The sequence below is a fragment of the Vulpes lagopus genome, chromosome 18, assembly GCF_018345385.1.
Source record: "Vulpes lagopus strain Blue_001 chromosome 18, ASM1834538v1, whole genome shotgun sequence".
Classification (NCBI taxonomy): domain Eukaryota; kingdom Metazoa; phylum Chordata; class Mammalia; order Carnivora; family Canidae; genus Vulpes; species Vulpes lagopus.
The window spans coordinates 45,667,920-45,812,098 of record NC_054841.1 but is presented as its reverse complement, the minus strand read 5'-3'; the positions used below and the strand labels follow the sequence as shown (position 1 = coordinate 45,812,098).

The 144,179-nt window shown below is 38.3% G+C and overlaps 2 protein-coding genes across 2 annotated transcripts; one reads left to right on the top strand and one right to left on the bottom strand.

The window, feature by feature from the left end:
• Positions 1-49,476: 49,476 nt before the first annotated feature.
• NKX2-4 (NK2 homeobox 4) lies at positions 49,477-50,902 on the top strand. The gene is made up of 2 exons (XM_041732295.1): positions 49,477-49,939; positions 50,289-50,902. Exons 1-2 carry the CDS (start codon positions 49,489-49,491, stop codon positions 50,900-50,902), a joined length of 1,065 nt encoding a protein of 354 aa, XP_041588229.1. The 5' UTR covers positions 49,477-49,488.
• Positions 50,903-57,066: 6,164 nt separating this feature from the next.
• Positions 57,067-142,886, bottom strand: XRN2 (5'-3' exoribonuclease 2). The gene is made up of 30 exons (XM_041732712.1): positions 142,680-142,886; positions 120,341-120,468; positions 120,147-120,258; positions 117,950-118,061; positions 116,045-116,103; positions 115,879-115,968; positions 114,923-114,995; positions 114,730-114,780; positions 114,094-114,251; positions 112,575-112,649; positions 112,354-112,487; positions 112,197-112,254; positions 112,006-112,113; positions 107,840-107,884; positions 106,075-106,206; positions 102,572-102,690; positions 100,320-100,455; positions 98,961-99,068; positions 98,787-98,876; positions 98,048-98,120; positions 92,169-92,252; positions 90,105-90,202; positions 89,437-89,516; positions 88,175-88,231; positions 79,637-79,705; positions 79,409-79,540; positions 78,448-78,575; positions 65,270-65,333; positions 59,992-60,130; positions 57,067-57,615 (listed from the first exon to the last, which is right to left on the bottom strand). Exons 1-30 carry the CDS (start codon positions 142,752-142,754, stop codon positions 57,550-57,552), a joined length of 2,853 nt encoding a protein of 950 aa, XP_041588646.1. The 5' UTR covers positions 142,755-142,886; the 3' UTR covers positions 57,067-57,549.
• Positions 142,887-144,179: the final 1,293 nt, after the last annotated feature.

The following is a 144,179-nucleotide window of genomic DNA, read 5'->3' as shown; positions in this document are numbered from 1 at the left end:
AATTAGTAATCTTGATCAAATTTTGAGGAAGCATTATCAGACCCACAATGAGAGACATTCAATAAAATAACCAGTCTCCTCCTCAAAAAATGTTAATGCCATGAAAGACAAAGAAAATCTTAGAAAGTGTTCCAGGTTTAAGGAGATATGACAATCAAATGAAATACTGCTATCCTGGTTTGGATCTAGAATGGGGAAGAATAGCTGTAAAGGGTATTTTAGGGACAATTACTGAAATTTGAATATAGAATGTAGATTATAGTAGTACATCCACACAAAATTTCTTAATCTGATGACTGTATCGTTGTAATGGAAAATAATGTCCTTGTTCCTAGAAAATACACAGTGAAATATCTAGATGTAAAGGGGGCATGATGTCTGCAAGTCACATCATTCATAAATAGTAAAAGAGAGGATGATAAACAAATGAGGGAAAATGTTCACAAATGGTGAATGGTGAATCTGGGTATATGGGAGTTCTGTGTACTATTTTTGCAACTTTTCTGCAAGTTAACATTATATCTGAACATAAAGTCATCAACCATTTCTGAAATTCTAGCTTCACCTAAAGCTAACAACTTGTTTCTCTCTCCTGTGGTTTCACCCTTATGCTCACTGACTCCGTGTTCTCATTTTGTGTTCACTTAAGTTCCAATTCCAATGACCTCTTTGTATTTCTCATCTATCTTGGCCTTATTTGAGCTTTTAAAAAATCTCCAACTCCTCTGTAAAGTCTTAACTTCCTGTGGGTTCCACAATACAACTCTCATTTTTGCCCTACTTTTCTCATCTTTCCTGGTATGTTCACGGACTCCTCATCAGGTGGTTTTCCCCCAAGACATCTTCACTTTCTTTTCTTTCCACTCACCATTTTCTCTCTAGGCATCTCATCTATCCCTACTGTTTTCTCCCAAGCAGTTAAATCCAGCCCTGGCTCTCCTGAATTCCAGAACCACAGCATCAATACTAAGGATGAGCTTCTCATGTATGTTTCCCAATTTTGCCAAAATTTATCATCTCTCTTCAAACCTTCTTGGGTGGTCCACATCTCAATCTCTTAAATCCTTAACCACTTAGTCTAGTTTACAAATGCAAGATTGTTTTAACTCCTCTTCCTAATCTGTACTCTGCCATCCTATTCTCTCTTTCACTCTTGGCCTTTAACAGGGGCTAGGTCCAGCTTGCCTAGAAACCTGCTAAAGTGGCAGTATTAATGACACCATCCAGCCTCTTACTAGAGTGTGGCCCAAAATCAAAGCCCTCCCCACCTAGGGGAGTCTATCTTCTGGCTCCATCTCTCACCACTCTATAATATTAGCTCCTCATGCTGCAGTTACAGTTGGCCTTTCACTGGATGCCAGGCACAATGTATCATTCCTGTACCCATCTTCACATGATGTTCTCTCTACCTTTCCCTAATCCTCCACCTGATGATCCCATTCATCTCTCAAGACTCAGTTTTTGTTGTTGTTGTTGTTTTTATTTTTGGAAGACTCAGTTTAAATATCACTCCCACTACATAGCTTTTCTTATCCCTCTTCCCAGATTGAATTAAGCCAAATAATTCTCTGGGCTCCCACAGCACTTAACTGAAACTCCCATTTTTGTGTGTTCTGAAACTAAAATATAGCCTACTTAGTGGTGTATATACCTGTCCCTCCCCATTTTAAATTCCTAGTAGGCAGGGCTATGTATGATTCATTTTTGATTTCCAGTAACTCTCAAGCACGTGGTAGGCTCTCAACAAATGTTTTAATAGACTCTCATTTCCACATGCTGAGATTATGCTAGTTGCCCTGAGACATACCTAACAAAGTCTGCTGATCTTATTTCGTTGTTGTTTTTTTAAATTTATTTTATTTTTTATTTTTATTTTTTTTAATTTTTATTTATTTATGATAGTCACAGAGAGAGAGAGAGAGAGGTAGAGACATAGGCAGAGGGAGAAGCAGGCTCCATGCACCGGGAGCCCGACGTGGGATTCGATTCCAGGTCTCCAGGATCCCGCCCTGGGCCAAAGGCAGGCGCCAAACCGCTGCGCCACCCAAGGATCCCCTATTTTTTATTTTTTAAAAAATATTTATTCATGAGAGACACACACACAGAGAGAGAGGGGCAGAGACACAGACAGAGGGAGAAGCAGGCTCCATATAGGAAGCCCGATGTGGGACTCGATCCCGGGTCTCTAGGATCACGCCCTGGCTGAAAGCAGGAGCTAAACCGCTGAGCCACCGAGGGATCCTCAGCCACCCAGGGATCTCCTGCTGATCTTATTTTGAAGGGCCTTTGTGATTGCCCAGTTACAGCTCTTCACTCCTTTCTCTACTGCTAAATTTTGGCTCCATGCATGAGGCTTTGGCTTTGATTTTGTTCCTTACTTCTGCCCTGCCTTGCCCTGAGGGCTGGTCAGGCATCTCCTATTATCCTAATGTCCCATCTTCCTCTTTCCTGCCCTCTTCTCTGGAACCTGAGCTTCTGGAAGAGGTGGGATTACATCTTGACTTGGAAGAATGGGTAGAGGTAACCATTCAATCTTCTCAGAAACTTTCACTCTATTATTTTGTCCCATTCTCAAGTCCCTATGATGTGAGTTTAGGTGACTGTGGCCCAGACAAACATCGATGTTAAGCTCTTTGTGAGACTTTATGGACCATCTAGTAGCAACTCTTCCACTTGCAGATGAGAAAATTAAGACTCAGAGGTGAACAGACTTGTCTAAGGTCATCTAGGCAGTTGGCAGCAGCCTTTTGAGTTCACTGCTATTTCCCCTCGTATTGACTGTGTGAAGAGCAGTTTACATGTCATCACTCATGATTATGAAACAGTCTCTCTGTAAAAACTCATTTCACAACCACAGCTCATCTTATTTAGTACCTGGCAGTCATTCCAATTTTTGATTGCTGAATGAATTAGATTTCTCTATGTTTGCTAAGTAGGTTTTTGTGTGTTGTAAATAACGCAGAAGGACAATGTCTCACATTTGGGAACTGACTAAATATAGTTCCTTATTTTGTCAGATAATTGTAAAATAACAACCATCTGGGAAGAAAATCAGATACAGCTTTCAATGCCATATTGTCTTCAATAATATTGGGTTTGATTAACAAGGAGGAAAAAAACAAAGCGAAAATGGGAAAAATAAAGAGGGTTATTTACATCTTGCTTTGTGTGTATGTCCTCAAAGAAGCTGTAATACAGCACAATTTCAATGATTGTCACAAAATTGGTAGTTCTCAGCAGCACCTATGATTCTCCATTGATCTGATTGTTCCTGGAATTCATTATAAAAGAAAGATAAAGATAATCTTCCTGGGATTATTGTCAAGCGTCTGACTGTATAAACAACCACCATTTTCAGAGTTTTTTTCTGAGCATAAAAGCACAGCAAAGAGAAAGCAATGATTAGGAAGAAATCCACAGAATAGTTTATATTCAAACTTCCTTGTATGTATCTGTATTTGTTCTGTCTTTAGAATTCAAAAATCAAAGAGGGCAGAACTATTTATTTTGGATTCCCTTTAACTTAATACTTCCTGTAGCTCATGTAAATGTTTTTTCTTCTTCTTATATTTGGCAATGATTAGTGCTTTTGTTTTAAAAAAATTTGAATCTTCTAAGCAATAACTCAGCCATTTCCGAAATAAAATGTCTTCACCAGCCTTTAAAAGAAGTATATCCAGTTATAAACAGAAGTTTAATGATGCCTAATATGAGTTTAATTATACGGCCATTTGTGTGATGATTTGTCTCCCTCACTCACTCATCAGTAAGTGCCATTAAGCATAGATGTCCTGGTTTGGGTTCCTCCAGAAACAGGTCCTCAGATGAGGATTTCAGTGTGACTGGTGTTTTGAAAGGTGATCCCGGGAAGCACACACTAGGAATGGAAAACTGAAAAAGGAAAGAAGTGAAAGAGAAAACAAAAGAAGGAAGTCAATAAAGGGTGTACTACGAGACAGGTAGCCGCTATGGCCATTGTGAATGGTCATATTTGTCCCCCCTTGGAGATATATATACCACCCAAACCCCATCTCACATAGCTTGAAGGCTGCTGGGGTAGGAAGGTATTAACTCCTCGGCATTTCTGTCTGAAGGCTAAATAAAATCTTTAGCAAAAAGTCAAGGTGCTGGTGGTCAGAAGCCATAGTGTCAACATACACTGCGATGATGAGTGCAAAGAGCAAGGCATTAACAGTTTGGCTGTCAATAGTTTATGGCCATTTTTTATCGCCATTGCATCACCTAGCAGAGAATGTGCCATACAATGGATGCTTAATGTTAGGAAGGAAGGAAGGGAGAGGGGAGGGAGGAGAGAGGGAGGGAGAAAGAAAGAAAAAATGGAGAAAAAAAGGAATGGAGGGAGGGAAGGATAAATTGCCCTTCTAAATCCATAATGTTAGCATCATGCTGAAACTGAATAATTGATGAATAAACTGTTCTTAATGTGTCCATTTACTTTACTTTTTTAAAGATGTTATTTACGTGTTTGAGAGAGAGAGAGAGAGATAGTGGGAGAAAGCACAAACAGGGAGAGAGGGAGAGGCAGGGTCCTCGCTGAGCAGGGAGCCCAACATGGGGCTCCATCCCAGGACCTTGGGATCATGACTTGAGCCGAAGGCAGATGTTTAGCCAACTGAGCCACCCAGATACCTCTATTGTATTTATCAGAATTGCCTACTGAAAACCCAGATCCTCCCAAAATTTTCTGAGGAGGTAAGAAATGCATTTACGAAGTTAAACAGAAGCAGAGCAGGTGAAGAAAACAGCATAAGGAAGGGCAAAAAGTTTGTTTTTCAGGTGATGAGGAAAAATGGGCAAGGTTATATTTAGAAAGATGTAAGGTGTCATTGTAACCAGCAATTAAATTAAAGAAATTAAATCAGGGCAGCCTGGTTGGCTCAGTGCTTTAGCACCGCCTTCAGCCCAGGGCTTGATCCTGGAGACCCAGGATCGAGTCCCACGTCAGGCTCCCTGCATGGAGCCTGCTTCTCCCTCTGCCTGTGTCTCTGCCTCTCTCTCTCTCTCTCTCTCTGTCTCTCATGAATAAATAAATAAAATCTTTAAAAAAAAAAAGAAATTAAATCAGTTCTCACAATTAATATATCAGTGATGGAAGAAAAGGAATCATTCTGAAGAGGGGCATAAAGACCAAGCAAAACTATGAAACCTGAGATATTAATCTGTGGTGTATCCCTTTCTTCCCTTCTACTCCCAATTCCCATGCCCTCATCCTGACCAAAGCCCCCGTTTCCAAACACAGACTCAATATCAGTCTCTTTCCCACCATAGAGGCTACTCCTACATTCTGGTCATTCTTCGTTCCTCCTCCCATTCTATTCTACATCCTATAGAATCCTGGCCCCCATCCATGTTTGGTCATGCCAAATGAAACTGAATATGAGTGGGTGAGAGAATGTATATAATCTCTCTCAGAACCATGCACTGCATTGCAACAGCCACTTTCCAGAATAAGGGCTTACTCCAAAGCAGTTTCTTCCAGATACAGCAAACTTATGAAGAAAATTCTTCAAAATAAAACACAAATCTTTCATTATCAATATAATTTATTATATTTACAGAATAAAGGAGAAAAATATCATTTCAATATATAGAAAGCATGTGAAAAAATTCAAGATAAAACCTTTTTCTTCTAAATACAGTAAACTTATGAAGAAAATTCGTCAAAATAAGACACAGGGCAGCCCAGGTGGCTCACCGGTTTAGCGTCTGCCTTCAGCCCAGGGTGTGATCCTGGAGACCTGGGATCGAGTCCCACGTCGGGCTCCCTGCATGGAGCCTGCTTCTCCCTCTGCCTATATCTCTGCTTCTTTGTGTGTGTGTGTCTCTCATGAATAAATAAAAATCTAAAAAAAAAAAAAAAGGACACAAACCTTTTATTTTTTTTTAAGATTTATTTATTTATTTATTTATTTATTCATGATATATGTAAAGAGAGAAAGAGAGAGGCAGAGACACAGGAGGACGGAGAAGCAGGCTCCACACCAGGAGCCGGACGCGGGACTCGATCCCAGGACTCCGGGATCGCGCCCTGGGCCAAAGGCAGGTGTCCAACCACTGAGCCACCCAGGGATCCCCAAACCTTTTATTATTAATATAATATTACTATATTCACAGAATAAAGGAGAAAAACAAATATCATTTCAATATATGCAGAAAAAGCACGTGACAAAATTCAAGATAAAAACTCTAGGAACCAAGGCTTCTGGGTGGTTCAGTCAGTTAGACGTCTGCCTTTGACTTGGGTCATGGCCCCGCATGGAGCTCCCTGCTCAGTGGGGACTCTGCCTCTCCCTCTTCCTCTGCCCTTTATTCATGCACTCTCTCTCTCTTTTTCTCAAATAAATAAATACAATCTTTAAAAAAAAAAAACCTCTTGGACGCTAGAAATAGAAGAAAACTTCCTCAAATAAAGGGAATCAGCAAAAAAATGTATAGCTAACATAATACTTAATAGTGAAAGACTGAATGCTTTCCCCCTTAGATTGGAAACAAGGCCAGAATGTCTGCTTTCAGCACTTCTATTCAATATTGAGCTGGAGGTAATAATCTTTGGTGTCAAGTGAAAAAAAAAGAATAAAGTCACAGAGGTTAAACAGGAAGAAGTAAAACTATCTGTTTTTGTAGTTGTGACCATATATGTAAAAGTTCCAAACACATCTACAAAATACTACTAGAACTAATACATGAATTTTGCAAAGTTACAGGATACAAGGGTAATATGCAAATCAACTTTATTTCTACACACTGGCAATAATCCAAAAATTAAATGAAAATATATAATTTATAATAGCAATAAAAATCACAAAAAAACTAAAATAAATTTAAGTGTATGTAATATGTACACACTAAAAATCCTCTAACACATTACTAATGGAAATTAAAGAAAACCTAAATAGTGTTCACAAATGGTAAAACTCAATATTTTCAGGATGACAATTCTCCACAAATAAATATACAGGTTCAAAACAGTTCTAATCAAAATCCCAGTAAACTGTTTTGTTGAAACTGAGCATGTCTGTTGAATAGCCCTAGGTCCTTTGGAATTTTACACAACCCATCTTGGACTTATTTGAAATCAGTTTCCCATCATCAGTGATGGGAAATGAGAATGGCCACTGACAAAGAAAAATAGGCAATATTTATTATCTGTTAACCAGAATCTCAATTCATATTATTGCCTTAATTAGTATATTTTTAATTGCATATATCACCCCTTAAATTTTTGCTCAGAGACCTACTGAACTCACACCTGATTTCAACTTCGAATAAGGGGTGGGGGGGAAGAAGTGGTAATATAAAGAACTCTAGTTTGCACCCCTCAAAAACTAAAATAGAATTCAAAATATTTGGCTAAAAAAGCAAAGTTAAATGTAAAAAATATTACACTTTGCCAGAATAAAAAGAAATGAGATGGAAAAAATTTTACTTGAAATTTCAAAAATCAGGATGCCTGGGTGGCTTAGCAGTTGAGTGTCTGCCTTCGACTCAGGGTATGATCTCAGAGTCCTGGGATCGAGTCCCTCAACAGGCTCCCTGCAGGGAGTCTGTTTCTCCCTTTTCCTGTGTCTCTCTGCCTCTTTCTCTCCGTCTCTCTCATGAATAAATAAATAAAATCTTTTTTTTAAAAACAGAAATTTCAAAAACCTACAAATGAAAATAAATGTCACCACTAGTCTTCCAAGTAAATTATTATAAAATATAATGTAAAATGTACCAGTTATTTGGATCTAAAACATAATAACATAAAAACATAAAAATGGGAACAAGGAAAAAGGAATAAAATTATGTCAAGTCTTTTGCTTAATACAACAAACTAATATGTGGTATTTCCCTCTTATAGAAATAAGGGTAAAAAAAAAAAAAAAGAAATAAGGGTTAAAAATGGTATCTGGAGTGGCATTGGGTGGCTCAGTTGGCTAAGCATCTACCTTTAGCTAGGGTCATGATTCCAGGGTCCTGGGATCCAGCCCTGCATTAGGTCCCCTGCTCAGCAGAGAACCTGTTTTTCTCTCTCCCTCTCCCTCTGCCCCCTACTCTTGCTTGCTCTGTGTCTAGTGCTCTCTCTCTCTCAATAAATAAAATCTTTTTTAAAAAAATGGTATCTGGAAAACTGAAAGGCAATTATTGGCAGAATTTAAAAGAGGATATATGCCTTTTTGATCACTGAAGATGAACAGAAAATGTACACTGTACATACACAGAACCATCTACAAAAGACAAAAGAACGGATAAAAAGCAGAAAACACAAAACAAGATGACGGAAGATAAGATATAAAAATATAATAATTATGGTTGATTACAATAATAATTAAAATACATTAAAAGACAAATTCTCTGATTCAGTAACAACAGTGTGACACCAAAAGGTCAGGTCAGGGATCCCTGGGTGGCGCAGGGGTTCGGCGCCTGCCTTTGGCCCAGGGCGCGATCCTGGAGACCCAGGATCGAATCCCACATCGGGCTCCCGGTGCATGGAGCCTGCTTCTCCCTCTGCCTGTGTCTCTGCCTCTCTCTCTCTCTCTCTCTCTCTCTCTCTCTCTCTCTCTGTGACTATCATAAATAAATAAATAAATAAAAACAAAAAACAAAAGGTCAGGTCAGTGTCTGTCAGATTCAAAGGATAAAAAAGCAGGGTACAATATTAATATTAAACAGATTATATAATTTAAAATGGACAGAATATTAGAACAGATAAAAAAGCACAACTCAAAGTGAATTAGTTTCATGAACTCATACTTCCTGAATAGAATTTCAGCAAAACTTACAAAAGTTATATATTTGTACCCTGCATCTGCAAGAATAAATTTACTAAGTTTACATATGAACAGGTGTAGTAACAGGAAGTAGGGTAGGAGCAGGGAAGAATCTTTTAGTGAATGTCCCCCTATCTATGACAGATCAAGTAGACAAAAGATAATTCTCATAGGTTAGGTTTTTTTGGAAACAGACTCTGAGGCAGAGGTTGCATGCAGGAGATTTACTGGGGAGTTGTCTCAGGAATAACATCTGTGAGGGAACGGTGAAAACAAGATTGGCACAAGGAAAATTTGAACTACGTTGCAGTCACAGGAAAGGCTTTGGTGGATCCTAAAGAGAGCTCTGGAGCTGTCACAGTCCTTTAAAAATTTTTCCCATTGAGGCAAGGAAAGCATAACTTTGTACTTTTTTTTTTTTTTTTTTTTTTTAATGATAGTCACACAGAGAGAGAGAGAGAGGCAGAGACATAGGCAGAGGGAGAAGCAGGCTCCATGAACCGAGAGCCCAACGTGGGATTCCATCCCGGGTCTCCAGGATCGCGCCCTGGGCCAAAGGCAGGCGCTAAACCGCTGCACCACCCAGGGATCCCATAACTTTGTACTCTTATATCAATCAGTCATTGGGTACAGACTGCCCCTAGGGAGGAGGCTTAAGTTTGGGCAAGAGAGGTCTCTTAGGTTGAAGACAATTTCTTCATGTTGGAAACCACCACGCCATCCTAACAAGTAAAACACTGCACAGACTGAAAAATCAACTCTTCTTGGATTAATAAGAGAGGGAAAAACACAGGGCAAACTGTTGCCCCCAAGACTGGAAAGGTAGGTGAACACAGAGAGTCAAGACTTCTTGGCACAGACACTCATGAGTGGGAGCCAGTGTCAGGGCAAAAACCCCTGAACTACAATTGTAGAATTGCTGGAAGCTCAGTGCAGACAACTCTAAGAGTTAAAAGCTCCAGTGTTATCCAGTCACAGAGGCTCACAATATTGAAATTTACCACTAGCAATTCAAGCAGATTCCTATAGTAAGTATCAGAGAAAAATCCCCTCCTGCTTCTAGCAGGAGGAGGGGGAAAGGAACCTTTCTGAAATAATTCTGAAATACACTAGATGACTGTGTTCTTTTTTTTTTTTTTCAAGATTTTATTTATTTATTCATGAGAGACAGAGAGAGAGAGGCAGAGAAGCAGGCTCCCCACAAGGAACCTGATGTGGGACTCGATCCTGGATCCCCAGGACCATGCCCTGAGCTAAAAGCAGATGCCCAACCGCTGAGCCACAAACTCTCTTCTTAAGGCCTGACCTCAAGGGAAACTAGTTAACCAGAGCTTAACGTGCTGAGGTATTATCAGAACTTAACTGACTTGGGGAAGGGAAACACTCAATTCTAGTGGGCTTTTTCCATCCTGTCCCACCTAAGTGGTGGTGGTGGGAGAGGGGAATAGAGAAAATTGAGAAACATCTGTGAAGTTTACAGCCAAGAGGCACAGGCTCACTAAAAAAATGAGACCTAGGGGATCCCTGGGTGGCGCAGCGGTTTGGCGCCTGCCTTTGGCCCAGGGCGCGATCCTGGAGACCCAGGATCGAATCCCACGTCGGGCTCCCGGTGCATGGAGCCTGCTTCTCCCTCTGCCTGTGTCTCTGCCTCTCTCTCTCTCTCTCTCTCCGTGTGACTATCATAAATAAAGAAAAATTAAAAAAAAAATGAGACCTAATCATAGGACTATAGAACACTTCTCTCCCCCACACCTTACCACCATATCACTAGGGACCTATTTACCATAGTTCACTTAACCTAGGACATCATGTCAGGCTGTTAAGAAAAAATTACAAGACACGTCAAAAGGCAAGAAGTACAATTTGAAGAGACAAGGCAAGTATCAGAACCTTACACAGCAGAGATGATGGAATGATCAGACTGAGAGATTAAAACAACTATAATTTAATGGATAGTGTAGACAGTACACATGAACAGATGGGCAATGTAAATAAAGAGATGAAAAACCTAAAAAAGAACCAAAAATAAATTCTTTTTCTTTTAACAGTATTTATTTTTTTTAAGATTTTATTTTTTTATTTATTCATGTGAGACACAGAGCGAGAGAGAGGCAGAGAAACAGGCAGAGGGAGAAGCAGGCTCCATGCAGGGAGCCGGATGTGGGACTCGATCCCGGGTCTTCAGGATCACGCCCCAGGCTGCAGGCGGCACTAAACCGCTGCGCCACTGGGGCTGCCCAAAAATAAATTCTAAAGATAAAAAAAAAAAACCACAATAACAGAAATGAATGTGTTTGATGGACAAAACTAAGTAAAGAATCTCTGAGAGGATATATCAATAGAATCCTAAAAAACTAAAAAGCAAAGAGAACAAAGGCTGAAAAATACAGAGCAGAATATGCAAGAACTGCAAAAGGTGTAACATACACATAATGGGCAATACCAGAAGGATAAGAAAGGAACTGAAGAAATATTTGAAACAATAATGACTAAGAATTTCCTGTAACACTAAATTACTGTAACACTAAAACACAGATCCAGGAATCTCAGAGAATACTAAGCTGAATAAATGCCAAAAAACCCTACAACTTCATCTTTGATTTTCTGCAATTAATAATCTAGATGAAATGGACCAATTGCTTAAAAGACGTAACATACCAAAACTCACAAGGGAAGAAACAGGTGATCCAAATGGGGCTATAACTATTAAGGAAAGTTAATCAATAATTAATAACTTTCCAAAACAAGAATATGAGGCTCAAATGGGCTCACTCATATAATATACCAAACATTTACAGAAGGAATTATACCAATTCTCTACAATTTCTTTCAGAGGGCAGAAACAGAGGGAAGACTTCCTAACTCATGCTGTAATACCAGCATTATCCCATTACCAAAAGCAAACAAAGCCATTACAAGACAAGAAAACTATCAGACCAATATCTCTCATGAACATGGATGCAATAATCCTGAACAAAATATTAGCAAATTGAATCCCAAAAACTGTGACCAAGTGGATCTTATCCCAAGTATGGAAGGCTGGTTTAACATTCAAAAAAATCAATGAATGTTTGATTATATCACCTCAACAGACTACAAACAGAAACAGACTAAAAAAAGAAAAAATCACGCGATTATATCAATCAATTATATCATCAATGCAGGAAAAGCATTTGATGAAAAGTAAAAAAAAATTTTATTTTGTCAAATTTACATTTGACAAAATCCAATACCTACTAGTGATAAAAACTCTCAGGAAACTAGAAATGCAGGGGAATTTTCTCAACTTGATAAGGACTATCTTTAAAAATACTATGGCTAACATTATATTTAATGATGAAAAACTCAAAGATTTCCCATGAGGATCAGTCACAGGGCAAGGATGTCCCTTTTTACCAATCCTTTTCAACATCATATTGGAGTCCTTGCTAGTGCAACAAGGCAGAAATGGAAATGACAGATGTATATACTGCAAGGAAGATATAAAATTGTCTTTGTCCACAGTGACATGATTGTCTATGCAAAAAATCCAAAAAAATTTTTGATTGAAAAAAAAACTGCAATAAGTGATTATAACAAGGCTATAGAATACAAGGTTATTATACAAAAGTCAATTACTTTCATATACACCAACAATGAAAAAGTAGATTTGAAATTAAAAACACAATACCATTTACATTAACATCCCCAAAAATAAAATTCTTAGGTATAAATTTAATATGTACAAGATCTATACGAGGAAAACTACAAAACTCCAATGAAGTAAAAGAACTATATAAATGGAGACAGATTCCACATTCACAGATAGGAAGACTCAGTATTATCAAGATATTAGTTCTTCCCAATCCCAATCAAAATTGCACCAAGTTATTTTATGTATATCAACAAAGTGATTCTAAAGCTTATATGGAGGAGTGCCTGGGTGACTCAGTTGAGCATCTGCCTTCAGCTCAGGTTGTGATCCCCGGGTCTTGGGATTGAGCCCCACGTTGAGGCTCCCCTCTCAGTGGAGTGTCTGTTTCTCTCTCTCTCTCTCTCTCTCTCTCTCTCTCTCTCTCTCTCCCTCTCCCTGCCCCTCTCCCCTGCTTGTGCTCTCTCCCCTCTCAAATAAACAAATAAAATCTTTCAAAAAAATTAAAGTTTATGGGACACCTGGATGGCTCACTCAGTTAGGTGTCTGCTTTCGGTTTGGGTCATGATCTCAGGATCCTGGAATCGAGTCCCACATCAGGATCCCTTCTCAGTGAGGAGTCTGCTTGTCCCTCCACCTCTCCTCATACTTGTATTTTTTCTCTCACTCACTCTCTCACTCAAATAAATAAATAAAATCTTAAAATAAAAATTTTATGGAGAGGCAAAAGATCCAGAGTAGCTAACACAAAGTTGGAGGACAAATAATATGCAACTTCAAGATTTACTGCATAGTAATCAAGATAGTGTGGCATTTGTGGAATAACAAACAAATAGATTAATGACAGAATATAGAGCCAAAAAATAGGCCACCATAAATATAACCAACTAATCTTTGACAAAGGAGCAGAGGCAACACAATGGAGCAAAGATAGTACCTTCAACAAACGATGGCAGAACTGGACATCCATTTGCAAACAAAACAAAACAAAGGAATCTAGACATAGACCTCCCACTCTTCTCAATAATTAACTCAAAATGGATCATAGACCTAAATGTAAAACACAAAACTATTAAACTCCTAGAGGATAACATAGGCAAAAAACCAAATGACCTTGGGTATGGTGATGCCTTTTTAGGTATAAGATCAAAGACCTGACACTTAAAATAAATAATTTATTAGCTGGACTTGATTAAATTAAAATTTATGCTCTGCAAAAGATAATGTTAAGAGAATTAAAAGGCAGGCCACGGATTGGAAGAAAATATTTGCAAAAACATATCTGATAAAGAACTACTATTCACAATACACAAAAAACTCTTACAATTCAAAAATGAGGAAACAAACAATCCAATTAAAAAGTGGGCCAAAGGGACGCCTGGGTGGTCAGTGGTTAACCTTCTGCCTTTGGCTCAGGGCATGATCCTGGAGTCCCCAGCTCGAATTCCACATCGTGCTCCCTGCATGGATGGAGCCTGCTTCTCCCTCTGCCTATATCTCTGCCTCTCTTTCTCTCTCTGTCTCTCATGAATAAATAAAATCTTAAAAAAAAAAAAAAAAAGTGGGCCAACGACCTTAACATACACCTCACCAAAGAAGATATACAGATGGCAAATAAGCATATGAAAAGATGTTCCACATCCTATGTCATCAGGGAATGTACATGAAAACAATAATGAGGGCAGCCCCGGTGGCGCAGCGGTTTAGTGCGGCCTGCAACCTGGGGTGTGATCCTGGAGACCTGGGATCTAGTCCCGCATCGGGCTTCCTGCATGGGGCCTGCTTCTCCCTCTGCCTGTGCTTCTGCCTCTCTCTCACTCTCTCTGAATGAATAAATAAATAAATCTTTAAAAAAAAAAACAATAATGAGATACACATCTATCAGAATGACCCAAATTCAGAGGACTGAAAACACCAAATTCTGGTGAGGATGTGCTAGCAACAGGAACTCTCATATATGGCTGGTAGGAATGCAAAATGGTACAGCCATTTTGGAAGACAGTTTGGCAGTTTCTTATAAGACTAAATACACTTTTACCATAAGATCCAGCAATTGTGCTCCTTGATATTTACCCAAAGGAGATGAAATTTATGTTCACACAAAAAACTCCATATGGATGTTTATAAAAGCTTTATTTATAATTGCCCAAATTTGGAAGCAACCAAGATGTCCCTCAGTAGGTGAAAGGATAAATAAACTGTGGTATATCCAGACGATGGAATATTATTCAACACCAAAAAGAAATGAGCTATCAAGCCACAAAAAGGCACAGAGGAAACTTAAATGCATATTATTACTAAGTGAATGAGGTAAACCTGAAGAGACCACTTAACTATATTATTCCAATTATGTGGCACTTTTGAAAAGGCAAAACTTTGGAGACAACAAAAAAAGTCAATGGTTGCCAGGGATGGAAACAAAGAGAGATGAATAGGCAGTGCACAGAGGATTTTTGGGGAAGTGAAAATATTCTGTATGAAAATTTTTCATAAAAAAAAAAAAAAAAAAGAAAATTTTTCATTTTACATTTGTCCAAACCCATAGAATTTACAACACGAAGAGTAACCCTAAAGTAAACAATGGACTTTGGATGGATATGATGTACCATTCTGGTTAATAATGTTGATGATGGGGAAGGTATATGGTAAATCTCTGCACCTCTCTCTCAATATTGTTGTAAATCTAATAAAACTGCTCCTAAAAAAAGAGTATCTTATTTTTTAAAAAAGATTTTATTTATTTATTCATGAGAGACACACAGAGAGAGAAGCAGAGAAACAGGCAGAGGGAGAAGCAGGCTTCTCGCAGAGAGCCCGATGTGGGACTCAATCCTGGATCCTGGGATCACGCCCTGAACTGAAGGCAGACGCTCAACCACTGAGCCACCAAAGCATCCCCAAAATAAAATCTTTAAAAAATTTTTCAAATAACAAAGTGTACCTTCTTACCTAGCATCCAGGGAACATCTATAAAATTGATTAGATATTAGGTTACAAAAAACATAGATCATTAAAAGCATATTCTTTGATGGTGTTACACTAGAAGAAATAGTCACAAAAGTTATACAATAAGACAATAACTAATCAGTAAAAAATTTAAAGCAAAATCCAAAATAAGAAAACCAGAGTCAAATGACAAACAAGGGACACCTGGGTGGCTCAGTGGTTGAGTGTCTGCCTTCAGCCTGGGTTGTGATCCCGGGATCCAGGATTGAGTCCCACATCGGGCTCCCTGTGAGGAGTCTGCTTCTCCCTCTGCCTGTGTCTCTGCCTCGCTATCTCTATGTCTCTCATGAATAAATAAATAAATAAATAAATAAATAAATAAATAGTAAAAAAATGACAAAATATTTTATTATTCCAAAAAAAGATATTCCTAACAAAACACTTAAAAATCAAAAATGAAAATAAATACTTTAACGGAAAAGTGAACAAAAGACATGAAGATGAGCATTTAATTCAGAAAAATAAATATTATTTATGCTTAATAATTATGTAAAGGATGCTTGGCTTCACTTAAAATTTGAAATATGAAAATAAAACAATGTCAAGATATCATTTTTTACCAGTTTGACAAATATTAAAATAATCAAAAACCCATTGTTGCCCAGGAGTGATAAGCAATCCCCTGCAGTGATGGGGACAGAGCATTTAAACTGGACCATCTTCCTAGAAGACAGTTTATCATTGAATAAAAAATGTCCATGCCACATGACTCAGCAACTCTACTTATATGAATTTATCCCATTGTAGAAGTTTCATTTTTTCCTTAAGCATAATTTACTTGCAGTAAAACTCACTCTTTTTAGTGTACAGTCTTGACAAATGTATACAGTCATACAGAGGAGGTCCATTATCCCCTCCCCCAAAATGCCCTATTTTACCTCTTTGTAGTAAAACCATTCTTCCAATATTACTACTGATCTGTTCTCTGTCACTGTAATGGAATTATACAGGAGGTAGCCTTTTGAGGCTAGCTTCTTTCACTTAGTACAGTGAATTTGAAATTCCTTGTGTCACATGTGGCATGACTATGCTAGCCTTTTTCCATTGAATCACCTTTGTACTTTCATTGAAAATTAATTGACAATATACATGTGAATTTATATCTGGACTCTATTCTGTTCCATTGATCTATATGTTTGTTTTTTCACTTATGTCACACTGTCATGATTACTTGTAGCTTTACAATGTCTTGAAAACAGGTAGTGTTAATTCTTTCAACTTTGTTTTTTTTTTTTTTTTTTTTCAAAATCATCTTGGCAATTCTAGGTCTTTTACCTTTCCTTATAAAATTTTAAATCAAGGGCAGCCCGGGTGGCTCAGTGGTTTACAGCTGCAGCCTTCAGCCCAGGGCCTGATCCTGGAGACCGGGGATCAAGTCCCATGTCAGGCTCCCTGCATGGAGCCTGCTTTTCCCTCTGCCTGTGTCTCTGCCTCTCTCTCTCTCTGTCTCTCATGGATAAATAAATAACATCTTTAAAAAAAAATTTAGAATCAGCTTCTCAATTTCTATAAAAATTTCTGCTGGAATTTTGATTGAAATTGTGTTGAATCAATTTGAGGAGAAGTGACATCCTATTAGTAGTTTTCCAATGAATATGATATAGCTCTCCATCTATTTTGGTATTTTATTTCTTTCATCAATTTTTTGTAGTTTTAGGCATACAGATCCTGAACACATTTTGTTAGATTTATATTTAAATATTTCTTTTCTGGTACTATTATAAATGGTACTTTAAAATTTTTCAATTTCTAATTATTCATTGCTAATATATAGAAATATATTTAATATTTGTATATTGGCCTTGTATCTTATGATCTTCCTAAACTCACTTATTAGTTCTTGTAGATTTTTTTCTTTTTTTTCTTTTTTTAAGATTTTATTTATTCATGAGAGATGCAGAGAGAGAGGCAGAGACACAGGCAGAGGGAGAAGCAGGGCTCCATGCAGGGAGCCCGATGTGGGACTCGATCCCGGGTCTCCAAGATCAGGCCCTGGGCCCAAGGCAGGCGCCAAACCGCTGAGCCACCCAGGGATCCCAGTTCTTGTAGATTTTCTTAAATTGAAATATAATTAACATATGCAATTATATTAGTTTTAAGTATACAACATAATGATATGTATAAATTGCAAAGTGGTTACCATAATAAATTTAGTTAATATTCAACACCACACATAGTTTTTTCCCTCGTGATAAGAACTTATAAGATCTACTCTCAGCATCTTTCAAGTATGCAATATAGTGTAAGTTAACTATAGTCATTATGTCATATATTACCTACCCAGGACTTATTTACCCTATAACTGGAAGTTTGTACCTTTAGTCCATCTTCACCCATTTCACTCACTCCCACACCCTGCTTCTGGCAACCACCAATTTGTTCTCTATGAGTTCAGGTCTTTTTTTAGATTCTACATATAAGTGAGATCATATAGTATTTGTCTTTGTCTGACTTATTTAACTTTGCATAATGCCCTCAAGGTCCATCCATATTGTCGTAACTGGCAAGATTTCCTTCTATTTATTCATTTAACAAAATATGTTAAGCTCTTTATACCTAAGCTATAAAACACCAAGATACCTAAACAAATGGAGAGACATATCATGTTTATGGATTGGAAACCAACATCAGATATAAGTCAATTCTTCCAAATTGATCCATTCTAAACATCCTAAAAACTTTTTAAATAAAAACTGACAAAGTGATTCTAATGTAATTATATATGGTGAGGGATGATAACTAGACTTATTGTGATGATCATTTCACAATGTATACAAATATCGAATCATTATATGGTACACCTGAAACTAATATAATGTCATATGTCAATTTTACCTTTAAAAGGACCCCAATCCCAATATGTAGCATAATACCTTTACATTGGCTTTTCTGTAAACTCTGCTCAGCCTTTTATTTTAATCTGAAGGATATTTTTGAATTTTTTTTTTTTTACCTTTAAATTCTATTTCTTCCTGAACAACTGTTTCTGTGTTTTGGAAACTATCAGGTATTGTGTTCACACTGAAATTGAAAGATGGCTTTTGTGTGTGTGGTAATAAACCATAGAGAGAATTATGGTATTAATTTCTTGCATGAAAAGACATACTTGACTCCAATGTAGGCTTTCCCTATGCTATGCAACACCTTGTTTTACATGTCTCTTGAGAAGCTACAAAATGAATGTTCCCATTAGGCTAGGGCCCTCTTTCTTTGCCCCTCCACTCCAGCATTTCTTTCTGAAGGTAAAATCAGTTTAACTTAGAAGGGAAAAGAAGTCACAGAAGGTTTGTGAGGTCTGAAGTTTGTGTGTAGAAGAGAGAAGAGGCAGTTGCATTCTCCTTCGTGGTAGCAGGGTGGTGGTGTTACAGGTCAAAGAGGCTCAGGAAGCACCAGTTGATGCAATCTATCATTGATTACCAATTAGTGAAACAGCATAGAAATCCCTGAAATATGTGGTTTCCAGTGAGTGATCTTTTCTTAGGGTTTAGTCATTCATTTGTATATGCTCTCAACAGTTAGTGAATGATTCTAAAATTTATATGGAAAGGTATACAGCCTAGAATAGCCAAGACAATTGAAAAAGAGCAAAGTAGGACTTACTCAGATATCAAGCCTTATTATAAAGTCAAAGCAAATAACACAGTGTGGTTTAGTGCTTGGAAAGACAAACAGACTAAAGGCAGAGAATGCAATCCAGAAAAAGACCCAAACCTAGATTTGTGACAAAGGAGGCACAAACTAGAACATTAAATAGTAATGTTGGAGGAGCATCATGTTGTATTAAAGTTTAACCTTTTCTTGGAAGCCATGTCTGAAAACAACATGATTATGCCTATATAACATTAATTCATTATCATATTAGTAGTATGCTTATTTTTATAGGGAACAATATATAATTATCTTTCAATAATTAATGTATAGGTATGTTTAATGCAATTTTAATAGAAGATTATAATAATTACCTTGGTCATGTTGTGTAGGTTATATATCAAGATTGTACAGTACTTGCTGAAATTTTTCTAGGTTCAGAGCTTAGTGATTGAATTCCATTTGACTTAAGAAACAAATTTAATCCATGTTAATGCTGATAGTACAATCCTTTTGCATTTCACTAATGAGTTTCTAATTTCAAGAACAGGAAGCCAACATTATTCTTTTGATTGGAAAATTATTGCCCCTATTTTAGGTAAATTTTGTTCAACATTTTCCAAGAAAGCTGGACCAAAGATTATTACTTTCCTATTTTTAATTTTTGAGATTTCTATTTTTAGCAGTTTTTATATTTGTCAAATATGTCTGGTAAAGAAATCCCTCAACACCATGAATTTGATTTCAGTGTAAAATCCCTGTTGATCTCTCAGAAATCTCTGGCTTGCAATTTCAACAAGTAGAATAATGGGTTAAAAGGGACTCACACAGTGAAAGTGCTTGAGTAATACCTTGAAAAAGAAAGTAAATTTTTGTACATACAATAAAAACCTATAGGAAGGGGATCCCTGGGTGGCGCAGTGGTTTAGCACCTGCCTTTGGCCCAGGGCACGATCCTGGAGACCCGGGATCGAATCCCACATTGGGCTCCCGGTGCATGGAGCCTGCTTCTCCCTCTGCCTATGTCTCTACCTCTCTCTCTCTCTGTGTGACTATCATAAATAAATAAAAATTAAAAAAAAAACCTATAGGAAGCATGGATCAAAGGTTTAAAAATCGTAGTATAAAAAAAGGATGGAATATTAACCCTTTAAAAACAAATAGCTACAAATGGGATTTATGACTCAAGAGCATAGTGTATGATGAGCTTTTATGGAATGCAAAAATTAACTACATAGCATAGCAATAAGTGGTGAAAAAATAAGTAAAGTTTGATTCTTCAGTTTTCCAAACCAATCATTCAAGCCTTGAAAATTAGTATTGAACATGAAACTATATTCATCTCAGAACTAAATACATTCACAAAGACATATATAACTAATCTAAGTCAAAGAACACACTGAAATCAAATAGTCACACTTTCAACAAAAGCAAGAATATCTAAGAAGTAAATGTTCCACTATCCTGTTTGTACTATTGGAAGCAGTGACGAAGAAAGATAGAAAATCTGAAAAGCAAGCAGTCAAGGGCAGTAACTGCTGCCTAAAGAGAGAGAATAAAATTACTGACAATGATGGAATGATTTCAGGAGGAAATGAGAAAATCATATATCAACGAAGAGAATTTTTACAAAGAAAAATAGCCACAGTGTCCAGATAGTCAACATTCTAGAAATAAATGCATTGCCAACATTTGATTCATAGGGCATTAGTAACTAAATCACCAAATAATGGAAAAACTTAGGACTGAGGCATTATTGTTAGAGGAATATAAGGTCATGAAATTCCATGTGGCTGAGGAAATCATTTAAAATCTGTTTCAGCATAAATGTCTGGGCTATCAAGAAGCCTCAAGTTAGGTGTGGTGAACACCCACATCACGATTATCTGGAGTTCCTGACACAAATATTTTTATTTTTTAAAATGTGTTTGGTTGGTTAGTTGGTAGTTTCTGGCTAATAGCTACATAAATACCTTTGGATATAAACCAGCATTTTGGGTGGGAATGTAAATTCTTCAATATGCTGGTGCTCCCACCTTTCAGGATATGTAAACGATACTGTTCAATGATTGGTGGTTATAATAAGGAATCTGACTGCTATCAGTCTGTAAGCCACACCCTGTAAGCTGCCCCTCTGCCACAGATCTGGGATGGCTGATAAGAAAGCCTGGGTATTCCCTGCCTTGACCCCAGAAGATTCAAACCAAGCAAGTTCCTGCCCACACACAGGAACGCTTTCCTCAGCTCCATCTCCAACAACAATAGCCACGCCAGTTTCCTTTCCTTACGCTCTCAAGTCATTTTGGATCTCCTCAGATGCCTGCCCTGCACTGCTGTCCCCAAAAACCTATATTATATAGATAGTTAACCTTTTCATACCCTCTTGGTGTGTGTGTGTGTGATGTCACCAGTCTCAACGTCTGAAACTAATTTTGAGAGGGTGTCCATAACAGTATAACAGTACTAACAGTACTATAACAGTAATTAATAACATCTTGCTTCCCCAGGTTTCTTTCCCCATATACAGAAAAATCTAAGCCAATTGGTTAGTGGTCTAAAAATAATAAAGCTGGTACATATTTGGTCAAGGCTGGAAACAAAAGATTTGTTCAACTTAATAAAAGAGAATCATACATTCTACCTTTCATTTACTTATGAACATTTGGGGGCAATTGTTTAATCAACTGTGCAGATATACCCAATGTCATGGAACTAGGCTCTTGGCTGCACTCAACTTCTATGGTGCTCATAAGATTCTATTTCACCAGACCTGTGAAGAAGTGACTTCATATTACCCTTCTTCATTCAGGGTGGGAAGTCGTCCTATAATAATTCTTCCCTTAATGAAACAAATTCTCCATGCTAAGAAGATTTTAAAAAATCATTAGGAGCAATAAATACATGTAAACATTTTTATAATTGTTGAGTAGGAAAAGAATGAAAAACCAGAAGTCAAAGGAAAATACACATTCGACTGCATAAAAATTTTAAACTTCATTCAGTAATTTTCAGAATCAAAATTAAAAGACAAACTGAGGGAAATATGTGCAATACATACACAAGACAAAGTCCATATATTTACTATATAAAGAAATCTGACAAATCAATACAGAAAAGATGAACACTACAGTAGAAAAAAATATGAACAGAGAATTCACAGAAAAAAAGCCCAAATGACTATTAAGTACCTGACATGATCTCCAACCCCACTGAAAATCAGAGAGATGCAAATTAAAATATTAAAATACTCTGTTTCCCATAGTACTGGTATAATGTGAGACAGATGAAAATAATAATAAAGCTCAAAGCTGGTAAGAATGTAGGGAAAAGGCAAAACTTATGTACTGCTGGTGGCAATATAAATGGTGCTGCTTTCCTAAAGGGTAGTGTATAGTCTCTATATTCAGTTTCTCTTCTAAGTATACATCCTAAAAAAATCAGTGTTCAGGTGCTCAAACCTGTACATACATGGATGTTCAGGGGATCACTAATTGCAGTATCTGATAATTGGGGCAACATGAGTATTTGTCAGTAAAGATTTGGTGAAGTAAACCATGCTATAACTATACAATAGCATTTCATGATCATGGAAAATGCCATCAACATAGGAGTAAATAAAGACTACTGTCTGTGCAGTATTACCCCATATATGTCTTAAAAGTGCATAAAGAAATGTAGAAGACCAGTGACTCTGGGAGTCTGGGAGTCATGCCCTGGCTTTAAGTGGTTGACACTGGGAGTCACAGCCTGGAAAAGAGCAGGGGAAGGCATGACTAAAGAACCTGGGATCATTTGCACAGATGCCTCCCTAGAGACTGAAATTTGGGAAGCAAAACAGAGTAATGAAGCCTACAGGTAAAATCAGTTTCTCCTCTGGCCCCGGCTGGTTGCTGCTCCAAGTGTTGGGTCCTTAAGGGTGTGGAGAGATGTCTTCCAATTACAGCAGTCCCTTCAAATAAGGCACCATGAACACAATGAGTTTTGGTGGCTGAATCAGGAGGCTTAGAATGCTTTTCCATTGAGCATCACTGACCTAGCTATTCCTAGCTGTAATGCCCTCAAAGGGAGAGGAAAGGGTCTGGAGTGGGGTGGGGGTTTGTGTGTGGGGGTGCTACAAAGTGCTGAGGAACTCTGCGAACTCACAAGACTGACTTGTGCCTTGGCCTAGGGGATGGTAAAAACAACTCACTTTATCGGAAAGGGAAGGAGGGAAATGGCATCAAGTAAAGGGCAATGGCTCGCCTTCTGGGAGATGTCAAAGTATGTTGGGGTAGAATCCCTTCAGAGGCACACTCTGTGAGGTGTCAACTGAAAAAGAGTGAGCCAAACTTTGGTAAGCACGAAACATCGCAGTATAGTGGAGACAACCTAGTGTGACCCTTAGTGTGCTGCAAAGAATGTCTTTATCTGTAAGCCCAGCTGCTGCTTTTTGGAATCTTGTGCTTGGCCATGTGCATGATACGAAGTGAGAGATAGCTATGGTCTGGGAGTGACCATGCTCATCCACTGTTATGGCAGAGGAGAACATTTCCAAGGCTATAGAAAGCCGACCCAATCAATGGTAGAGAATAAGAGTCACTGGGGAAGAAACATAGGACACATCAGGTTTCTCTGGCCAATGTAAACAACAACTATTACAAAAACTCCTCTCATTCCTCTGTGTTCCACAGCTATGACTATTCCCAGGAATGAGTGACTGATTAAGAACCCCAGATCTGGAGGTGTAGGGAGCAAAGATTTTTAGCAGTTGATACTCCATCCCTTGCTCCCTGGACCCCACCACCTCCAACAACAGAGACAAAAACCATCTACAGCTAAATATGGGCTTGAAGAGACAGTGCTTGAGAAACAAAATATGTGATGGAATATAGCTCTTGTTATAGAAACCAGAGAAGTCTTGCTTTGAATGTAGGCAAAGGAGAAGTTGGAATCGCACAAATTTTTATACACACTTTGCAACTCAAACTCAGGCCAGACAAGATGAAGTTAGACAAAAACAAAGAGACTTGTTTACTAAGAGTTCAGAGAAAGAAATATCTCTTTCTTTTCTTAAAATATTTTATTTATTTATTCATGACAGATGCACAGAGAGAGAGAGGCAGAGACACAGGCAGAGGGAGAAGCAGGCCCCATGCAGGGAGCCTGATGTGGGACTCAATCCCGAGACTCCAGGATTACACCCTGGGCTGAAGGCAGGAGCTACTACTTTCTTAGTAATGTTTTACTCTTGAATACTTTTAATATTGAAACAGATTTTCTCAAAACCGGAAAGTAATTATGGGACCAGAGACAACCAGGATGACAAAATAGTTTCACTGTGATATCTGAGATAATTTCACATGATAGATTTAAACATGTTAACTCGGGGATCCCTGGGTGGCGCAGCGGTTTGGCGCCTGCCTTTGGCCCAGGGCGCGATCCTGGAGACCCGGGATCGAATCCCACGTCGGGCTCCCGGTGCATGGAGCCTGCTTCTCCCTCTGCCTGTGTCTCTGCCTCTCTCTCTCTGTGACTATCATAAATAATAAAAAAAAAAAAAAAACATGTTAACTCTTTCATTTCATTATACTGGCTTTAGGATAGAAGTATCAAAGGTGTTGATCCAAATGTAATCTCAGTATTTTAGCTTGAAAATATAAATGTCAATGAGTTAAAATAAAACATTTTTAAAAGTCAAAATATATATATGTATACATATATATATATATGTAAATCTTTGTTTCGGGGGACCCTGGGTGACTCAGTGGTTGAGTGTCTGCCTTTGGGTCAGGTCATGATCCCGGGGTCCTGGGATCAAGTTCCACATCAGGTTCCCTGCAGGGGAACCTTTGCCTAGGTCTCTGCCTCTGTCTCTGTGTCTCTCATGAGTAAATCAGTAAAATCTTTAAAAAAAAAATGTTTTTTTGCATGTCACAGCTCAAGTAGTGAGATTAGTGATGGCCATGTGAGGTCTTATCTACACTAATAAATTTAAAACTCCATGAGATTTATAGACATATAGATTAATGAAATAAAAGTGAGAGATCAGATATTTTACATTTACAGATATATGGTGAATTGATTTTAAACAAAAACAAAAAGGCAATTCAACAAATGGGTCTTTGAATAATTGGATATCCACTTTAAAAAAAAGGAAAAAAGAAAGGAGAGGAAGAAGGAAGAGAGAGAAGAAATGGTAGAAGAAAAACTAGATAACTACATCAGTACTTTCTCACATCCTAACAAAAATGGACTGAAATTGGATCACAGACCTAAAAGTAAAATCTAAAACTTTAAAAGGGCACAACTGAATTTTTTTTAGTTAATGGAAATATTCTATATTTTGATAATGGTGGTGGTTACATAACTTTACGTAACTGTATGCCTTGCATAACTCAAAGCTCACAGACCTAAACACTGAAAAAGAGTAATTTTAACATTTGTAAATTACAACCTAATTTAAAATTTTTTAAATTATGAGTGTTAGAAAAGAATCACTTTACATAGAATCTATCAACTCTGCTACTAACATCAAATATGACTTGGGCAAAAACCTACATTTCTGGGCTCAGCTCTTTAATAAGTATATTGAAGTCAATATAAGCGGTTCCTGGAAAATAAAATGAGAAAATATTTCATTAATATATCTTGGGTGGATTAGTGAGGGGGAAAAAAAACAATGAATTGTATAGAGTTCAGAAACCATGAATTGTATACAATTCAGAAACATTATTATTTCAAAATGATATTTATTAGCCCTTGAAAACAACTTTTTAAAGACCTGACTTATTTTTTAACCTTCGGAAACATGAATGTTTCTTCAAAATAAAGCACTAGGGATCCCTGGGTGGCGCAGCGGTTTGGCGCCTGCCTTTGGCCCAGGGCGCGATCCTGGAGACCCGGGATCGAATCCCACGTCGGGCTCCCAGTGCATGGAGCCTGCTTCTCCCTCTGCCTGTGTCTCTGCCTGTGTCTCTGCCTCTCTCTCTCTCTCTCTCTCTCTGTGACTATCATAAAAAAAAAAAAAAAAAGAAACACAAAATAAAGCACTAAGAGGTAAAACAATTGACCAAGGTCCTTCACTCTTTTTCATTAACAATAAAGCTTTTAGTACAAAAGTGATACAAAATAGCCATGCCACATACAAGCTTTGTATTTGCAACAAGCATGCTACATACAGCAGTTTCCCAGCAATGGAGATACATTTTTAAGACATTTTGAGCCTATCTTTTCCCTGGATATAAGTTCCTGTATAAGGGGAAAGTCACTTTACAGGAGCTTGTGCAAAGGGATTTTCTTTCTCTACTACTTCATAGGCATCCTCGTGAGCAATGTCATGACAGCTCAGCACTACACATACATGCAAGTTTGCCCACTGCGGTCTCCTTTAGAGGCATGGCTACCGACAGGGTTGGTACCTAATACACAGCATCCTGCTGCAGATGGGTTCCATGCTTTGCCCTTAGTTGCAAGCCTTACACTGACTATACATCAGTTTCCTGAAAGGCCATCACCGTTTACAAGTGTGTAAATGGATTTAAACTCTGTTTAGACAAAATTTTGAAAAAGAAGTTAACTTTTTCTCGTTTGGGAGGCTTAAAAGATACACTGAGAATCAAAGATCTCCACATCAGAAGCTATAAAGAGCCACCTCTCATCCAAGATAGTTTTTCCTTTACTGCAAATATCTGAGGATTGTCACTTAGCTTCTGCTTCCAGATACTCACCCAAGAAAGTAGGAAAGACGGCATTCCCAAGTCAATTCACAATTCGAAATGGATTTTCAAATCATAAACCTGTATGTCCAACATCACTGAATAATTTTGCTGAAAGTTCCTTGTATTTAATTAAGATGTGCCTGCATGTATAAAACTTCCACTAACAGATCTTTTAATGACACTGAGAACAAATCTAATCTCTCATATTGTAACTGTCTAAATATTTGCAGATGGCTTTTTTTCATTTAAAAATTTTTATGTAAGCTGGCAATTTGCAGAACAAAAAGTAAGTTGTTAAATATACACAATTCTATCATCTAATATAATTTATTTAGTTACTACCAAGTGTTTAGCATATTTCCCCTCTAGCATGCAAAAAATTTGGAAGTCATCACTCTCCTCCTTACAACAAGCAAAAAGCTGAACAAACTGAAAACTAATGGTTTTTCTCACACTCATTAGAAAACTGAGGATGCAAGGCCATCTGCCACCTTAAAATCTGGTAAGATGGAAATCCTAGAGCATCACAGCTATCTGCTTACTTGGAGCAGAAATACTAGAGTCAAACTGGTGGGGACTCTTCAATGGTAAATTTCATTAACTTCTGGAGGCCAAGGGTAAACTAGCATAACAAGAGTCTCTTGGGAGCTTAGCCTTAGGGGGTACACTTCTTGTGGCAGGGGCGAGGTGCAGCTTCTCACCCACTCTTATGGTAAAAAGCCAAGAAAGATTACCTCAAGACTGTGGCAGAGGGAGGGAAAAAGTGACATTGTTAAATATACACAGGGAATTCGCCTACAAATGCCTTTTCTCCAGGAAGAAGGACTTTACCAAAGATTTATCTAATCTGAGTGAAGAGCACTTCTCCAACTCTAGCCTTCTCTAGCTTTCCTGCCTCACCAAAGATTGTGGGGAGCTAAGAGACACTTCTGAAGTTCACACTCAGGGAGGGATACAGGCCCATTAAAAGACTGATATTTAATAATAAGATTATAGGGATGCCTGGGTGGCTCAGTGATTGAGCATCTGCCTTTGGCTCAGGGCATAATCCTGGAGTCCAGGGGGTCAAGTCCCCACATTGGGTTCCCTGCATGGAGCCTGCTTCTCCCTCTGCCTATGTCTTTGCCTCTCTCTCTGTATCTCTTGTGAATAAATAAATAAAATCTTTAAATAATAATAATAAGAAAAAGATTATAGAACTCTTCCTTTCCCCTACACTTTACTACCACACCATCAGGACTCCATTATAATAACAGACAATTACAGCTGAAAGAGCTTTAAGATTCTACTTAAGAAAGAATCATAGGTAAGCCCTATAATAGAAGAGCCAAAAGCAAGGACACAAGAGAAATTTGAAGCCTCCAGCACCTACAGTTATAGAAAACACTAAACACAGCCTAAGGGCAGCCCTGGTGGAGCAGCGATTTGGTGCCACCTGCAGCCTGGGGTGTGATCCTGGAGACTCGGGATCAAGTCCCACATCGGGCTCCCTGCATGGAGCCTGCTTCCCCCTCTCCCTGTGTCTCTGCCTCTCTCTCTCTCTCTCTCTCTGTCTATGAATAAATAAATAAAATCTTAAAAAATTTTTAAAAAATAAAATAAACACAGCCTAAATCCTAGCCACATTAACATTACAATCTTACACTAAAAGCCTATTTAACAATTACTATTACACATTTGACTTTCAACAACAACAACAAAATTAAAAGCCATGTTAAAAGGCAAGAAAAAGCAAGAGACAAAGCAAGCATCAGAACCACACTTAGGTATGGCACAGATTTTTTAATCTGACAAGGATTTAAAAATAATTGTAATTAATATGTTATGAGATCTAATGGGAAAAAACAGACAATAAGCAAGAATACAGGAGTAAGATAAGCATAGAGATGGAAACTCTAAGAAAGAATCAAAAGGCAAAACTAGAAATCAAAACCACTCAGTGAGCTTGAAAACATGTCAACAGAAACTTCCCAAACTGAAATGCAAAAAGGAAAAAAATAATGAAAATGACAAGAGTATCTAAGAACTGTGGGACAATTTCAAAATATATAATATACATACAACTGGAATACAAGAAGCAGAAAAAATAGAGAATAGAGCAGGAGAAATATTTGAAATAATAATGGCCAAGAATGCTCCAAAATTAATGACAGACAGCAAACTAAAGATCCAGGAAGGGGAAAGAACACTAAGTAAGAAAAATACTAAAACATCTATACCTAGGCTTATAATACTCAAACAGTATTTCTACTTTAGTCCTAACATTGGCCTAGCCTGTCCACTTTGGCCACAATTCTGTGATAGGCAACTACCATTAGGACTATTGGGTTCACGATAAGTGTGTGTTTGAGAGGAAGAGGATAGAGAACAGCTTCCAACTGGAGGGAGGAGCATTATATGCAAAACAGCCACCAGAACTTTCTTAAATCCAAATGATTTCATCTAGTAACTTTTCTTTGACTTCTGTGCTACAACTGATGCTACTGATCATCTTCACTTTCTGGAAAACTTCCTTAGTTTCTGTTATTGCTTCCCCTTTGTCTTCATGCTCATTCTGCTTCATGCCTCTCAGAATTTAAAAAAAAAAAATTGTATTCAAAACTCAGTCCTTGATATTCTGATCAGCAGATCTCAGATTTTGGTTGGTGGATCTCAAGCTGGTTGCTTCCACCTCATTTCCTTATTTTCACTTTTTCTGAATATCCAACAGGGAGAGATGAGTGCAATTGGTTGTACCACTTCTCTTCCAGTTTATCAGACATTTTATCACCAGCTCATTATCCTTTGATCTCTTGTGTTAAGGGAAGTATAGCAAATCTTTTAAAGAAGGATTGTATTTCCCTGCTTTACATTTAGAAAATCCATTGTTCTTATAGCATTAGCACTGTTTCTCTGTGGATGACTATTTCCTAACCATCCAACTTCCAGGATACATCTTGTGATCTAGTCAGTCTTATTATCCCATGGATATTCCAAGCATAATCCTGCCTCCCTGTCTTTGTTCCTATCCTCCCAACAATACACATACCATTCAGACATCAAGGCCCAGCTTGAATTCTCTCTTCCATAAAGACTTCATGGCCACTCCAGCCCTCTGGATCTCTCTTCTACTGATGCCCCATTCCAACTTACTAGAAACTTCCAGTTTCTAGTACACAATTAGATTTATCAATTACAAGGACACCTGGGTGGCTCAATGGTTGAGCATCTGCCTTTGGCTCAGGGCGTGGTCCCAGAGTCCTGGGATCAAGTTCCCCATCAGGCTCCCCTCTAGGAGTCTGAACATTTATCAATTACATTTACCATCTTTGTTATTTTAGCATTGTTGGAGAGCATTATGTAGAAAGAGATGGATTCTTTTTTTAAAAAAAAACTTAGATACATTTGACACATAACACTGTATTAGTTTTAGGTGTACACATAATGATTTGATGTATGTGTATATGTATATATTGTGAATGGTTACCACAATAAGTTTAGTTAACCTTCACCACTGCATATGGTTATACATTTTTCTTTTGATGAGAACTTCTAAGATCTAATCTTTTAACAACTTTCAAAAAATATAATACAGTATTGTTAACTATAGTCACTACGCTATAAATTACATCCCCAGGACTTATGTATCTTATAACTGGAAGTTTGTACCTTTTGGCCACCTGTATTCATTACCCTCTGCCCCCAACCCTTTGCAACCATCAATCTGTTCTCTGTATCTATGAGTTTGAGTTTTGTTTGTTTGTTTTAGATTTCATGTATAAGTGAGGCCATACAGTATTTGTCTTTTTGATTTATTTCACTTAGCATAGTGCTTTCAAAGTCCATCAATGTCCATCAATTTGCAAAGAATCACCCCTAGGCAGCAGAAGTACAATAAATAAAGTGAAGAATTTTCACTTTTTAAACATGGCTGCAATCGTTGGGATTATCTCTTTTTAATATGTTAATCTTATCTCTCCAGTTAACTCTGGCTGTAGATAATGTCATCTTTTCCTGGTAGCACTTATCACAGTGCTGATCATTTAAATACTTGACTCCAAAAAAAAAAAAAAATCCTTGACTCCACTCTTCACCTGCTTACATGGTTTCTGATTAGTAGTTTCCTATAATTTTTATCCATATTCTTCTATAATATAATGCTAGCACCTATCCTCCTCTGCTTCTTACAAGATTTTTGTTTTTAAAAGATTTGCTATACTTCCCTTAACACAAGAGATCAAAGGATAATGAGCTGGTGATAAAATGTCTGATAAACTGGAAGAGAAGTGGTACAGCCAATTGCACTCATCTCTCCCTGTTAGATATTCAGAAAAAGTGAAAATAAGGAAATGAGGTGGAAGCAACCAGCTTGAGATCCACCAACCAAAATCTGAGATCTGCTGATCAGAATATCAAGGACTGAGTTTTGAATACATTTTTTTTTTTTTTAATTCTGAGAGGCATGAAGCAGAATGAGCATGAAGACAAAGGGGAAGCAATAACAGAAACTAAGGAAGTTTTCCAGAAAGTGAAGATGATCAGTAGCATCAGTTGTAGCACAGAAGTCAAAGAAAAGTTACTAGATGAAATCATTTGGATTTAAGAAAGTTCTGGTGGCTGTTTTGCATATAATGCTCCTCCCTCCAGTTGGGAGCTGTTCTCTATCCTCTTCCTCTCAAACACACACTTATCTTGAACCCAATAGTCCTAATGGTAGTTGCCTATCACAGAATTGTGGCCAAAGTGGACAGGCTAGGCCAATGTTAGGACTAAAGTAGAAATGACTCTGAGAAGGGAACCACAGAATAGGAGGCCCAGAACTGTTACTGACCATTTCTTGCCACATTTAGGAAACTGATCTGTATAGGAGAAACACCACTAACATTCAGAAAGATGTCAGGAAATGAGGTATTGGTGACATTTAAGTTTCTAGTTCCATTTGTCTCTGAAATCCAGCTGCATGCCTATCCTTCTCTGGTCTATGAAACCAACTCAAGTATCATTCAAAACCCCTTCTTCACATAAGCTACTTCAAGGTAGGTTCCTATAATCTACAGCCCAAAAATAGTTGTGGAAATTAGAGAAGAATTAGAAATATTCATGGGAAAAAAAAAGATTCATGGAAACTAGCAAAAATGAAAGCACACCTGTTCATCTTTGAACAGTATATCTTTGGTATACAGCAAAGGCAGTCCTAAGAGAGAAATACATCTCAATACAAGCCTCCCTCAAAAAATTGGAAAAATGTCAAATACACAAGCTAACCTTACACCTACAGGAACTGTAGAAAGAACAGCAAATAAAGCCTAAACCAAGCAGAAGAGAAATAATAAAGATTAGCACAGAACTCAACAAAACAGAGACCAGAAGAACTGTAGAACAAATCAATGAAAACAGGAACTGATTCTTTGAAAGAATTAATAAGATAGATAAACCCCTAGCCAAACTTATTAAAAAGAAAAAAGACTCATATTAATAAAATCATGAATGAAAGAGGGGAGATCAAAACCAATACCAAGGAAACATAAACAATTTTAAAAATGTATTGTCATCAACTATATGCCAACAAATTATGCAATCTAGAAGAAATGAATGCATTCCTCAAAACTTACAAATTACCAAAACTGAAACAGGAAGAAATAGAAAAACTGAACAGACCAAAACCACTGAGGAAATTGAAGCAGTCATCAAAAACTTCCCAAAATGGGGATGCCTGGGTGGCTCAGTTGAGTATCTGACTTTAGCTCAGGGCATGATCCCAGAGTCCTGGGACTAAGTCCCACATTGAGCTCCCTGCATGGAGCCTGCTTCTCCTCCCTCTGCCTATGTCTCCCCCTCTCTCTCTATATATATCTCTCCTGAATAAGTACAAATAAAACCTTTATAAAAAAAAAAAAACAAAAAAACAAGAAACCTCCCAAGAAACAAAAGTCCAGGGTGAGATGGCTTTCCAGGGGAATCCTACCAAAAATTTAAAGAAGAAATAATATCTATTCTACTACAGCTGTTTCAAAGGATAGAAATGGAATACTTCCAAACTAGTTCTATGAGGCCAGCATTACCTTGATCCAAAACCAGACATGGACCTCATCAAAAAGGGGAATTACAGACCAATATCCTGGATGTACATGGATGCAAAAATTCTCACCAAGATACCAGCCAATAGGATCCAACAATACATTAAGAGGATTTTTCACCACGACCAAGTGGGATTTATTCCTGGGATGCAAGGATGGTTCAACATTTGTAAAACAATCAACATGATAGAGCACATTAATAAAAGAACCATATGATCTTCTCAATAGATGCAAAGAAAGCATTTGACAAAATACAGCATCCATTCCTTTTTTTTTTTTTACGGCATCCATTCCTGATTAAAACTCTTCAAAGTGCATAGATAGAGGGAACATATCTCAATACCATAAAAGCCATCTATGAAAAGCCCACAGTGGATATCATTCTCAATGGGGAAAAACTGAGAACTTTTCCTTTAAGGTCAGGAACACAAAAAGGATGCCTACTCTCACCACTTTTGTTCAACATAGCTAGAAGTCCTAGCTTCAGCAATCAGACAACAAAAAGAAGTAAAAGGCATTTAAATTGGCAAAGAAAAAAGTCAAACTCTCCCTCTTTTCAGATGACATGATCTTGTACATAGAAAACCCAAAAGACTTCACCTCAAGATTGCTAGAACTCATATAGCAATTCAGAAATCTGGCAGGATACAAAATCAATGCCCAGAAATCAGTGGCATTTCTATACACTAACAATGAGACTGAAGAAAAAGAAATTAAGGAATCAATCCCACTTACAATTGCACCCAAAACCATAAGATACCTAGGAATAAACCTAACCAAAGAGGCAAAGGATCTATACCCTAAAAACTACAGAACACTTCTGAAAGAAATTGAGGAAGACACAATGAAAAATATTCCATGCTCATGGATTGGAAGAATTAATATTGTGAAAATGTCTATGCTACCTAGGGAAATTTACATGTTAATGCAATCCCTATCAAAATGCCATGGACTTTCTTTACAGAGTTGGAACAAATAATCCTAAGATTTTTATGGAACCAGAAAAGACCTCAAATAGCCAGAGGAATGTTGAAAAAGAAAACTATAGCTGGGGGCATCATAATGCCTGACTTCAAGCTGCATTACAAAGTTGTGATCATCAAGACTGCATGGTACTGGCACAAAAACAGACATACAGGGATGCCTGGGTGGCTCAGCAGTTGAGCGTCTGCCTTTGGCTCAGGGTGTGATCCCTGGATCAAGTCCCACATGGGGCTTCCTGCATGGAGCCTGCTTCTCCCTTTACCTGTGTCTCTGCCTCTCTGTGTGTGTGTCTTTCATGAATAAATAAACTAGATCTTAAAACACACATACACACACACACACACACACACACACACACACACACACACACAGATCATTGGAAAAGAATAGAGAATTCAGAAATGTACCCTCAATTCTATGGTCAGTTCATCTTTGACAAAGCTGGCAAGAACATCCACTGGAAAAAAGACAGCCTCTTCAATAAATGATGTTGGGAAAATTGCACAGCCATGTGCAGAAGAATGAAATTGGACCATTCTCTTATCCCAGACACAAAGATAAACTCAAAATGTTTTGAAAGATCTAAATGTGAGACAAAAATCCAACAAAATCCTAAAGGAGAACACAGGCAACACCCTTTTAGAACTTGGCCACAGCCACTTCTTTCAAGACATATCTATGAAGGCAAGGGAAACAAAAGCAAAAACGAACTATTGGGACTTAATCAAGATAAAAAAGCTTCTGCACTGTAAAACAAACAGTCCTCAAAACTAAAAGACAACCTACAGAATGGGAGAAGATATTTGCAAATGACATATCAGATAAACAGCTAGTATCCAAGATCTATAAAGAACTTATCAAACTCAACATCCAAGAAACAAACAATCCAGTCATGAAATGGGCAGAAGATATAAACAGACATTTCTCCAAAGAAAATCTACACGTGGCCTAAAAACAAGCAAATGAAAAAAATGTTCCGCATCACTTGCCATCAGGATAATACAAATCAAAATCACAATGAGACACCACCTAACACCAGTGAGAATGGCTAAAATTAACAAGACAGGAAACAATAGTTGTTGGTGAGGATGTGGAGAAAGGGGCACCCTCTTGCACTGTTGGTGGAAATGTGAACTGGTGCAGCCAGTCTGGAAAATAGTGTGGAGGTTTCTCAAGAAGTTAAAAATAGACCTGCCCTATGACCCAGCAACTGCACTGGGTCATACACACACACACACACACACACACACACACACACACAGTGGAATATTACTCAGCCATCAGAAAAGATGAATATCTACTATTTACATCCACATGGTTGGAACTGCAGGGTATTATCCTGAGTGAAGTAAGGCAAACAGAGAAGGACAATTATCATATGATTTCACTCATATGTAGAATATAAGAAATAGTGAAAGGGTCTATAAGGGAAAGGAGGGAAACTAAGTGGGGAAAAATTAGAGAGGGAGACAAACCATGAGAGACTCCTAATTCTGGGAAACAAAGGGTTGCAGAAGGGAGGAGGCTGGGGGTATAGGGTTGACTGGGTCATGGGCATTAAGGAGGGCACACATTGAGATGAGCACTGGGTGTTATATGTTGGCAAATTGAATTTAAATATTAAAAAAATAGTTGTGAATAATACAATATGGGTGTAAATGGAAATCAGTGGCATGAATTCCTACCTGGGGCTGTGTATTTTTAACTTACTAAGTTGACAGGTCTAAAACTACTAATGGGGAGTAAGAGAGATGGCATCACGTGTGATGACTCTTAAGATTTCTAGATCTATTTATTCCACCACTTGAATATCTTTAAAATCTGTCCTTCTCCATTTCCATGGCTACTGCTTTATTATTTTTAAGATTTTATTTATTTGGGACATCTGGGTGGCTCACTGGTTGGGCATCTGCCTTTGGCTTGAGTCATGATCCCAGGGTCCTGGGATTGAGTCCCGCATTGGGCTCCCTGACAGGAGCCTGCTTCTCCCTCTGCCTGTGTCTCTGCCTCTCTGTCTCTCATAAATAAAATCTTTAAAAAAAAGACTTGAGGCAGAGAGAGAGCGCGTGCACACATACAGGGGGAGGGGTACAGAAGGAGAGGGAGAAGCAGGCTCCCCGCTGAGCAGAGAGCCAGACTCTAAGGGCTCAATCCCAGGACTGTGGGATCATGACCTGAGCCAAAGGCAGACACTTAACCAACTGAGTCACCCAGGCACCCTATGACTGCTGCTTTGGTTTAAGCCTTTATATGTTTTTAGTATAGCCTCCTACTTGGATGCTCTACTACCAGCATCAGTATTCCTGAATTCATTCTACTAATGCTAGTATGGCTTTCCAAAACATAAATCCAGTCTTGTTGTTCTCTATGGATAAAGTCCAATCTAGTCGGCATGGTATAATGCTCTTCATGGGCTGGCTCCTGCTGAACTTTCCAGTCTATCTCCCATTAATTCCCAATTTGTATTTTTTTAAATTTTATTTATTTATTCATGAGACACACAGGCAGAGGGAGAAGCAGGCTCTCTGCAAGGAGCTCGATGTGGGACTCAGTCCTGGGATTCCAGGATCACACCCTGAGCTGAAGGCAGACGCTTTAACCGCTGAGCCACCCAGGTGTCCCACCTAATTTGTATCTTATACTCCAGTCACATGCAGCCGCTTGCCATTCCCTGAATACTCCATGCTTCCTTGGGCTTGGCACATGGTAGGCATTCACTAAATGTTCATTGACTTAAAACACCTTTTTGAAGATGCTCTTCTGTCTAGAATACCATTTCCACCTTCTAATTCCTTGACCTGTAAAGTTCATTCCACATATTACTTTGGCCAGGTCATCTTCCTTGATCTTCCACAAGTCATCCTCTCTTCAGACTGAGTTAGGAGTTCCTCCTTTGGGGATTCCCTGGGTGGCGCAGTGGTTTGGCGCCTGCCTTTGGCTCAGGGCGCGATCCTGGAGACCTGGATCGAATCCCATATTGGGCTCCCGGTGCATGGAGCCTGCTTCCCCCTCTGCCTGTGTCTCTGCCTCTCTTTCTCTCTCTGTGACTATCATAAGTAAATAAAAACTTAAAAAAAAGAATGGTTAAGTAATATTTGCAGCCAAGTTTTTTTTAAAGATTTATTTATTCATGAGAGACAGAGAAAGAGGCAGAGACACAGGCAGAGGAAGAAGCAGGCTCCACGCAGGGAGCCCTCGCGGGACTCGATCCCAGGTCTCCAGGATCACACCCTGGGCTGAAGGCTGTGCTAAACCACTGAGCCACCGGGACTGCCTGCCATATTCCTCTCAAAGAAAAGTAACAAGGAAAAAAAAAGTAGCAAGGAGAGAAATGCAAATATATCAGAGTTGTAAGCTAAAATTTCTAGCCTGAATACTTATTTAAGAGTGGTTATTCTCGGGGCACCTGGGTGGTGCAGTGAGTTAAGTATCTGCTTTTGGCTCAGGTCATGATCCCAGAGTCTCAGGATCGCGCCCTATGTGGGGCTCCCTACTCAGTGGGGTCTGCTTCTCCCTCTCTCTTTGCCCCTCCCCTTGCTCCTTCTTGTGCTCTCTTGCTCACTCTCTCTCTCAAATAAAATCTTAAAGAAAAAAAAAAAGAGTGGTTATTCTCTGGGGGTGCCAGGGTGGCTCAGTACGTTAAGTGTCTTGATTCAGTATTGGCTCAGCTCATGATCTCACAGTTGTGAGATGGAGCCCTGTGCATATAGCTAGCTCTATGCTAGGTGTGGAGCCTGCTTAAGGTTCTCTCTGTTGCTCCCTTTACCCCTCCTCCCATGGTTTCTATCAAATAAATCTTTTTTTTTTTTTTAAGTGGTTATCTCTGGATGTATTTCAGGGGACTTCCCCCCTCACACACTAGCTATTTCTTGGCTAATTTTGTTTTTTAAGTGAGCTGTAGTACTTCAGTAAAAAGAACATTAAAGAGATACTATATTAGGGGGATCCCTGGGTGGCTCAGCAGTTCAGTCAGCGCCTGCCTTTGGCCCAGGGCGTGATCCTGGAGTCCTGGGATCGAGTCCCGTGTCAGGCTCCTGGCATGGAGCCTGCTTCTCCCTCTGCCTGTGTCTCTGCCTCTATCATGAATAAATAAATAAATAAAAATTTAAAAAAATATATATATACTATATTATGTAAAACTGAACTAGATTGCTAAAAGAAGTTTTAATGATTATCTAGTGTTGGTAAGAGATGTAGGGAGAAAAGAATACACCATACACTGCCGATGTATAAATTGAGAGGACTTTGGACAGTAATTTCAGCATCTGCCAAAATGTTTAATGAACTTACCTCTGATCCACTTTCACTTCTAGAAATCTATCCTGCAGAAATATCTGTACCAGTGCACAAATATCTGCATGTGTGTTCACTGCACCACTGTTTGTAACAGAAGGGAGGGAATGGAGAGAGGAGAGAAAAGGAAAAAGAGCCTAAACTCATTAATGGGGACTGGTAAAATAATGTATAGTAAAACTATATCATAGAATATAATGTTAGAACGATGAATGTTAGAACGATGAACATCTATGTGCAATGTCATAAAAGCATGTATTTGTTGTGACAAGGAACTTATGTATAGAAACTAACGTGGAAATTAATATAAAATATAATTAAGTGAAGAAAGGAAGTCAGAATATGTATGTGATACCATTATATCTTTTAAAGTATGACTATACGGTCTAGATAAAGAACTATGTGTATATATATGCAGTAGAATAAAATTATAGGGATTCTGGGTGGCTCAGAGGTTGAGCATCTGCCTTCAGCTCAGAATGTGATCCCGGAGTCCCAGGATGGAGTCCTACATTGGGCTCCCTGCATGAAGCTGAACACAGACACTTAACTGACTGAGCCACCCAGGTGCCCCATGTTGGCTATATTTTGAAATGTTTGTATATACTGGGTTAAATAAGATAGATTTTTGTTTAATCTCACCTGTTTCTTTGTATTTGTTTAATGCGGCTATTAGAACATTTAAAATCAGGGGTGCCTGGGTGCTGCAGCCGGTTGGGTGACTGGCTTGGTTTTGGCTCAGATCCTGATCTCAGTCAGAGTCATGAGACCAGCCCTGTAATGGGGTCCACGCCCAACACAGAATCTGCTTAAGACTCTTTCTCCCTCTGTGCACCCACCCCCACCCCACCCCACCCCTACTCTCTCTACTCTAACAAATAAATCTTAAAAAAAAAAAAAGAAAATTTAAAATCATATATGTGGCTCACATTATGTCTGTTTTGGACAGAACTGCGCTATATAATTAAAACATTTTCAGTTTGTTTTGCAGCAAGTTTCTATTTATTACTTTAATCATTTTAATACTAAGCTGATGCCAATAAATAACGTCTATAATGTACAAATCAAATATTTATAATTCACTAAAACCTGAGGAATTATATTGTTAATTTTTCTAAAGGAACTATTTTATTCTGTACGGAAGTACAGGAAAGAAACACCTTTTATCACTGCTCTATTAACTCTACTTACAGTCACTTAAAGCTTCCAAACTTTCTGCTGTCCCTATAAAGAAAATGTATACAAAACAAACATCAAGTTGAATAGTAAATTTGTAAACTCTCTCTAGATAGCCCTCAAGATAGTACAACAAGGTAAGAATAGTCTCATTAACAATTGCACTCAAATATTGCGTAAATTTTTATCCATCAACCTTGCAGAGATGCAGGAAAGCAGTATAAACAATTTTCTTTGTGATCTCTTTCCCCACTCCTTTTCAAGCTATTTTTTTCACTTAAATTCACTGAAATGCCAATCACACTTTATGTTCTCTTCTAACATAACTATTAAATGAAATAGACAGCCATGAACATGCCTAGCACATTAGCAGATTAATAAATGTTTATGTCTTAGGATATTAGCCTTATCCTAACCTTATAAATGGGCCATATCCTAAAATGTCCATTAGTAAATCAACTGTTCAGAACCTGGCATCTATTTTCATACATACATACACACATATATACATGTATATGTTCACACAGATATATTCATGTGCATATAAACATATGTATATATAATTTAAAATTGTACATAAAGTAATGTATATATACATATAAAAGCACTGTTTCAAATCAAGATATGTATGCCAATACTATGTTTCTGCTCCCTGGTATCAGAGGGGCTCTCTTCCCAATTTTCTAAGGCACTCAGGATACTCTTAAGCATTCAGTAATTGCTTGACAAATTATTAATACAATTGTCTATATTCATGCCAGATTTTTTTGTTCTGGGGCTTTTTTTGTATGAAAAGGAGAAAATATAAGATAATATGGTAATAATATATCTTCTTGTATTTAAAGGGCTTTATAGAAAAAGGCTAGGCTTACAATTTGGCATGAAAGGACTGAATTAGGTACAATTCACAGTACCTAAATCACAGTAACTTAGCCTCAGTATAAGAACCTTCTAATACCAAACTGCTGAACACTGTTGTAGTTTTTAGGAAGTCTTCTTTGAAAAGTATGGAATTCCTTTCTGGAATATCAGAAAGCTACAAAGCCAGTTTCCACTTTAAAAAAAAAAAGAAAAAAAAAAAAAAAAGGAAGAAAAAGCCCTGATTCCTCAGGAAAAGAAGCATTACCTAAACACCTCACTTAGAAATTTCTCATGGGGAGCACTGAATATAAAATACTTAATAGTTCTATAGCAGATGGAGTTATTCCCTAAGGTTGGCTTGCTATAGAGGCCACTGGCTGTTTCAACTGACCACTAGGAAGCTTAGAGCCAAATGTGAGGTTCAGCATAGAACTTAGTAGGCTTCATAGCCTGTATATTGTCTTTTCACTTATATCTTAACTTCCTACTCACAGGATCTTTATTTTTGAGGTTCAGATTCTCAGCAAACAAAATTTGTTAAAAGTACACAAATATATTTATAAATTGCCTCATATCTTTTATGAATCAATGTAGAGGAAGAATAAATATATAATTAAGCTTTTCTCTTGCATCACATAATTTCTCTTGAGTCTATTTTAAAATATCTATGTAAAAGAGATACAGCTTCTTGCTTGAACACATAGAAATATGGCAATCTATATGTAGAAGAAAGCTAAGGACTGTTCATGATTAGACTCTTAGGTTTGATTTTTGTATATATATTTATTCACTTATTGCCAAGACGTTAAAGCCAACCCCATATGGAATATTGAATATACAGAACATTCTCCAGTTCTCCTCTTCAAACAGGTATAGAATAGATACCCCAATCTGTTCATTTAAGATCCATGACGAGCACCTGGGTGGCTCACTTAAGCATCTGCCTTTGTTTCAGGTCATGATCTTGGGGTCCTGGGATTGAGCCCCATGTCAGACTCTCTGCTCAGTGGGGATTCTACTTCTCTCTCCCTCTGCCCCTCCACCCCACTTGTGCTGTCTCTAATAAATAAAATCTTTTCCTAAAAAAGATCTATGACCAAATAATCTTTTTTTAAATAATTTTTTTATTGGTGTTCAATTTGCCAACATATAGAATAACACCCAGTGCTCATCCCGTCAAGTGCCCCCCTCAGTGCCCATCACCCAGTCACCCCCACCCCCCGCCGCCCTCCCCTTCCACCACCCCTAGTTCGTTTCCCAGATATTTCCCACTCATTTTTTCTTTCCCCTTTATTCCCTTTCACTACCAAATATTTTTCTGCCACATAAATATTATTTTTCATGAGCAGAGCACTTACATAACACTTGTACCTATTAAATCAGAGTTTTATGTGAAAATGATCTGAGGATACTGGAAACCCCAGGTTTGTTTTCCATCCTCCAGTATCTTTAGAAAGCAATTCCTAAACTACCATTTCTACCACTATCCTTTTAATCTCAGCAAATTATTCATAAGAGCTGCATCTAGGCAGTCTGCCATTAATTATGTTTACAGTGGTAGTTCAATCATATATACACTATCACTGATTATTCTAAAGAAATACTACATTTAAGAGAATTGTAGAAGAAATCATAACACATACCAGACAATTTATAGAAAAATAAAACTTCATGTGTGAAAGTTTTCATTCAGATCTTTCAGAATATCTTATAACAGTAAGGACAAAAAGCACAAATTAAAACAATTATAAAGTATTTCATTATCTAATTCCTAGAACAACAACGTATGTACAACATGCAGACTTAACACACTCTTCACAATTCAAATGTATTTATTCCATTAAAAAGTGAACTTCAGGGATCCGAGTGGCGCAGCGGTTTGGCGCCTGCCTTTGGCCCAGGGCGCGATCCTTGAGACCCGGAATCAAATCCCACATCGGGCTCCCGGTGCATGGAGCCTGCTTCTCCCTCTGCCTATGTCTCTGCCTCTCTCTCTCTCTCTGTATGACTATCATAAGTAAATAAAATTTTTTAAAAAAAAGTGAACTTCAGGGATGCCTGGGTGGCTCAGCGGTTGAGCATCTGCCTTCAGCTCAGGGCATGATCCTGTGGTCCTGGGATTGAGTCCCCTTTTGGGCTTCCTGCATGGAGCCTGCTTCTCCCTCTGCCTCTCTCTCTCTCTCTCATGAATAAATAAAATCTTTTAAAAAATAAATAAAAAAATAAAAAGTGAACTTTAAACAACCATAAGTTCAGTTTTAAATTTCCAGGGTTTTTTTTACTGTGTAATTTTAAAAAGTCTTTCATCTATCGAAGCTTACCACTTGTTCTTAAGGTTGTTAGTTTTTTAAACTTTCTTTGGATATATGTGTTTTTTATTTTGGAAGAGATTAATCCAAATGTTATACATTTCTTCTATTAGATAATTCTATATTATACTGTATACCAATAAGTTGCTCATTCAAACCGGTACTTCTTTTTTTAAAAGATTTTATTTATTTGAGAGAGAGAACATGTGCAAGCAGAGGGAGAAGGAGAAGCAGACTCCCCACTGAGCAGGAAGCTGGATGTGGGGCTCCATCCCAGTACCCTGGGATCATGATCTGAGCTGAAGGCGAACACTTAACTGACTGAGCCACCCAGGTGCCCCTGGTGCTTATTTTCTCAAGCAATTCTTATTTGGCATTTTTTGGCCAAATTCCAATAGCTTGTGGTTTATAGCACTTTTCTAAATAGCCATTATTTCTAGTTGGTCAAAATCACTTTTACAGTGTTTATCTATTGTCATCCCCTGAATGGTAAATCAAACTACCATTTAAATTTAGTGTTGTACTAATAAATACTAGGTTTATTGAAGAGTCAGATTCATTAGTTTACTTCACAAACTTTTATCATTCAGTTCCTCCCAGGCTTTTATCAGTCAGTTCTCTTCATGACACTCAATGTCTATATAAAGTAGATTAATGAAATTATGTATTTTTAAAGCAAATTACTGAAACAATAATTAAGTTGTTTAAAATCTACCAAAACTCATACTGATTTATGAGATGAACACTAGCCTATTGCTTCAAACATAGTTCTCAACCTAGAATGCAGACAGATACATACAAGTATCTGCAAATATCAACATCAGCAGTACACAGAACAAAAAAGGACAAAACAGGATCCCTGGGTGGCGCAGCGGTTTGGCGCCTGCCTTTGGCCCGGGGCGCGATCCTGGAGACCCGGGATCGAGTCCCACGTCGGGCTCCCGGTGCATGGAGCCTGCTTCTCCCTCCGCCTGTGTCTCTGCCTCTCTCTCTCTCTCTCTGTGACTATCATAAATGAATAAAAATTAAAAAAAAAAAATTAAAAAAAAAAAAAAAGGACAAAACTGGGCAAATTATTCTCAAATTATATTACCATCATAGTTACTTCTTCTAAAATGTATATAGTAAATATCTATTAATAATAAACACAACAGGGACGCCTGAGTGGCTCAGCAGTTGGGTGTCTGCTTTTGGCTCAGGGTGTGATCCTGGGATCCAGGATCAAGTGCTGCATTGGCCTCCTTGCTTCTCCCTCTGCCTGTGTCTCTCATGAATAAATAAAATCTTTAAAAAAAAACCAAATAATTTATTAAAATGTCAAAAATTGGAATTTCTCCTTCAGGTGACTGCAACAAATGACCCAATTACCTAACTTAGGTGTAAAGACTGATACCGTCTATGGGACACCTGGGTGTCTCAACGGTTGAGCGTCTGCCTTATTAGGCTTAGGGTGTGATTCCCACAGTCCCAGAATCAAGTCCCACATTGGGCTCCTTGCGTGGAGCCTGCTTCTCCCTCTGCCCATGTCTCTGCCTCTCTCTCTCTGTGTCTCTCATGAATAAATAAATAAAATATTTTAAAAAAAGACTGATACCTCCCTTGATAATTACAATTCAATTTCTAAATGTAATGTGGTATACATCTTTAATGGGACTTGCTGAGAGAAAGAGATTTTACATTAAATTCACTGACCCCTTCAATATGGAAAAAATTCAAAGTATAATATGTAAGAAAAAAATTACAAAAATATGTATTTTTAAAAAAGTTATATGTATTCACTCTAATCAGGTATGTGCAGATATGGTTAAATCTTTACAATGACTAGCTCATTCCACGAAATAATAAAAATATAGTTTTGCCTAAAATTCAAAGGATTATTTTTCTTAGATCTTTTTAATAACATTCCAAAACATGTAAAAATATGTCAAATACATTGTTCAAAGGAAATGCTATTATATTCTAAAAACTCTTAAATGTTCTATGTAGGCAAGACACACATCTTTTTATTAAGAAATACAAAAAATATAGGGATGCCGGGGTGGCTCAGCAGTTGAGCAAATGCCTTTGACTCAGGGCCTGATCCCAGGGGTCTAGGATTGAGTTCTACATTGGGCTCCTGCAGAGAACCTGGTTCTCCCTCTGCCTGTGTCTCTGCCTCTCTCTCTGTATCTCTCATGAATAAAATCTTTAAAAAAAAAAATATATATATATATATATATTTCAAAATTGCCATGGTTTCCCCTATCATGTACTTTCTTGTTCTAAAAAATTTTCCTACAACACACAAAAATTTAAATTTCTAGCTCAAGCTCATAATCCTAGGGTGAGAGAATTATGACATATTAGTTAATTTTCATATATTTACATTCCTAGTGTAGCTTGTTATTCTCTAATCATGACTGTAAAAACTAGTTGTACAGCTTGACCCTAAAAAGTGAGGCTTCTAGTTTTTCTTTCAGGAATCAACTGGACCTCATTTCAACAACAATAACATCTTTAATATCTACCATTCATTTTCACATGGTATTAATAATTTCCAATTTAAAATATATTCATTGGTCCTAAAACTATTTTCAATCTAAAGTATCTGAGTCTTAAAGGGGAGTAATTCAAGATTTTTTAATAGGAATTAAATTGCAAAAACCTTGCATTTTGAGAAAAAAACATGAAAGGATGACTGCAGGGATGAGGTGAGGGATATCAAGTTCTCTAACCTCTGCCTCTTGTTCTCCCAAGGAGAGAGATTACCATTCCTCCTTAGCCTGAGATCCTAGTACATTTCAGTGTACTGTGGAGAGACGGACTGAAGATTCAGAGAGGGGCGTATGACAGGGATGCATGCAGGTACTGCAAAAATCCTACCTCTGCTGTACGTCATTGGAAGAGGGAGAGAGAAATAAGAGTCACATTAATCCAACTGTAAAATTATCATAAAAGATTCAAAATAACGGAAATGAACATTTTAAAGGCCTTTATGACTAAAACGAAATAAGAATCAAATTTCAGAAATTGATGAAAACAGCAAAAACATTAAGATTTTATTTTATTCATGAGAGACACAGAGAGAGAGGTAGAAACATAGGTAGAGGGAGAAGCAGACCCTATGCAGGGATCCTGATGTGGGACTTGATTCCAGGACTCCAGGGTCATGCCCTGAGCTGGAGGCAGATGATCAACTGCTAAGCCACCAAGGAGTCCCCATTTTAAGTTTTGTTTTTAAGTAATCTCTATACTCAACATGAGAATTGAACTTACAACCCTGAAATCAAGAGTCCCACACCCCAGCACACCAGGCATCCCAGCAATTTTTTTTTTAAATAAAAACTTTTGTGTTTTATCTCTATAGCAGTTTTGTTTCTTTAAAACCTCAAATTTTGCTACAAAGCACTGTCCTAACATGTTTCTTTATTCCTTCCCTACTGTATTTTAAAGTTACTTCCATAATATAGGAATTTTATCATTATTTCGCAACTATTTTAAACTAATCACAAATGTCTCATTTCTAAAAGTCACTTATCTTCTTGAATATCAAGCAGAAAGTTATATTTTCCAACACTGTCTTTATTAGAAAATCTGGGATACATTAGAATCTATTTGCTAGGTAGAAAAGCAACAACCTAGAAAAACATTTCTCTTTAAGTACTGGATAGATATGTTAGGTTTCTAAACATCTTTTAGGCTCCTTTCTCTGAGCTGCTGACAACAGCAAATCCCAAATCTGGAAAAAGCTTCTACTTCAGATTTTTTTTTTTTTTTTGCCAAATATCTTTGGACATAAAGTTAACTAACACATTGGAGATTTTCAATAAATACCACACTTTTCACATTTTTGTCAAGAAACCAAGAGATCCTACTGAAACTTTTTTCTAGGAAAATTTTCTTTCTCTGCCAGAACCATTTATTAACTTTCCAGTGTTAAACGTAATCTGTAAAATTACAAAAACCTAACCATGAAAAAGGCAAGGTACCAAACCACATAGAACACGTTACCCATAGTGTGTAAAATGGTCCTATGCTTCAAACTGTACAGACTATCCCAAGAAAAACGGGTAGTGTAGTGTCTCTGAAAAGGGAAACAGAGAGGCTGGAGGAGAGGAGTAGGAAGGCCATCTCTTTTCACTGTATTCCCTTTAGTGGTATTTGCTTCCCCCCACCCCCACCCCGTGCCAGCATTATTTTTAAGGAAAGAAAACCCAACAAAAAAATTCCTTAAAAATACATTTCCTGTGAAGTCCAATTTAGTCAATAGTATTTAAGAATCTACAGAGTATAAATTTCCATACATAATTTAAGCAGACAGTAATCTGATGAAGTGAATTTGATGAAAAGCTTTAATGGAATTTCAAGTGGACTGTTTTGTGTCTGTATATAAATGTACATATACATCCTCTAGACATCTATTTTCAGAATCATCTGCACATATCCAAATAGTGTTTCCAGCATGAAAATATGTAATTTCTAGAATGAGAAACATAATTGACAAAGGGAAATATTAAAGATTGTGGATTTTTTTCACAACTACTGACCTCCAGTGAAAAGAGTAATATTCAGGGTATCAAGCTCCCCAGCAGCCAGAAAGTTACTCTCTGCAGAGAGCCTCCAGATATAATAAAGTGCTTTTTTATTTAAAAATGGGAAGCTTCCATATGTAAATGAACCTGTAGCAGGATTCAATACAGCTGAAAAACAAAATAAGCAGCAACTTGGAATACAAACACTTGATGTTAACTGCTATCCTGCAGTTCTATAAAACTAATTACATGAGATGAAATGTATAGCCTGAAAATAGACAAAATAGTAACTGTCTGGAAAAAGTGTAATTATAAACATTTTTTTAATTTGGGTAATCAATATGAACATTATGACAGTGGGCTTCATTTCTGAGACATGTTTGAACTTGAAAAATAAAACACAACAGTTCATATCGACTTTTTTATCCATAGATGCCATAACACAAGTATTTTTACTTACCTTGTTGTCTCTGATAAAAGTTTGAAATGTTTTTCTACCATTTTTTATTTAAGTGAATACAAGTAAACAATGCAATTTCAATTAAACCAAAATTTAAAATCTGAACCGCAGGTTTCAGGATTCCAGCAATCACTTAAGTACACACATAAATGCTTCTTTGTGTGCCATCAATTTTTAAAAATTAGGCAATTCCAATTGCAGGTGAGGATGAAGACCTAACTCAAGTGTTTCAAGTTCAGGAAAGACCTGTAAAAATAGCATGATGTTAAAATTGTAGCAATACTGATCTTGTTAAGTCAATCAACTGACCACAGCTAGCCATTCATGCAACTTTGCCTTTCCTTCTTTTAATATTTTAAAATACTACTCTACACACTTGCCTGGTTGACAGTTCTCAATGATGACCATACTGGTCCCTTACGACCCCCTCACTCCCAGAGAGGGCAGATTCTTTGTAAAACTCACACAAATGAATACAACAATGATTAAAACAATAAGAGAGCAAAACTCTGGAAGACATTCCAACCAAAGGACTGAAACCAAACAGGAAAAGGAATGCCTAACATTGTTCTTGCCTTCAAGATACGTACTGTTAGGTTAACCTGGAATGATTTTCACAAATCCTTTTCTTCTTTTTAAACAATAAAATATGGCTTAACAAAGCATTCTCCTTGTTTTTTTTCTTTTTTCTCCTACCCCACTAGCACATAGAAAAACTTAAATATTATACCTTCGTTTCATTTTTTCATTTTTCATTTTTTTTTGTAACTGCAAGATTGTTTTCAAAATTTAATCACTATGTTTTGCACACTTTTTTTTGTCTTATTCTTTGTCGTGTTCAGCATTTGATCAAGAGTTCACAATGTCAACATTCTTTGCTCTGCGGGCAAATTTGCAAATTGAAGAATGATAAAGTTTTTAAAAAATCAGTTTACCTATGGTTTTCTATTTTGCAAGAGAAATCATCTTTTTTTTTTACCTGATTCCTGCATCCATTTCATATTCCTTGAACAGATTATGTATTTCCTGACAACAACAAAAATGCCCATTTCAAACAGAAATATTTACGTTTTCAGTGTGTTTTCTTTCTTTTCTTTTTGATCATGGTAGTGATAAGAGAATAAAGCCTAAGTTGAATATTTACTTGAGAGAGAGACTGGGGGGAGAGGGGGAGGTAGGGAGAGAAACCGGGAAGAAGGGAGGGAGGAAAAAAAGCAGCAGCAAAGGAAAAGAAATCTATGAAGAACTTTACAGGTGCAAAACGAACGTGAAATATTCTAACGACTAAAAACGTACCCTCTTTCCCTTATCCAACCTCCATGCCCACAGATAAAAATACAATACTTACAAGTTAGTACCTGTGTGTTTGTGGGTGTCTCTGTGTGCGTGTTTTCTCTCTTCTTTGGATTTGGATACTTTGAGCTAATGTGAAAATGCCCGTTTGGTTGCCCACAAAATGACGCGTGAGGGTCTAAAGATGCATAAATTAGAAATCCTACAATGGCAGAGGACGGTCACTGTACCTCTTCTCTTTATGCGCTCTTCTGCTGGGACCCAAGAGCCTTTTTTTTTTTTTTAAACACTTTAGATGATGGAGCGAATGAGGGGCTGGTCGTTGCTGAGGACCCGGAGAGCCCTGTACTCCCCCGTCCAGCTCAGCACCGCGTCCCCGCTCCCCGCTCCCCGAACGTACTGGACTTTGCTACCAAGTCCCTGTAGGGAAACGGGGGGGGGGGGGGCCAGGAAGCAGCACAGAGTCCTGGCGGTCAAGCCCCGACGCCGACCTCCGAGTTTCTATTCCTGGTGCTTGAGGGTTGGGGTAACAGCCGCGGATGGAGGCGGGAAGGACGGAGAAAGCAAAGGGAGGTGGTGGTCTCAAAACACACCCGACTGCCCCCGTTACCTTTCCTGCCTCCATTACGGGGGTGGGGGGTAGAGAAAAAGATGTCAATGACCATTGTTTGCTCGTTTGGGATGTTGCTCCGCCCCCCGAGTCTGTCGTAAACCTGGCGGCGGACTAAAATAAACCCCAGATCCCGCGGCCGGGGGCTCGCCGCGCCGCGACTCCTCGGCACAGGCGCCGCCGCCGCCGCGTCCCGCCCGCGTCCGCCCGGGCCCCCCTACCTGGCCGCCCGCCGAGCCATGTCGTTGAGCCCCAAGCACACGACACCCTTCTCCGTGTCCGACATCCTGAGCCCCATCGAGGAGACCTACAAGAAGTTCGGCGGCGCCATGGACGGCGCGCCGCCCGGCCTGGGGGCGCCCCTGGGGGCCGCGGCCGCCGCCGCCTACCGTGCGCCCCCGCTCGGCCCCTCCTCGCAGGCGGCGGCGGTGGCCGGCATGCAGCCGCCCCACGCCATGGCGGGCCCCAACGCGGCGGCGGCGGCGGCGGCCGCGGCGGCGGCGGCGGCGGCCGCGTCCTACCACATGCCGCCGGGCGTCTCGCAGTTTCCTCACGGCGCCATGGGCGGCTACTGCAACGGCGGCCTGGGCAACGTGGGCGAGCTGCCCGCCTACACGGACGGCATGCGGGGCGGCGCAGCCGCGACTCCCGGCTGGTACGGCGCCAACCCGGACCCGCGCTACTCGTCAAGTGAGCTGGGCCGGCAGCGCGGGACCGCGGGCAGGCAGACGGCGCGGGCTTGCCCGTCACAGCCCGGGGCGCGCGCGGGGCCGAGGGACCGGGGCTCCGGGCTCCGGGCCGGGGCGCGCGGGCGGTCCTGGGACCCGGCAGGGGGCGCGCAGGGGGGTGCCGGGACGGGGCCGGGGGCGCGCAGGGGGGCCTGGGACCCGGCCGGGGGCGCGCGCGGGGGGTGCTGGGACGCGGCCGGGGTCCCCCGGGCGTCGCGGCGGCCGCGGTGCGAAGAGCGCGGGGCGGCGGCGGGAGCAAGCTCCCGGCAGGCCCGGCGTTCACCGGCTTCCCCCCTTGGGCCCCTCCCCAGTCTCCAGGTTCATGGGGCCGTCGGCGGGCGTGAACGTGGCCGGCATGGGGTCGCTGACGGGAATCGCGGACGCCGCCAAGACGCTGGCGCCGTTGCACGCGGCCGCGGCGGCGCCGCGAAGGAAGCGGCGCGTGCTCTTCTCGCAGGCGCAGGTGTACGAGCTGGAGCGGCGCTTCAAGCAGCAGAAGTACCTGTCGGCGCCCGAGCGCGAGCACCTGGCCAGCATGATCCATCTGACGCCCACGCAGGTCAAGATCTGGTTCCAGAACCACCGCTACAAGATGAAGCGGCAGGCCAAGGACAAGGCGGCGCAGCAGCTGCAGCAGGACGGCGGCCTGGGCCCGCCGCCGCCGCCGCCCTCCCCGCGCCGCGTGGCGGTGCCGGTGTTGGTCAAGGACGGCAAGCCGTGCCAGAACGGGGCCAGCACGCCCACGCCCGGCCAGGCCGGCCCGCAGCCGCCCGCGCCGACGCCCGCGCCGGAGCTCGAGGAGCTCTCGCCCAGCCCGCCCGCGCTGCACGCCCCGGGGGGCGGCCTGGCGTCCCTGGACGCTGCGGCGGGGGACTTCGGCGGCGGCGTGCTGGGCGCCAACCTGCTCTATGGCAGGACGTGGTGACTGCCGGGCGCCCCGGCGCGGGGTCCTGCCTGCGGGCGGCGGCCGTGCGGAGACCTCGAGGGCGGACGGGGCACGCGCTGCGAACCGCGGTCTTAGGGCGGACGCGGTCAGACGCTAACGAACGGGTCTTGGAGAGGGGCGGTCTTTGAGCCGCTCTGCTGAGGGTGGGAACAGCGACAGCCCCGGAATTGAATAATGCGGCGCCAGGAGGCTGTGAGGTGGGGATTTCCTCCTTCCAAAAGTTTCTTAATTATTCGAAAAGCGGGCCGAGTCCACATCCACCGCGTTCCTTTCCTAACGGAAGCTGGACACTGTGGGTGTTCATAGCTCTAAAAACCAACCCAGCTTTAACAATGAATCCTTTTTTGGAGTGGAACTTGAGAGATTAATTTTCAGAGGCCTCCCCCTTAAGTGCAATTTCATTAATGATTGATTGAAAGTAAATTGTAGCTCAAGGTGGATCATGCACGTAGCAACATTATTGCAGAGGAATTATTGCCGTTTAGGTAATAGAGAAATGGAATAAAAATAATCAAAATACTGCTTGTATCGATTGATACAGCTTTTTAAATTGAATGTCGATTTTAAAATATTTTGATCGTTATTTGGGAAGTAAGTGTTTCTGTATTACCCTAAAAGAGGATATTTCCCACTGTAAGGTGCAGCTCATAAGAAGGAAGGGTTGTAAACTACTTTTTGTGTGGAATCTGGTCTCCCAAAATCAGCTGATAAAAGCACACTGTCCTTCCGTAGACCTGTTATTTGCTCTAAGTTATTTGCTTGTCTGAGTACATTGATAAAATACGAGAGCAAGGAAGCAAATTTGCCAGAATTGACATCAATCTATATTTCAAAGCATGTCAAGGAAGAGAATAAGATGATTTATTGAACTGTAATCAGAATGTAAAGAGTAAGAATTATTTATGATTTTCCCATATTTACAACTTAACGGGGCCGCACACCGATTTTGTTGGTGTTTTATTGTATGAATAATGTATTTACTCTTTAATATGCCAATTTATATTTCCTATGTTTCAAATGGATATTTAAATATAACTTAAAAGAATCTTTTAAGTACTTTTTTGGTAAAAGTCAAGTGGTCATTTTTCACTAAGTTGTATAGGTTTTATTTTGGTTGGTTTGGTTGGTTGGTTGGTTGGTTTGTTTTACACCAGTTGGCATGACAGGACAACCACAGGTCAGTTTACTCATGATTTAAATAACTGATAGTGGAGTAAAAAATACCAAAAGCAAACTGAAGAACCTTAGTTTATAAAATGAATGAAAATTTAAAACCCAACATGGATAAAGCATGATTTATAATGATCACAAATAGTTACCAGAGACCGTAACCCCTTACACATTTGAAGTTTTAGAATTAGTTTGAGGCGGAAACATTTCATTTCACTTCATTGTTCGGTGTTTTTCTGAACGTACAAAGTGAATCCTTCAGAAGGTGTTTTAGACATTAACCTTGCACTTTCTGTAAACTGTATTTTACATAGTAATAATAATAACAAAACTCCAGTCTCTTTCACCAAGGGGAGAAATCACTGAACAAGCAAGAGGATCAGCCTTTATCAAGGGTCTGTGAATACATTTTTGGAAAATGAGAACTAATTTTTTAAAAACCTTTTACGTAAAAGGAATTTGAGGAGAAAAAAAATAGTTTGAAAATGGTGCAGTACACCTACAGAAAACTCCCAATTTGGGTTTTTGCATATTGATAGACTGGACTTGTAAAATACTTGCCAAGCTAGCATAACTATTATTGAGTGCTACATTTCAAAATGCTTGTTTATATTGATTTGATTTCCCTCATAGCAGTATCAGGATTCTGAAATTTTACTTCTAGAAAATGTGTTCCAAAAGTCCACATGGTTTACAACTTACATATTTTATAACCCGGTACCTAATAATAGCTAATGGACTAAGGTCTCCAAGAAACATATTTAAAGAAAATAAGTCTTCACGGACAGTTTTTCCCTTGATAATTTATTTCTGGAGCAAAGAGTCTATTAGACTAAGTGAACTCGGTATCAAAAAGATCATAAAGAAAAAAGAGCTTTATGCAATATCTTCTGAAAGCATATTTACTTGTAGGCATATCTTTTTCCTTCCAGCATTCCTTTAAGTAGTAAAGGAACCCCTGCTAGAAGTGTTCGCTGCAGACAACTTAACATTCTACACCCAGAAATGCACTGAGTTTATGTGTGCACATCCCAAAGTTAGGATAAAGTTTGTTTCTTGAAACATTGAAATAGAAAATGATTTTACTGTTGAATTCCACATTCTGATTAATGCAAAGTAAGGGCTTTTTTTTTTTTCTTCTCTTGCAATTAGTGCTTTGCAGATCTTTTATAAAAACACAAATGGCCAGACTAGGTGAAACTCATTAACTGAAGAGGAGGACAAGTGTCTTCACAACCAAGAGGGAGGGCTGAGGCAGAGTCTGAGTGGAACAAAGCCCTCTCAAAGTTTAGCAGAGACCACAGCAAAACGGAGTTCCAGAAATGCTAACTGCAGAAGTGGTATTTTCCCAAATGTTTTGGGGTTGTATGACAAGGTTATCTCTTCCAGTTGAGGCACAGAAACAACCCAGAATCAAAGTTGCAGAGAGGAACAGCAGAGATTGCAGGTACTCTGTAGTCTGTGTTGGGGTATAAATTGGAAGTGTGTGGCAGTGTGCAATGTTGAGGACACAGGAATGGTGTTATGTATATGGAACCATGGAGGGTGTAACCTGGTTTTCTATTTAAGACTGCTTAGAATTAAAACCTAATGGTCCAAACAAGTTGTCAATCAGACTTTTATCAATACAGATGTTGTGTCCAAACTCCATTCTGCTATTGATTGTTTTAATTTAAAGCAAATCAGAGACTCAATCCTGTTCACTAAATGCAAGCACCTTCAAAAGAGTGGCTTTGTTAGCTGCATTGAATACTGATGATTTAGAAAGACTTTTGGAATAAATCTGTGAACCATAATCACATAAAGACACATCGACTATGTTTTTAGATATGAATTTGTGCATAAAATAATGCATTATGTTGTGGCAATACAAATTTTCAGATATTCAAAGCATGAATGATATTGCCCAACTAGTCAACATAATACTGACATGTGGATAAACAACTGTATTTTAACCATTTCAGTCCATTTTTTTTTAAATGATGCTATTTGCCATGCCGAAACCCAATGAGATAGGGAACTAGGACACAATTTACTTAAAAAAAGAAAAAAAAAAAGAAAAACCACAACCATTAAATAACCTCTTACTGCTGGTACTGAGACTTGGTGAGCATCTGGAGAAGATTCAGAGGAAATGGCAGACAGGCACTGCATCCACATCTCATCAGGAATTTGCTCTACCTAGTAAGTATTGAGATAACTCTGATTTCAAGATCCCTTTTATTATTTTTAAGTTGGGAGGTGTAGTGGAAGCTTCTGGGAGAGGTTTTTTGGTTGCATTGTTTTTTGTTTTAGATGTTTGTTTATCTGCAATTGAATGAAATGTGTACCCGAAATGGAATGAAATGCCTTTTATTTTATTTTTTTAATCTCTTGTAACCTTTATTTCAGGCATTGTTTAGGTGACTTCTAATAAAGGTTTAACCACTATTACTGCCTAGCTCTAAGTTGTGCTATTTTGCAGTAGTGAATGGCTCTATTCCCATTTCATAAAAAAAAAAAAAAAAAAAAAAAAAGCGTGTTCCATAAATACGAAATCCCGAAATAAGCAACACAAGCGGTTAACTTTGTCACGAGTAGAGGAAAAATCCGCCGAGAATGGTGGTTTGCTACTTTATTGTTCGCGGACCTTTGTGCTGGTGAGACAGGAACAGTGTGGCGGGGGCCGGTCCACGACGCTGCGGGCGGACCGAGCCCGGCGGCTCTCTGCGGCCCGGGGTGCCGAGTCCCGGCTGACTCTTCGGTGTCTGCGCTTTAGGTTTCTAAGCTTAGCTAAATTCGGTCAGGTCCGGACTGAGACCTTCACGCCGCCCCCTCGGAAGCCCCTTCCGAGGACCCTACTCTATTCACCCGTCACCAGCGCGGGGTTTGTCCTGGGCCAGGGAGCTGAGACGGGAAGACGAGCAGGTGGGGAAGCCCGGCGCCACTCCCGCACCCGAGGCTGCTGCTGTGGCAGCCGCGCTGGACCGGCGGCGGCGGCGACACACGAAGCGCACCGCGGGGGTGGGGGCTTGACCTTTCCTGCGGCCCCTGCTCCACGCCGGCCGCTGCCGGGGCTGCCGGGGCTGCCGGGGCTGCCGGGGCTGCCGGGCGGGAGGACGGCGGCGCGCGGGCGGCGAGCGCCCAGAGAGGCTGGGGGGGGGGGGAGCCGGGCTGCGCTCTGCCCGGGAGAAGCGACCCGTCGATCCCCGCCGCGTCCCGCCCGCAGTCCCCGGGCGCCGCACTGTCCGGCCCGGCTGCGCCGTCGCCTCGCCTCGCCTCGCCTCGGGGCCCCTCGCCTCGGTCCGACGTGAGCCCGACCTCCAACGCCCCGCGGAAAACCGGAGGTCGGAGCCCTCAGCCCCATTCCGGCCAGCCCAGGCGTCCCGCGCCCTCGCACGAAAATTAACATCGCTCATTACACCCAATTTGCTTTTGCAACGCCAAATGGCAGTCTAATAGCTTGTAGATGGCTTTGTATTTTAACGTGCATTACCTCATTTGATCTTTAAAGACAACTGCTCATTAAGAGCCCTTAGAGTCACAATAAAGTCACTGTTTCATGTGCTGAGATTTTTAAGCATCTTTAATGAGACCCTGAAAACCTGTGTCCTACTTAAAGATAATGTGATTCTTTAAATTTGGCTAACTGTTCTTACACCCGAAATCGGAGGGAATGTTCAGTTTTAAATACATTTGAAGTTCTAAAAAGCGTTTACTTGAAATAGGGCATTTTTCTGGCAGATTCAGAGATGGGAACAAGTTAGGAGAGGGAGAAAGAGTAAGCAGCAAGAGGAGGCAGCAAAGAATGGAGCAGGCCCGGAAGTGAGGGTTCAGCTAACTGGCAGGTGTCCTGCAGGGCACCCCACCAGGTAAGGGGGTGGCTAGCCCGCACAGCTGCACAGCTTTTCCATCGAGCTTCTAGCGTAGATGTCTTAAAAACACCAAACATTCATTTTCAAATTAAACCGTTACATGTAACTGTAAAAGGGCAAAGCAAAAACAATTATTTTATAGGCATACTCATGATACACACACTTAAATGAAAACTAAAAATCTTTAGTTTCACAGGTTTTGTGAAAGCATGGGCTTGGGGTACCTATGAGGCTATAGATGGTAAGATTTATATAGACTCCTTTGGAATATGCAATCCTTGATTTAGATGGTTATTCATTTGTAATATTTGGAAGATAGAGAAGTTTAACAGAAGGTGTTATCACTTTAATCTATTGTGAAGGTTATAATGGTGGTGGTGGTAATTCCCAGAGGAGAGACGCTTTGTCTCAACAATAAAGGACCCTACTCTATTCACCCATCACCAGCAAAGAACTCAATAGCTTCCAAATACCTTCCTATTCAAGGTTAAGGTGGCCTTTTTCCTGCATAGGCTAAGATTAACAAGTGTGCCTTAGTTGAAATATTAAAGCAAAAATGTCCGAAGTCAGGTCGAAGAGAAAACTTATTTTACCATTTTAGGCTAAGCTAGACAAATGGAAACAAAGCAAGTCTTTACCCATGTGTAAGTTTGTTGTGGTAAACAAATGAAAATGCATATGGAAGTGCCACGTGTGAACTGCAAGCATAAATTTAAGGAGTGCTGAGTAGCAAGAAGAAAAATGAGTACAAACTGAAATTATTATGAAATAATGCAAAAAATATGCTAAGGAGCACTGGCTAATTACAAATTAAACTTGTCACCATTTCTTCAAGGTTTAAAACAAGTCCTTAAAACTTGTTTTAGCACAAGTCTATATGAAATTTATAAAATGTAAATAACTTATTCTTACAGAATGGATTATATAGTTAGCCAAATCAGCAGCTGACATACTAATTAATAGAGGAGTTTGTTGGGCTGTCTTGCTTCTTCATTGATCTTCTTCTGACACCTAATTGTGGAAATGAACTGTTTTCTGAAAAAGTGACTTAAAAAAACCCTCATATGACTAAGATTTTCAATGTTAAAATATTATAAGAGAATAAGGACACGAGACCAGTTTCAGTTTTTTTTTTTTTTTTACTAAAGTCCAGAAATTTCCATAAGACAAGTACATTAATGAAATGTTTCCAAGAAATACTGAATAATATATACTCTAGTTGGCTGAGGGTTCCAGCTCAAGAGTTCACACTTAATTCTTGTGCGTTAAAAATCAGCATGGATCTTAGATGATCTAGAATACACTGTGTTTTAAAATCCACAGCTGGTTTGATTTTAACCATAATGAAAAACCAGTATTCCTATTCCATCAAATGTGTTTTTACAAATAATAATAAATTCAGATCCACTGTATTATGCAACACACATCTTTGGAAAGCAACATGAACAGTGAGATCAGGTCAGTAGAAATATACACAGTTAAAAGAAATACACAAAGTATTGTAGTTTTATTAATAAAAACTACTACTTGAGAAAGAAATCTTTCCACAAATAGCATAAAATTGTAGAACGATGAAAGGATTTGGGAAAGCTTTACAAAAGCCTAATTCCAACTGTATCTTCCTGAGGGTGGTGGCAATGGGTATTTCCTTCCTTCTCTGGGATATCCCTGAAAATAAGCACAAGCAAGAGTTTATTTTCTGGATTAACACACCCTGCAAAGAAATAAATTAATTTTACACCCCTCTGGAAAAACACACCATATAGAAGCTAAATATGTCTTAAAAGTACATCACATGGAAGGCCTCTCACAAGTAGGTGCTGTAGGCCCTCACTTTTTATACAAAGCTCACTGCCCAAAGCAGCCATAACCGGCCCTTAAGAAAGTCCTTAAAATGCACACAAATGAATTATATAGTTAAGTGCTCTGTGTGAAAGACTAGTGTTCTCAATCTTCTCTGCCATCCCTGGCAGTAATACAAATCACACTGTGGTAAGATGCCCACATCATCTTTAGACATATTACACTTAGAAAAGTCATTTTTGCTTCACCTAGGCAAGAGCTTGCTGAAGTCAGTTGAGGCCTAATGAACTATTAATTTTAGAGATTTTTTTTTTTTTTTTTGGTTTGCTTAGGTATAAATAGAAGAGCATTGAGTACAGATTATTATTACATAACATTCATAATAGGCTTACAAATAAGTTAACCTTTCCAGGCCTCTAGGATTCTGAAATAGGCTCCCACTCCACAGCCCACCCCCATAGTGTCATTCAGTAGTTCAAATTATAATGAGTAGATATAGAACCTCAAAGCCTTTTTTTAGTCACAGAAACTTCACTAAATATAGTGAAGTCATAATTACATTGTTTTTTAACAATGAACTTTTGCAAGAGTGCTTCAAAACCTGTGATTTAATAATAAGCATCTCTGTGAAAAAGACTGAGAAAAAGAAATGTAAAAGAATGACAAATTTGCCAATTGGTTTCTGTCTTCTAAGTGAATAATGATTTTATTGCTATAACAGCAGAGAGTTCCTTACAGGGAAGACCTCTGAAGGAGATGAAAAACAGGATGCACTGGGCTCAGAAAGGCTGGACAGCCAGGCCCCAGCTCTGCTGCCCAAGTGCAGGCGCCTCAGGGTTGCGGGTTTATGACTTAGTAAATGAGGTGATTGGACTAAAGATTCTCCAGGGTTTCTTCTAATTTTAAGTATGTCCCTCTTTCAAAAATATTCATTATGTTGGCTGCCTACTATCATCTATTGACTCCACAGCATAAAGTCTCAAACTAGTGATAAGATTTTAGGACATCTGGCACTGCCAGTAATTTAAAGTAAAATGCTATGAACAGATTTTAAAGAATTGTAACAAAATTCTCAAAAGACAATTAAAATGATTATTTTCTTGTGAAGTGAAGAGTCTTATAAGAATATACATAAAGAAGTGTAAAAAACCCCCAGATTTTCCTAAGCTATCAAAAGAGAGGTCTTATACAAAGGGACACATGGCAAGAACCTGCATAAGAAAACTAATATTCAAAGCACTACAAAAGGCAACCAGGTAAGCAATTTTAAAACCACTTCACAGCACCGCAGGTGCTAAACTCCATGAACACCACACACAATACATCACAGCATTCTGCCCCTGTTCTGTGGCAGGGATTTGATTGCACAGCATGTAAATACTGGCCAGGGTGTCAAATGGCTGGGGGACAAACACACCAAGGCAAGTAGAACTCTGGCTTAAATTCTGCTAAAACTGGATACTTTATAGAGAAAGAAATGAAGCTTACACATACCAAATAAATTTGTCTAGGAATTATTATAGTCAATGTACAGCTATTTAAATTTAGCTAAAAAGGATTTTTTTTTTTCCGTGAAAAGGAGTATCACAGATGAATCAAGACAGGAGACTTCTAATTCTTCTTCTTCTTCTTTTTTTTTTTTTTTTTAAGATTTCATTTATTTATTCATGAGAGACACAGAGAGAGATGTAGAGACATAGGCAGAGGGAGAAGCAGGCTCCATGCAGGGAGCCCAATGTGAGATGCGATTCCAGGACTCCAGAATCACACCCCCAGCCAAAGGCAGACGCCTAACCGCCAAGCCACTCAAATATACCCAAGACACTCATCCTAGACTTCTAAGATGAATAAAGGTAACAGCTGAAAGGGTAGGTTCTTACTTTCAGCTTATAGAAAATTATCATCTATTATGAAATCTAGTTTCTACTAAAACAAAGAACACCACTCTTAAAGGATAAAAATGTGTTTTCTGGCAGATGACTCTATCTGTGCTAAATATCACTGATTGCTGCTACTCATTGGGCTGTGGGGCTGGAAAATCTTAAGCATCTTCAGGGTATAAAAGATGTAGTAAAGTAGATACTTACTCTATTTACATTTTTAAATGAGGGGCCCAAGTTTAGCTGAGCTACTCTATCAGTATCTTATCCAGAAATGTTAAGAAAATATGGTGTCCCAAGAGGCATGGCTAAGTATCAAGTGAGTAGCATGCTTTTCATCCCATAGCCCACACGGTATCACCTGTCTCCCTCCACGATCATCACGTCTGGGTAGATACCCGCCAGGTCCAGCTAGCATCTGGTATTGGTTTGGCTGGAAGGCTGCATTCTGGGTTTGGAGCATCCGGTTCCATGGCAGCAGAGGTTCAGCCCCAACGCCTCTGTGGAGAAGTATTATATCTGCGTTATATATCAAACTTGTTACATAGCTCAGTCTCAAACTGGCTGGCATCACCTCCAACTCTTAGGACCATCCAATTTGCATTTGTCAAAGGGACAGATAGAATCAGAGTGACCTTTATGCTCATATTTGATGTTATCTCACATGTTTCATAAAATATCAGCAATTTTACAAGAGGGATCTACACTCAATTGAGTCAGAAAGGTAGGACTTAAAATATTTTATTCACTTTGAACTGTGAAATTTCCTTTTTGGTCACTTAAATGATTTGGACCCAAGATCATCATGTTGGTTACATTTAAGATGCTATCCAAAGAGTAAACATATATAAGACAGGAAAATGGGCTTTATTTTTAAAAATGTCTAGACTCGTTCTTGGAATCCATTCTTTCTAGTTAATTGCAGGTTGCAAATGAATTCTTACTGCTCAGAATTTTGAATCTAGGGTAGGGGACTTGGCTGTTTTTTTCCCATCCATTATTCTGCTCAATATGTCAGAAGGTCTGATCGGGAGGAAACCTTTTCAAGTTCTATTGATGCAGCTTTCAATTGACCACGGTGACCTAGCAACATGAGCACTAATTGGCATGGGCTGACTGGCATTTGGTATACAGTTTACATGGGAACACAGATTCAACAGCTATTATAACCCAGTTTGCCAGCCTGGATTACTAGTCAAAAGAAATGTTTTAATTGTCTTCAAGTGCCTATTTTAACTTTGCAGATACAAAGCAACAGGTATGATGTATTAAATCATAATGTAAAACTGTCACATAAACAATGTAGCCAAGATATACCTTCTAAAGGCAATCACCATTCAATACACAATTTTCTCAAGGCATTTTCCTCATCTTCTATTTTATAGAATACTCACTATAAAGAATAAATACAAGCAAACTTTTCTGATATATTTTAATACTAGATGCTTTGGGGGCCATTACAGATTTTAGGAGAAATTATAGAACTTTAAAATTGCTAAAGCACTGAATAGTATTAACTATAACAACACAGGTGTATGAATTTCATTTCCCAGGTATTGTGGGGAACAGCTTGATGTTGGGCTCATTGGGTAATGCATTCTTCTCATAGCTATTCAAACCTGAATCCATCCTCTCTACCCTCCCACTCCCCTAGCCTTCATTTGGAGCTTGCCCCTTTATTTTAGCAAGAGTGTCTCATCTCTTTAACAAAACCAGTTACGCAGAGAAATAGGAATGTTCTCTTCCGGTCTCTGCACAAGTGAGGGGTTAATGTTTTGTACTGTAACCAAAGAGGCTCATCAAAACTGGACCGTTAATGGAAAACTCATACGCCAAAAATGCAATTCACATTGTGTTAACTGTAATCAATTTTTATTTTCAATTCTGCGATGATCAAACTCACTCAACTGAGCTTATGGAAAATCTGCTGGTATGGACGATATATATTATAAATGCAATTTTACATTATTTTATATTCTAAAAATAGGTTAGAAACAAAGCCACAATTTAAAAACACAAAGTCCTCTTTTTGTTAGAAATACTTAAAAATGTTTTTAACTAAGATAATTTTTATAAAAACATTTTTTTTAAATTTTTTTTAAAAATTTATTTATGATAGTCACACACACACACACACACACACACACAGAGGCAGAGACACAGGCAGAGGGAGAAGCAGGCTCCATGCACCGGGAGCCCGATGTGGGATTCGATCCCGGGTCTCCAGGATCGCGCCCTGGGCCAAAGGCAGGCACCAAACTGCTGCGCCACCCAGGGATCCCTATAAAAACAATTTAATTGAAATTAAATAGAAAAAATGCTAATAGGGACAAGTACTATCCCCTTTTGCTTTTTACTGGCAGAGTACCATCTTTTCCACAAATTCACCATATTTTTATACTATTAATTTGCAAATAGTTACAATTTGTCTTCAAAAATATACTTTAAACCAGGTATGAAGTACTGAGGTTGACACATTTTAACTTCTTGAAATTAGTAGCTTACCTATTGAGGCAACTATACACGCATATGTTTTTTTTTTTTTTTTTCGCATATGTTTTTTTACACTATTGTCAACATTGTTTTGTTTTTTTTTTTAAATTTTAATTCCAGTATAGTTAACACACGGTGTTATATTAGTTTTAGGTGTACAATATAGTGAGATTCAACAATTCCATACATCACTTGGTGCTCATCGTGACAACTGAGTGCCTTAATCCCCATCACTTCTTTCACCCATCCTCCACCTGCCTCCCTTCTGGTAATCAGCAGTTTGTCCTCTATACTTATGTCTGTTTTTTGGTTTTTGTCTACGGCAACAATATTCTTAAGTTTCTAAAGTTCTGTTTTAGAAAGTAGTGGGCATTGTGAAGTAACTACTACCAATTTGGATATTTTAACTTTATATATATGGCAGTTCTTAAAGATGTTCCATGACTAACTAAGCTTTATGGCACTAAGTTAAAAACTAAATGGCCACCTTGGATAAGGCCAGAAAGAGAAGCAAGCTCCCACTGGCAAGAATTATATGGAAAACAGGGCAGTACTCAAATGCTGTTTACCATTTACTCAGTTCACAGTGGCTTGTCTCTGTGTGGGAAGGTAAGGACAGGTGTGTCTGTTTTATTATTTAAAAAAAAAAATATTTTATTTATTTAAAAGAGAAAAATAGAGCATGGGGGGTGGTGGATAGGGGTAGAGAGAAAGGGAGAGAGAAATCCCAAGCAGACTCTCTGCTGAGCTCGGAGTCCTACCCAGGCTCAGTGCCAACTAAGATCATGACCTGAGCCGAAATCGAGTCAGATGCTTAACCTACTGAGCCACCCAGGAGCCCTGTTGTATTTTTAAGTGAAATGAACATATGGATTACAGATAATATCTCAAAGTAGGAAACAAGTGTATTTCAGGGGAAAAAAAAGTACACTCAACATTTTCTTTTCTAGTAGGGTTCTCAACCAAACACAGCAGCAGACTAAGTACTGAACTAATAATAAGGATCAGTAAACTGGCCCCAGTAAGAATTCTACTACTTACTAGTGACATCTTAGCAAAGTCAAAGTGACTACCAGTTTGTATTTTCTCCTCTACACCTTGTGCAGTCAGAATGGTTAGGTGCACTTCTCAGTCTGTGTATCTGTTAAGAGGCTAATGAACAAGTTTAGGATGGCTGGATTCAAACTTTGTTTTATTTATGAATAAATGGTATGTTTCTTAAATGACCACAGTCTAAGAATTCTCTTAGGCTCACATTTAACTTTGGTTTTAAGGTATGATTTCAACTTTCTGACTAAAATTAAACCAAAAATGAATGCCTCACAAACCTTGTCCCTAACCTGCTGAGTTCACAGAGGCAGTCAGGAATAGTACAAGTACTTGGCAAGGGCAGAAGAACAAAAACCCGATGGAAATCAAGATAACGGTGATGATCATAGGAAATATCTTAGTATGTAGAGGGAAGGAAAGCCGCTGGGAATGTAGATAGTGCCTCCGAAGTGGAAGGAGAACCTTTACTTCCTCTAATTCCCTGCAGCTTTGCTCTAATATTATGCTCAGGTAAGTGTTCTGATGAGTGAAGTTTGTTCAAGGGAAAGCTTAATAAAAAATGGTACAAAAGATTAATGTATGCAAACTGCCAGACTGCTGTGTGCCTAAGTTTCCTCATCAGTAAAAACAACATCTACTTCTGAGGGTTGCTAGGAGGATAAATGAAGTCATGTTTCTAAAGGCATGTTTGCCCACAGGGCTGACACTTTGTAGGCAGACTGGAATGTGAGTGATTATTAACAATACAGGAAAAAAGCAAGCAAAAAAGTAGGGAAACTGAAAATCAAACTCAACAAACTTGATGCAGAAAGAAAGTTATTGAAAATGAGATTAGTTCCAATGTGATAATTTGTAATTTAAGAAAAATTTACCCCTTACTCCTTTCTTAATTTGTTTGAAAATGTTCCTATCCTAAGGATGTGGAAGCAGTGCACGTGGTGTGCTCAGAGCACTTATACTGAGTACAAAACAAATACAGGCATTGTATCAGTCATCTTAAATTTAAAAAGCAGTCTGCACTAAGCAGTTGATACTATTAATAAACAATTGAGTAACATGATTTCTTTTATCTTCTTGAAGAAAATCATGAAATTAAGTTTGGGATCTCACAAAGTATTCTTAAAAGGGGAGCAACGTTTATAACTCTGTTCATAACACTTTTATTCACTTCAAATGTGAAAAGATCAGATTGCTAAAATGGTAAAAAAGGCAGGGGGAACAAAACAGATCAGAATCGCGAAGGCAAAGAGGGAAGCCTTACTATGAGTTAATTGGGTTTCAGCATTTACTGATGCTGGCAAACAGCATAAAACGAAAGAACTGAAAGTTGCCCTGTAAAAAATTATTCTATAGATGTTAATATAATTATTCATAACATGCCTAGCTGTCTTGTCATGTAGAGACCACCTGACTTAGGAGCATACAACTTATCAATGGAAGAACACAAGTCAAACATCCCTCGTTATTAAACCATGTCACACTCTTCCTAGTCCCCAGTACTTATTAGACTGCAGATCCCATAATCCTCTTCTGAGTCCCTTCTGCGTTTAATTCAGCTCAGTCTTAAGTAGTTAAAGAAACTGTTTTCAGTGGCAACTAATAACTACTGACCTACAGTGACACTGCCCTACAATAGGCTTGTCAGCCCTGAAAAAGTTGTACCAAAGAAGCTGATTAGGACTTCAAGAGGTTTGTAGCAAGAATCAATGGTTGGTCTGTACTAATGCTGTGGTGTTCGCACAGAAATGATAAAAGTGGAACACCATTAGTTATGCCTCATTAAGCTGCACAAGTCTTCTAAAAAGAAATTTGTTTAGCCTGACCAAAACCTAATACAATTTTAAGCTCTCTCTGCTGCATTTTTCAGGGTACCTTAAAACATTCAATAAAATAAAGGCCAAGGACCAAGGAAAGTGGGAAAGTATATAAATAGGAGTCTTTTAATTCAGTGTGTTAGGCCTCTATTTTCCTAAAGGACAAGCACAACAGAAACTGCTTAGAGGGAAGAAAGTACATTTCAAACCATGGAGAGAAAGCTCAAACCTCAAATGTAAATGTGCAAAAATATTTAGAAGTCATGTTTGCTTTAATATTACCTGTCAAACCTTTGCTGCTGGAAAAGGGGAGGAGGACCCCGCCAGGAATCCTGGGGCCTCATATCTGGAAAATAAAGAGGTTAACAGATTTTAAGAAGTAATCGTAACTATAAAAATCCTAGAAGAGGCATGGGCAGTAATTTGACATAGGAAATAACTTTTTTCTAGATAGTTCTCCCGAGGAAAGGGAAACAAAAGCAAAAATAAATTAGGACCACATCAAAATAGAAAGTTTCTGCAGAGTGAAGGAAACAATCAAAACTAAAAGAAAACCTACAGAATGGGACAAGATCTTTGCAAATGACTTACCTGATAAGAGGGTTAGTATCCAAAATACATAAAGAACTGATACAATTCAACACCAAAAACACTCCACAATCCAATTAAGAGGTAATCAGTATTCGACTTACCCATATATTTTTATAATTATAAATTTTTGGAAAAAAAAGTCTGAGACAGAATACAAACCAAGTAACTGGTTAGCATAATTACAGAAACTGCAAATGTAAAAAGACACAAAATCAAAAGGGTCAGTAAATTTATTATTATTTTTTCTTTGATAATGAAACATAGTTTTAGGAGTCTTAGTCATTAAACTTGCACATTTCTCTCACTGCCTATGTATGTGTGCGTAAGTATGTAAAGGTATCTATTTTTCACTTTTTTATAAACACGGTGCAGAAGAAAGGGATTTCAGGTTTTTTTCCATAAATACAAACAGAGTGAATAGTATCTTTAACAGAAATCCTGAGAATGTCCTCCTAAGCACAAAAACTGGAAGGAACCCTGGCTTACCTAGCTATATAACAAAATGGGGTGTACACATCTCTCCAACACATGCCACAAAGATGCAAATAAAGGGACCACCCACTTTTCTACTGTTTTCTGAGAGTCAGACCTCCTCCCCTAACACAAAGCTGAACTGGCAACATCTGACTCCAAGAAACAATTAAATGGCTGCTACTCCCGCACGTGAAATGAGTTGAAAGGAGCAGCCCCAAACACCGGTCAGGCGGGCGTTCAGCAGCTCAGCAGGTCGTGTTACCAACTGCCACTCCGCTAGTCTCCAGGCTTGCAGTCACCTTGGCCACCCTTCAGCAGGGTCCATGTGTGACCTAATTAAAACAGTTGGTTCCAGGAGTTGTCTAATGAGTTCACTGTGTGAGGACAGTAACCTCCTCCAGACTCCCGAGACCCAAGGACAACAAGGCTTACCATAATGTATTCAGGCTCACATTTTAATGGAAACACAAACTAGAAACATGCTTTTCAAAATTACTTTCTTAAAGGAAGAAGAAATGAAAGCTTATCTCTGGCTAGGAACCAAAAAAATGCAATCTGGGCTCACTTAAAATAAATAAATAAAAGGGGGGATGGGGAAGAAAAGTGGAATTGTGTTTATTTTTTTTAAAGATTACTTATTTATTCATAGAGACACAGAGAGAGAGAGAGAGAGAGAGAGAGAGAGAGAGAGGCAGGCAGAGGGAGAAGTAGGCACCATGCAGAGAGCCTGACTTGGGACTGGATCCAGGGTCTCCAGGATCACACCCTAGGCTGCAGGCGGCGCTAAACCGCTGTGCCACCAGGGCTGCCCTGGAATTGTGTTTAAAAGAAAACCCCACAAAGGAGAATATGGAACAAGCAGAGGATCCAGCTGTTCACATGATTCCAGTGTCAACAACTCACTACTGCTGTTCTGGGTTCCTCCCACCTTGACAAGGCTGACAAATGCCACCTAAAGACAGTTTTATAAAAAGACAATGACCCTTGGCCAGGGCAGGAGTGGGGGAACAACCATAGCCCACTGTCCCTCAGCCAGCATGAAGTGTCCAGCAGCCAAACCCACGATAGATGCTTCTCTGGGAAAACAGCAGGAAGCCTTCACCCCCATTACTTTCATGTAGAAATGCATTCTGAATGGAAAGGTGGCACCTATTCTTAAAAGCCAGACTAGTAGTAGTCAAACTGAGGAACACTGCTGAGGAGTTTTCATGGTGGTCATTAAATATTCCAAACCTGAATGGGAATGCACAAGGCTTATGACCACACAACCCACAGCAAACAGGCCCAGAATAGCTTCTTAATCCTTATTACGGACCTTGGAGGTCTGTAGGAAATCATGAGAGGTAAAACTAGAAATTCCTACAAAAACAGTAATCATCATCTGTGTGGTTTATTCCTAGGGAAAAACATGAGACACACTTGCCTCAACACATATGATTTTCAACATATCACCATTTATGAGAAAGCAATCTGCTGAAAATAAAATCAAGCTCCCGGCCACTTTTTCTGATCATTACTTTGTTAATTAAACTTGGAAGTCCACTGGTCTATTAAGATACTGTACACAAGTTAGTTCTGTGAGAACTGGTTAAAATGTTAGCAGAAGTGTATTTTATTTTAGTGTCTTACATACTCAAAATTAGCTAATATAACAAAAGTCAATGGATTTCGCTTGGAACCCTGTCTAGCTCTGTATTTCACATGTCCCAGAATCACTGTAGTCATCCTTTTTACCATGAAGACTCAATTACATGATTCTGGTTTCATGGTGGCTCTTTTTATATGATATTATCACAGAATTCAAACTCTTCATGGTACTTAGAGAAGCTTCCACACAGGTCCCTGATAAATTTAAAACTGAATGAAGTATTAGGCACCTGGATGGCTCATTTGGTTAAGTGGCTGCTTTCAGCTCAGGTCATAATCCCAGGGTCCTGGGATGGAGCCCTACATCGGGCTCCCTGCTCAGTGAGGAGTCTGCTTCTCCCTTTGCCACCCACACTTGCTCGTGCTCACTCTCAAATAAATAAAATCCTTAAAATCGAGCAAAGATTAATAACAAGGTACACTGACATCAAAAAAACCTTCAGAAATGCTCATCCTAATGGTTCATAAAACATAAAGACAGAAAAAAATCTTGTATATTTTCTCCTAGAAACAGTCAGTACAAATGGAGGAAAGTTATCATCATCAGGAATACATATTCGATAGAGTAAATACGCTACATGTTATATTAAGCACAACAATATTTCTAAGTGGAACTGGAATGTAGAGTTCTTTAAGTACAAATACTTTCTTTGGAGAGAAGGAATCCTTCTCAATAGTCTATATACCTGTAAGTGCCTAGATGAATGGCAAAGTTCCTTTTTCCATCATTTTTAGTATGCCATATACTTCCTATTCTATTTCACTTTTACTATTTCTCACTTCCAGAACAACTGCTTTCACATAAACTTAGCACATGCAAAAAACTATAGTTTTTTGTTAAAACTTAAGCAAATTTCCTATGACGTAAGAACTCTGTCATACAATTACTAAAGTATCTCCTGCTTTCAACCCATAAAAGAAAAATAAAAAAGATCAAATAAAACCTTCAAGGCTACTTTAAACAAATCTCTTCATGTGGCTCTGAGAAATATATATAACCCTTAAGTATTCATAAAGCAGAAATATTTCCTGGCTGATAAGTAATGAAGTAGAAGGTAAAACAAACTTATTATCATTCATTTGTATGGCTCTAACAGAAGATCCATTGAGAGGGAGAAAAAAAACTCCGAGGTAGTGAATTGCACTTCAGAAAGGTACCAGTGAGAGAGAAAAAAAATGACAGTTAATTTTTTCCTTTGGTCTTTAAAAACTTATCGGTTTTCTAAAGCTCTAAGGCCATATAAACCAAGGCTTCACCAACAGCTCTTCAAGTGACAATTTATCTAATCAGCATGGCAATCACAGGAAAGATTCCATGTTTACTGATTGCACTAATCAAAAATCACTTTTCCAATGTGGCTAATTGACAAGTTTACTAAATGAAATGAAGAGAAGTGACATATTGGGTTCTCTGGGTTGCAGAAATGAAATGCTTTATTCACACGGAGTACTCAAGGCTGCACTTGACTCCAACAAGTTATCAGTACCTGGACAAATATTCATCAGGCAAAAACTGACAAAGACAAATCAAAAACCAACAGTGAGAAACACCTACAGTAGACAGTTTGACCAAATAGCCCATCTTGAGTGTTATTTTGTACCACATGAAGAAAATAGCTATGAAGAAAATATCTATTTTTCTAAAACATTTTCTGATTTTTCTAAAACATTCAGAAAAATTAAATGGCTTAGATCTCAATTTCACTACAACTATTTCTGACCAAATTTCACAGTTCAAGATTCTATAAAAAAGAAAGCTGATCTTTTAACATTTATTTAATGCTTTCCTACTGTGCTAGGCACCATTTCCAGGGCTTAATAACTTAAACTCCTTTATTATGGATATTCTGTGAGCCCTATGAAATTGGAAAGCTGACAAAAACCTGCCTGAGGTTACAGGGCACTTAAGCAGCAGAGTGAAATCCAGGAGCTATGTTCTCTTAACTACTCTATGCTATACTACTCCAAGGTTTACATGACCTTGTGAACTGTTGTAGTAGTAGCTGTTGGTGGAGGTGACTCTCCAGGTTATTTCCAGATGATCAGAAGAGAACCCTACCGTAACCAGGAGGCTCAGAAGCTTAAGGTTTCAAGAAGGCAGGATTGGGGATTTAAAAACTACTTTCAATATTCCAAAAGTATAGAATTAACATTATTCCATGCATCTAATATACACAGGAAGGAAAAACAAATGTACTTATTATTAACACATGCATTTTGGTTACCATCTTGACACACACAGATTCATGAGGAGAAAATAAAAAAATCTTGGTTAAAACATCTGAAATCAGTGTTTTTGTCTGTTTGTTCATTTGTTTTAAAGTAATCTGTATATCCAATGGGGGGCTTGAATTCACAATCCCGAGATGAAGAGCTGCATGCTTCCCCGACTGAGCCAGCCAGGTGCCCCCAAATCACCGTTCTTTTTATCTTATTTATTTTTTAAAAGCTTTTATTTATTCATGAAAGACACAGAGAGGCAGAGACATAGGCAGAGGGAAAAGCAGCTCCCCTCCGGGAGCCTGATGCAGCACTCAATCCCAGGACCCCAGGATCCCGACCTGAGCCAAAGGAAGACACTCAACCACTGAGTCACCCAGGTGCCCCTAACTGTTCTTTTTAAAAAGATGGGATGCCTGGGTAGCTCAGGTCATGATCTCAGCTCCTGGGATCGAGCCCCTCATAGGGCTCTCTGCTCAGCAGGGAGTCTACTTCTCCCTCTAACTATTCCTCTATGTGTGCTCTCTCTCTCAAATAAATGTATAAAATCTTTTTTTTTTTAAAGACTTTATTTATTCATTCATGAGACACACACACATAGAGAGGCAGAGACACAGGCTGAGGGAGAAGCAGGCCCCATGCAGGGAGCCCGACATGGGACTCGATCCCAGGTCCCCAGGATCAGGCCCTGGGCTGAAGGTGGCAATAACCCGCTGAGCCACCCGGGCTGCTCCAAATGTATAAAATCTTAAAAACAAACAAACAAACAAACAAACAAACAAACAAAAAACCTACCCTAAAAGATTTAGTATTCAAAAGAAAACATAAAGGATCAAATAAAAATTAGGATAGAGAGAGAAAGAGATGGACAGCTGAATAAACTGGTTGACAGGTCAGCAGCAATTAGTTCTGTCTGCATAAATATGAAATCTAGAGGTTATAACAGACCATGAAATAAATATGCTAGAAAAGTGATAATGGTAAATTAAAGAAAACAAAAACAAATCATATGATGAACTATGTATAAAGACTACTGAAGCAAACATCACAGAATATGGGATTTCCTTTCCTGATAGTAGGCAGCATTTGTCTGGGCTTAACATATCCTACAGTGATCATTCTAGATTAGACCAATTATTTATTCAACACACCTAGAAAGGTATCCCAGAATAACTTGACTTCCTTTGAGGAAATGACATGGCTGCCTTTGAGGAAGTCTACCTTGACAACCCCAAGCTTTTCTAGGTTCTCTTATAGCCAAGGGCAAGTAAAAGTGATTAACTTATCCAAATCCTTCTTGAACTTTTACAGTTCTGGCTTGTGCTCAGAGGATTACCAATTTTCACTCTCTAACCCTCTCTTCTCTGTTGAGCAAGAATCAGACCCATATTAATAACTGCCGGCAGATGACTGCAAGGTCTTCAGGCACAACATCAGTCTCAGCATATTCTTCCAGATTCCTTTGCCATTCTGGGTTTCCAAATTCTCATTAGTCACCCAGTTGTCCACAGTGCACACCTGAGCCTCATCTTCTCTCCTTCACATAACATATTCAATTATCCAGTCCTTCAGATGCCCCTTTCCAATCTTCTCCACTTTGAATCCCTTTGCCACAGATCAGTTCAGACCTTTATTATCCCTAATGAGAACCACCACTGAGTCTTCTTTAACCAATAGAGTTGTGGTTTTAGAAAGGAGATGTAACTGTGCACTTTTCTATTTAGAAAGTTTTATTAATTTTTAAAAAAGATTTTATTAGTAAGAGACACACAGAGAGACACAGGCAGAGGGAGAAGCAGGCTCCATGCAGGGAGCCTGATGTGGGACTCAATCCCAAGCCCCCAGGATCACACCCCGGGCTGAAGACGGCGGCACTAAACCGCTGAGCCACCCAGGCTGCCCAGAACAGGGAATTTATTAAGGAAAAACAGGTTAGTAAAAAATATGATTGAAGCAGCAGTTTTAAAAATTATACCTTAAAACAAAGATATGTTATTCACTCTTATCAAATTAGCAAGAACTTCTAAAAAATGATAATAGTGGGTATTGGTCGGAGTTGAGATTTAGAAATTCTCATCTGCTATCAGAAGTGTAAATTCCTGTATTTTATATGGTGATATTCACCAAAAGTATACAATGTGTAGGAATTTAGCCTCAGTTAAATTAAGAAAGAAATCTATTTTAAAGGATTAAGAAAAGCATATATGCTTAAAAAATTAAGCAATATACTTCTAAAACAAAATGGAATTCAAAAATATTACAAAGTGAATGATAATATATGATGTAAAATGAAATATAAATAAAACTAAAATGATCGGAGAGAAATTGTTAGCACTCAAGTGCATATATTAGGTAAGACTTAAAATAAATTACCTAAGTCTCCACCTCAAAAAAATTATAAAAAGGATGGCAATTTAATCCCAAAGAAACTAGAAGAGAATAATGAAGACAAAAGGAGAAATCAAAAACCAAAAAATGTAAGGTGACAAAACAAACAATAAAGCTGTTAGTTCAGTGAAAAAAAGGAAAAAAAAAAAAAAAAAACCCAAACACCTCAAGTAATAAAGTTAACGGATGCCTAGCTGGCTCAGTCAGTATAGCTTGATTCTTGATCTTGGGGCTTTGAGCCCTCTAAATTAGGGGTAGAGATTACTTTTAAAAAATATGTATTAAAAAATGGTAATAAAATAAAATTAAATGGGCCCTGGCTACAATAATTGAGAAAAAGCAGCAATACTGTATACATTACCAATACAACAAATTAGTTTTTAAAGTTTTACAGTTATTAAAAAGACACTAAGAATATATCACAATATTAAGAGAATTCTGGCAATGAATTTGAAATTTTCGAATAAATGGACAAATTCCTACAAAAATAAGGGGAAATTACCAAAGCCAACACAAGAAGTAACAAAAACACCAGAATAACCTATATCTACTTAATTTGAATCTATAATTTAAAATCTTCTCATGAAGAAACTGCAAGGCCCATATGGCTATATGGCTTTACCACTGAATTCTATGGGATTAAGACATGACAATGATCTTATTGTAACCCCTAGGAACAAAAGAAATGTAGGAAAAAAAAAAAAAAAGCCCATAACTTTCTAACTTTCTACTAAAGAAATGTAGGAAGAAAAAAAAAAAAAAAAGCCCATAACTTTCTAACTTTCCAGAATGTACAAAAGTTATAAGCTAATCTCTCATAGTATACAGATGAAAAATACTCCACAATATACTGACACACAGAAAGTAGTTACATATAAAAAGGAATGCTATTATCACATTGAATGAGGCTTATTCCAGTAATGCCAGGTTGGTTTAACCACATAACAGTAGGAAAGAAAAACAAAACATTACCACCATCTAAAGAGAGGAAAAGCATTTGATAAAATTCAATACCCACTAGAAACAAGAAACAGAAGGAAAGTTCCTCAGTACTTCTTATCTAAAAGAAAAAAAATAAAAAACTACATTTCCCCCTTAAGACTAGAAATGAAACAAGGATGTCCACCATCACCCTTTCTATCCAATTATACTAGAGGTCCTGATCAGTGCAATAAAGCAAAAAATTTTTTTTTTAATTTTTAAAAAAAAGACGAAAGGCATTAGGCTTAGAAAGTCAATAAACAAAACTGTCACCATTTGCAGAGGACATGATTCTGTAGGCAAAAAATCCAGAAGAACACACAAAGTTGCAGAATAAATGAATTTAGTAAGGTTGTTAGATAAAAACCAATATGTGAAAATCTATTTCTAATACAAGCAACAAGAAAATGACATTTAAAAGATTACTTAAAAACATCAACACCTATCAAATATCAATGAATATAAAAAAAAAAAAAAATCAATGAATATTTTTTACCTCAATTTTTTATTGTGATGGTTTCAAAACTTACAGAAAAGCTCTAAAAGAAGCATAAAGAATTCCCACATGCTCTTCACCCAGTCCCCAAATGTGGGCATAAACCTCTGTTCCTTACATGCCAATTAAAGTGAAAATATAAACCATCAAGAAGAAAAAGGAAAGGAAAAAGGTAATTTCAATAATAATAATAATAATAATCATCATCATCATCATCTCATAGCCAAAATATAAAAGAACCCCTAATAAAGCAAAAGAAGAAAGACAACCCAGCAGGAAAATGGACACAACGTTTCAGGCACATCACAAAAAAATGTTCAAGGGCCAATAAACATCAAAAAACCTCAATTAAAGCATCAAGAAGATGCTAATTAAATGTCACTGGGAGCCGCTACTCATCCAGCAGAATGGCTAAAAGTGAAAAGACTGACAATACCAAGGGTTGGTGACAATGTGGAGCAACTGGACCTTCCCTGCACTGCTAAAGGCATGTATATTGGTATAAACTGAATGTAATTTGAGAAACACGTCTGGCACTTCTATTCATGAAAAATGAACATGCACATGACCCTAGCCTTGCAATTCTACTACTGGTACATACCCATCAGAGATGTTTACTTATGTGCACCGAAAGACACATGAATTTCACTGCTGTACTACTCAGAAGCCCCAAACTGGGAACCAATCCAAATAGTACCCCAGAGAGAGAAATGATGACAGTCACCGATGAAGCAGAAGTGTGCGAATAAACAAACTACTGCTTCAGCAATGTATGGATAAATCTCAGAAACAGAATATCAAACAAAAGAGGGCAAATTTTCAAAAGGGTCAACTGTGTAAGAATCCATTAAACAAACATATGAAACAAATCCACGACACTGAAGTCAGGAAAGTAATTACCTTTAATGGGTTGGAATGGCACTTGGGAAAGGACATAATGGGGGCGGGGGGGATTCTGGGAACTTGTTACTTTCTACTTCCTAATCAGAGTAGTGGTTACATGTGTGTGTTCATTTCATAAAAATTAATCGAATTGTATACTCATGACTCAAAATTTACTGTATATTACTTTTTAATAAAAAGTATATGTAAAAACACATGTATAATAATCTAATTTTCAAAAATTACATACAAGAATATAAAGAAAGAGACTACTGCTTTGTTGCAGGACATTGGGATTACACATATTTAGGCTTTATTATCTGCCACAATTTATTTAATTAACATGTATTACGGTTAAAATCCATTTAAAATGTCACTAAAAATATGGAGGAAAAAGTCAGTCTTCCCACCCTCGTAATCAGTTTCCACTTATGCTCTCAGAATTTGTACCAGTTATTCTAGGCTCAAAACCAAGTAACTTTTTGTGATGTACTTCAAACTCATTTTTTTCTCAGCCCCAAATTCCCCTCTGTAGGCTCAATTTAAACAGCACATTTTTGCTGATTTTTTTCCCCATTAACTTTTCATTTCTACCATCCCCATCCCCTTTGAAAATATGTTAAATATAGTGTCCTAGCAAGAGTCCTCAGGTGGCTCAATGTTTTTACCCATCACCATGCAGAGGGCCATTTATTTCTTGCTCTATGTCAATCCCTACTTTACAAAACATATTTCCTATTATTTATTTTTTTTATTTCATTTATTTACTTAGAGAGAGAGAGAGAGAGAGAGAGAGAACGCGCACATACACACACCAGGAGGTACAGTAGGCAGAAGGAGAAGCAGGCTCCCTGCCGAGCAAGGAGCCTGATATGGGGATCCATCCCAGGACCCCAGGATCACGACCTGAACGGAAGGTAGACGCTCAACAACTGAGCCACCTAGGTGCCCTAATTTCCTGTTTTTTTTTTTTTCCTGTTTTTTTTTTTAATGACATAATTAAAATAGAGACTCTACCTGGAAAAGATTCTAATTAAAGTTCCTCGTAAGAGTTGTAACAATGGCAAATGAGTATTCAAGATAATAAAAAAGGAGAGGTGACACCACAATTTGAAATAAAATGCACAGATGCTGATACAGAGTTGACTATTATAATGAAGACAAACTAAGAATTATAAAATTGCAGGCCTGGAAAGATAGGAAATTTTTTTACCACTGGCATGACCTTGATAAATAAAAGAACTTCCTGACTTCCTTCTTACTTAGTGCTGGAAATGGATCCTACAGGATGGAAAGGGCCTGAGAATGAAGCACTCAGATTTATATGAATGCCACACCGAGTGATTTTCTGTGACAGCAGTCCATGGTTTTTACAGATCGTCACATGGGTCTATGATTTCCCACAAGATCTAAGCAACATTTCCCAAAGTGTGGTATGCATACCATGGGAGTACATAAGATCGGTTTCTGGGGACTGTGACCAAGCCTTTTATCTTCAGTTATGTATTTACATATATTTGAAAAAATACAATAAGCACATCAAACTCATGTCATATACTTTTGATATAATTTTATATTTAAAATAAATCAATTTAAGTGGGGGGAAAAAGGATGATTTTTTTTTTTTTTTAAGATTTTACTTATTTATTCATGAGAGACACACAGAGAGAAAGAGGCAGAGACATAGGCAGAGGGAGAAGCAGGCTCCATGCAGGGTGCCCGTTATGGGACTCGACCCCAGGTCTCCAGGATCACTCCCTGGGCTGAAGGCAGCACTAAACTGCTGAGCCACCTGGGCTGCCCGGGCCAGGGGGGGGGGGGGGGGGGGGGGGGGGGGGGGGGGTGCGCGTTAAAATGTTTTAAGTAAAGTAGCTATCTGGGGTGATAAACCCAGTGATTAGACCTTAAGAAACATGAAATGGAAGGAAGCTACATAATGGAGAACACATGTTTTCACCCTTACTACTCAAACCTCTTTCCAAATTTCTCAAACTTTAGGCAATCCAACAATCTCTTAAATGCCTCATAACCATCATCTTGAGAAATACTAGCTAAGGGATGCTTGGGTGGCTCAGCGGTTGAATGTCTGCCCAGGGTGTGATTCCAGGTCTGGGGATGAGTCCCACATAGGGCTCCCTGTGGGGAGCCTGCTTCTCCCTCTGCCTGTCTCTGCCTCTCGCTGTGCCTACCGTGAATAAATAAATAAAATCTTTAAAAAAGAAAAAAAAGAAAAGAAAAGAAAAGAAAAGAAAAGAAAAGAAAAGAAAAGAAAAGAAAAGAAAAGAAAGAAATACTAGCTAAGCTAACCCACAGAGGTTAAACGTGGCTCTAGCATTCTGCATCTCAATTTTTTTTCCCTATTTGGAAGCTGTGATACCATTATGGATAGAACTACATGGTAAAAAGCCCATAAAAAAGGAACTGCTAAGGAATGTACCAATAAACAGCTTTATAAATAAGCTATGAATATGCTTTTACATATACTAGTAAAATGTTAGGGCACAGAGAGTGCTTTCAAAGTGATTAGACTCTTCTGTTGCATGTGGCATGGCTTGATATGATATATATTATGATACATATGGAAATACTCAGAAATGTTATTTTCTAAATCTTGGGGGCAGGGGAAGAGCAGTTAAGTAAACTACTGTACCAAGCAGATCCTCATAAGGTCCATTCTGTACCCCTTCTGTGTTTCACTAAACAAGATAAAATAGCTGAACTCCATAGTTTTCATGGAGTCTTAGCAATGTTCCACTCAATGTCATTAAGCCACACAGCAAAGCCACAGAGAGAGACAGAGACAGAGACATGGAGAGAGTACACTGAAAACAGAGGGCTCTGAGAGAGAACGAGACCTTCAGAACCCATTTCTTCCTGGGTATTATACCAGGAAAATCTGGGTGGGCTTCAGGTTAAAAAATGGGTTTGTCCCCTTTTATGAAGATAGTGCCGAAGGTGAAGAAAGAAGCTCCTGCCCCTCCCAAAGCCAAAGCCAAAGCAGGCTTTGAAAGCTAAGAAAGCAGTGATGAAAGGCATGCAGTCCCCCCAAAAAAGAAGATCCCTACATCACCTACATTCTGAAAACCCAAGATGCCGCATCTCCAAAGGCAACCCAAATATCCTCGAAAGACTGCCCCAGGAGAAACAAGCTTGATCACTATGCCATCATCAAGTTCTCCCTGACTACTGAGTCAGCAATGAAGAAAACAGAAGACAACACACTTGTGTTCATTGTGGATGTCAAGGCCAATAAGCACCAGATCAAACAGGCTGTGAAGCAGCTCTATGACACTGATGTGGTCAAGGTCAACATCTTGATCAGATTGGGATCATCTAAACTGAGTCCAGCTGGCTATAAATCTAATATAAATTTTTTCACCATAAAAAAAAATGGGTTTGTAACTTAATTAGTATGAATACAGTAGTAGGTGCATAGCATAAATACCTCCCAACAATCTTCACATTAATCTGGTATTTCTCTGACAACTTCAACCTTGGTTTAAAAAGAATTCTCAGAGTGGCCTCTTCTGTTTTGTTAATTTAATTTACATGAAATATTTCAAACAATTAGAAACTTAGTAAAATAACCCTTAGATTTAACAAATGTTTAGCATCTTGCCATAGTCGCATCTCCCCTGCCATGCTGTCATGGTTTGGTGGGGTAGTAATAGACAACCAGGAATGGAGAAGTAAAGGCTTATAGTTCTTCTAAATTATTATGTTTTTAAGTCCATTTAATATTTAATTCAGCATGTTAAATAATCAACTTGTAATAACTTACTTGACATAAGTTTTGGAATCTGGGCTTGTCCTCTCAACAGCGGCCTGTATAAGTTTCCTTGATAAGTTGCAGGTGGTGGTGCAGCATTGCCATAAACGCCAGCCCCTGAGCCTCTTGGCATAACATGGCTGTAAAAGGACCCCACCAACCAGAAAAAAATTTATAGATAAATCCATCACATCCAAACTGATATAAATTAATGCTAGTTGTCTCTTTACTACTAAATATGATTAAGATAATAACTTACAAGATTTATAATTAACAAAGTTCAAAACAGTACCAATGGTAATGGTGATAGCATGTTAGTTTGTCATACCAAAATTCTTAACTGATAATTTAAGTATTAATTACTTCATATAAAGAGTGAGCCTACCTTTTTTTTGTGTGTGTGTGTATTTCAAGTTTTGCCCTCAAGGACCCATGCTGTGGCTACCACTATACATACTGCTCTATATCTTGCATTACTCTATATTTTTCATAGTCTTCATAATTATAGTATGTATCCCTATAGAGTACTTTACCATGGTGACATCTCATATTTTACTAAACCATTCTTATTTAATTTGACTATTACTAATATAATGCACTCTAGATTTGGGCATGTAACTTTATGCTTCTCTAAAATTATTTTTTCAAGATAAATTCCAAGAAGTAGGAATTTGGATCAGAGTTACCTGCATGTACTGATCATATATTATATATATGTTTTATTCCTTTGAAATATCTGTCAGTAAGATAGGAAAACCTTTTAGGAGAAAATAATAGAATTCTTAAGCAACACACAAACCAAAGAAACAGAAGTGAATTTTTTAAATGAAGAGCGTAAGAGTATCAAAGTCATTAAAATATTTGCCAAAGAATTGCATTTAGTGGTCTAAGTATTTGTAGCATAAATACTGACAATGCTGATGAATGATTCAGAAAAAGCAAAATATACAAAAGATAGCAACCTACCACTCACCCTAAAGTCCTGAATGCAGCCTGATCCAAGTGGACAGGCCGCCGATCCCGATTAAAGCCAAGTTGGGGCTTCCACTGCCGTCCATTGCTGGACTTTTCCCAGTCACTAGGTTTCAGTACTGGTGTTGGTTTTCTGACCATTTGAAAATACAATTAGTGTATTGGGATATGCATTGTTCATACAAAATAAAACTAGATAGTTCATATTTTATAGCTGCATTATTGTTACCTTGCTCCTGGAAGCATTACAGCTTTAAAAATGTAGTCTTCAGCAAACTGTGGGTCCTTAAAATTAATACTAGAAGAGAGCAACATATAATTTTATGACTTTATTATATGACCATGGCTTAACTATTATGTAAACTGAGGTACTTTTCATATTTAAAAAGAGTAACCAAAATTCAGAAGTCTTCTCCAGAAATTATTTTAATCAATAGTTTTGCCAAATGACAAATCTTTTTTGTCAAACAGCTGCTAATCCGTAGTACACAGCCTTCATGTAACTTTCTCTGTGGGAAAAGTCATGCTCTAGCTAACTGCGGGTGATTAGAGAGAAGGAACTGCCTCAAATCTTGAGAAATTACAACAGAATACTGGTGACAGGTGGAAGGGGTTTATAATAACAAAAAAAAAAGAAGAAGAAAAAAAACACCTTTCATTTTATTTAGTGCAGGGCAAAGACTTACCCTAAGCATCTTAGGAAAAATTAGTTCTTGTTTCAAGAAAGAAAAGATGAAAACACCACTAGAAACAAAATCACAAAGTATACACAAATAATCCAGGAGAAAAAACATAAATTTCCCAGTTGGAACCCTGTACTATACTCTCTTAATGTTTCTCTTTTATCAGGAGCAGTCACAATTTGAAAACTACACAGAGGCTTATTTTATAAGTCTTTACACTTAGACTATATTAGCTGGGTCAAGCTTCCTTTCTGGTGGGATTTGTGTGTCCCGAAGGCTGGTAAGTATGTAAGTTTTCCTTTCAACCTAGCAATGTCTCTTCTAGAACTTCACATCTATTAACTAGGTTATACCTAAGGATGCTCACAACAGTTGTATTTTTGCTGAAAAAAACTTAAGTGTATGAATAATAGTAGACTGGTTAAAGAAACTATGGTTTCCCTAAAAATGGAATCCTCAAGTGACATTTCAAAAAAATTTAGTAACCGAATACCTACTGACATGGGGAAAATACATATATACAACAAACTAGACATACATTCATCAAAAAGTTATCAGTGATACTGTTTCACTTCCTTTCCTTCTTTGTGCTTTTTAAATATTTTCTAAAATTCCTCCATGATTACAGTTGAAAACGGTTTCATATAAAATATATTTGACATTTTAGATAGCTCTTTTCTCTTCAAAAACTGTCACTTTAAATTATTAGGGCTTATTTTCATTGTGCTGGGATTTAACTGTATATTTTAAGTACATAAAAATAACTTCATTTATAATAAAAATGCTGAGCTCAAGAGCAGCTGAACAATACTTCATTTACTGAATTTATTCCTCTTACAACTCACTCTTCACTGGCAACCATCTTTATCTCAAATGTTCTCTGCTGGGCAAAGTGGCTAGGGCAGTGTTACAGGTTTAAGAGGGTGACAGAGAAAATGGTAGTTAAGTATAGGGGATTGTTTGGGCCTTCCAGATACATAGTAAGGAGAAAAATCAGTAATAAAGCAAGACTTGCAACTTAGAACCTCTCAAAGCAGTTATTTTTTTGTCAGCAGGGCTTTTCAGCAGTTAATCAAACTTTAAGAGTTCTCACAGCATACATGGTCTCAGGGTGGGCAATGGGGTACAAATGCTGGCCAGGCATCAAGTCTGCCTCCCCTTCTGATAAAGGAAATAGGAAATACTTAATAACATTTTCATAAGTAGAAGAGGCAACAACAGACGCAGAAAGATGCTGAGTCAGTATGTGTGTGCACGTGCCTTCCACACAAGTCTTTGTGAGTGTAGGATAAAAGCATGTGTGTATGGGGGAGAGGGAAGAGGGTTCTCTCACCTGGGACCAAGGAAAACATCATCCAAGAGGCCATGATATGAAGTGGGACAGGACTGGTTATAGAATGGGAGAGGAAATAAATGTAACCAAGACATAGAAAGGGGTTCCAGGACCAAGAAATAGCTCAGTTTAATTGGAGCAGCCTTCTCCATATAGAAGTAAGCCATATACAAATGATCTGAGTGATTGCATCCTCAAATTCTCCCAAGAAGATCTATAATTAGTTCCATTCTTAAGGACACAAGAGCCAAACTCATGACCCCCAGGATCAAGATCTGAGCTGAGATCAAGAGTTCGTTGCTCAATCAAGTCACCCAGGTACCTCAAGTTCTCAAGCCTTAACTCCCAAGTGGGACCTTAGTTAAGAAGAGCTAGACTGGAGCGAGCAAGTCCGTGAACAGAAGCAGGCAGTAAGACAGGCTGGTTGCACTAGGTTAATGTTGTAGAGGTCCTGTTCTGACCACAACGTGAAGTTAGTTCAGGTAGTCAGTCAGTGAGGGAGTAAACTCCATCAAGGAAGCAATTCAAAAAGAACCTTCTGGCAGCAGTGTGTAAGAGAGCAGAGGGAGAGAACCAAAAGAAGATCATCAACACAGTCTAGGCAAGAGCCTTCTTTTTTTTTTTAAAGATTTTATTTATTTATTCATGAGAGATGCAGAGATAGAGGCAGAGACATAAGCAATGGATGGAGAAGCAAGCTCCATGCAGGGTGCCCAATGTGAGACTCAATCCTGGGACTCTGGGACCATGCCCTGAGCCGAAGGCAGACGCTCAACCACTGGAGCCACCCAGGTATCCCAAGAGCCTTCAATACATGCTGGAGGTGGGAATGCTGGGCAGGCAAAAGAAATGGCAGGGCTAGAACTGGAATGAAGATCATATTCAGGTGAGGGCTTGGGATGAAGAAGTCATGTACAGAAAGACAGAAACTAAATGAAGGAAGTGGCCAAGCTAACAACTTCCCAGGCAAAAGAGCTTCACAGGGATAATCTCTCCTGAAGGACAATGGTTATAGTAAGAGATTTAATAAGACAGCTGAACCAGTGTTTGAGAAAACAAACCCATGTATTTATGAAATATGTGCAGTTTACTGTATGTCAATTGTTCTTTTATAATACTACTCTAAAAATTCCATCATTCAAGGCACCTGGGTGGTTTAGTGGTTGAGCATCTGCCTTTGTCTCAGGTCGTTATCCCGGAGTCATGGGACTGAGTCCCACATCGGGCTCCCCATAGGGAGCCTGCTTCTCCCTCTGCCTGCGTTCTCTGCCTCTGTGTGTCTGTCATGAATAAATAAATAAAATCTTTAAAAAAAATTCCATCATTCATGCTCATATTCTAAAAGGAAAAAATTTCCAAGATAATAGGAAAAAAAATCTCCAAAATCTTCCCTATTTACCCTCCAAATCAAACTTAACAGAATGATCTATATACTTCACTAGGAGATGGAAAAAAGAGCATCTAAAAATAAGTTTGGAGATGACTACTGAAGGGATAAACAATACTATTTTTTTTTTTTTTTTATTAACAATACTATTTTTGATCTCAAAGATTAAAGCATTCTTTTCCCTTGGATCTTTAAGAACAATTTGAAGACTTATTCTCTTCTAAAATGAGTTAAGCTTTCACTGATTTTTTTTTTAAAGTAATTTGTTCCCACAAATATATACGAACTCTTTTATTTTTAGAAATTAAAGAACAAGGGACACCTGGGTGGCTCAGTGGTTGAGTGTCTGCCTTCAGCTCAGGGAGTGATCCCGGGGTCTGGGACTGAGTCCCTCATCGGGCTCCTCACGGGGAGCCTGCTTCTCCCTCTGCCTGTGTCTCTGCGTCTCTCATGAATAAACAAATAAAATCTTAAAAAAAAAAGAAAGAAAGAAAGAAAGAAATTAAAGAACAAAAGAAGCTAAAGCACAACTCAACTGTACTTTTCCATTGTGAAACACCAGCCACAACCTAAACAAACTTCTCCAAAAACTGAAACACATAAACCAGAGGGGAACCTATTAGTCAAAGTACCAAAGTAAAACTTTACTGAGATCCAAGCTTTTAAAGTTCCCTCATTTTTTCGTTTATGTAAGTAATTAAAATTCTTATAGACAGAGGAACTAAAATAACAGAAATGATGTTATTATAATAAAATACATAAATAAAAATAATAGAAATAATAAAGAAGAAAAATGGATTACTCTTTGACAAATTTCCATCAAAAGAGTTTAACTGTAGAGAGTGGCAGGGGGAGGGAAAGTGGTACCATGAAGACAGAAGCACCTTCAAGGAGGAAATGAGCTAAAGAACAGCTTATACATTCAACTGGTGGCCCCATGGGGTGGGGTGGGGTGGGGTGGGGTGGTGTGTGTGTGTGTGTGTGTGTGTGTGAGAGAGAGAGAGAGAGAGAGAGAGAGAACTGTGTTTAGATGTATACTGCTTTATCTAGCTTCACCGAACTCTATAAACACAAGTATTTTTCACCACTTCTTCCAGGTGGCACAGGGCTGACTCACCCAGCACAAGCTTCTATCCACCACACCAGCCCACCCAGGAGTGGCATAATAGATCCTTCCCTTGGTAGGGAACCTCTCCATGATTTTAATCACCTAATTGTCATCACAAACACATCAAGGACAAAATATAAAAACTGTAAACCTAAGCATGGTTGAAAATATAACAAAACTGAGCAGTGCTTTTATCTGTATCACAAGTAGCACTTTAGACACCATTAGTAAGAAGAAAATACTACAGCAAAGTCTCAACCGAAAAGGAATGGAATGTACAACACCCCTTTCCAACTCAATTCACTTTAAGAATTATCCTTAGAAACACTATTTTGAGTACTAATACTATTTAAGAGTGTTAGTACACTTCACAAAGACAGCAGAAAACTCCAAATACCAAGTTACATATTTTTACCCTACCTTTTCCTGATATATTCCATAATTAATGCTAAATCGGCATACCAATGCAAACTGTCCTTGTAGGAAAAACTTCATGATTCATATAACCTGACATTTTAAAGCACTTAAAGAGTTTATAGGACTTAAGATGTCTTTGCTGACATTCTATCAGAAGAGGTTAACCAGACAGTGGATATTAAGCCCTCCCAAGAGCTTTCACCATCAAGTCTGTGACTGTTCATATTACACTTCCTCTAGGCTTCTGATTTCAGGTTATCTGCTTGGCAACCACAAATCTTACAAACACTGCAATAATGGTTACATTAAAAATTCACATTTAAAAAAAAAAAAAAAAAAACCTCCTTACAGGGATAAAACATTCTACCCCTTGCCTGATTCATCCAAAGGTGAATATAAATAGAAAGTCTAACAAACACTTCTCTGAAGGAGTAAGGTCTCCTGGAAGACTTTGGCAAACACTGGGCTTAGACACTATGAACACCTGGGCTTTTACACAGGTTTAGAATTGTGCCAGGTGCTATGAGGGGGGAAAAAAACTTAACAATGCTACTGATGAAAATAACATATAAGAGTACATAAATTCTAGATTATCTTTCTAAAGAGAAAAAAAGCTATGAAAGATAGTCTACACAGGAAAGAGCATTTGAAACAATGGAAGGAAGGTAGAGAGGTCAATAGGATACTGATGAGAAAAGCTGGGTTGAATGAGGAGGTAGGTGTCCTTGAGGATCTGTGGGGATTCAGGCACAGAGCTATGGCTCTGTCAAACCATGACAGAAAAAGCAAGGAAGTGTAATTATAATTCCACTGACACTCTAGAGCAAAAATTTCTGAGAAATGGTAGTGTTTAACAAAGATAAGCCCCATAGCATATGCCAGTAGACTGGTGGGAAGATGAAATCAAATAAATTACCTGGGAGATCATTACAATAATTCAGGAGAAGAAACTACAAAATGAAGAAAAAGAAAAAGAAACTACTAATAGGTACACTGGGAAGAGCCGGACACAAAAAACAATTGGGAAAAAGAAAATCCAGAAGAGTCGTGTAGATCTAGGGATTAATGCAGAATGAGAAGCCAAAGTATATAATATGAAAGCAGAATGTAAGTTTGAGCAACTGGGAAAACAGGAGGGTAGGGGAGATGAACAAGAACTGGTAAGAGCCACTGGACAGAGAAGTCTGGAACACTGAGTCCAAGGTAAAACAAAAGAGTGTGGGGGTCTACTCCTCTAGATGAATAGAAAATTGTGCCACTGCAGTGGGAAGACATCTCTTTAATTTTAAAATCATATGGGGTTTTATATATTTAAAGCCTTAAAAAAATATCTATTTATCTATCTATCTATCTATCTATCTATCTATCTATCTATCTATCTATCTATCTCACAAACAGGGGGAAGGGCAGAGGGGGAGAAAGAAGCAGACTCCCTGCTGAACAGGGAGCCTGACACAGGGCTTGATCCCAGGATCCTAAGATCATGACCTAAGCTGAAGGCAGACACTTAACCAACTGAGCCATCCAGGTGCTCCTATATTTTAAAGTCAGCAAAAAGTCAGTCTACTGATATTTCTAAGCAAATTACAATAGTGAAGAGCAGGATGAGGAAAATTAAGGAAGATAGTTCTGTTCTATTCAAAATTAAGTTACTAATATGTTGACTTATGGAATCAGAATTAAAAAAAAAGATCCCCTGGGTCACAGCTGAGCAAACTTCGCTAAGAGTCCTTCTAGGAACTTAAACACTTCAATAACCTCTATCATATGCTTTTTTTAACACTACAGGTTAAAGATTTATGTGATGGGAAAAACCCACCTAAACCCAAGCTGAAGAAACAACTTCTCAAATATGGGATGGAATACCAGATGCATCCAAACAGACAAGGGAAAAAATGCCAGTAGTCAAAATAGTAGTAACAAGCAATTGGCACCAGGGCCTGCATTCTCAAATTTTCATTTATAAAACAAACACAACACTGGGATGAACAATAAGCCCCCAAACAAACATAAACACACAAAAATTGCACTAAACTGGATCAACCTGATAAAGTTGATCCCTCAGAAGAAAATTAGCTCATAAGGTAAAAGTTAAAATGGTCTTTCACAAATCTCTAAAGAATTAAGGCAAATCAATTTTATTGTGAGGTTATTTTCAACACATACTGACTATGTACCTAGATCTGGGATTTGTCTTGTAAACTTAATAATTTTATGAACACAGTGGATATCAAATCATACCAAAGGCCTCTTCAGGATCAGAAGCAGCCAACTAACAGTAACACCACCATACAAACAGAAAGAAGCTAGAGAATTTGTCAATTTTGTAATTCCTCCCTTGGATAAGATTCTCTATCCTAATCAGGAAGTTAAGTAGAATTAACTACTTCTAGAGGGCTGGGCAGAAAGGCCTCTGAAAACATGCAGAAAAACTGCATGTGACAAGCACAAAGAAGCATATGACAATCCAAAGACAGAATCAGTGGGATTAACTAGCCTAAAGCACCACTGCAAGGCAGAGACCACAAGGGTCAATAGTGTCCCCACTGGATCTGCCCAAACCAGAATGTGATGAGCCCAAGAGCTTGGCTCACCATTCTTACCCACCCTTAACAGAAGAGCTCAAAGACAAAGAACCAGAACAAATTATGTGTAAAGATGATTTACGGGATGCCTGGGTGGCTCAGCAGTTGAGTGCCTGCCTTCAGCCCAGGGCGTGATCCCAGTTCCAGGATCAAGTCCCATATCGGGCTCCCTGCAAGGAGCCTGCCTCTCCCTCTGCCCATGTCTATGCCTCTCTTTCTCTCTGTCTCTCATGAATAAATAAAAATAAAATATTTTTTTAAAAAAAAGATGATTTAAAAATATGTGTTAAAGATAAATAAAAGTAATCTAGAAAGATTTTTCTTAATTCACCACAGTTTTCTTTAAATAAAAGCCTTTCTAAAGTGGCAGCTGCTATCTGAATCTATTAAGGAGAGGAAAATTAACATGCTTACACTTTACACAAAAGATCTAAATAAAATCTAAAACACTTCCCAAGAGAAGAGAAATAGTAAGTATGACTGGGAAAGGAGGATTTAGGAACAGTCTAAAAGGCAAGCAGGCTTTTACAAAATCCTTGAATTACTAGGATCTGTTTGTCTTAGTCCTGCCTAAAACTTAGTCTTGTCTAAGAAAACGGTAACATAAACCCTGTCGTTGAGATTAGTGATTACATGCAAGAATTAGGCAAATGAGTACTAAGTGTGTTCTAAACAATTATATTTACATATAGAAAATGCTGTCATCAGGCAAGAAATGAAATATAAGTACATCTTCCAGGTAGCAGAAATTAGCCCTGTATATAGTTTATAATAATCGTTGGTAAACATTTCTACAAATTCCTTCTATCTCAACCAAAATTACAATATGTAACAGTTTTGTTTTTAAACTCTGCAGGGCCACACCTGTAAGTATAATTACAATAATCTGTTATAACACAGATTATTATAAGCTGTGTGGGCCTCTGGGGTAAAGAGGTCTGTTTGCTCCTACACAGTAAACTACTCCTAGGAACTCCTACTTTCTACCTCCCACTCTCCTAATCCGGGAAGAATCAGATGTTGTCAGGGGAAACCAGAAAGCAGAGAAGCAAGCTTGTTAAATCAGTAACCTTAACAATATACATAATTTAAAGTCAAGAGGCTCTGTTCTGAGGTCTGCAACACAGGGACTCTCCAATCTCAAAGCCCTGGTGGAATAATGGCTGCCATTTCCTTGTGATTCAGAGATCTTAAACTTATTTGCAAGTTCAGAGCTGTGTTTTGGTCCAACGGCATGAATTTTGAAAGATTTACCTGATTGCAGCGTTTTGTGTCAGATCTCGTAACATGGGAACAGGAGAACATACTATTCTAAAGAGAAAGAAGAGAGTAAGTTATAACCTTTTGGATAAGTGGAATTAAAATGTTGCTTTAGGAAAGAGAAATCATTAAAAATGTACCAACAAAAATGACATAACCAATTATATCTTTAAAAAAAGATCCTGTCTTAAAAAAAAAAAAAATCCTGTTCCTTGTTAACAAGGAATAACAGAAAACTATTATTGGCAAATAGCTAATGTCAGAATTTGTAAAGGATACAAACAAACCAAAAAGGTGCCCAGGGGGAACAAATAACAGAAGAATAAAACAGGTACTTTATAAATGAGGAAAATCAAATGGTCAATAAATATACCATATGGCATTCAATTTCACTAGTAATCAGAGAAATGCAACTGAAAGCCACAAGGTGCCAATAAACATCCATTAAATTGACAAAAATTAAGGTCATGACAATTCTAAGGGTTTGCAAGAATGTAGAGCAACCAGATCTCTCACAAACTGCCAGAGAAATTACAAAATAGCGTCACTTCTTTGGAAAACCACCCAATATTATCTAGAAAAGAGAAGATACAATTGACTAGCAATTCCCAAACTCTGATCTCAGAACTCATTTAAAACAGTCCTAAAAAGGACCTCAAAGAGCTCCTGGTTATACCGGTTATGTCTATCAATATTTACTTATTAAAATTAAAACTAAGAAATTTCTGAAATACTAATTTAAAGATAACAATAAACCTATGACATGTTAACATTAAATAACATTTTTTTATGAAAAACTTTTACAAAGCAAAAAAAAAGAGAAGTGTCATTGTCTTACATTTTTGAAAATTTCTTTAATATCTGGCTTAATATCTATCTTAATAGCTGGATTCTCTTATCTGCTTCTGATTCAATCTCTTGAGATAGCTATCACACTACATTCAGCTTCTGGAAAACTCCACTGTACACTCAAGAGAGAAAGAGAATGAGAAAAGCAAATAATATAATAGCATCTTAGTATTATTATGAAAATAGTTTTGACCTCATGGATCTCCTGTAAGGGCTTTAGGGACCCCCAGGGCCTCCTGTATATACAGGGGCTGAAGAGCTAGGCTCTGACCCCAAGTCTTTTTTATAGTCCAGCAGGTTGTTTTGTTTTTTCACTATTACCAGAAAATAAAACATTTAGGCAACCAGGAAAAAATGCTAGCTAAACTTCCTCCCAACCCCCGCAATGTGAATAAATGAATGCTTACTGATCTGGAAGAACAGCTTCTTCATCCAACGAAAACTTCCCCTGAATCCCATGACATAGTTCAGGTGGTACATCCACTGGCTGCGGAAAAATGCATTCCTTATCATATACCCAAAAGAATGGAAAGCAGGAACTCACATATATACCTATACACCAATGCTCAAAGTAGCATAATTCTTAAGAGCCAGGAGGAGGAAACAACCCAGGTTTCTATCAAGAGATGAATGGATAAAGAAAAGGCCATAAAAGGAATGACGTCCTGATGCATGCTAAAACATGGATGAACCTTGAAAATCTTATGCTAAGTAAAATACATCAGACGTAAGAGGACAAATACTATAGGATTCCACTTACAAAGAACAAGTAAATTCATACAGACAGAAAGTGGAAGACAGATTACCAGAAGTAAGGGGAAAGAAGAATGGAGATGTGTTAAGGGATATCCAGTTTCTGTTTGAGAAGTAGTAAGTTCTGAAAGTGGATAGCAGTGATGGCTACACAATCCTGTACATAGACCTAATGCCACAAAATTTTATACTTTTTAAATGATTTTTAAAGATTAAAACAGTGTATCTGTTTCTATTTTATCAAAACTTAACCAATGTATTTCTGATGAATTAACCAAGTAATCACACTAAAAGCACTTCATTATGGAAAAAGAGATCATACCTCTGTGGAACCTGTCTGGTAGAGTTCTAAAATGAAGTCGTGAAGTGGGTGATGTTTCCCCACAAATAAGACATCACCTCCAAGACTGTTTCTTTTAGCTGGGGGAAAAATAAGGAAAGAATAAAGATCAAACAATTATATCTCCAAGAGCAACTTTTACGAGAATAAAATAAGAAACATGTAAATTTTAAAAACTTAAATATAAGGTTTATAAAAATAATTTAAAAGTAATAGACCTAAATGTGAGGTCTCCATAGAAGAAAATCAAGTTTGACAATAAGGTCTCAAAGATCAATATCTATCAGAAAAAAACTGTCACTAAAAAGATATCTGAATATATATAGTATTATAAGATAAGGGACAAAGTAATTTATACAGAACTATATAACCATTTCCTGAGAAAACCCAAACTAATTATACGATCTGATAATAAAGACTATTCAAGGATGGCTGCCAGAGAAATTACTTCTATACAGGCTTATTATACTGGTGTTAAATAAATTTTCCAAAGAATCTAGCTTTGTAATTTCCCTATACTTTTGACTGTATTTTATTTTTTTTCACCATATCACTATTTTTAATGTCCAATGTTTATAATTTGAAAGCTGGGCTTTCTCCCCAACTCAAGTTTATAAATTTTCGATTGGCTTGTGAGGCCAATAGGGATACTTCTTCTTGTCTAATTAGGTTTCTGGGAAGACTTCATTCAAGTCCTCAACAGTCATCTGATCAGATGGAATTATATTCTTCATCTTCTCCAGCTGTTTTTCATATTCTTTAATCCTGGCCTTTGAGAGAGACAAAAACTCAGCACAGCTTTTCACATCTTATTTTTCTTCAGCATCCACCTAGACAGTGTATTTATCCTCTGCCACAGGAACCTTCAGGGCATTAAACTTCTTCTCAAAGTCAAGCCAGCCTTTGCCACATTGGCCTTGTAGTAAGCCCAGTCAATAGCAGGTGGTTTCTCAGTAAGAGTAGCCAACCTGGAGGTAAGCATCTCATTCCAGGCTTTCAAGGAGTTGGCAATGGCCTTCTGGCTTCGGGGTATGATCTACCCAAAAGCTACCCAGTCAATGTTTTTTAGAGCAAGTTTTCGTCCAGCCATCTTGAGATCCTTCACCAGCCCCGGCGGCCCACCTTAACTGTATTTTAAATGCCACTTTTTGTACAAAATAACATTCAGGTTAGCAATCTATGAGTGAATGCCTTTGTTTCAACATAACTTTTTAAACAAAGTTATTGTTATTTAGAAGAGATGAAGGGAAGAAGGGAGATGAAGGAAAATAATACACTCCCAGCATGGAAAAATATTTCCGTGTGTGCAGGTCATATAAGAATCAAAAAGTTAAGGGGCACCTGAGTGGCTCAGTTAGTTAAATGGCTGACTCTAGATTTTGGCGCAGGTCTCAATCTCAGGGTTCTGGGACTGAGCCCCATGTCAGGCTCTGCGCTCAGGGTGGAGTCTGCTTGAGGATTCTCTTTCTCCCTCCTCCCCCTCCTCCCCTCATATATGCTTGCGCTTTCTCTCAAAAAGAAGTAAATCTTTAAAAAATAATAAAATAAAATAAAAAAAGAATCAAAGTCAAAGGACATTCTTCAAGTCTTTTTTTTTTTTTTTTAAGTAGGCCCCATGCCCAACATGGAGCCCAATAAGGGACTTGAACTCATGACACTTAACAGACTGAGCCATCCAGGCACCCCTTGAAGTGTTTTTTTTTTTTTTTTTTTTTTTAAGATTTTATGTATATGTTTGAGAAAGAGAAAGTCTGAGAGAGGGAGAAGCAGGCTGTCTCCTCAGCAGGGAGCCCGGTGCAGGACTCGATCCCAGGACACCAGGATCATGCCCCAAGCCAAAGGCAGACGCTCAACCACTGAGCCACCCAGGTGTCCCTTATGGATAATACGTTTTAGATGCAAATTTGACTTGGTTTTTAAAGAAGTAATAACCAATGGTTTATGCCCCTTGTGTGAAATTTGACAAACGGAAAGTGTCTAATTCCATAGGGAAGTGTAAAGTCGTACAATACAGACTCAATGTTGAGACCAAGTGGTAGTTCTTACTCTCTTCTGGAGTGAGGTCTGGGTACACCTCTTCTAGAGCAGCTCGCAGCCTTCGCTCATCCACAAAAGGCAACAGAGCAACACCTGGGAAAGAAATGCACACCAACACTCAACTATTAGGATAACCCAAATTCCACTTATTATTGGTCCAAATAAACATTTCCAGTAGAATATCCCTGTTGATGTAAAAACACTTTGGAATTGAACCTATTTATTCAAATCTCAGATGCAAATACTTTCTGTATGGTCAGAAAAGAATAAAGTTTTATATATCTTCCATCCTTAAAATGGCACATATGAAAAAAACTATGTTTGCATGATGATAAAATTTTTAAATTAAATGAACAAGTGGCCACCTGGACACCAGTCTATGTTCTCACGCCTTACTTAAGAGGATACCCTTAGGCAAGCCAGTTAATGTGGCAAGAGCTTGAGTTTGTCCTTTCATCTTTCTAGGACTTCAACTAAAATATTCAGAAAGTCCTTTCATTGTGAATAAACACATGAAATGTCTTCCAACTCTAAAACCACATAGTACTGCTAACATTTTAAAACCTAATAACTGATTTAGATACAAAACGTTTTTTATAGACTGACTTATAAAACTTTGGGGCAGTGGGCAGAATTGCAGTTGTTCATATTCAGGCTGAAAACCGTCCTGTAGAATGTGCTGGAATTAATAAGGTAATTGTTTTATTTCAACCTCCAACCATAATTTTCAAAGCAGCACACCAGTAATATAGTATCTATTATCAGAAAAATGTACAAAGTTATTGAACCATATGTATATGTTATGCCACATACAGTATAGTCTTTAACAAAATAAAAAATGTAAAATAGCAAAGAGAAATGCTAAATAGAGCTAAATAATTTTGAAACTATTGTCAGTCAAAACTGCCATACTTGTGAGTGTTCTCTTTAAAATCATGAGAAATTAAAGGTTCCCAAAGTTGTCATTAATTATTTAGCTACCATATTTTCAAAGTTTAGCAACACAATTTCATTACCTAGAAGGCAAGTATGTATTTTTTAAAGTTAAAAAGAAACTAAGTTCTAGTGTGAATTTTGAAGGGCCTGAAAAGTGATTTCAGGAATATTAACATCTATAACCTGAGCTGATAGGTGAAATAGCTATTTCATCTACTGGTAAACATTTACATGGGAAAAATGTAGGGACTTGTTCAAGTTTTGTTTAGTCACACACTTAAGAGCTACACAAATTATCAGCAAGACTCTTCTACAATATCAAATCCAAAAGCCAGCTCCAACTGGTAAGCAATTTGCAGTGCTAATGACAGCAATAAGGTTACAAAACAACAAATCAGCCCTACCGGCCAGGAAAGAAATGCCTTATACTCATATGTGATACAGTTAGCGCATGAGTGAGCTGATAGTAAAGACATTAGCAGCCAATTTCTTCTGAGTACTTATTTATTATGTTACATTCATTCACTCATTTAATCCTCTCAACAACACAAGTAACCCAAGTAGTGGTAACACTTAGGTAAACATAGTGGTCACACTCTCTGGGTTCAGATCTTAGTTCTGCCACCGTGTGACTGATCAAATGACTTAAAATTCTCTGTTCATATATAAAATACATAACATTTGAAATGAGTATGCTATATTCCTCTTACGCATGTCATATAAATATTATAAAAACACAACAATGCAAGTGTTCAATAAATATTGAAAAAATACCCAGATATATTTTATCCTCTATCATTTTAAGATACATTCAACTTAGGTAAGAACTTAAGCATTACATTACTTTTCAATAAGTTTAAAAAAAAAAACATATAGGAGTAACTCTAACTCCTCAGACTACTAAATTTTACCTCAAAAAAGTTGTGTTCTTGCTACAGTCTAATAAATAAAAATACTTACATAAAATATAAAAAACATTAAAGGTCTGAGCTTCAATTCATCCTAAACTTCATTTGGAATCTCAAGGGACCCCAACTAGCTAAAACAACCCTCAAGAAAAAAAATAAATTTGGAGGATTCTCATCACTTGACTGTAAAACTTACTAACGCTACAGTTAAAGCAGTTTGGTACTGACATAAAGACAGGCATATTGGGCAATGGAATATAGAGTCCATAAATAAGCCCTCAGATATACAGTCAAATGACTCTTAATAAGGGTGCCAAGAACAATTCAATGGGAAAAGAACAGTCTTTTCAACAAATGGTGCTGGGAAAATGGATATTCATACCAAAAGAATGAAGCTGGAACCTAACCTCATATGCCCTATACAAAAATTTAATTAAAATGGACCAAAGACCTAAATGTTAAGAGCTAAAACTATAAAACTCTTAAAAGAAAACAGAGAGGAAGCTTCATAACACTGGATTTGGCAAAGACTTCCTGCATATGACACCAAAAACACATGCAATGACAGAATAGTCCAACAAAAATTGAACTTCCATCATAATTAAAAACTTATGTGCATCAAAGAACACTATCATACAAAATAGAAAGACAATCACAAAATGGAAGAAAATAAACCCAATTCAAAAATAGGCAAAAAATTTGAATAGACATTTTGCCAAAATTAGAAATAGCCAATAAGCACATGAAAAAATGCTTAACATCACCAATCATTGAGGAAATACAAATCAAAAGCACAGTGAGATACTGCTTCATACCCATTAGGATGGCTACTATCAAAAAGCAGGAAATAGGCATATATAAATGGAAAAGATATTACACGCTTATGAATTGGAAGACTACTGTTAAAATGTCCATACTATCCTAAGCAACCTATAGATTCAATGCAATCCCTATCAAAATACCTTACTGGCATTTTCCACACAACTAGAACAAGGAATTCTAAAATTTGTATGGAACCACAAAAGACACCAAATACCCACAGCAATTTTGAGAAAGAACAAAGTGGAAGGTATCCCACTCCCTGATTTCAAACCATACTATACATAACTATGGTACAAACAAAACAGTATGGTACTGACATGAAAACAGATATATAGATCAATGAATAAAACAACCCAGAAAAAAATCACATAGGGTCAGTTAATCTATGACAAAGGAGGAAAGAAAATGCAAAGGGAAAAGACAGTCTTTTCAATAAATGGTGTGGAGAAAACCAGAAAGCTACATTTAGGAGAGTAAAACCAGACCCTAGACCATCTTCTTGTACCATATAAACAAACTCAAAATGAATTAAAGACTTGAATGTAAGACCTGAAACTATAAAACTACTAGAAGAAGCTATAGGCAGTAAGCTCTTTGACATCCGCCTCAGCAATATCTTTTTGGATCAGTCTCTTCAGGCAAGGACAACAAAAGCTAAAATAAACAAAAGGGACTATATCAGACTAAAAAGCTTTTGTTTAGCAAAAGAAACATCAACAAAATGAAAAGGCAACCTACTGAGTGGGAGATATTAGCAAATCATACATTCAATAAGGGGTTGATATTCCAAATATGTAAAGAATTTACATAATATAAAAAATCCAATTAAAAAACAGGCAGAGGATTTGTATATTTTTCTTTTTCTTTTTTTTTTTTTTAATTTATTTATGATAGTCACAGAGAGAGAGAGAGAGAGAGGCAGAGACACAGGCGGAGGAAGAAGCAGGCTCCATGCACCGGGAGCCTGATGTGGGATTCGATCCCGGGTCTCCAGGATTGCGCCCTGGGCCAAAGGCAGGCGCCAAACCGCTGCGCCACCCAGGGATCCCACAAACATTTTTCAAAAGAAGACATTACATATAGCCAAGAGACACATGAAAAGGTGCTCAACATCAATAATTATCAGGGAAATGCAAATCAAAATCACAATGAGTTATCACCTCACATCTTTAAGATTGGCTATTATCAAAAAGACAAAAACAAACAAGTGTTTGTGAGGATGTGGTGCAAGGGGAACCTTCATACACAATGGTGCAGCCACGATGGGATACAGTATGGAGGTTCTCAAAATGTTAAAAATAGCAATACCATACAATACAGCAATTCCACTTCTGGGTATTTATCCAAAGAAACAGAAACACCAATCTGAAGAAATAAATAAATACACCCTTATGTTCCCTGCAGCATTACTTACAATAGCCAAGATACAGAACCAATCCAAGTATCCATCGACAGACAAACGGATAAAGATATGGTGTACATCTACAATGAAATACTATTCAGCCATAATAAAAGAACAAAAGCTTACCATTTCCAGTATCAATGAACTTACAGGGTATTATACTAAGCGAAACAAGTCCTGACAAAGACAAATACCATGATTTCACTTATATCTGGAATCTAAAAAAACAAATGAACAAACAAAATAAAACAGGAACAGACTCACAGATTCAGGAAACAAACTGTTGGTTACCAGAGGGGGGAAGAGGTTGAGGAGACAGGTAAACTAGGTGAAGGAGATTGAGAGATATAAACTTCTAGTTATAAGTCCAAACTTCTAATCAGTCCATCAGGAGGATGTAATATACAGTGTAGGCAATATAGCCAAAAATACTATATAGTAACTTTGTATGGTAATAGATGGTAATTAAGACATCACAGGGATCATTTCATAACCTATAAAAATATCAAATCACCATGATGTACACCTGAAATAGGATATTGTATGTCAATTATACTTCAACTAAAAATACATAAAAGCCATTTACTGAATAAAAAAAGAAAATAACATGTTGGCAAGGATGTGAAGAAACTAATGAATGTGCATTGATTGCCTCACTTTTCCTCTGGATGATTTATACTACAATGATATTTACAGAAAGCAAGACATCTGCATGTTTATATATTTATTTATAAACTTATTTATTTATTTAACACTTACAAAAACATACTTGATTATGTACTTCTATTTTTACTTTACTGCTTCTTAGCCTCCTCTCCCTCTAATCAAAATATCCTCCACAAAGCACCTTAAAAACAATCTAAGACTTTAATCCATTCACATATAACAAACTATGACCACAGAGCACAACACCTGCTAACCTCAATCAGGGGACTGCATTTCCCATTATCATTCCATTAAAGTAATATGAAATTTCTTTTACTACATAAACCAAAAGTCAACCCTAAATTTCATAAAGTGATTTTCAATTTGCAGATTATTATTTATCCCTCCCTGCCTCACAATTCTCTGAGTCATGTTACTGGTCATTTGCACCACAGGAACTAACCAAGTAAAAGGTAAAAACATGGTTTTATCAAATGTGATTATCTTACAAAAATATACAGTGGAAGAAAAGGTTAAGGTGATTTGCTGAAAGGAGCTTTAGCATGAAACAACAGTTGACATACTGTGTGCGAGATTTCTTTATTGTGTTTTATATTCAGTCATCATCACACATTTGCTGAGTGGTAAACAGAACATTAAATTTAGTACTGATTTAAAATTGACATTCTTACAGAAGCGGTAAACAGAAGGAATGAGAAAATAACAGCTGAATAAATAAATAAGAAATAAACTTTAATGATTCCTGTCAAGTATTTAAAACTAAATTTCTAATACAGTTTTCATTTTCAAATTCCCATGGAGTATAAGTGAACCTCCACATTATGCAATCATGTTTCTGTATTTCTCAGCAACCATACAAGGTGTCAATGAGTTACTAACTGGAAGGAGCAAGCCCAAGACTCATTAATTAATCACAAAAGAGACAAAAGACAGAATAATCAATCTATTTCAACCCAATTTACTATTCATCAGAATGTTACTATAAAATTACTAATTAATGTCAGGATGGATAGAAAAAAATCAAATTTTGACATGTAATTCCTAAAATATTTATCTTTTACAGAAATTCTTTCATTCCATAAATCATGTTTGCTTACAGTTTACCAAAAAGAGGAAATTATTTTAAACAAAAAGTAATTATGTCTAAATTTTACCTTGCCATGCATATTTCTTCCCATTCAAATCAATAGCAAAATCTTCAGGGTAGAAGTCAATTATACTAGAATCCTGTATCAGGGAGAAAAGTAAACATTCAAAACAAAAGTCACACATGACTGAGTTTTAAAGAATTTGATGTATCTTTCATTCATGTCATCAGGCCTGATGAGAAAATAAGGTTTTATTCCTTTAAAAAAATGTTATTAAGATATCAGGTCATTAATCCCAGTAGTAAAACAAAATTAATTTTATTTTTTAAAAAATGGGGGGGGGGGAGAGGCATTATTAGAAGGAATTTTAGAACTGACAACTGTGTACCCTAGACAATCAATGCAGTTTACAGATTCTAATAATTCTTACTTCCTGCCTGGGTCTCCCCCCTTTCTTTGTGGCACACAAAACAACCAGAGAGATGATTTTAGGTAAGTCAGTCTGAACTCAGGTAGCCACCACACATGGCTAGAACAAATAAAAATAATGATTTACAGACAGGTTGAGAACAAAGTAACTGTTCTAAGAATTCTCCCAAACATAAATTAATTTTATTGACTGGGTAGGGTTCTGACAGCCAAGTGAAAGGTGGGGTGGGGGGAATATACAGAAGAATTCAATACTTTTACTCTGGTTTTGGACTTCACTAGTTTAACTATGAGATGCAAAAGCAACTGACTAATCTTAGTGAAATGTATGACCAAAACCCAGTTACCACTACACTCAAAATACTAAGACACTAACGGGATCACTCATGAGCTTCCGCCATGATGGAGGTAGAAAGTTACCACTCGCAGCTGGAAAAACTCCCATAAGTTGTTCCAATGGTTTAAACTGCAAGAAAGAAAAAAAGCTTAAGATGCAATTTTTATCTAAGTCAAAATTCTATGAATTTTATGACTACATAATTAAGCTTACTGGTTTGGTGCCCTTCTCAAAATCAGATGGCATGTCTGCAATACCTTCAAAGTCTGAAGCAAATGGTGCATAATGGAATGGGTAATACCACTTCCAGGAAGCACAGCCCTACAATCATTAGAAACAAACAAACAAACAAACAAACAAACAACAAAAATAAAAATCTATGTTCAAGATGGACACTAAGGCAAACAAAAATTAGAATTTTAGTCTACAATATTCCACTTATAAAAGACATGATTTTCAGTGTATATTCCAGATTATTTTTCCCATGAGTCTTAACAGTTGTTTTAGCTGAACTTTTACTTTATATAAGATTTAAAGTATTTAAAAACTATTGCAAAGTCTTTAATAATCAGTAATTAATACCAAACTCTCTATTTACAAACACAATTTGGTGAAGTTTTTTACCCTTAAAATGTGCTTGGTTAACATTTCTTTCCTGCCATCATCAAAATAAGAGCGGTGGTAGCTGGCACTTAATTAGCATACAGATGGGTAAGGGACATCACTGAACAGTGACTAAATAAAACTGCCAAAGTTTCATTTTACGATTCCCTATTTTCACTGTGACAACTTTCTCTTTATAATAAAAATATTTAAGTAAACCCATAAAAAGAAAACAGTAAGTTTTACTGATAGGAAAGAGAAGTCCTCCTGATATGTGTTTTGATTCTATGCCTAGTGAATTAAAATCCTGACAAAAGTAAAACATGAATTTATAATTACATAGTTGATAATGATTAAATTACACTTTCCACTTAATGACAAACATCATCTTTCCCCAGATCACAACAGATTTAACTTGCCTTGTTCTGAGAAGGAAACCAGATATTAATTACTAGTGTTACAATCCCCTATATGTCTACCTATCTCTCACAATCTGACATCTCGATGATCAAAAGCTTTAAATCAGATATGGATTACACCAATTAGAATGCACTTCATGTAATATCACTACATTACATGGAGGAAATAGTATCATTTAAATGCTTTTCAAATTCTTACTAGTATTTTCTAGGCTTTGTCCTTTCTTTGTTCAGTCATTTAGTGATATTACTTATTTTTTACTTCCAATTCAAAAATCACTATACTTTTAATTATGTTAAAGACCAAGTATACTCAACTACACTACTTGATGCTGAATGCACAACAAAAATTATCTTTGTTTATCTATTAACACTTGAAAAGCTTCAAAGGCTTTACAAACAAATATTATTTAAGGTAATGAATTTCTACGCAGGAAGCTTGAAAAATATGAGTCTGGATTTAATTTCATAATATAACTCAATAATACACACAGAAATTATGATCTTCCTAGAATGATTAGCTTGGTTTAGAGGAAAATATTCTTTGTACCTGGTAATAGTATCGAAGGACCCAGCAGAGCCCCTCAACATAAGACTGTACAACCTTACGACGGAATTTCTCATCAGCTGCATCAACATCAAATTTGTTCTTGTAGTACCGCTGCTTCCAACCAGCTTCCCATAGCCTAAAACCCAGGCAAAGCCAGTTAACATTGAATTAATACTTTCCATAACTGTCCACTGGCTTATCACCCAAATCATTTTATGTTTAATATCCAGGTGAAATGTGAATGAGTCAAGCAGTAATGCTAACACAGCTTCATTTAATTATTTCTAAAAAGCCCACTTTCACAGGATTATCAACTTAAAAGACAGTTAAACATCAAAAACCTAAACAATGATTCTATTAAGACCACTAGAAAAGTACATTTCAGAAAAAGAGAAAATAACTGTTTATTAAAAAGTAGATACATTTGTGTGCTTTTTTTTTTCTCATTATTTTAATACTGTTTTACACAGTTTTTGATTGTGGACCAATTCTGAAACTGTAAGATTCAAATACTGAAGATATTTTATATAATTTAAGTTCCCCTCAGTTTGTTAAAATACATTTAAGCTAAACAAAGGAGTCAATTACTTTTCAAAAATATTTGCACGGGTAATTTTTTAAAAGGTAAAAAATGGTTTGTAAAAGAATAATCTAGGAACCAGGCAGAAAATTATGTTTATACCTACTCTCCCTATCCTTGGGCCTTATCGCTCTTTTAGCTAAGAGTTGCTGGCTGGCTTAAGGGAAGAAAATATACACACATGTGTGTTCTGGTAGAATTTAAAAACGGGTTGATTAATTCATTAAATTATCATTAATCATTGAAAATACATGTGAAGAACCACTTTCTTACTCAAAGAATTTTTTTAAGTACTCATTTTTCATTCTCCTAAGATTTAAACATTTTATTTAAAGAACACAAAGAGGCCAAAGAACACTTAAAAAACAAAACAAAACAAAACAAAACAAAAAAACACCTCAGGACAGATCAAGAACATCAAGATGATTCTCATTAAGGACTGTTTTCTACCATGTGCCACATTTTACAAATTAATTGCACTCATGTTCCAGAATACACCACACTAATTTTAATTCTCTCCCCCCTGCCCCAAGGATTCATAGAACATCAATTAGGAGAAATATCCTCTGTGATGTGGATTTTAAGTGCTTTACAGAAAATAAGGAAATACATATCAAGAATCCCAAGCATTTCTTGACAGAAGCATTTCTACCTTGACTATTCTCAGCACTGAGATTAACAATAAAGTACTAAAAAATCAAGTTAACTATTAAGCTGCTATTGATCAAGATGGTTACACAATAAAACAACATACTCTAAAAGGAAAAGCCAGAGTTGCAGAAACAGAGGATCAGGTAAATGTTCAATCACAAGTCACCATAGATCTCAGAATCTGACATTAAAGGACGTTAGGAAAATACAGAACCATACATGGCACTTGAGAAGTTTCTCATCATAAATGTAAACATACCATCCATGTCCTATAAAAAAAGCAGTTGTGGACCACTATTGTTTAACTTTGTAAGGTATCATTTTGCTAAATTCTTAATGAGTTACAATTATTAAGATTTGTTGGCCTTTTGCACTCAGGACCCAGGGTTCAAATCTGGATTTAATTAGATGAGAGGCTATTAATCTTATATAACGATCTCAAATTTCTGGATAAAGAATCAAAGTTTCCTACCACAAATTTTAAGTATACGGCTAAAGGGAAACTTCTCAGTCTTAAAATATAATTGTACTTAAGCAAGTTTATGGCTTACAAAAATATACATATTTATCTCTTAACTGAATGACTTCTGCATATTTCATTTGAGGAAGAACCTCTCCAATTGAGAAGATTAAAGCAAACTACATTAAGTATCCAAGTGTAACTGAACTTTCTGTGTTAAGCAGCTTAAAAATTTAATCTCAAAACAGTAACATTCAGATCACATAGTCAGAGCTAAACACCTCATGTCTAGCCGATCTAGTGCGTGGTCTCAGAGGGAAAAGTGGCTTGGAGGACAAAAACCTGTACGCATACTAATCTAGATGCTTAGATTTAACAGCTATAGCTTACACATCTCACTGGAATTTACTGACTATTCGAACTCTCCACATTAATTACTGGTGGATAAAAAGATCACAGGCAAGCATCTGAAGGCACTGCTGCTCTAAGCTAAATAGCATTAATTAGGCAGCATGTATTCCAGCAATTTGATAACAAAGTGTTACCAAAAAATGGTTTCACCTGACGTTATCTTCTGGCTCAGGTTCACTGTCACTGTCTTCTGCTTTTCGCTTAATTCCTCCTATTGGAGACGGGGAGCCATCAGAAGTGAAACTTGTATTAGGAGATACTGAAGGACTCTGCAAACAATTATGACATTATAGAGGAAGGATTTAATTATTCATTTCACATAAGAAGTTACATCCAACTGCTATTACAATCATGCTTCATGATAATACAACTTTTACAGCTATTAAATAGATATGGCAAATATATTTAGAAAATACAAAGACTGAAAAAAATACAAAGACTGATCTTGGCCTACTCTACTTCCTCAAAAAAAAGAATATAAAAAAAGATTCCTATGCTTAAACTCAAAAAAGAATCTGAACATTAGAATAAAAATTACTTCAGAAGAAAAAAGAATTTAATTTTATATATTTTTAAAAATTAAAGGACTTGAATTATTTTTTTCCTTTGGTGGTTTCCTCATGTTATGAATTCATGATCACTTCCTAACAATCAAATAGCAAAGTTGTAAGGGGGAAAATATAAATACATTAAGTAGCAATACACAAAATAGTCAATGCAGGGGAGAATGAAGTTAAATGGTGAAGGCTCAACCTCACACAACTATCAGAAAAATAATATTTTAATAAGACTGCCAGATAACTGCTAAATTATTTTATAATGTTTTAAAATTCAAGGTACAAGTAAAAATCCATTTGTAACAAATGCAGATTTCTTAAAGACTTGGATATCACTTAAAATTCACTATTATTTCCCTTTGTACCTAATTCAATGAACACAGTGACCATCCTAAAGAATTTTAATATTTAATTAAAAAATTGAAATCCTCTGCAACTTTAGTATTATGTTAAATGACCAAAAACACAGTGGCAAAAAGGTTTTCATGGTAAAGTTTTCTTCTGTTATTCACAGTATATGATCTACTGCAAGTAAACTGAATTATTTTTAAATTGAGAGCTTAGGAGGCTATTTTAATGATACTGTAACTAAAACCTTAATATGCATGTAGTTTTTACCACAGGCCAAAAAAAAGTTATAACAAAGTAAAATTATATTTCTCCTAGAGTTTATAACTTTAAAAAAAAGTCTAATTATAAAAAAAAGGTCTAATTTCCATTTTATTCATGATACCATATGGCCAACACTGTTCATAAAAACCAAAATGTTAACAATTCAGGAAGGCACTGCTGTACTTGAAAATGAGATGGGTATTTTTTAGTTAGAGTTTGAAATTCCAACTTCAACCATTACTGGTTGATGGCCTTGGGTAATTTAACTTCTGTCAGCCTCAACTTGAGATGGGATAACATTCTCTTTGTCAGTTAGTGTGAGGATTAAATGAAACGACATGTATGAAGGATCATCAGCAAGCTGCCTGTGTGGCGTATGGTAGCTCATCTTTCAGTAAGTCATCACTGTTATTTTTTAAACCCAACACTAAATTCATTTGAATTAAATTATGAGAATGATATTCCTTATCAACAGTCTAAGTACAGAGAAGTTGGGTAAAAAGCAAACTTTTCCAAATTGACAAAAAAGATACAAACTACATCTGATAAAAATAATATACCTGCAAGGAAAAACAAAAAGTGGTTTGTTTTTTTGATACTATATATCTCTGCCACTCTTTTCTGCTCTCTACCAACAATAAGTCTTTCCTGAACATACCAGATTCATACCAATTGATTCAAATTCCTTTTTAAAAAGCTCTTTTTACAATCACATTTTATGCAATGGCCACAGATACAGTCAGATATTTCAGAACACAAAATTTAAAAACACATATTTATGAAGAACAGAAGCCAGTTAGTAAAACACTAACAATGTGGACCATCGGGCAGACACTACTCAACACTAGTATGCACAACAGCTCAAACAAACAAATCAAACAGCAAAAAAATCTTAACTTTAAAGGCTCCCTCTAAATGAACAGGTAATTAGGCTTTGTGATTTTCCTTAAATTCACGACATTCCAGATGAAAATCCCTCTATGCAGAGTCCAACAGAAACAACTGTGTGATGGGGAATTAAGATAGGATTGAGAAAGCAACCTAATCATCAATCTCCCTACTCCTACTCCCATGGCAGACATTATTACTGAACAGTGGGACTAGTCTAGTCTTGTGGAGCCTCAATATAATATTGGAATCCTTGTCACGGCAATCATAGCTGGCAAAGTTTAAACCTCCCTGCCTTCCTGGGATTAAGAAATAGCATTCTTTCACAGACATGGTGTTTGACAATACAAGTTACTCCATTCCATCCACTCTGTGGGGAAGGCAGTCCCTTCAATCTTAAATGAGGGACATCAGCCTTTTCTGTTCTATTCAAGCATCTCACTGCAATCCCTTGACTAACCCTCCATATCCCACTGTTAATGGTGTAAGGCATAAGACAAGAACACAAAAATTGAACAGAACAAAAACGAACCCCAGGCTGCTTCTCCTAGGAGATGCAAATTCTTATGAATTCTCAAATTCCATATCTAAGGTCCTAAAACTTCAAGATGGAAATTTGCAGGAATATAAATCAGTCTCCTGGTATGGCAAAAATTCCACATACAGCGTTGCCTTGTAATAAAGGATTTGAGCATCAATAGGGTAACTTTTAGAATCATGAAATATTAAAACTTATACAATTTCCTTGAATATATCAAAACAAAAATTTACACGATATCAAACTTACAAAATATAATGTCCTCTCTACAACACACACTCTCTAATGCCTACCAGCCTGAAATAAGCAATAGCTTTGATTATTTGCTGTATATCAATTCATGGTCTGTTCCCTCACGCCTGCTGCTGCCCTGCCATGTGCTCTGTGCTCATGGTGTGTTGCGACTACAATAGGAAGCTACTGGACAGAGTACAGCCTAGCTGGCTGAGATGACCTGCTTCTTTAGACTGAATCACCAAGTTCAAACAAGGAGGGACACTAGGTGGTAAATCTATTCAGTTCCTGAGTTTCTAAATACAGAGCAACCAGAATTTGCATAGCAAGAGTGACCTTAAAATATGTATTCAGATCTATTCCATGCCTGATGTGGAGAGCAAGAGTTCAGGCAGTGAGAAGTAACCTGCTTTGACAGACTGAGGAACATAAATAATAAAATGCCCAAGGCATATCCCTGGATAAAGGGGAAAACCCACCTTCCACTCTTACCTCCAGCTATGAGACACTCCCATGTCCCCATCATGCTGCTAGCACCCAGTTCCTTTAGGGAAAGGAGGTAGTACTGAGGCTCATTTGCATTACAGAAACACTGCAGCCACTCAGCTATCTATATTTACATGCATTTTCTTTTCTTTCATATCATTTAGATATTTACATAATGATAATCATGGATTCAACAGAGTTAAAGATATCTCAAAGGAAAAGAAATTGAGAGAAACTACAAAACAAAACAACTCCAGGCTAAGTAACAAAATTCACACCCAACTGCAAGAGACCTCTGATAGTCACTTTTCAATGGTACATAAAAGTCAGTCACTTACAGAGTTATTCTGCATCCTCATTTCATAGGCTGCTTGTCTCGGATTACTGGCTACTTGAGAACCTGGAGAATTTCTTGAACCCAAGGCATGAGGAGTTAATATTCCACCAGGAGAGAAAGCTGGTTGATCTCTCTAACATAAATGGAAAGAAATGTAGAAATTAAAATTAAATCACAATACAGTTAGATGACAGGAGGAAAAGAAAGCAATGGAATAGAGTCCCCACTGTAAGCATTTAAGGGAGGAACTGAATTTCTGTTGGCATTTACAGGACTGTCCACAATTTGAATTGATGGTAACTCACCCTGTAAACAATATTCTGTAGTATTTACTAATAATATTTTTTAATAGTTCTAAACATACATATAACATACTATTCTGATACAAAGAATCTATTCAAGCCTGAGTAAACTGTTCCATTATATTTACTGACAATTTCAGAACATATTCAATAAACAGTTTCAGGTGCATAAAAATAATATAACTATTAAGGTTAAAGAACTAGTCAGGAGTTTGATTTATACTTAGGAAAGTCCACTTTTATTTACCCTTCACCTTGCTAGAATTTAACTTTTTATTTCCAATTAATTAGAATTATACTGTGGCTGTAATAGCTATAATAGTTATGGTTGTGGCTGACTGACAGAACACACTTTTTACACAGATACTGACTGAAGGAAAATAGGAATACATAAAGCAGAAAGCAGATACGCCCTTCTCAATCTAAGTGGTTCTGAACCTACCCGTAACAATAAATAACTCTACTTTTCTCTCTTCTACATTTCCCCAACTTGCTCACTTCTAATAAAATATAACAATAAAAAGCGCTCCTTAAATTCTACGAGTTTAAAATCCAGTAAAGAAGACAAGGAAAACAAGAACTAAAGAAGTAACTATAGAGCATTATGCAATGAGGTAAGAAAACAAATATCACAAGTAAGAAGCAGCAGGGTTCAAAGAAAGGACTGCTTATCCTGCACTAGGGCCAAGGCCACAAGGGAAGCCCTGGTGGAAAAGCTAAGTAAGATGTGAGGGAATCATGAAGTCTGAAATCCACTCAGAACTAGCAAATGCAGGCAACACTGTGACTCAGGAGTGCATTTAGAAGACAGCACATAAAAGCTGGGCAGATAGAACTGGACCAGATCAGAGTACACTCCGCGTGCCAGGCTGAAACAGAAATGGGCTCTGAGGGGGTCTGCAAAGTTGCTGGTCATTTCTGAACAAAGAAAGGAGTTTCAGGAAGATTAATCTGACAAAGATTTAGACAGAATGCAGTAACCTTTAAGAAGACATAAATAAAGGGTAGACTTTTTTTTATTATAAAAACAATATCTGATTATCAGAAAAAAATTCAACTAGCTAACTAAGCACCCCACGCCCATCAAGCACATCCTTTTAGACTCTAGAGTTTAAAAAAAGACTTGAGGGACGCTTGGGTGGCTCAGCGGTTTAGCACCTGCCTTTGTCCCAGGACATGATCCTGGGAGTCCCAGGATCGAGTCCAACATCAGGCTCCCTGCATGGAGCCTGCTTCTCCCTCTGCCTGTGTCTCTGCCCAACCCCCCACCATGAATAAATAAATAAAATCTTAAAAAAAAAAAGACCTGACACTAGCATTCTTTCTCCAGGCAAGAAGGCAGCTGGGTTGACATTATATCCCTAACCAACTCCTAGTGGATAAGGAATAAAGCTACTGAAATTAACATCTTCCAAATCATAAACTTATGCTATTGCCAATCTTATGAAATTAATTAAAACTCACCTTCATTCTCTTTCTTTTTTCTTTCTGTCGTCTTCTAAAACTGTCCTAAAAGTATAAAATCCACATATTCTGTCAAATAATTACACAAAAATGTCAGAGTTAAACATTACCAGGAATGATTTGAGAAACAATTTAAGTTTTAAAGGAAGACCCCAGAAACCTAGGTCCATAATTAAACTAGGCAATGTACCATGTGTTTAAAGTGCTGTTTATCAGAACTTAAGGTGGATAGAAAGCATTCTAAATATGGAGTTTAGATATAATTGTTCCTCTTAATGTTTTTCAGATCATTTTTGACATCATTTCAGGAAAGAATGCAAGAGTTATGACAAAGACTCTTGGTTTTACCCGGGAGTGAATAGGCTGTCAATATGGAGAAGATACAAAGAAGAAAATAATTCTTAAGTTTTAGCTGAATACAGTTTAATAACCAAAGTGTCCATTTTAAAAAAATTAACAAATTAAAAATAAGCTTCTGTTACCTAAAAAGAGCTTGTTTGACAGTTTCTAATTCTGTAGCATGCACAGCACAAAGTGGGTAAAGAAAGAAGTGGGGCTCTACGCAAACACTACTAACTCCAGGTTCCAAAAAGTCAATCTCATGAAAGAAAGGAAGGAAATTCAGATGTCTGCATTGCTCATTCTGAGCCAATTTAATTCACAGGAAAGGGTCAAGTCTGCATTGATTATTCCCCTCCACTCATTTTCAAAATGTAGTCACGGTTTCAATTAAATAGGATTTGGGATTGATCTTGTTTCCCACTGTTTGGCCGTTGAAAGGCCTCCCTGGCCCCAGAAAGCATTCCTTCCATGCCCACGATTCTGTGAGCATCAAGGCACTGGAACGACAACTAAGCCCTACAACAGCCCCAAACAGGGGCCAGTAGGTACTGTGACTGCCACCTTATAGCTGTCACTTCTATCCCTTCTAAGTCAGTAATGCCAAATACAAAATAACACCCTTAATAAGATCTGAAATTTATACTTCCTGCCAGAAGAGAAGCTGAATGTTGGATATATGGTAAATGGCTACCTTAAAACCTCCTAAGTTTTGAAATCCACCAACTCTTTAATCAAGCTTTCCTCTCCATCTTTAATGAAATGTTTCTTATCTAGGGTACCAACGAGCTACAGACTGTGAAAGCCATTAGTCAGTTTTCAATCCTTCTCTAGGACTCTTCAGTCTTGAATCATGCTCTTCACTTGGCTTTCAAGCCACTACACTCACCTGGTTCTCTTTTTCCACTGTTGCCATATGCCTTTGCTCCATGACTCCCCCAACTTCTCAATGATGGTGTTCCTCTGTGCTTAATACTTGGACTTCTCTACTCTCATGAGAGTAATCATCTAGTCTCATGGCTTTAAACACCATCTATATGGTGATGAGTCTCCAGCCACGACCTCTCCCCATTCAGCATCTCCAATTGGGTGTCTCAAACTTAACATGCCCACAATGGAGTCCCCACCCCCAACTTTGCATCTCCAGTCTTATTCATCAGTTGTTCAGACCATTTTTCAACTTCTTAGACAAAAAGCCTTTGAGTCATTCTTGCTATCTTTCCTTCTCTCAACCTAGCATTGAATCCATTATCCAAGAGGTTCAACCATCAAAACATATTCAAAATCCAACTACCTCTTGTCATCCCCACTGTCACCATGCCGGCTTCCTTGGACTGCTGCAAAAGAGCTTCCTAACTGGGATCTCAGCTTCTATCTTTGCCTTCAAACAGTCAACATCCTGGGTACATGCCCTAGAGCCTCTACACTGGCCATTCTCTCTGCCTGAAATGTTCTTCTTGCAAACACCTGCATGGTTTACTTCTCCACAGGTCTTTATCTAATGTCATCTGTTGGTAAGGCCTTCTCTAATCACCTTTTCTAGAACTGCAATGACCCCATCTTCACCTTCCCAGATATTTCCTCACATGCTTTAAATTTCTAACACAGTACACGGTTTACTTCGTTTTTGTGCTTATTGTCCAGTTCTGGAAAAATGTAAGCTCCACAAAGTCAGGAATTTTGTCTGCTTTTTTATGGTAAATATCAGTGACACTCAGAATACTATCTGGCTCATGACAAATAATAAATGTGCGCTAAATAAATGAATGATATTTGCAAGGTAAAAGGCAAACATCAAAGCTTATAAATTGAAAGCATCACCTTCAACTGCTCAGTTTTAGTAACAAATACCGAAGTATTCCTTTTCTAAAAACCATCTATTTTGTGCTGGTCAAAATTGGTCAAAAGCCAATTCCAGGAAATTGGACATACATACTTTCCAGGAAAATACACACACTTGGATACTTTTATATTGAATTTCTGAGAGTTCATAAATTTCCACCGATGCCCAACCTTGCTGATGGACATCATATGCCAAGAACACCAAAAAAGATCCAAGAAGAGCTTTGTAATGAATGCCCTCTCTGCTAGTCCAGTTAGAAACCATATTACTTAAATCTGAAGCACTTTGGTACCTGCCAAATCCAATACATCCTGCTCTAATGCCAAATATCACCAATATTTATTAGTACAGAGTGTCTGCTAAAGCCACATAAAAAAAGTTGTTCTAATATAAGGTTTTTGTAACAAGTACATAGTACATACATATAGTTTTTTTCTTAAGCATAAATGGAAGCATGTCAAGTGTAGCCAACTCCACTTCACCTAGAATTGTTGAAGACTTAGTTCAAAATGGCTATCCTGGTAGACATTTGATATCCCAAAGTTAGTTCTGTTATTTGAACCTTACACATGAAAAATTCTTGCCACCACTGTGGATTACCACGTACCAAAGGCTCTGGAAAGAATGCTTATAGGTCATTCACTCTGTTATATAAAATTGTACCAAAACCTCTAAGAAAGAGAACACACTAGCTATAGTACACAAAGCTGAAGAAAATATAAAAACTTGTCAGATACGATGACTTATTTTATTCTATAAGGAGGTCATGAAGCATTGTAGCGACATTATATATTGCTATTTGCTCAAAATAGGCATATGAATTGTTGTAAGATTAGTTTCTGAAAGGATCTCCTTCAATCTCTAAGAAGCCACTATCTGTAATTTTACTCACTGCTTGCCTCCCTTGACACTCCCCCCAAATCACTCTCCAACCTGCTTTGCCTCCAGGCTGCTGCCCTTCTGCCCTACTGAGTCCCCAGAGCCTCTGAACCTCTGGCCACAGACTAGGAGCCTGTCCATCTAGCTCTGACCCCCCAGACAGCACCAATGGCTTCTCCTTCTCTTTAGGGATTTCCTCCCATCTCTCTACAACTAGCTCCTTTCTCTCTCCTTAAATGTCCATGTGTCTCAAGGTTTGTGTTGGAGGCACTTTCACTCCATACAGCCTCCCAGGGACATTCACAACTTGAAGTACCTCCCTTCTACTAATGGTTCTCAAATCTCCTTTCAAAAGACTTTGCCCTGAGCTTTTACACAAATCCATCTAACTGCTTCACGGACTTTCTCCTCTCCAGTCCTATATAGCCCCTCAAACTTAGTGTCTCCAAAATGAAACTCAGTTTCCACCTTCTCCCCACCCCAACATGCCCTACCCCAAGTGCTTGTTATCTCAGGGAATGGCACTGCCCAAGCCAGAAACCTGGACTTCTCACCTAAGCACTCATCCTATCATATGTAATCAATTTCCAAGTGCTTTGTTTTTTTTTTTATTTCTTTCTCTCATATATAAGTTTCTTACTCAAAGTTGTAATCCTTTACACCTTGGCTGATGCAATTCAACACTTACCCCCTATACTCTACTACCAGAGTAGGGAGTTCCTAAGTCTTAAACTGTCCTCCAGGACATAAATATTTCCTGTAAAATAGGGCAGCAACGAGTTCAATCCCAACATTCATCTAGCCTTGGCACCCTCATTTCATAGCCTACTGATTAGACAGGTATTTGGATTTTTATCTTAATTAAGATTATGAAGAGAGAAAAAAATTACAATGCAACTCACACAATGTGCAATATACACAGTTCCACACAGCAAGCATCACCTTTAAAAAATAATCAAAGCACTGACCACTCATGATTACATTGGTGTTTGATATACTATAATGATATAACAATGCACTCAGAGAGGTTAAAAGTACAATCACAGGATCATCACAGCCTATTAGAGACAGGAGCAATTTAGCTACTGCAATAGAAACACTTTACCTCATCATCCTTTCTCTTTTTAAAAATGCTATCCTCAACTTCACCAACTGCTAACATGATCATCTGTACTCTTTGCAGATTGACATAACCACTTTCTGTAAGGTAACCCTGTAAGTGATAAAATACATGTAAAATGATCTTCTTATAAAAGCAAATACTTCTGTTTTGAAATTATTCAAGAGTGAACTTACCCCAGTTTTGTGTACCACATTTTTGTATATGTTAACCAAACGGTCAATTGCACCTTCCCTGCCACCAGGAGACAAACATTACGCATTAGGACCAGTATGCACTGTAAAGGCAAGAAGGCTAAAACACAGGTCTGAAAACCCATACAAACACACATACCTAATTTCTAATGATGGCAGGTGAGGAAGGAAGTCATTTCCCACAAAGAAGCACATGAAGACCCAGTCATCAATACTCCTCTCAACATCGAACGTGAACGGTAGACTGGCCATAGTGAGCTCTCTTTCCAAATACTATAAACCAAAAAGGAATGCTTCCATTAGAGCTATCAAAACCCACCCTGCTTTAGAGCACTGATTCCGATGTTTATTGCTACATACCTCCCGAAGAACATTAAGACGAAGGAAGATAAATTCTCCTTCTGCACAGGGAAGACTATCTGCAAGTTCATCATGCTGCAGGAAAGGGCAGTCAAGATTAAACAAGTCTACTCTAAATCCTGTAACTTTTTCCAACTAAATAAATATCATGGCTTCATCTAAAGCAAGATCCATTTTAATATTACAAGTATTTAAAAAAAAAGAACTCCTCAAACCATTTTAAAAATAAAAAATTATCCATAATCTCAATCACACCTAGACCAGGTTTCAGCAAATGTTTTTTGCAAAAGGCCAGAAAGTAAACATTTTAGCCTGCTGGAGACACATACGGTATCTGCTGCATATTCTTTCATGTCTCACTTTGTTTTTACAATTCTTTAAAAATATAAATACCATTCTTAGTCATTGGCCAAATCTGGAGGGCTGTAGTTTGCCAACCCCTGACCTACATCCGGTCAATATTAAATTTCATGATATAGACTTCTAGACTCTTCCAACAGTATATTTTTTACCTTCCCCCCCCCCCCACTCAGCATGTTTTTTAAAGAGGCACCATATTCTTATATCAGATGAAAACCTGTTCAGAGGGGGCTGAATATAAGTGAACCCCAAATATGTAGGAACTAGGAGTAACTTAAAAGTATCAAGCAGATTAATATATTTGATTTACAGTTAAGAAAAATAACCATTTGAAACAAATACTTCTACAAACAAAGCATGTGCAAGAGATATTATTAACTAAGAGACCTAAGCCTCATGTAGACATAAGCTATTAGAAAAATTGGAGAGGGGATCCCTGGGTGGCGCAGTGGTTCGGCGCTTGCCTTTGGCCCAGGGCACGATCCTGGAGACCCGGGATCGAATCCCACATCGGGCTCCCGGTGCATGGAGCCTGCTTCTCCCTCTGCCTATGTCTCTGCCTCCCTGTCTCTCTCTCTCTCTGTGACTATCATAAATAAATAAAAAGAAAAAAAAAAGAAAAAAGAAAAGAAAAAGTGGAGTAGAAAGACTGAGTGCATGCATGTTTCTGAGTATGTGTTCACTTTAAAGAGCTTTGAAAGATACATTCCTTGAGGGGTAACAAAGTAGGTTCTTAAGAATCTAATAAAATACAGTCTTCTCTTTATCCATTCTAAAAATGAAGTAACCTGAATATACTTAATGTCATTGAACTATAACTTAAAAATGATTAAAACAGTTTACTGTAAAAAAAAAAAAAAAAAAAAAAAAAAAACAGTTTACTGTGTGGTATATATATTTGATTATAACAAGAAATAAAATTTAAAATTTTTATTTTATTTTATTTTATTTTAAGATTTTATTTATTAGAGAGAGACAGACAGAGAGAGACATAGGCAGAGAGAGAAGCAGGCTCCACGCAGGAAGCCTGACATGGGATTTGATCCTGGGTCTCCAGGATCACACCCTAGGCTGAAGGCGGCTCTAAACCACTAAGCCACTGGGGCTGCTCAAAATAGAAAAATTTTAAATGAGGGAACTACCATTTCAAAGTTCTTACCTTTCCCTTCTTTTCTCTTGGCAAACCTTCACAGTCCTTGACCTCATGTCCAAATTGATTACAAAGACCACATGGTTTGGGTTTGTTTGGTTTGAATTCTTCTCTAATGATGGTAAAGTTGGGTTCATGTGTAGCAAGGCCGAGCATAATGAGATCAGCTATCAACCAACAACAATAAAACAATGAACAGTGAGTACTTAGAGAAGACCCTACCACAACCAACAATAAAGGACACTACTGTAACACAAGACACCAAAACCAAAAAAAAGCCCAAACAAGCACAAAACAGAGGGGGTATAACCAAAAAGCCTAAACTTCTTAGTTCTTAGGCAACAAGTTGTCCTCAAGACACATGGGCACAAATTATAGACTACCATTCAAGAGTCAACACCCTGGGAAAATCCTCCATTTTAAAGGTATGTGCAGCAATATCAAAAGGTGGAAAAGTATTTTAAAAATGTAAGATAGATGAATATTAATTACAGATTAAACTTAATATCACTTCCTCCTCAAACATAAAATGAGCAAGAAATACTAGAATTTCCAGGCAACCAGGGATAATCCATTACAACACACCAACCCATTTACTTGCTATGGTTTAACCCAAGAGAATCCAATCCCAAAAAAGAAACTTACCATCTGCTCCACATAAGCAATGATGAGTGTTTGGGTCATGGTTAGGCTGGGCTAAAGAGGGGGAAAAGATACACCATATGTATATAAATGTATTTTATACCACAGAAGTATCACATTTTACCAAATATTTTCTATACAATAGCTTATCTTTTTTAATAGAACATATAATAAAATATTTATAAGGAAGTTTTACCTCTTTGCCTTCTAATATAATCCATGATTTTATGTTCTCCTTCACCAGGAGCACTAGCATCAGATAAAATAACCTAGAAAAGAGTTTTTAATACTTTCAACTTATCCCCAATTTTCTAGCACAAAAACCAAAACTGAATAGCTTAAAATAAGTTGGGATAATTCAATTAAGACAGTGTTATTAATTGGAAATCTTTCATAACGCATATATGTGTTAAACACCAAAATTATTTCCCTTGTTAGCTTACTACAGGAATAGAAAAAAATGTTTCAGTCAAATTTAGCCAACATAAGAACTAATCAGTTCACAAGTTTCTATAATCTCACTGTTACCCAAGGATACAGCCCCAAACCACACTAAGTCCTGGGAGTAATCAGTAAAAGATACCCATTAAATATAATTTATATTTATATTATAAATACAGTATAACATAGTATTATAAATATAGTATAAATATAATATCTAGTTTGTAACAAAATAAGCTTCGAATTTAAAATTAGATAAAGGTTCCCTTAAATTTTACTTGAATACTTAGAACACAGCTATTCTTTCAAGGCAGCCCCAGGACTTTAATCTTGGTCTATTTTGATTTCTAACAACAAAAATTTTTATTTAAAAACTGCTTTCCTATACACCCATTATTACATATATATAAGTATATTTTAAAAACAATATATATATATATATATATATATATATATTTTTTTTTAATCATGGGTCCCATTTTATAGCTTCATTGTGATGATAAGAGGACAAAATTGGCCTTGAAAGAAAACTCAGCAGTCTAGGGACCGTGCAGGGCATCCCATCTCTAATAACCCTGGAAGCTTCCCTTTCCTCTGACAGTCAACTAGCATTTTATGGGGGGGAATAAAAGGACAAAGAATATCAGTCATATCAAAGTACAGCCTAAAATGATCACCCTTATCTCTGAAGTATCAAAATGTGAAACTTACTGTCAAGTTTTTCCACCCAGGGTCATTATTTAAACGATCAGCTATGTAATAGCGAAGGCATTTAGCAAGATTGTCCATGAACTCAGTTCCCTAAAATGATACCAAGAAATAAATTAACCTACCATTTAAGAGTTAGCAATAGCTGGCAAAGTATGAGACTACTTACTGGTGTAATACAGTTGCTATCAAATCTTTCTTTTATTTCTTCTGGAGGAAGAAAGCCACCTAGAGGAAAGAGAGTCAATGTTTTGTTCTTCCCATAAAAAATTACCTAGTATTAAGCCAGAATAATAAAAAAAAGTTCAAATACAAAAGAAAGCGAAACACTGCCACCTGAGGAACAAATTTTCTTCCCACCTCTTTGGGGAAGAAAATAAAATTTGTTCTCTCCAATTTAATATAAGCTTTAGCATGACCATCAAATAATACATGGTATATTAAAAATTTTATAGTTTTTATATATTTCATAGAAATATGAAAATTATGACATTCTTTATAATGCCCTCAGAACACACACACACCTTAGGAGTTCTCATCTTGTAATTCCTGAGATAAAGGTACCTTAGAAAAACAAAACTAAAGTGCAGAGTTGTTTTTTTAAAGATTTTTATTTGAGAGTGTGCACATGTGCATACTTGAGAATGAGTAGGGGGAGGGGAAAGGGAGGAGCAGAGGGAGAAGGACAAGCAGGCTCCCCACCAAGCAGGGAGCCTGATGCGGAGCTCGATCCCTGGACCCTGAGATCATGACCTGAGCCAAAGGCAGACACTTAACTGACTGAGCCTCCCAGGTGTCCCTAAACTGTTGAGTTTATTACAGTTTTATATGATAAGAAAATTATCAGCTGGTATATAAAAGTCCTATTTGTCTTCTACTTCACTGATTAGCTTTTTTAAAGACAAATATATCTCAAACATCTTTAAGAAAGAAGACATCTTTAAAATCAAAGACAATCTTTTATAAGTACAAACAGGATTAAGCATATTAATTACAAGCTACAGCTAAAGTAACTATATAGTTGCACACTTCTGGCAAATTAAAACAACAGAAAATGTATTGTAATTGCAGGGCTGAGCTATCCTCTTTTACATGCAAAGTACAGCATCTTGAGCCCATAAGTTACTGCTTTCCTGGTCTATCATGCTGACTTATATAACAAAACACCAAACACATTACCCTGCTACAACTACACTCTATCTCACAGACAGGTGTCTTGGGAGAAAACCAGTCCCACTGAGTATCTGGACTCCCTGACCTACTTCCCTTTTGAGACTTCATCAACTTCCACCTAAGTGACCATCAGGAATTTTAAGCTCTAAGGAACTGCAAAGATGATCAGACCCCACCTCTCCCCCACATCAAGGGTACCCTGAGTACTTCACTGCCTCAGTGCCTATTGCATCCACCTCTACTGTAGTGTGTCTGACTTGGTGATAGCCTATAAATATGGATCACGTCATCCTGTGTCTCCTCTCACAGATCTCTGAATTCTAAGGGGAAGCAATAAACACCCTAAGCTAAACAAGCTACCAAGACTGATGTAAGGAAAATGTTTACAGAACTGTAGCATTCTAATAGCCCTCATCTCATAGAAAAGAACACTAAGAGCCCCACAGAAAAGAGAAACAATGTTATTTCTCCTTTACAGAGACATCAAAGTTAGCTTAAGAGCTGTGCTTCCCTTGAGAGGGGTTGGAAAGGGAGGAAGGGAGGAAGGGAGGGAGGGAGGGAGGGAGGGAGGGAGGGAGGAAGGAAGGAAGGAAGGAAGGAAGGAAGAAAGGAAGGAAGGAAGGAAGGAAAGAAGAAAAGAAAAGAGGTTGAGAATCTGCTCTCCTATCAGAATTCCTCCTTTTATTCCCATTTCCCTTTTCCTACAGAGTTGGGAAAAGAAACAAGCTTGTTAGTGGGAATGAAGGATACCACTTTCTGACAGTGAACATAAATTTTCCTTGGATATTCTGGATTCTCATTAAATTAAAACCACACCTACTGCAAAAGATAGTTGACACTTCTCCCCGCCATTCTGTTTACATCTCATAAGAAGTCCAACCTCAAGATGCACATTCTTTACCTTTTGCCAGTATTTCTTCCCTGACTCGCTGCTTCTCCACTGCTGCTTCCATTCCTTCTTTTGATGCTCTGAACCTCCTGGAACGCTGCTGGTTCATTTTGGCACGTGGTGCCTGAAAACATTTCATAGTCACATAATACTATTCAAAATATGTGTAACAAAATCTGTACATTATTTTCAATCAGTTGTTCTTATAAAAATAGTACACTAAAATGGAAAAGTAATATACCTAAATAATCCTTTCATGACAGACAGTAAATCCTGAGAACTTAAATTTGGATCAAGAACTTAAAGCTGACCTCAAGCAAGTAATGAGTGACACGTCAAATCGACAAAGACCCTAAAAAGCCATTTAATACTGCAGTGCCCACAACCCAATGTCATTTCTACTGGGCTACGGTGCCAGCACGCAATGAATAGTTACTACTACAGAACTAGGATCAGGAAGACCTGATGTCCATGCCTAAAAGTAAGGATGGTCTCCAAATGGGATCTACCAGGCCCCATAAATTTAGCAAAAGAAAATGACTTCTTAATCTGTAGGACTTCAAGGCACTTCTATTTTGTACTTTCCACAATAACCACTCTGTCTCTACAATAAGGCAAAGCAGGTAGAAAGGGAACAAGGTTTTAAATGAAAATACTTTTGAATCACTTTGACCAAATAGAACTTAAAATCACTGGATAAGCATGAATGAAGTAAACTGGATTCTAAGGTTTTGAAATTCCTCAACTGAGTTTTGGGGCTGAAAGGGACTCTTAAGTATCCTGTCTACATAAAACAATCTGTTTTAAATTATCTTTAAATAATTCCCTTTCCTATAAAATGAGGCCACCTAACCTAACTCTTTCAAATACCAAGTTCTCTGATCTACATTTATATTTCAACAAAAAAGTGTTACAGACCTGAGCATACATACATTCATACAGGTATGCTTACAGTTTATATACTTGATTTAGGAGTAAGGGCACACTGGACAAAAAGTGACAGATTTTCTTCAAGAACTTTCACTAATGTGAATTAGAATATGCCCCAAGTAAGATATTTCTGTTCCCTCTATTCTTCACTGCACTTTACCAAGCTATCAAGTAGCTAAGTAATTTTTCTTTTTTTTGAAAGGGTATGAATTTTATTTTATTTTTTAAAGATTTTATTTATTCATGAGAGACAGAGAATGAGGCAGAGACACAGGCATAGGGAGAAGCAGGCTACTCACAGGGAGCCTGATGTGGGACTCGATCCCGGGACTCCAACATCGCGCCCTGGGCGGAAGGCATGCGCTCAACCGCTGAGCCACCCGGGCATCCCCTAAGTAATTTTTCATTGCATAAAGAGAACCTCAGAAAAAAGTTAATCTTCTTGGACCCAAAATCTCTAGATTTTCAAATCATTTCATTAGCCACTAGGATGACTTAATCTAAAAAGAAAGTGAATCTATTTGTACATAAATTTTATGGTTATGACTTACCTTAAATTTCCTTGAATACTAATATATAGTTTGCTGGTCATTTATAAGCTAAGCTCATCGACAGCTAACACACCATCCTATCCTAGGTCAGTAAGCTATTGCCCTCTTAAAGCATTCTGAGGACTACTTACTGCCTACAGGAGAAAATCCAAACTCCTGAAGATGGTAATAAAGCCTTCTCAAGCCATTGCTCTACCTTCCCTTTCCAATCTAAAACACCTGTAATTGCCCAAATGTGTCAGTATGGTCAAAGGCATGGGCCCATATGAGAAACCTGGAACATCTTTCCTATTCCTAACTATTCCATCATCCCCCTCCACTGCTCACCAATCTCCTGTTGTTCTTTATGCTTCAAGAAATGGGACAAAAATTACCTCCTATCTCCTAACTCCCTTAGTAGTACTGATTCTCTTCCCTCAGCACCCTGCATGTGTTATCTAGTACCTATAAAGCCCACAAATAACTAAACTTGTTCATTTATCTCTGTCCCATTAGTGGTAAGCCTTCAAAAGAAAGGGCGGTCACCATTATCCTCAGTAGCTCACAGTATCCGGCACAAAAAAGGTACAAGAAATGAATGAATGAATGAATGAATGAATGATCAGTCTGCCTCTCTCAAGGTCACCAAAGTCGACATTTTTTGTTATTTAGCTGACTTGCACTCAAGACACTCAGAACACAGCAAAAACAAAAACAGAGGATTCTAAGTTAACTTTTTTAGCACTTACCACTCCATCTATTGCCATGTAGAGAAGTCGTCTTGGTCTTACAATATTGAAAAGTCTGTCAATGTACTCAAAAATTGCAACCATCATTTCATCCTCATTTTTTGGTGCTGGTCTACAAGGACAAACAAACAACATAACAGGATACAGTACTCCTCTGTAACGTCTGCTATCAGTAACAAAAATGGGTTACGTACTTGTCTTCAGGATGAGTACAGGGATGGATGATTCCATTCATATCCAAATATAGATTATCAAACTCCACATCATTTGGATTTGGTTTACTGGCATCAACAGGAATCTTTACACCATTGCATTCTTTTGGCTATGAGGAAGTAGATGATAATAGTTTGTTCAAGTCTAAAATTAACATCTTCGAGGCTCAGTATGAACCTGTTTCACTTCTGAATTGGAAATGAAACACTTTAAGTCATCTTTAAATGACAGGAAGCTACTTTACTCCTTAAAGCAAACTGACACAGATATTTTACCTGTGGAAAGTGGAGAGCTTCTGACACAAGTTAATCTCAACTATGTGAGGGTTATTTATCGAATTCTCAAAGCATTCAGCTGTCCAAGTGAGAAACCCTGGGAGTCATCTTAGAATTCTTCCCTGTGCCCCCACCCATTATCGGTTAAGTCAGATAATCTGAAAAAGGTCTCTCCATTTCCTCTCAGCCCATTGCCATGACCATCACTGTATCATCACTCACCTCAAGGATGGGGACAGCCCTCATGTGGACTGCCCCACCCCTAGACTCTCCTGTCTCCAGCCAACCCCACATGCGGTCAAGAGTTTTCTTTCTAAAATACAAATGTGGGGGCACCTGAGTGGCTCAGTGGCTGAACATCTGCCTTTGGCTCAAGTCGTGATTTCAGGGTTCTGGAATCGAGTCCTACATCAGGGATGGGGAGCCTCCTTCTCCCTCTGCCTATGTTTCTGCATCTCTGTCCCTCTCATGAATAAAATATTTAAAAAAATAAAATACAAACATGGCTACATCTTAACCTTTCTAATTTTTTCAATGCTTCCCAGGTAAAGACCAATCAGCCTGAACCCTTATTAGCCACCATACATCATCCCGTCTCTTCCAAGTTCCTGGAAAACTCTCTTCCGCCTCCCAATGCCCCTACAGACTGTTTCTCCTGCTTTCCTGCCAACACCCACTTCCTGAAACCTTATGAATTTTCTATAGTCTAGAGACTGAGATCAAATGTCATTCATTTTATAACTCTTTGTACACATATCTCAGAAAACTGCTCCTTTTCCTGCATTTCTTCAGAATTGTGCTTATTCACTTGTAGCACTTCCATGACTTTATAATTTGTCGTTTTAGCCCAAATACATTTCAAGTTCTTAAAAAGATAAGGACTATGCCTTACTCAATACTGGAGGCACTCAACTGTATTTTCGGTTGCATTTTTATTTTTTTTAATTTTTTTTTTTTTTTATGATAGTCATACAGAGAGAGAGAGAGGCAGAGACACAGGCAGAGGGAGAAGCAGGCTCCATGCACCGAGAGCCCGACGTGGGATTCGATCCCGGGTCTCCAGGATCGCACCCTGGGCCAAAGGCAGGCGCCAAACCGCTGCGCCACCCAGGGATCCCTCAGTTGCATTTTTAAACAATGATTTTATTTATCTACTGGGGGGAGGGGGATAGACTGCACAGGTGCATGCATAAGCCAGGAGGAGAGGCAGAGGGAGAAGGAGGCAGGCTCCCTGCTAAGCAGGAAGCTGGATGTGGGTCTTGATCCTAGGACCCTCAGATCATGACCTGAGTGGAAGGCAGACACTTAACTGACTGAGCCACCCAGGTATCCCTAGGTTGTTTTTCCTTTTTTTAAGATTTTATTTCTTTAAGAGAGAGAGAAAGAGCATATATGTGCTTGTGCACACACACAAAGTTGATATAGGGGCAGAGGGAGAGGCAGAAATGGACTGCCCGATGAATAGGGTGCTGGACATGGGGCTCCATCCCAGGACCCTGGGATCATGACCCCAGCCAAAGGTACAAACATTAATGACTAAGCCATCCAGGTGCCCCTCGATTTTATTTTTGTAATGAATATTACCTACCAGAACTTCAGTGAATGGTTAGAAGATCAAATTTTTACTGTTTGTAAGTCATTAAAAAAAGTTCCCTAACACACATAAAGCATATAGCATATAAAGCATCATTTGTAACAGCAAAAAACTGTGAACCCAAAAGCTATCATATACCCATGGATGAGCCTCAAAAACATTCTAAATGAAAGCCAGTCACAAAAAACCCACAGAAGATCCCATTTATATGAAAAATCCAGAATAGATAAATCCATACAGATAAACAGATGAGTTTCAAACTGGGGGCAGGAGTAAGGGAGATAGGATATGAATACAAATAGGTACAACATTTCTTTTGGGAGTGATAAAAAATGTTCTAAAATTAGGTAATGGTGACTATTGTACAACTGTATACAAGCCACTGAATTGTACACTTTAAACAGGTGAACTTTTTTTTTTTAGATTTTATTTATTCATTCATGAGAGACACAGAGCAAGAGAGGCAGACACATAGGCAGAGAGAGAAGCAGGCTCCATGCAGGGAGCCCGAGGTGGGACTCAATCCTGGGACTCCAGGATCATGCCCTGGGCTGAAGGCAGACACTCAACCACTGACTGGGTGACTACCCAGGCGTCGTAACAGGTGAACTTTATGGCATATCAATTACATCTCAGTAAGACTATTAAAATAAATAAAAATGAAAGGTCAACTTAACTAGGGGGAAAAAAGGAGCCCACAAAATGTATTAATAAACTGTGCATGTCCATATACCAGAATGCCAGACACAAGTCAGTCAAAGAACTAGTGTAGGACGGTCACAAATATATTGCTGAGCCAAAACCAGACAAACAACAAACAAAACCAAACACCACCAGCTTCAGAAGAACACATACTACTTACAGTAAGTTATAAAACAGACAAAATAATAACAGTATCATTCAGGGCTGAGAATATACACAGTGAAAGCACGGAGAAAAAGCTAAGGAATGGTTTCATGACCATGGTTATCATCTCTGAGAGAGGGAAAGAAATGAGACAGCATTTCAATGTACATTTATGATTGGGAGAAAAGAGTATCAGGTATTTAAGGGCAGAACAGGGAAGCAGCTTTCAGAGAATGCTCTGTACAAATATGCTTGTGTTACCAGGGAAAGGGGGCTTGATCAGAAGCAGTGAATAGGATAAAAAGCATACGGAAAGCAAGAGGTCAATTTTGGTGGTATCTACTGAAAAAGAAGACAACCTGAAAAGCTCTCCCCCCAAGAATCAAAAACAAATTCTAAGAAGGCAAGAGGCTCTCTGCCTCTCCATCTAACCTCTATACTCCAAAGTCCACACTTTCCTTTCTCTGCACAAAGCAAGACACCACACTCAGAAGAACCAAGACTCATGTCTTTATGCTGCCCAGGAAGTCGGGTAAAAAATATTTTAATTTGTTGCCATATGATATCAGTTGCATCAACTCATACCTGCTTTTATAGCAGGAAAGCAGCCATAAACAATATGGCTATGAATGGGTATGACTGTGTTCCGATATAACTTATGGACAAAAACAGGAGGTCATTAGCTTGCTAACCTCTGCCCTTAGTCCATAGTACACCACTAGGCATACTGCAGCTCCTCAATGAATGCTGAGTGTACCTGCATGAGAATTTCTATTTACACTACCTAGAAAGTGTAGCATGGAGCAGGGAGGCATGAGGGGTCAGGATGCGTGGGGGAGGGGGGGGTGCTAGTTTTTTTTTTTTGGGGGGGGGGAGCATTCCAGGCATTTCCAAACTGATTGTGAATATATTTTCCTCTCAGAATTACTGTAGATATATTCAACATACAAATTATATAAATTTAGAGTTTCTTTCTTCAAGAGTAGATTTTGATGTTCAATAAAGAGTAGATTTTGATACTCAGTCCCCTCAAGAGCCTTGCCAAAGAGAATGCCCAGATGTCTCTCACTGGCTTAAAGAGAGTTCTTTATCAATCAAAGGGCAGAAAAAAGGAGAGCTATTCTGAACCCCAAAACCAATTCATTTCAAATACCTTTGGATTATCTTCTGAATTTTTTAAAATATTTAATTTTTTATGATAGTCACACACACAGAGAAAGAGAGAGAGAGAGAGAGAAAGAGAGAGAGAGAGAGAGGCAGAGACATAGGCAGAGGGAGAAGCAGGCTCCATGCACCGGGAGCCCGACGTGGGATTTGATCCCGGGTCTCCAGGATCGCGCCCTGGGCCAAAGGCAGGCGCCAAACCACTGCGCCACCCAGGGATCCCCTCTTCTGAATTTTCCAAATGATAGACTGAGCATACACTGCAGCTGTTCCTTTCTAACCCAAACCACAATAACAAACAAATACCTACAACTGTGAATATGTGATAGAAAACCAGAATCCGCTGTGGCTGAGAAATCATAAGGGGTACCTGGAAATGTGGAAAACTAGTACATCTGTCAGCCTAAAACATGCAGAGGAGCTCTCCTGCCAAGAAGTGTGAAAACACAAGAGGGCTCCAGGCCCAGAAAGGGACTCAGGGACAGGGACGCCTGGGTGGCTTAGTGGTTGAGCACCTGCCTTTGGCCCAGGGGCGTGATCCTGGAGTACTGGGATCAAGTCCCACATCGGGCTCCCAGCATGGAGCCTGCTTCTCTCTCTGCCTATGTCTCTGCCTCTCTGTGTGTGTGTCTCTCATGAATAAATAAATAATCTCTTTAAAAAAAAAAGGGGGGGGGGACTCAGGGACAGCCTCTGGATGATCCAGCAGCACCAGCAGCACTAACCCAGGAGGGTCAGCCCTCTGCATCCTCCCTCCCTTGCCACTCAGGCTCCCCAGGGATGAAGCAAGACAGGAGGCTTGAGGAGGAAAGGTAGCATAGTACCCCAGCTGCTTGGCAGTTTCCCAGAGGAACAAGGAGCACACCTACCCAGAAGGCTGGCAGTAAAGGTAGCTATGCCCAGCGGGAAGCCCACTCCTCCTCTACTTCATGGAAAAGCAGGCATATATATCCCAAATAGGCAGTTTGAGAAATTATCCTATTTGTGATAAAAGTGCCAAGGAATCAAGTAAGATAAAGAAGATATTTTAAAAAGTAAAGAGCACAAACAGATAGTGAGCCTGTATAAAAATATACTCCACGGGTTTTAACGTAAACTCCCTCAAAATGAATTTCACAACCTACTGTTCTAGTCAATGTTAGAAGGCTCTCTGTCTCTTCAAACATGAGGCAGAAACCACTACTGTTAGTAATGGCCAAGTAGACACATTTCTGTTTAAGCCTGCCTAGTATTTAACAGCAGCACTAGAAAAATTGTGAATCCTACCTGAGGTTCCTCTACAAAGAAAGTTCCCACTGTTGAAGTCAAATAGCAAACTCAGAACTCAGTTTTGGATTCCCCTAGTTAGATTTCCTTGAGCCAGCTAGTTTGTAGGAGAGAATCCGGGAGGTTAGACAGCTTGGAGGAACCCCCCCTCCCTTTAAAAGTTGGAACAAATACCCAATATTAATCTCAGAAACTAATCCCTGGAAGGAACCAGTTTGACTGGATTAGCCTGTAGAGAAATTTATACCCCAAGGCACTGTTAAAAACAACAGAGCAATGGGCCATAATTAGTGGAGTTTAATTGCTAGGTGTGATCAAAGAAAGTGGGAAAGAGCCCTACCTGTACCATAGTCATCTCAGGGTGGCTATAGGCATACCCCAAACCGTACCTCCCTAAAGACAAGATCAAGGCTTAACACAGCGGGAAAGAAACACATTTCACTATAATAATCTAGCCAGTAACCAAACTAGGAACATATAACAAGCCCTGGAATGAGAAGGGAGAGAGTCGCACACCAGTACTGGGAAGTGCTACAGTATATATATTTTTTTTATTTATTTTTTATTTATTTATGATAAGTCACAGAGAGATAGAGAGAGAGGCAGAGACACAGGCAGAGGGAGAAGCAGGCTCCATGCACCGGGAGCCCGACGTGGGATTCAATCCCGGGTCTCCAGGATCGCGCCCTGGGCCAAAGGCAGGCACCAAACCGCTGCGCCACCCAGGGATCCCAGTGCTACAGTATATTACCTAAAATGCTCTGCAGCGACAAAAACCTACTAGGTATACAGAAAAGCAGAAAAGGATAAGCCATACAACAGGAAAAAAACAGGCAACAAAGACTGCCTGTGACCAAATGTCATACTGAACAGACTTTAAAGTAGCTATTACATGTTCACAGAACTAAAAAGAAGTATGTCTAAGGAAATAAAGGAAAGTAGGAGGACAATCTGTTTCAAATAGAGAATGTCAACAAAGATAAAAAGAAAGAATTAGAAAACTCAGATAGATGAATAGACATTACAAAAGCCCCAAAGGGGGGAAAAATTAGAAAACCCGAGAGGAATATGGGACACAATGAAATGCACGCATACACACATAAATGGAATATCTACTGGAAGGAGAGGGAAGAAAGAAAACAAACAAACAAGAAATTCAAGGAAAGAATAGCCAAAAGGCTTCCCAAATGTATTGAAAAACAATAGCCTAAACATGCAGGAAGCTCCAAGAACTCCATGTAAGATAAACATAAAGAGAACCACGGGTGGACACGTCAGAGTTAAACTGATGAATGTAAAAGACAATGAGAAACCTTTAAAAGAAACAACAGGAACGAGTCACTTACAAGGGGATCTCCATGAGATTAGTAGCTGGCTCCTAGCAGAAATAACAGAAGCAAGAGGGTAGCGGGATAACACATATAAAGTGCTGAATGAAAAAATGGTTAGCCGAAAATCTTATACTGAGGAAAGTTACTGATCAAAAATGAAGGTGAAGGGGCACTGGTTGTCTCAGTTGGTAGAGCATGACTCTTGATCTCAGCGTTATGAATTCAAGCCCCATGGTCGATGCAGAGCCTACTTAAAATTAAAAAAAAAAAAAAAAAAAAAAAAAAGGAAGGTGAAAAAAGACTGCCAGATAACCAAAAATTGAGAGATTTTGTTGACAGCAAACCCAACTTAAAAAAATACTACCAAAAGTTCTTTAGGCTGAAAGTAAATAAACACAATAAAGGTAAATATGCATTTTTTTAATTCTTTATTTTCTTAATTGATTTTAAAAACAATTGGATCAAATGATGCTATATAATGTATTACAGTTTATGACACAATGTAATATAAGTGCAACATGTTTCTCAGTAATGGCACAGAGAGAGTGGGAGCAAAGCTGTCATGGGCTAAGAAAATTACTATGGATGCTAAAGTAGTAATTTATAACACACAGTTGGGTAACATTAATAAATCCAATATGCGTAACAGCAATACCACTGAAAGGTGAAAATGGGAATCAAGTTATATGGCAGCATAGATTCTATATTTTATTGGAACTAAGCAGATATGAATCTAAAGGTGATAAGATGTAGAGCTGATTCTTTAACAACATGGGTTTGAACTACCCAAGTCCACTTATACGTGGATCTTTAAGAGCTGACAGCAAAAGCCTTAAGACATTTATTTACAACTGCCCACCCGAGTCTTCATGGGACCAAACTGAAGGTGTCTGAAGCAAAGGTCCCACCTGCTGCCCTCTGAGTAGCAGAAGAGGCCAGCTAAGGCTGTCAGCAGCCCTCAGGGAGCCCCAGGACTACGTAGGGCTGCAGGTCACCACATGTGCTTATGATTATGAGGTGGCTGGACTGAGTGTCCAGGGCTGGCAGGAGAGAGGCCAGGCCCAAGCCAAGAAATCCACCCAAAAGATAGGAACGGTGCTGTACAGGGAGCAGCCTTGGGCCTCAATGCCTCTCCTGGGCCGGGCATAAACTCTTCCCCACAACTGTGCCCCAGGCCTCTGGCGTCCCAGATGCCAACGCACTCACATGTGGCCACTGTTGTGGATGGCCACAGGCTGGTGGTACATCTGCAGGTAGCTGGTACAGCTTCTCTGGGCTTCTAGGCTATTGCTGCTACCCAAAGGCCTGCCTAGTGGATGCTGCTCCTGAGTTGTAGAATTATCACCGTCCATGGGCCAGGTCCACATATATGCAGATTTTTTTTTTTTTAGCAAATACAGGTATCCTACTGTAAATGTGTTTCTCTTCCTTATGTTTTTTTTTATTAACATTTTTTCCTCTAGCTTACTTTACTGTAAGAATACGATATATAATATATAGACAAACTATGTGTTTGTTGACTAGGTTATCAATAAAGCTTCCAGTCAAGAGTAGGCTATGAGTAGTTAAGTGTTGGGGAATCAAAAGTTTATAGGCAGATTTTAAACTGTGTGGGGGTCAGTAACTCTAACCCCCATGCTGCTCAGGAGTCAACAGTATTTGGTAAACCCTAGAGCAACCACTCAAAAAAACACTCAAAGACATATAGTGAAAAAAAGGTCAGCAATGAAATTAAAGTTCTACATTATAAAATACATACAGAGAACAGAAAATTAACAGCAGATATAAATCATCAACATTAAATGTGGGGATGCCTGGGTGGCTCAGCAGTTGAGCCACCTTCATCTGCCTTTGGCTCATGGCGTGATCCCTGGATCTGGGATAGAGTTCCGCATCGGGCTCCCTGCAGAGCCTCCTCCACCCTATGCCTATGTCTCTGCCTCTCCTTCTCTCTCATGAATAAATAAATCTTTTAAAAGATATATCAAATGTAAATGGATTAAAAATCCAATAAAAAATCAAAGGTTGAAAAAAAAGATTAAACTATGATTTAAAAAAAAGATCCAACTATTCGTTGAATACAGGGGACATGTTTGTGACACAAATATAGAAAGTAAAAGTAAATTGACAGGAAAACAATGCAACAGCAACCACAAAAAAGCTAGAATTATTATACCAATATCAGACAAAATATACTTTAAAACAAAGAAGTACCAGAAATAGTTATTTTTTAATAATATGACCAACCCACTAAATAAGTCTAATGATTAAAAACATACATGCACCTGATAACAGAGTATCAAGATATATGAAGCTCTTCAAAGTCAGCGCAAGAAAGGAAATGATAAAGATTAAAGCAGGAAGAAATGAAACAAACTAAAAAAAACCAATAGAACAGATCAATAAATCCAGGAGCAGGTTCTTTGATAAAAGCGATAAACGGTAAGCCAGACTCACCAAGAAAAAAAGAGAGGACCAAATAAATAAAAACAGAAATGAGGAAGGAAAAATAATAACCAACATCACATACACAGGATTATAGAGAATAGTGAAAACTTTTATCCTGACAAATTGCACAACCCAGAAGAAATTGGTAAATTTGTAGAAACACATAAACTGCCAGAACTGAATGTGGAAGAAATAGAAAATTTGAACAGACTGATTTTTTTTTTTTTTTAAGATTTCATTAATTTATTCATGAAAGACACAGAGAGGCAGAGGCATAGGCAGAGGAGAAGCAGCCTCCCTGTAGGGGATCCCTGGACCCTGGGATCACGACCCAAGCCAAAGGCAGATGTCAAAGGCAGATGCTCAACCACTGAGCTACCCAGGCGTTCCCTAAACAGACTGATTACTAGCAATGAAACTGAATCACTGGGTGGCTCAGTTGGTCAAGTGTTCAACTCTTGATTTCGGCTTAGGTCATGATCTCAGGGTTTTGAGATCTGCGCTGGGCATGGAGTTTGCTTAAGATTCTCTCTCCTCTCCCTGTGCCTCTTCCTTCCCCCCATACTTATCCCCCCCCCATATTTTTTTTTTAATTTTTATTTATGATAGTCACACACAGAGAAAGAGAGAGGCAGAGACACAGGCAGAGGGAGAAGCAGGCTCCATGCACCAGGAGCCCGACGTGGGACTCGATCTCGGGTCCCCAGGATCGCGCCCTGGGCCAAAGGCAGGTGCCAAACCGCTGCGCCACCCAGGGATTCCCCCCCCCCCCATATTTAAAGGAGAGTTAACACCTATACTTCTCAAACTATTCCAAAACATAGAAGAGGAGGGAAATTATTCCAGGAGGCCAGCATTACCCTGATACCAAAAGCAGATAAAAGCACTACCAAAAATAATACTACAGGCCAATATCTCTGATGAACATAGATGCAAATATCCTCAACAAAATATTAGCACGCTGAACCCAAGAATACATCTAAAAACTCATTCACCATGATCAAATGGGATTTATTCATAATTCATGAATTCATAATTCGAATTCATACTCCTATTCATCAATCAATATATCACATTAACAAGAGAAAAGATATAAATCATACTATCATTTCAATAGATGCAGAAAAAGAACCTAATAAAGCATAACACCTATTCATGATAAAAAAAAGAAAAACCACCCAACAGTATAGATTTAAAGAGAATACATCTCCACACAACATATGAGGGTGCCTGGGTTGCTCAGGGGGTTAAGTGTCCGATTCTTAATTTTGGCTCGTCATGATCTCCAGGTCTTGAGACCAAGCTCTGCATTGGGCTCTGAGCTCAATGGGGAGGCTGCTTGGGATTCTCTCTCACTCTCTCTGCCCTTCCCGCCTCAAATAAATAAATTTTTAAAAAATAAAAAATAAATGTCACAACATAGTCAACCATGAAAGCCTGAAAGCTTTTCTTCTAAGATCAGGAACAAGACAAGATGTCCACTCGTAACACTTTTATTCAACATGACACTGGAAGTCCTAGCCAGAGCTATCAGACAAGAAAAATAAAAGACATCCACATTGGTAAGGAAGAAGTAAAACTATTACTATTTGCAGATGATATGATACTATACATACAAAACCCTACATACTCCACCAAAAAAAAAAAAAAAAAACCTACTAGAATTGATAAATGAATTCAGTAGAGCCACAGGATACAAAATTAATATACAGAAATCCACTGCATTTCTTTTTTTCCCCACTGCATTTCTATACACAAATAATGAAGTAGCTGAATGAGGAATTAAAAAAAAAAAAAAACCCTCATTTACAGGTGCACCCAAAAAAGTAAAGTCCCTAGGAATAAACTTAACCAAGAAGGTGAAAGAACTGTGTTCTAAAAACTATAAAACAGGGATGCCTGAGTGGCTCAGTGGTTGAGTGTCTGCCTTCAGCTCAGGATGTGATCCTGGGATCCTGGGATCAAGTCCCACACTGGGCTCCCTGCATGGAGCCTGCTTCTTCCTCTGTCTCTGCCTCTCTGTGTCTCTTATGAATAAATAAATAAAATCTTTAAAAAATAAAATTAAATCTACAAAACACTTAAGAAACTGAAGATGACACAAATATTCTATGCTCATGGACTGAGAAAACCAATATTGCTAAAATGCCCATAAGTATCCAAAGCAATCTACAAGATTTAATGCAATCCCTATCAAAATACCAACACCACTTCAGAACAAGTAATGCTAAAGTGTGTATGCAATCACAAAAGACTCCAAATAGCCAAAGCAATTTTGATATAGAACAAGACTTCAAGTATCACAATCCCAGGTTTCAAGATGTACTACAAAGCTGCAGTGATCAAAAGAGTATGGTATTGGCTCACAAAAAAAGACAGATCAGTGGAACAAGATAGAGTCCAGAAGTAAACCCATGCATATATGGTCAATTAATCTATGACAAAGAAGGCAAGAATAAATAATGGGGAAAAGACAGTCTCTTCAACAAATGGTGTTGGGAAAACTGGACAGCTGCATATAAAAAATGAAAAATGAGGGGATCCCTGGGTGGCGCAGCGGTTTGGCGCCTGCCTTTGGCCCGGGGCGCGATCCTGGAGACCCGGGATCAAATCCCATGTCGGGCTCCCGGTGCATGGAGCCTGCTTCTCCCTCTGCCTATGTCTCTGCCTCTCTCTCTCTCTCTCTCTGTGACTACCATAAATAAATTTTAAAAAAAAATGAAAAATGAAACTGGAACCACTTTGTTACACTATGCACAAAAATAAACTCAAAATGGATTAACAAAGGACCTAAATGTGAGATCTGAAACCATAAAACTCCTAAAAGAAAACACTGCAATAATTCTTTGACACTGGCTACAGAAATAGTTTTCTAGATAGGCCCGGTAGGCAAGGTAAACAAAATTAAATTACTGGGATTATATCAAAATAAATGTTTGCACTTGCACAGTGAAGGAAAAACATCAACAAAAACAAAAGGACAACCTACTATAGAAGATATTTTCAAATGATCTGTCCTATAAGGGGTTAATATCCAAAACATATAAAGAACTTAGACAACTCAACACAAAAAAAAAACACAAATAATCCAATTTTTTTTTTTAATGATAGTCACACACAGAGAGCGAGAGCGAGAGAGAGAGAGAGAGAGAGAGAGGCAGAGACACAGGCAGAGGGAGAAGCAGGCTCCATGCACCGGGAGCCCAACGTGGGATTCGATCCCGGGTCTCCAGGATCGCGCCCTGGGCCAAAGGCAGGCGCTAAACCGCTGCGCCACCTAGGGATCCCAATAATCCAATTTTCAAATGGGAAAAGGACCTGAATAGATACTTTTCCAAAGAAGACATACAAATGGCAAACAGACACAGGAAAAGATGCTCAACACTACGAATCACCAGAAAAATGCAAATCAAAACCACAATGAGATATTCCATAGCTGTAAGAATGTCTAAAATCAACAACACAAGAAATAACAAGTTTTGGTCATGATGTGAAGTAAAAGCAATCCTTGTGTACTGCTGGTGAATGCAAATTGGTGCAGCCACTGTGGAAAACTGTATGGAGGTTTCTCAAAAAATTAAAAACAGAATTACCATATAATCCAGTTAATTCCACTACAAGGTACTGACACAAAGCAGAAACACTAATTCAAAAAGATGCGTATCCGGGATCCCTGGGTGGCGCAGTAGTTTGGCGCCTGCCTTTGGCCCAGGGCGCGATCCTGGAGACCCGGGATCGAATCCCACGTCGGGCTCCCGGTGCATGGAGCCTGCTTCTCCCTCTGCCTATGTCTCTGCCTCTCTCTCTCTCTGATGACTATCATAAATAAAAAAAAAAAAAAAACAGAAAGATGCGTATCCCTATGTTTACTGCAGCATTACTTATAATAGCCAAGATATGGAAGTGACCCAAATGTCCATCCAGAGATGAATGGATAAGGTGTGGTACATACACACACACTCACACACACACACACACACACACACACACACCCTGGGATATTACTCAGCCATTAAAAGGAATGAGATCTTGCCATTTTCAACATGATGGACCTATAGGATATAATGTCAAGTGAAACAGACACTGAAAGATAAGTACCATATGATTTCACTCATAGGAGGAGTTTTAGAAACAAAACAAAAGACACAAGACAAAAACAGACTCTTACATACAGAGAACAAACTGGTAATGGCCAGAGGGGAGAGGAGTGAGGGGATGGCTCAAATGTATAAAGGAGATTTAGAATGCATTTATCCTGATGCGCACTAATGTATAGAATTGTTGAATCATACTGTACACCTGAAACTAATACTGTGTACACCTAAATAGCAATAGTTGCTAGTTATACTTGAACAAAAAAAAAGCTGCTGTAAAATAATTTTTAGATGCACAATGCTTTTAATAAATGACAGAAATGAAAAAATTCAACAGTAATAGGTAGAGGCTTCAATACTCCACCTCTATTAATGAGTAAAACTAGACTGAAGATTAGTAAGCAGATAGGAGACATAAAAAACACTATCAACCAAGAGATCTAACAGACTTCTATAGAACAATCTCTCCAATAACAGAATATACATTCTCAATTGCATATGGAACATTTTCCAGGAGACCAAACATTGGGCTCACAAACATCACGTCCCACATCGGGCTCCCTGCATGGAACCTTCTTCTCCCTCTGCCTGTGTCCTTGCCTCTCTCTGTGTGTCTCTCATGAATAAAGTCTTTTAAAAAAATTTAAAAATTAAAAAAATAAGAACTGTGCATGCATGTATACACCTTAAGACAGTAGAAAAATAGCAAATTAAACCCAAACCCAGCAGAAGAAATAACAGAGGAAAAAGTAATAAAATAGAAAATAATAAAATAAAGAGAAAAAAACATATGAGATCAAAAATTGATTCCTTCAAAAGATCAACAAACCTTTAGTCAGTTTGACCTAGAAAAGGGAAGATTCAAGTTATTAGAATCAAAAACAAAGGAGAGGGCAATACTGTCAACTTTATAGAAACAAAAAGGATCATGAATACTACTACACCAACAAATTAAAGATAACTTAGATGAAATATACAAATTAACAGAAAGACAAACTAGAGAACTGACAAAGAAATAATCTGAATAAACCTATACGAGGCATAAACCAGTAACAAAAAAAGCTATCCACAAAGAAAACCCCAAGCCTAAAATGGTTTTTCCCCACTAAATTCTACCAAACATGCAAAGAAGAATTAACATCAATTCTTCAATTTTTCCCAAAAAAGGGGGAACACTTTCCAACACATTTTATGAGGCCAATATTAGCATGATAATCAGAACTAGACAAAGATGTCAAAAGAAAACAAAACTACAGACTCTCTTATGCATACGGATGTAAAAATCCTCAACAAAATACCAGCAGACTGAATCCGGCAATACATGAAAAGAATTATACAGCATGACCAAGTGGGATTTATCCTAGCAATGCAAAGTTGGTTTAACACACACACAAAAAATCAATTAATACAATACATCACATGAATAGAAAGACAAAAATCACATGACCATATCAATAGATGTAGAAAAAGCATTTGAAAAAATCCAACACACTTTCATGATAAAAACAAAAACCAAATAACCACACAACCCCTCAACAAAAAAACCCAATTAACATCATACTTAATGGTGCTGAAGTAGATGGTTTTCCTTTAAGGCCAAAATAAGACAAAGATGTCTATCCTTTGCCATTTCTGTTCTAAATTGTCATGGAGGTTCTACCCAGGGCAATTCAGCAAGAGAAGGAAATAAAAAGCATCTATATTGGAAAGGAGGAAGTAAAACTGTATTTGCATGATGTCATCTTGTATACAGAAAATCCCAAGGAATCCACTAAAAGACTATTAGAATATGAGTTTGACAAGGTTGTAAGATACAAGATCAATATTTTAAAAAATTTTAATTTCTATACACTTGCAGTGAACAATTCAAAAATAAGAAAACAATTCCACTCATGACAGTACCCAAAAACCAGAACTAAAATTAATCAAAGAAATGTAAAATCTATACACTGAAGTAGATTGTAAAATTCATATGGAATCACAAGGAAATCAGAACATACAAAATAATCCTCAGAAAAGAATACACTGGAGGACTTATACTCCCTGATTTCAAAACTTACTGCAAAGCAATGGTAATCAAGACAGTATGGTACTGGTACAAGGACAAATACATATATCAAAAGAATAGAAATGAGATACCAGAAATAAACCCATACGCTTATAGTCAACTGATTTTTCATAAGGGTGTCAAGACCATTCAATTAGGAAAGAACAGTTTCCAACAAATAGTGCTGTAACAATTGAGAAGCCACACACTAAATGAAGTTGGACCCTAACCTCACATCATATGCAAAAGTTTACTCAAAATGAATCATGCACCCAAATTTAAGAGCTAACAGTATACAACGCTCAGGAGAAAACACAGGCATAAATCTTCATGATGTTGGATTCTTAGCTGTGACACCAAAAGCACAAGCAACTAAAGAAAAAATATAAATTAGATTTTATTAAAATTAAGAACTTCATGCTTCACAGGACACTGCCAAGAAAGTGGAAAGATGGGGATTCCTGGGTGGCTCAGTGGTTTAGCGCCTGCCTTTAGCCCAGGGCGCGATCCTTGAGTCCCGGGATCAGGTTCCGCATGGAGCCTGCTTGTCCCTCTGCCTGTGTCTTCTGCCTCTCTCTCTCTCTCTCTCTCTCTCTCTCTCTTTCTCTCTGTCTCTATCATGAATGAATAAATAAATAAATCTTAAAAAAAAAAAAAAAGAAAAAGTGGAAAGACAATCAAAAATAGGGGAAAAAATTTACAAGTCACGTATCTTTTAAAGGGCTTGTATTCAGAATATTTACATTATAAAAACTCTTACTGTTCAATAAAAGGACAACCCAATTTAAAAACAGGCAGCGGGGGGATCCCTGGATGGCTCAGCGGGTTAGAGCCTGCCTTTGGCCCAGGGCGTGATCCTGGAGTCCCGGAATTGAGTGGAATTGAGTCCCACATCTGGCTCCCAGCATGGGCTCGCTCTTTCTCTCTCTCTCTCTCTCCCTGTCTCTCTCTGTGTCTCTCATGAATGAATAAACAAAGTCATAAAATAAAATAAAATAAAATAAAATAAAATAAAATAAAATAAAATAAAATAAAATAAAATAAAATAAAATAAAATAAAATAAAATAAAAAAACAGGCAGGGGCACGTAAGTGGTTGAGCCTCTGTCTGCCTTTGGCTCAAGTCATCTGTCTTTGGCTCAAGTCGTGATCCTGGAGTCCTTGGGAGTCCTGGGATGGAGTTTCACATCAGGCTCCCCACCATAGGGAGCCTGCTTCTCCATCTGCCTATGTCTCTGCCCCACTCTCTATGTCTCTCATGAATAAATAAAATCTTTAAAAAAAAAAACAGGCAAAGAATATGAATAGACATTTCTCCAAAAAAGATAAACAAATTGGCAATAAGCACATGAAAAAAGATGCTCAGTATAATTTAGTCCTAAGGGAAATGCAAGTCAAAACTACAATGAGATACCACTTCACACTCACTAGGATGGTTAAAATTAAAAAGTCAGGTAACAAGTGTTAGCAAGAGTGTGAAGAAACTAGAACTCTTAAACACTGCTAGTGGGAATTTAAATGTTGCAGCCACTTTGGAAAATAGTCTGGCAGTTCTTCAAATAATCAAATACAGAGTTCCCGTGTAATAGAGAAATTCCACTTCTAGGTATATACCCAGGAAGTGAAAACATGCCCACACAGAAACCTATATGAATGTAGCACCATTACTCATAACAGTCAAAAGGTGCAAACAACCCAAAAGTCTATCAACACACAAATGGATAAACAAAATGTGGTATATCCACACAATGAAGCATTATTTAGCCATAAAAAGAATGAAGTACTGATGCCTGCTACAACAAGAATGTACCTTGAAAACATAAAGAAGCCAGCCAGAGAAAAACACAGACTATATGATTAAATTCACAGAAAAGTCACAATAGAGAAATCTACAGAGACAGAAAGTAAATTAGTGGTTGCTTATGGACAGGGATAGCACGGGCAAGGGATAGTGGGTTGGTTGCCACAGGGTATAGGTTTCTTTGTGCGGTGATGAAAATATTCTAAAGCTGACTGTGGTGATGGTTGCCCACATCCTTGAATATATAAAAAACCACCGAATTATAGACTTTAAATGAGTGAGCTGTATGGTACATGAATCATATATCTCAACAAAGCCACCTAAAAATATAGTAACCATCTCCCCCCAAAATATTACACTGATCAAAACTGAATGCAGAATCAGGGACCAAGAGCCTCCTTGTATGGTACTGTCCTTCCTGCCCTTAGAATAGTGCCTGGCATAAAAGAGTAATCAAATACAAGAAAGGGAAAAATAGCAGGGTAGGAAACCTGTTTTTCACTACATAAAAACAGAGCACTAATACTACCACAATGTTACCAAGAGTTAGACACAAATATATCCCCACTTTTACTTGGATATACAAACTCCTGAAACTTAATTAAGTGATGAAGTTCTGAAATATCAAGTGTCTATGTAAAGTAAAGCAATGTTTGAAGCACTTAACTTGTATTAATTGATTTAATTCACACAACTACCCTGTGTGACATATATGCCACTGATCTTCATTATTCATGAATTCCACAGTCAATAATTCACCTACTTACTAGAAATATTTTGGTAGCCCCCAAATCAGTGTCTGCAGCACCCTCACAGTAATTCACAAACATGATCAGAGCAGTGAAAAATCTGAGTCCACCAACATTCACACTCCCAGCTGAGGTCAAAAAAGTCAACACTCGGGATCCCTGGGTGGCGCAGCGGTTTGGCGCCTGCCTTTGGCCCAGGGCGCAATCCGGGAGACCCTGGATCGAATCCCACGTCGGGCTCCCGGTGCATGGAGCCTGCTTCTCCCTCTGCCTGTGTCTCTCTGCCTCTCTCTCTCTCTCTCTGTGTGACTATCATAAATAAATAAAAATTAAAAAAAAATTATTTAAAAAAGTCAACACTCTGCCTTGTTTTCAGCTCTCACACAGAAATAACCAGAGGACAGAGACTGTAGGGAGCAGTGCAGTGTAACACAAAAAGCACTAGTTCTTTAGAGTTTAAGGCATTTTTCTTAATAGAAAGCTAACAAAGAGAGGACTATATAAGCCAAAGATACAAAGCAAAGAAAGTAATCCTCGAATGAACAAAAAGTAGTTTAAAAGGTCAAAAGAAAGGATCCCTGGGTGGTGCAGCAGTTTAGCGCCTGCCTTTGGCCCGGGGCGCGATCCTGGAGACCCGGGATCGAATCCCACGTCGGGCTCCCAGTGCATGGAGCCTGCTTCTCCCTCTGCCTATGTCTCTGCCTCTCTCTCTGTGTGTGACTATCATAAATAAATAAAAATTTAAAAAAATAAAAATAAAAATAAAAGGTCAAAAGAAGAGATAAATGGAAATCATAATACTCCATGCAAAAGAATTGGAAAATGGAAACAGATGTGACTGAAAATATTACTACAGATTATATATAATGTAAATAAACTTAAATCTAACCATACCAATACTCACCTGAAAGGCAAATGTCCTAAATGCCCTGCTTACAAGGCAGAGATTAGGAAAACAGTTGGCAATTCCTCAGAAAGGTAAACAGAATTATCACAAAGTCCAGCAATTCCACTCATAAGTACATATTCCAAAGAACTGAAAGCAGGGACCACTCATAGGTATATAACCTAAGCAATGATATAGATGCAAGTAATTGTACACCGAGGTTCACAGCAGCATTATTCACATAGTCAAAAGGTAAAAATAACCCAAGTGTCCAAACAAAATGTGATATATACATACAATGGGATAGTATTAGCCTTAAAAGGGGATGAAATTCTGATACATACAAACATGGATAAGTCTTGAAAGCATGCTAGGTGATAAATCAGCCAGAAAATCACACATGTATGATTCCACTTATATTAGGTACCTAAAATAGGCAAATCCATAAGACAGAAAAAGTAGGAGATGAGGGAAAAGAGAGAATTATTGTTCAATGGGTGGAGTCTGGGATGAGGAAAAAGTTTTAGAAACAAATAATAGTAATGGTTTCACAGTACTATGAATGTTACTTAACGTCACTGAATTCTACACTTAAAAACGGCAAACTTTTCGTTATGCATATTTTGCCACAATAAAAAAGACAAGAGATCATCAAACAGTATAAAAAAACAAGACCCAATTGTATGCTACCTATGAAAACACTTTAAATATATAAACACGAAAATACTAAAAGAATGGAAATAGGCCATGATACCCTAGAATCAGAAGATCTGACTATCTCAATATTGAACAAAGCAGATTTCAGAGCAAAGGGACTGGGAAGCCATTGATTAAAAAAATAATTCTTTAAAAATATTTTATTTATTTGAGAGAGAGTGAGTGAGGGAGAGACAGAATTCCAAGCAGACTCCATGCTGAGCACAGAGCCAACTGGATGCAAGGCTTGATCCCATGACTTAACATTACAACCCGAGCCAAAACCAAGTCAGATGCTCAACCTGGGTGACTCACGTGCCCCTTCAAAATGTTAATTTTATAATGACAAAGGAGCATACTCTTCAAGAAAACATAAAAATTCTAAGCATTTATGTAACTTATACAAGACCTACAAAATGCTAGGAAGCAAAAACCAACAGAACTGAAACAGATGAATCCAAATAATAATATGTAACAAATATCCACACCCTTATTAGTAAATACAAAGAAAGGACAAAGAAACAAAATCACTAAGTGTTCAAGTCTTCCATGTTCTATCAACTAACATAGGGTTTATACAACACTCAACAACAAAATTTATATCTCTTAATGCAATATTACATTTACCAACATCATACTCTGGACCATAAAACAAATCAGGTAAACTTTAAAAAGATTCAAATTATCCGAAGTACGTCCTCTGAAAATGAACTATATTAGAAATCAGTAACAAAAGAATGTCTAAAATCCCCCATATTTGAAAATTAAGTAACAGTTATAAATAACCAATGGGCCAAAGAAGTCAGAGTCTACAAGAAAGTATTTGTTACTGAATGAAAATGAAAACATAGGGCAGCCCTGGTAGCTCAGCGGTTTAGCGCTGCCTTCAGCCTGGGTTGTGATCCTGGAGACCCAGGATCGAGTCCCACATCGGGCTCCCTGCATGGAGCCTGCTTCTCCCTCTGCCTGTGTCTCTGCCTCTCTCTCTCTCTGTGACTATCATAAATAAATAAAAATTTAAAAAATAAATAAATAAATAAATGTGTTGGTTAAATGTATTTTCAAACTCAAACTACGCTTAGCTAATGATCATTCATGTTTACAAGGCTAGAATGGACCCAGAAAGCTCACATCCCACATAGCACTTTTAAAAACTCCTCTGAAAGTAAAAACCAAGGATTAAACCAAAAAAAAGATGATCACAGTCCGTCCAACTGAACGGAAAGAATTGTTAGAAACCTCAAGCAGCAGCTTTTCAGCAAGCCTAAATAACCAGGTTTGACAGGAACAGAAAAAAAAAACAAAAACAAAAAACTTCAAGAAGCAGTCTCCAAGGTGAAAGTACCCTTGATAGAATACCTGAGACAACAGGGAGTTTGGATGGGAAACCATGTAAAGTGGAAAAGAGAAAACCAACACTAAGAAAAAGACAAAAGTAGCACATAACGTGAATCAGAATTGTAACGATAACTGAGAATATCATTTGATTTTTTCCTGCTTTTTTTTTTTTTAAAGGTTTTATTTATTAGGGAGCGAGAGACAGACATTACAAGTGGAGGAAAGGGCAGAGGGACAAGCAGACTCCTTGAAGAGCATGGATCTTCACGCAGGGCTTGATCCCAGGCCCCCATGATCACAACCTGGGCCAAAATCAGACACTTAACTGACTGAGGCACCCAGATGCCCCTAAATTTTTTGGCTTTTAAAACGAACCAGTGTCACCAACACTGTGCCTGACAATTTAATTTTTGATGCCAACAAGGGAAAAGTGTAGCTGACAAGTTGGGTGAAGAGTAACCGCAGCTGGAGTAGAAAAGCTAATACCTAAGCTTTGACAGTGAAAAGTCAGGTATTCTTTATATAGGAGATACAATAAAAAAAATAAAAGGCATATTATCAATTTTACCCTTCGCAGAAATAAAGATAGTGATGTACTATTATTAGGAGGATGGAGGGGAGGTTGCATAAGTGACTAAATCCTCTTCTATCATAGCTGGAATTCCATAGCTAGATCCAAAACCAGTAAATCAGGCATAAACATGCTATTCAGAGACAGAACCAAAACAGAAGTGGTTATCACGAAGAAAGTAAAAATGGAAATGAGATGTAAGATCTCATTATTATTACAAGATGTAATAAAGTTTGATATGTTTTCAAAAACAAAAGAAATGAGCATTCAGATAAAGAGTTTCTCTTTATTAAAAGCACGAGGAATACTGGGAATGCCATCACAAGGCTTTCGATTCCTCCTTGTATAGCAAATAAGCAAAAATCAAAATCTCACCAGCTTTAACAAAAAAAAAACAAGTGTTCACAGTGACGGCTGGGTACTTCCTTCAAAAACGAAGGGGTGGGAGGCAGGATGTGCGCTGGAACCCTCACAATCAAAAAATTCTAATAACTAAGAGTACAAAACCGAACTCGGATTGGAAACACGGAAGCGATAAATGCAAAACCGAAGAATGGGCAAAAGTCTACACATGCATTAACAACAGAAAGAGTATTCTTAGAGCGCATCCAGGAATTCCGAACATTTCAGCAAGCAGGCTGTCCTGTCCGACAGCAGGGCACCTAGACTCCTCTCGTCCTAGACGTTTCTGCGGGGCTGCTTTCGCCGTAAGATGTTAACTACAGCAAGAAACGGCCTCTCCCACTGCGAGAAAACCCCTCCGGCACGGACAGGCAACCGCGCGAAGCTCGCCGCCGGGTACTGCTTTCAAGGCTGTTAAGGGCCAGGGCAGCCTCTGCAACCCTAATTCGGGTAAGTCAGCGGAGCGGCCGGGAGGAGCTCCACAGACTTAAGTCTTCCGAAACCCGACCGCGCGGGGCCTGGAGGAAACAAAGCCGTGGGCGGGGCCTTCTGGTCCCGGAAAAAGCGGGCGAGGGAGGTACAGCCCTCAAGCGAGTTTGTACCGGGTTGGCCCTCGCCCCGCCCGCTTTTCCCGGCCCGGACTCCGTGTACCGCCGCCCAGCAGTGGGTCGGGCCACCCCAGCCCGCGGGGCCGAGCGGGCGGCGACGGACCCAGCGCGATGCCCTCCGGGCAGGCGGTGAGCGCCGAGGGCCGCGGCCTAGACACGCCGGAGCGCCAGGCCGCAGCCGGGAGACCGTCAGGCGCCTCCTCACCTTCTCTTCCACGCAGTTGACAATGATGGACGGGTACTTGCGGCTGAGCCACCGAAAGAAAGCGGGGACTCCCATTGCAGCTGCCCAGTTGGAGGCGGCGGCCCGGCCGGCGGACGAACGTAACCGGAGAGACAAGCAAGAGCGGCGGGCCGCGGGCACCGGCACTTCCTCCCACGTGCGCGCCGGCGACAGGAAGTGACGTCACGACCACGCCGTCGCGGTCGGTGACCCCCGGGGGCGGGGCTCGGCCGCGGGCGGGGTCGACTGCCCGCGGGGTGCTGGGTCCCGCGTCGCGCGCGGCTGCTGCGCCGCGGCTCCCCGGGGTTGCGGAGTGCTGCGCCCGGCAGTTCTCCGCGGAGCCCTGGGCGGGTTGCGTCACCTGTTTCTCGCCTGTCGCAGTTCACGAAACCAGAGCATCTAAACCCGCTCGTGATTTCTGCTGCCTCGGTCCTCTCGGTTTTGTGGCACTGTATGTACCTGGACTGTTAAAGGGAGTACGTTGAATATTTTCCTCCCACGGTGTTTGGTCGCAGACGAGTTCACTCTCCATACTGGAGAAATAGATCCTAGCCGGCGTTGAGCATTTAATTCGATTTTCCAGCTACATTCATGATTGCTGGTACCTAGCTAGTTGAGCGTTTACGGTGTGCGAAAGCATTGGGTAAGGGATTGTCTCGTTTAATCGTCGCTTGAGCCTTAAGGTACTATTACCATCTTGATGTAACAGGTGAGAAAGTCGGGTTCTAGGGGGATTTAGTCACTTGTTTATTGGCACAGCTTGTGTTTCAGTCCGACTAAAGATCATTTAATCCTCTGTCCTTGCACTAACAGGATACTTTTATCCTTTGTTTTGTGGTGGCTTCAAACAGGTTTTTCCAGAGCGTAAAAAAAGAGGTCTGGAAGAGGAGGTTCTTATGTCCATTTGCTCAAGCTTGGAAGCCTCTTTTCCTGGAATCCCCTCTTGGCTTGACAAATCACACTCAATCCTAAAGGCTCACCTCAAGAGGCCTCTGAAAGTATTTCTCCTTGCCACCTGGCATGCAATATTCATTGCCCCCCTCCTCTGTCATCTGATGCCATTTTGTTTAAAGTTGGTGTCGAAATTAGAGAAATGGTTAACCTAAGGACATATTTAACCTAAGGACAGCTGAAACTATTAATGTCTGAGGTAAAAACCCCTCATTTCTCCTGGAAACGGTTCCTCCTCAAGTATTTGGTCTCCTTGGGAGGTGTTATGTTCTTACAGGAACATACACATATCATGTGGGGTGATGGACAGCTGGGTGACTTGGGCCATTAAGTGTCCTTCCCCATGGTGCAAGAAATAAGGAGAATTTAGAAGTATTGGAAATTGGCAGGAATATTGAACCAAGCTGTGAAATTCTAAAGGCTGGGAATCATTAGGATTTGAAATATTTTTGCCTACACCTGAAGGGGCCAGAGAACGGCCCCCAACTGACATCTGAATTACATTAATATGAAGAACAATATGAAATACAT

What these genes read in the sequence shown, in the direction of transcription:
- NKX2-4 (XM_041732295.1), top strand. Translation starts at nt 49,489, where the DNA reads ATGTCGTTGAGCCCCAAGCACACGACACCCTTCTCCGTGTCCGACATC. An exon ending in GGACCCGCGCTACTCGTCAA is followed by an intron (nt 49,940 to 50,288) that starts GTGAGCTGGGCC and finishes GCCCCTCCCCAG; the next exon opens with TCTCCAGGTTCATGGGGCCG.
- XRN2 (XM_041732712.1), bottom strand. Translation starts at nt 142,754, where the DNA reads ATGGGAGTCCCCGCTTTCTTTCGGTGGCTCAGCCGCAAGTACCCGTCC. An exon ending in CTGCCATCATTAGAAATTAG is followed by an intron (nt 112,255 to 112,353) that starts GTATGTGTGTTT and finishes TCCTGGTGGCAG; the next exon opens with GGAAGGTGCAATTGACCGTT. An exon ending in GATTCCAAAACTTATGTCAA is followed by an intron (nt 65,334 to 78,447) that starts GTAAGTTATTAC and finishes TTTATTTTCCAG; the next exon opens with ATATGAGGCCCCAGGATTCC.